The sequence below is a fragment of the Carcharhinus amblyrhynchos genome, chromosome 26 (assembly GCF_965287045.1).
Source record: "Carcharhinus amblyrhynchos chromosome 26, sCarAmb.v2.hapA, whole genome shotgun sequence".
NCBI classification, from domain to species: domain Eukaryota; kingdom Metazoa; phylum Chordata; class Chondrichthyes; order Carcharhiniformes; family Carcharhinidae; genus Carcharhinus; species Carcharhinus amblyrhynchos.
This window is the reverse complement of record NC_137349.1, coordinates 26308072-26439347: the sequence shown is the minus strand read 5'-3', so window position 1 is coordinate 26439347 and position 131276 is coordinate 26308072. Positions and strand designations below refer to the sequence as shown.

At 44.5% G+C, this 131276-nt stretch overlaps 3 protein-coding genes across 7 annotated transcripts; 2 read left to right on the top strand and 1 right to left on the bottom strand.

Annotated features, from left to right (window-relative positions):
• Nucleotides 1–11899: 11899 nt before the first annotated feature.
• kank3 (KN motif and ankyrin repeat domains 3) lies at nt 11900–100348 on the top strand. 4 transcript variants are annotated; one of them, XM_080212744.1, is made up of 11 exons: nt 11900–12090; nt 59611–59714; nt 61660–63594; nt 64461–64560; nt 68203–68451; nt 76296–76383; nt 79264–79483; nt 82173–82315; nt 90702–90902; nt 98144–98239; nt 99906–100348. In XM_080212744.1, the coding sequence occupies exons 2-11, from the start codon at nt 59678–59680 to the stop codon at nt 99915–99917; spliced, it is 3081 nt and encodes a 1026-aa protein (XP_080068870.1). In that variant the 5' UTR covers nt 11900–12090; nt 59611–59677; the 3' UTR covers nt 99918–100348. The 4 variants fall into 4 exon arrangements, with proteins under 4 accessions (XP_080068870.1, XP_080068871.1, XP_080068872.1 ...); XM_080212745.1 differs by having other exon boundaries at nt 12037–12162; XM_080212746.1 differs by lacking the exon at nt 11900–12090 and adding an exon at nt 12154–12174.
• A 3858-nt stretch (nt 100349–104206) lies between these two features.
• rps28 (ribosomal protein S28) lies at nt 104207–110682 on the bottom strand. Its single transcript, XM_080212982.1, has 4 exons — nt 110592–110682; nt 108971–109018; nt 108122–108247; nt 104207–104320 (listed from the first exon to the last, which is right to left on the bottom strand). Exons 1-3 carry the CDS (start codon nt 110628–110630, stop codon nt 108125–108127), a joined length of 210 nt encoding a protein of 69 aa, XP_080069108.1. The 5' UTR covers nt 110631–110682; the 3' UTR covers nt 104207–104320; nt 108122–108124.
• A 292-nt stretch (nt 110683–110974) lies between these two features.
• On the top strand, nt 110975–122578 carry ndufa7 (NADH:ubiquinone oxidoreductase subunit A7). 2 transcript variants are annotated; one of them, XM_080213022.1, is made up of 4 exons: nt 110975–111050; nt 116810–116859; nt 120670–120819; nt 122282–122578. In XM_080213022.1, the coding sequence occupies exons 1-4, from the start codon at nt 111000–111002 to the stop codon at nt 122373–122375; spliced, it is 345 nt and encodes a 114-aa protein (XP_080069148.1). In that variant the 5' UTR covers nt 110975–110999; the 3' UTR covers nt 122376–122578. The 2 variants fall into 2 exon arrangements, with proteins under 2 accessions (XP_080069148.1, XP_080069147.1); XM_080213021.1 differs by having other exon boundaries at nt 122279–122578.
• Nucleotides 122579–131276: the final 8698 nt, after the last annotated feature.

Sequence of the window (131276 nt, the reverse complement as noted above, 5' to 3'; positions counted from 1 at the left end):
GTCTGTCATACGAAGAGAGGCGAAATGGGTTAGGATTATATTCACTGGAGTTTAGAAGAGTGAAAGGGGATCTCATAGAAACTTATAAAATTCTAACAGGGTTAGACAGGGTAGATTCAGAAAGAACATACCCAATGGTGGGGGAGTCTAAAACTAGGGGTCATAGTTTGAGGATAAGTTTAGAACTGGAGAGGAGAAATTTCTTCACCCAGAGGATGGTGAATGTGTGGAACTCACTACCACAGAATGTAGCTGAGGCCAAAATGTTGTCTGATTTCAAGAAGAAATTAGATATAGGTCTTAGGGCTAAAGGGATCAAGGGATTTGGGGAGGGGGGATCAGGATATTGAATTCAATGATCAGCCATGATCAAGATGAATGCCAGAGAGGCCCAAAGGGCGGAATGGCCTCTTCCTGCTTCTAGTTTATATGTTTCTAAATTGGAAAGCTCTTTCAAACAGCTGAGATAGGTATGATGGGCTGAATGGCCTCATGTGCTGTGTGATTTAATTTAAGATCGAGATTGAAGCACGAGGAAAAATTAAAGGGGAAAAGAAAACAAAATTTTAGATAAATGATTCTGCAGGAACATCTTACTAACATCGTAGGTGGCATGGTGGCAGTGTGGTTAGCACTGCTGCCTCACAGCACCAGGCACCTGGGTTCAATTCCTGTCTTGGGACACTGTCTGTGTGGAGTTTGCACATTCTCCCCATGTCTGCGTGGGTTCCCTCCAGGTGCTCTGATTTCCTCCCACAGTCCGAAAGACATGTTGATTGGGCGCGTTGGTCGTGCTAAATTCTCCCTCAGTGTGTCTGAACAAGTGCTGGAGTGTGGTGACTAGGAGATTTTCAGAGTAACTTCATTGCAGTGTTAATGCAAGCCTCCTTGTGACACTAATAAATAAACTTAAAACTGGAATTCCATTGGAGAATTAGATTCCAGTTTTGGCCCATAGAGCCAGCAGAGTGTAATCATCTGTACTTCCATGTTATTAATTTCATCTCACAAACAGCCAGCAGGAGGCGAAACCACACAAGGCATCTTTCTGTATTATTAAACCTTGTGTCCAGATCCTCCACTATATTCAGATTTTGATGCAATACCAGCTTGGTCAGGTGGGGCTGGCGAGGACATTTCAGTGTCAACTTTGAGACTTCGACCCTGTGACATTATAACGAATGAAAAATAGTTGGAAGGGGCTTAAATTCTTGAATCCCATCTCCTTTATAGTTCTTAATAAGAATAAGAGACCCTTTTGGTGCTGTAGTTGTCCATAAATCATTGTCCTGGCCATTACAAGCATCTCACCATGATTGCAGCTTAAGCAGCAAGTACGAGCAGGTTAGTTTCAAAACTGGTTCCCATCCGATTCCCATTCCCTGCTATAACCAAGTATTCCGAACTTGGTGTCACTTACCCAGGGATATGCCAGGATGGCAGCACACGGCAGCACTGGCAAGTCTGGGTGGCTAAATTCTGGGTCTTGTGTTAACAGTGAGATCAGTAATATTCAGTGGCACAAAGGTCAGAGGAAGGAAAGTTAACAGGTTTTGAAGGGAGGAAGCAGTCTGTCAAATAACCATTCTTCATTTCCCGTGACCCAAAACTTGCATTTATATAGCGCCTTTAACTTGCAAACTGTCCCAAGGTGTTTCATGGGAGCGTTAACAAAATTTGACAGAGTTACTTTATTTATTAGTCACAAGTAGGCTTACATTAACACTGCAATGAAGCTATTGTGAACAATCCCTAGTCACCACATTCTGGTGCCCGTTTGGGTACACTGGGGGAGAATTTTGCATGGCCATGGCAGGGGCAGGCAGGGATGTCCCAGAGAATCGGCACTCGGAGGTATGCCAGAGCCCAGGACTCAGCTGTGCCCCAGGCTGATGATGTGCCTCTGGGCCCGGTTGCCCCACAGCTGCTGGAGCTGCAAAGGCAGAGTCGCGAAACTCAGGAAGGGATGACAGCAGCCTCGCAAGGACAACTGGAGGAGTTCCACTGCCTTCTATCCAAGGAGATGGTGCCGTCACTGCAGCACAATGAGTCCAACACTGTGAGAATTGCTGCCCACAGTGAAGACCTTGGCGCAGGACGTGCACTCCATGGCAGGAGATACCTGCACTATGTCTGCGGGCATGACTCTAAGGTGCAGGGTTTCGACTGCATGGTGCAGACACTGGTGGGAATCCACGAGAGTCAATGCCAGAGGATACGGGCCTGCTGGATCTCACTCCAGCTGCCTGTCCATCCCATGAAGAATCCCAGGGGCCTCCGGGTATCCGAAGGGCAGAGGATTGGCAGGAGTACAGCCCGGGCCCTCCAGCCTGGGAACCTTGGACATCTTTGGCCCATCTGACACCCCCCTCCCTGTGAACGACATGTCTTCAGCTCCTAACACCGAGGAGGGCAGCAGTCAAACACCCGTGCTGCCCAAAAGCAGGTCTGGACCCCCAAGGTCCTGCCTCACCAGGGGACACTCACCAAGGTAATCTCAGACAAAAGGGTGTGGAAGAGAGCAGACCACCTCAACCTCAGCTGTGGATCCTGGGGATACACTGAGGCGTTGTGGCAGGGTCAGGAAGATTAAGAAACCATAGTAACTTAGTGGGCATGGGTGAAAATGGGCACTGGTGTGGATAGGTCACCATTTTGTTTCAAATCTTTGTCAATAAATTTCACTTAGTTCACCCATAACGTCTCCACTCTGTCTATAGCACCAAGCCTGGGGCGGGGGGGTAGCACCACACTCACCCGGTGCCTCATCCCTGTGGAGTGTGAGAATGGCAATGCTATGTCCCTCCCATCCTCTTGTCAGCCCCCACTAAGGAAAGGAACTTCCTCAGCTGTGATATGGGCAGGAACCCAGGAAGGAGGACGCGGGATGCACTGCTTACAAATCAGCTTTCACAACCTCCTTAAAGCAAGAGGGCCCCCGCCCCCCACCCCCCTCCCCACAACAAGGTTAGAAAAGGCCTGCCAATCACCCTCCTGATCTCTTTGCTCAAAATGGTGATTCGGGACCCTTAGCCTTGGGTTAAACCTCCCCATGTCCCACTGTCCTCTCTGGTGCCCCATGAGCAGCGCTCCAAAACAGCCCCCCCCAGAGGCGAAGGTGCCAGGTTCACGCTTCTGTAGACCTGTTGTAAATGGTACTGGTGTAATATCAACCCAGTGCCTGCTGAATATTTGGGGTGGGGGGGAGGGGGGTGGTGGGGAATGCCCTGGAGAGGGTGCTCGCTACTGACAAGCTAATGCATTAAGCTGAATATTCTGTGGTTCCTGTGGCTTGTTTCGTACCACTCCACCGGCACGGAGCCGGGGAGATCAGGACTTGGAAACTCACTGGCGCGAATTGTATTCTCTGGATTTTGAGTCTGCTTCAATTGGAACGTTATAGGGTTTTACAGAGATAGAAATTAATAGAAAAATTTAACTGAATATAGCAAGTGGACAGAAGTGACAGGTGACACCCAGGCTCCACGCTTAGAAGTCAAAGGTTAGAGATCACCTAATCACCACTTTTCAATCCATCCTCTCTCTTCCTCCAAGTCATGCAAAGTTGAGTGTAATAATAAAGAAGCTACATGTTAATTGCCAAGACTCCAAGCACACATGATTATATATCCATTGTCATAATCTATACAATGCATTCCTGCAGCAACTTTGAACAGGAAGGGTTTACTGACGGTGTTCCTGTTTAAAAATAAAATCATTCAGAAGCAGTGCATGGTCTAATGTTTCTTTGTCCAATTTAATGTTCCTCACCGGCTCAATGCTCTAGTGTTAGGGGAAAAAGTGAGAATGTGGCATTGAGATTGAGGATCTGCCATGATTATGTTGAATGGTAAAGGAGGCTTGAGGGGCCAATGTTTCAATGTTTCTAGACCTGCCAGGACTGGATCCGGCCTGTGCAAGACATCATTTGGCTCCAACAATGCTATTTCAAATGTTTTGGTCATGTCCAATGCTGTGTTCTGTGTTCTCAAAATCTGTTGGTATTAACCCTATTATTGGTATTATCCCTGATCATAGAATCCCTACAGAGCAGAAGGAGATCCTTCAGCCCAACAAGCCTGCACTGACAACAATCCTGCCCAGGCCCTATCCCACATATTTACCCTACTGATCCCTCTGATGTGAAGGGGCAATTTAACATGGCCAATCAACGTAACCTGCACATCTTTGGACTGTGGGAGGAAACCGGAGCACCCGGAGGAAACCCACGCAGACATCGGGAGAATGTGCAAACTCCACACAGACGGTGACCCAAAGCCGGAATTGAACCTGGGCCCCTGGCGCCTTGAAGCCGCAATGTACCACCGTGCTGCCCCAGATAGCTGTAGTCCATTATAAGTCAGATGCCTTGACCTTTGCCTCATTGCTTGTACATCACCTCATCTTGTTCATTTGGAAGTCTGTGGCTCCACCCTGCCATTTGCAAAGATGATAACATTCCTCAAGTTTGAAAAGGTTAAAAATCCCTTACGCAGATCAATTTAAAAAATTGATTTAGTCTGGCAACCATTCATTGTTTTAGCAATCTTTCTTTTTCCTCGACAAGATGAATAATTTTGCCTAATCACCCATATTTTTCCCTTTGTTTCTTTTTTCACCCCCATCTTCCAACTTTTTCCTGGCCTATATTTTATGCTGCATTGTTTTTGTAAAAAATAATAAATAAAGTTTGAAAAACTAGGTTGCTTAGGAAAATGTTTGATTGAGGACTGAACAAGTACCTTGAAAGAGACAAAGGAACAATCAGTAACCATGGAAGAAAGATTCCAAAATGAATGTTTATTTGAACTTGTTAAGCAAGTATGGTGATTGTCCCTTTAAGGGCAACACAGCAGAGTCAGGGTCACATGGCCTGGGTAACCAATCAGAACTCAGAATGGGGCATCACCACATTGTTCTGAGGCAGAGACATTTTAGGAGCTAGTTACAGCTAGCAGGACTTACACAGTTAATGGTAGGGTGTTGGGGAGAATTACAGAACAAAGAGATCTAGGGGTACATGTTCATAGCTCCTTGAAAGTGGAGTCCTAGGTGGACAGAGTGGTGAAGAAGGCATTTGGCATATTTGGATTTATTGGTCAGAACATTGAATATAGGAGTTGGGATGTCTCACTGAAGTTGTACAAGACATTGGTAAGGCCACACTTAGAATACTGTGTGTAATTCTGGTCACCCTATTATAGAAAGGATATTATTAAACTAGAAAGAGTGCAGAAAAGATTTACTAGGATGCTACTGGGACTTGAAGGATTAACTTATAAGGAGAGGCTGGATAGACTGGGACTTTTTTCTCTGGAGAATAGGAGGCTGAGGGGTGACTTTATAGAAGTCTTTAAAATAATGAGGAACACAGATCAGTAGATAGTTAATATCTTTTCCCAAAGGTAGGGGAGTCTAAAATTAGTGGGCATAGGTTTAAGGAAAGAGGGGAGAGATACAAAAGCGTCCAGAGGGGCAATTTTTTCACATAGAGGGTGGTGAGTGTCTAGAACAAGCTGCCAGAGGTAATAGTAGAGGTGGGTACAATTTTGTCTTTTAAAAAGCATTTAGATAATTACATGGGTAAGATGGGTATAAAGGGATATGGGCCAAATGTGGGCAACTCAGATTAGCTTACATAGTTTTAAAAAAAAGGGCAGCATGGACAAGTTGGGCTGAAGGGCCTGTTTCCATGCTGTAAACCTCTATGACTTTAAGGCTATGGCAGATAAGTTAGAAAATGCCTTGAATAAGGAGAGGTAAACTCACTCGGTACTGGTCTGTTCTGGCGTTGATCAAAACAACGAAACAAAAAAAATCTGTTTGAGAGTAAGAGAGTGAGTGAAAAGGACCATTTGGAAGCTTGTCAATCAGACGTACACACTTCGGCTGCAAACCCAAAGCAGCCATTGAAAGCATGTTTCCATCAGCCAAGACCAATAAGAGAAACCCTACATTCCTCTGTATTAAAGTTAGGAAACTGAGATGAGACTCATTTGTATCACACGGTGTGACCAATATACATCAAGGTGCAAAGAGGGGAGAACAGCCACAGTGATGGTTGGCAGTTACTTCAGAAAAGTAGAAAAGCTATGGTGCAAAATAGAAGCAAAAAGATGTTTCTAAAGCAAACTTTAACATATCTTCACTACTTTTGGTTGACCCATGAAAAGATTATGGGAAAAAGGCATATAATTATTGGTACTCTGTCCAGATTTGAAAGGAAGAGTGAGGAGAAAAGGTAGGTTCCGAGTTCCAATTATTCTTTGATGTTTAAATTCTGCTGATCGTGGTTGTCACATGTTCATGCATTTGTTTGGCTAAACATTTATCATATAACATGTAACTGTGGGAAAACACAAAGGTGATTTTTACAGTACGTACTAATCTATTTGTTAGAAGTTTGTGATTCCTTGTGAATTGTAAAGAAATCTTCAGTAATTTGAAGCTTACTTTCAAGGTGTATGGGGGGGGAGGGTGGTGGAGGGTGTTATGAAATCCAAACTTACCTTTGCCATTGGACGAGGATTGGGAACTCTGCATCCCAACGCTTCCCGGGAGTTTCTATGCATGTTCAGCGCAGCGTTTGTGGCTCTTTGGGCCAGGATAAAGGCCCAGTATGTTTTCATTAAGGAAGAAACAAAGAAAATTATGCCAAATGCTTGATCGTGTGACCAAGAAGCAGTGCGCCGTATTGGAAAAGAGTCTCGGACAGGGAACAGGGAAAAGTCCCAGTGGAAGAGAAAGAACCTGGGAAGGGATCACCGAGAGGAAGAGATCATTGGTCGGAACAACTGAGAAGAGGAGTAAGGAAAGAGGCTCCAAGTAGTAAAAGTGTCTCAGTTGGCAAGCTTTAAATAGTGTGAGTTTGAGAGGAACCTCAGAGATCTGAGCAGTGGAGTTTTGGTACCTCCATGCTGCAGGCCTTTGGGCAAAGGTAATGCTTTTGAAGCAGTGGTATCTTGCTTGGCATAGCCAAAGACCTAATGTGGTACTTGTGAGCTGATGCTGGAATGCAGAATCCTGGGGAACAGAGAGATTAAAACCCTGTGTAATGTGCAGTCAACAAGGCAGCCCAAACCAAAGCAACTTTTTTGCAAGAGTTTATTCAAAGGCGAAGAATGGAATCCCTTGTGAGAGAAACAGTTTCAATGAGATTAATTGAATCACGATGTGGGATTTTATGGCCTCGCTCATCCCAAAACCTTAAAATCCTGTCTGAGGTAAATAGAACATCTCATTGTCATCTCACCCGCTTCGATTCCCATGGTGGGCTGGTGGACGGGGAGTTACAATTCCAGCCACAGTGTTTACTGATGCCTGGGTGGGGTGCTGAGTAATCCATGGATTCTGCCTTGGTTGCATTTGCCACTTATTGTGCAGGGTAGTGTGTTTCACCACAGACTGCCTGTTTTTCACATATTAATTCTGAGAACATAAGATAGTTATTATAAATTGTTTTACTTTTGTGACTCCATAAAATAAAGTTTGTTCAGAAAGTATAGAGTATTGTGGCTTTATTGTCTTAGCAAGTATCTTGGATCATCACAGATGAATTGAACAGTTTGACAAACTATTGAAAGGTCCGTTAACCTCAGGCAGGAATTTCAGGTCTCTGGGTGCATGTGACTGGAAAATCCTGCCCTTTGTTGACTTTAAACAAAATATCACTGCTTCCGAATTGGATCATGCCAAAAACATGGGAATATGGTCCGAGATTGTAACATGTTCTCAAGCTAAAAGGTATATTCTAAAACACATGAACCATGAACTATAGGTCTGTTTGATCCCTGTAACATGTCACAGTTCTTGGTCAATGTGAGCTCTTTAGTTAGCTCCTGAGCTCACTAGATAGTCACAGCATTTACACTGTCGTTGCTAGTGCTAATGATGCTTATAATGATATGTGCCATGGTGGCACAGTGGTTAGCTCTCCTGCCTCACAGGGCCAGGGACCCAGGTTCGATTCCAGCCTTGGGTGACTGCATGGAGTTTGCATGTTTGTCCTGTATGTGTGCGTAGGTTCCCTCCCACACTCGATTAGGTTGATTGGCTATGCTAAATGGCCCCTTAGTGTCCCATGATGTGTAGGTTAGGGGAATTAATGGGGTAAGTGCATGGGGTGATGGGGATAGTGTCTGGGTAGGATGCTCTGTTGGAAAGTTAGTGCAGACCCGATGGCTGAATGCCTACAATGCAGAAGAAAGCCATCCAGTGATGATTCTAAGATGGCTGGTCTATTTGTGTGACCTCCATATGAGTGGTGAGGGATAAGGCTGTTCTCTCATCTGGCTTTAGATTTGGGTTATTAAAAAAATCAATTGCTGAATGTGGTTGTCACTGGCTGAAACATCATTTATTGCCCATCCCTAGTTGCCCTTGAGAAACATAGAAGATAGGAGCAGGAGAAGGCCATTCGGCCCTTTGAGCTTGCTCCACCATTCATTACAATCATGGCTGATTGTCCAACTCAATAGCCTAATCCTGCTTTCTCCCCATAACCTTTGATCCCATTTGCTCCAAGTGATGTATCCAGCCACCTCTTGAATACATTCACTGTTTTGGCATCAACTACTTCCTGAGGTAATGAATTCCACAGGCTCACCACTCTTTGGGTGAAGAAATGTCTTCTCACCTCTGTCCCAAATGGTCTACCCTGAATCCTCAGACTGTGACCCCTGGTTCTGGACTCCCCCACCATCAGGAACATCCTTCCTGCATCTATCTTGTCTAGTCCTGTTAGAATTTTATAAGTCTCCACAGGGACAGAGGAGGGTCCCCTCCACACACTCCTGGAAGGATCCCTGAACAGAGCATGTTAAGCGAAAGGACAAGGGAAGCTATTATGGAGGTCGTGCAAAGATTGGACAGTAAGTTGGACCAGTGGGTCACTGAGTTGCAGGCCATGATAGATGAGCTGAGAAAGGAGCTCAGATCATTTGTTAAATCTCTCTAAGGTGTCACTGTTGCCCATGAGAACTGCTTGAATGAGCTCGAGGACTTGGAGGCATTTAGTGGAAACACTATCTCTGAGCTGAAGAGCCAAGTTACTCATTTGACATTGGAGGGACAAGGGAGAAATATGATGAGATTGAAGGATGCCAACGACAAAATAACATCTGTCTGATAGACCTTCCAGAGGGAATCGAAGGCCCAAATATCACAGACATTGTCGCCTGGCTACTGAAGAATGTGCTGGAACTTGAGGATGAGCCGCTTCTGGATTACATGTGGAGTGTTACGGGCAAAGCTCAGACCGGGAGAAGCTCCTTGGCTCATTGCACGAGTACATTACACCTCAGCACGAGACAGAATCCTGCAGCACAGGCTACCACACTGAGGTAACAGGAAAATAAGCTGCTGATATTTCCAGATTTTATCCAGGTGGTGGTAAGAAGGGCAGTCCCAACAAAACTCTCTGTGGTTAAATCTTTAAGGGAACATGATCTGGGAGAGGAGTTCTTTGAGGATTGGGACATGGTGCTGCATCGAGTACACTCCTCCTCAATTTGTGCCAAGCTGGGTGAGATACAATGTAAACTCTTTCATGAGGCATATTTAACTGGGGTTAGACTCTCTAGAATGTACCCAGGCACAAGCCCCATTTGTGAATGGTGCTGGCAAGCCCCTGCCACCCTCTTACATATGTTCTGGGCTTTCCCATTACTGTATAACTACTGGATATGGATATTTGAGATGATTGCGGTAGTGCTAGTTCGGGATGTAAGTGCATCCCCCAGGCTGCCCTGTTTGGGGTCGTGCCTTTAAATCCGCCGCTGCTGAAATTCCAAATGGATTTTGTAGCTTTCATTATACTCCTGGCAAGGCGACTATTCCTGTTTAGATGGAAGTTAGGTGCACGCCCGACACACTCTCAGTGGGTGAGGACGGTGGTGGATATCATTAAGCTGGTGAAGCTGAGATGCACACTACATGGGTCCACTGCTAGGTTCAATAAGACCTGGCAACCATTTATAGCATATGTTGGGATGCTGCATTGGAACTGGATGACTAGATACCCGAATGCTCCCATAGAAACCCCCTCCCCCGAACGGTAGCCCTTTTAACTGAGTACACCCACCCACCCTGCCAAAGTGTGGGGATCAACATGAGAACTTTTCTTTTTTCCCTATAAGACCATAAGACATAGGAGCAGAATTAGGCCACTCGGCCCATCGAGTCTTCTCCGTCGTTCAATCGTGGCTCATACTTTTCTCATCCCCATTCTCCTGCCTTTTCCCCATAACCCCTGATCCCCTTATTAATCAAGAACCTATCTATTTCTATCTTAAAGACACTCACTCCCTCTCGTTCTCTTTCTCCTCTCTCCCCCACTATCTCTCTCTCTCTTTTCTGTGCTCACTAGTTTATAGCCTGGGCTGTTTGGGCACTCAGTTGGTTCTCCAGCAGTGTGCCTCTGCCTGTTTGTTTCTATATTATTACTATCTTTACCAGTGTGGACTTGTGTGGGGTGGGTGCCGGAGGTACCAGGGGCTTGTCACCTGGCCATGGGGAGCCCTGTGCCTAGTCACATTGGAATGTACTCACTGTGTGAACCTGTATCATCTGTGTTTGTTTGCTACGTAAAATATGAGCATTTTCAATAAACATATAAAAACAAAAAAATTTTATAAGTCTCTTTGAGATTCCCTGTCATGCGTCTGAACTCCAGCAAAAATGATCCTTCCCAGGATGTTGCCTGGCATGGAAGGCATTAGTATGAGGAGAGGCTGGAGAAACTTGGTTTGTCCTGACTGGAACAACTGAGGTTGAAGGGCAACCTGATAGAAGTCTACAAGATTATGAGGGGCATGGACAGATTGGATAGTCAGAAGCTTTATCCCAGAGTGTAAGAGTCAATTTCTAGGGGGTACAGGTTTAAGGTGTGAGGGACAAGGTTTAAAGGAGATGTACGAGGCAGGTCTTTTACAGCGAGGGTCGTGGATGCCTGGAACTTGCTGCTGGGGGAGGTAGTATAAGCAGATACAATAGTGACTTCTAAGGGGCGTCTTGACAAATACATGAATAGGATGGGAAAAGTGGTATGGCCCCCAGAAGGGTAGGGGGTTTTTTGGGCAGCATGGTTGGTGTAGGCTTGGAGGGCCGAAAGACCGGTTCCTGTGCTGTAATTTTCTTTGTTCTTTGTTTGTTCTTTGTAACCTAGTCAGTCTCTCCTCATACATCAATCCTGCCATCCCTGGAATCAGCCTAGTAAACACATCTTGGTGGTGATGGCGTGCTGCCTTCTTGAACCACTGCAGTTCCTGTGGTGTAGGTACACCCACAATGTTGTTAGGGAGGGAGTTCCAGGATTTTGACCCAGCCACAGTGAAGGAAAAACGATATATTTCCAAGTCAGGAAGATGAGTGACTTGGAGGGGAACTTCCAGTTGGTGGTGTTCCCACTGCATTTTACATCAAACACAGCAAGAAGTCTCACAACACCAGATTAAAGTCCAACAGGTTTATTTGGTAGCAAACACCGATAGCTTTCTGAGCAGAGCCCTGAAAACTAGTGGCGTTTGCTACTAAATAAACCTGTTGGACTTTAACCTGGTGTTGTGAAACTTCTCACTGTGTTTACCCCAGTCCAACGCCAGCATATCCACATCATTTATAGCAAACCACAGGCAAATCTTCCCATTCATCAGAGGACCAATGTCATTCAACACTGGCCAAGCCAGGGTTAAGGAGCTGGTCTTTGATAGTGCTGAGCTTAGAGGCTGAATCAAGAGCACAAGTTGACCAGCAGAGCAGGCTTATTCTGCCGGCTGATGGATCCTGGTTTGGTGGGGCGGATTGGGAGGTATTGTGTCCGCCGGTTGCAATAACGGAATAAAGAGAGCTTCCTGAAATGACAATTCATAACAATAGTGATGTAGTTAAATTAGAAACCGACTGCAGTGCAATAGAATTTCAGCCACATGTTACACAGATCAACAAACAGGCGTATCCGGGCGTTGTAATTCTCCTGGAGTTAGGACTGGGGCTCCTCCCTCCCGGGACATCTGTTCTGAAGCTGCAACTTCTCAAATCACTCACACCCTCAGCTGCTGGGAGTTCCAGGATAGCTGAAGTCCGCCGCTTAAGGTAAATGCAGCATCGGTAATTCTATCAGTGGAAGGAGCAGGTTTGGCAACAGGAGCGGGCTGGTGGCTTACTGTAAGTGTTTGGGTAAAAGCAGTGCGAGGCATTTCTGAACCTTTATTGTCGCCGGGAGCTGGCTGCAAAGACACCACTCTATCAATCGAAAGACCACTCAGCGAGCTTGGGGGGGGGGGGGGTGAAGGGAAATGGGAAAGTATCTGACACTGCGGTGTCTCAGTTTTAAACTTATACATGTTTCAGTAAATCACAGAGTGGAAAGGTGGAGTGTTGAAACAGCACACGGGTTTATTATTATGAGTAAGGATCCGCTTTAAATAGATACAAACTCTAGATACGTAAAATTTCCGGAAATGGAAAACAAAATGCGCAAAATCCCAGAACAAAATGCAAAATAACCGAGATGTAAATATAAGCTGCAGGGGTGTGTCTATGAGCGTTGTAAACTGGAACCCCGGGATGTGTGTGTGTTGGTGAAGGTAGAGTAAACTGGAACCCCGGTGTGTATCTTCCCGAGTGTACTTTAGGAACACTGTATGTGTGCTGTTCTGTATGTTATGGGATTGCTGAATAAGCTTCCAGTGTCACAGTGACATCAGCTTTTCTTTTAAGTGCGCATGCATTAGCATTTACCCTTCTTGACTAAACCATTCTTGACACAGTTGTCCTCCATGGTAACTTACTGGGTGTTGGAGATAACATATTTAAAATATAGGATTGATTAGCTAAGTGGAAGCAGAGAGTGGGGATAAAATGGGTCTTTTTCAGGTTGGCAAGATGTAATGTGGAGGGTCACAGGGATCAGTGATGAGGCCTCATCTATTAATAAGCTTTATCAATGACTTGGATGATGGGACTGAATGGTTGATAAGTTTGCTGATGATACAAAGCTTGGTAGGGAGGTAAATTGTGTAGAGGAAATAAGGAGCAGGATTTTCTGGCCGCAGTCACCGTGAAACTGGAAAATCCCGCCAAAGGTCAACGGACCTTTCCAATGTCTGCCCTACAATTCCCGTGGCAGGCGGAATGGGAAAATTTGCCCCAAGGAGTCTGCAAAGTGACAGATGGGGTAAGTGATTGGGCAAATGCTTGGCAGACAGAGAATACTGTGGGGAAAATGTGAACCTGTCCTCTTTGTATGAAGAATAGAAAAGCAGTATGTTATTTAAATAGAGAGAGACTGCAGAACTCCTGAGGGACAGAGGATGATCTATGTTGTCCCAATCAGGAAAGGTTAGTATACAGATACAGCAAGTGGTAGCAAGGCAAATGGAATACTGTGTATTGCAAGGGGAATGGATTCGAAAAGGAGGCATGTTTTGCTACAGTTGTGTAAGGTACTATTGAGAACTCACCTGGAGTACTGTGTACAATTTTGCTCTCCTTATTTAAGAAAGGATACAAATGCATTAGAAGCAATTCGGAGGAGGTTCACTTGACTGATACCTGGGATGAGGAAAGATTGGACAGACTGGTCCTATATGCACTGGAGTATCAGAAGAATTAAGGTGATCTTATTGAAATATAATAAATCCTGAGGGGACCTAAGAGGGTAGACGTTGAGAGAATGTTTACCCTTTGTGGAAGGAACTAGAGCAAGACAACACAATTTAAAAATAAAGAATCTCCCATTTAAGACGGAAATGAGAAGAATTGTTTTCTCTCCGTGTTGTGAATCTTTGGAATTCTCTTCCCCAGAGAGCTGTGGAGGTAGACAGATTCTTGACTCAGGGAGTCGAGGAGTATTGGGGGTAGACAGAATGTGGAGTTGAGTTCACAGTCTGATTGATCTTGTTGAATGGTAGAACAGGTTGAGGGGCCAAATGGCCCACTCTTGCTCCTAATTTGTATGTTTATAAATGTTTGTTTATTAATCACAAGTAGGCTTACATTAACACTGCAATGAAGTTATTGTGAAATTCCTGAGTTGCCACACTCTGGTACACTGAGGGAGAATTTAGTGTGGCCAATTCCCCCAACCAGTGCATCTTTCCAACTGTGGGAGGAAACTGGAGCACCTGGAGGAAACCCACGCAGACACAGGGACAATGTGCAAACTTTGCACAGAGAGTGACCCAAGCCAGGAATCAAACCTGGGTCTCTGGCACTGTGAGGCAGCAGTGCTAGCCACTCTGCTGTATAAGATTCTTACAAGTTAATTCCTTCCCTGGGCCACAACAAGTTCCTCCCTCTAACGTTCCCTGTACAATCTACAAGCTTGGAAAACACAGGGCTGCCATCGATTAGTGGCTGCTTCACCTTGTGTCCCTGACCTTGTTTTGGCCTCGGTATGGTGTTGATGACCATGAATAGGGTGGAGCAGAGGGCAAGAAGAAAGAGTTGGTGCATATTAGCTCTTCACTGAGGTTTGTGAATATCAGAAGGCAACAGTGAGGTTTGAGGAGAAACACAAGAAGCTACACATTCGGCACAGTGGGTGACCCCTGAGCCTGATGCACAATGCACCAGCACAAAACAGCCTTCTGTGGAATGAATAGAGCAATTTATTGAAGACAAACATGAAACACTGAGGGAAAATGTGCAGGGGGAGCCAACCACAGTGAGAGTTTGTCCAGTTGTGAAGCTGGAACTTGTTGAGCAGGACTCCAATGAACAGTTTTTGTTCCTCTGCTATGCCACTGGACACAAAGGGTCAGAGGTGGCTTCTGGCCTTGTTATCCGTTCCATACCAAGGGAAGAAGTGTTGAAGTTAAAGACTTACGCTGTAATTGGATGAACTGAGCCCACGATCTAACTGGTTGAACTTTTTACAGTGGTTTGTTTGAATGGTTTTAGTTTGCCCTCCGCGTCCCATTCAGCCCAGGTATGAGCTGCGTAGAATCACAGGAAGATATGAGGCGTCGGGAAGCCGTTCAGCCCCTTATGCCCTTGCTCGTTCTTTGTGAAAGAGTTGACCAGTTAGTCTGAAAATCCCATTTTTGTCCCCGGGGGACGGCAGTTTTCTCCCCTACCCAATTCCTGTTTGAATATTGCGATTGAATCTGCTTTACCCTCTTTTTAAACCTTGCATTCCTGAACATCATAACTCGCGTTGTAAAACTCTGGCTGTACCCTCGATCCTTGGCTCAGTTTGAACCACCTGCCAGTAGAAATAGAATGAGTAAGGAGAAACTATCAAAAGGCAGGAGAATGGGGATGAGAAAAATATCAGCCATGATTGAATAGCAGAGCCGACTCGATGGGCTGAGTGGCATAATTCTGCTCCTATGTCTTATGGTCTTACAGTCCAACACCTCATTTTGAATATCTCTGCTCTAAGGAGCAGCACACCAACTTCTCTTGTCTCTGTCTACATACCTGAAATATACATTTCCTTCTGAGCAGTACAGCCCCTTTAAACCAGTATAGCATCCCTCCTAATAAGTAAACTAGCTTCGCCTAGGCCCCCTACCTCCACTATGACCCAGAGCTCAAACCCTTCCTCTGCTGGAACTGATACAACCCGATCTCCACAAGTTCCTTGTTAGCCTCCTCCGATTTCAGTCAGGACTCCAATGCCCACGTTCTCTCGGTGCTGTCCTCGGTGAATCTCCATCATCCACGGATACAAACCCTCGTGGCCTTACCCACCCTATCTCTGTGAATTCCTCCACCTGATATCCTGCCAGTCCTCTGACCCAGCCTGTTGAACCCCACCCCACCATTGGTGATGGCGATGGAGCCTTCAACTGCTCTCGAGAACCCCACTAAGCTTTCAGTCACCTGTCCCACCATGGCTGCTTCTTTAGACCTTTTAATCTATTTCTCTGTTAGGAATGTTTTCTATGTTCAAGGCACTATATAAATGTAAGTAATTGTTTGTGGAGACTGTTTGAGCTTTCTTGTGACTCTGGTTGGGTGTAACTTAATCATCAGCTGGGACAAATGAAGCCATTAGTCTGCCCCATACGGGCAGTCCAGTCCCTTTAAAGCAGCACAGTGTCCCTGTTAGACTGTGCAGTGCCACTTTAAGAGATATGACATTGTCTCCTCCAGGCTGAACGGAGTGAAGAAATGTTAGTGTCAGCAGAAAGATGGGGGAAAGACAGGAGAGATACCCTGAGGGATATGGGAGTGGTTAATATGCACTCCCACCCACTCCAGCCTCTCTCTCTATCACAATGAGCTGGTGTCGAAATGTTACTTTGACAGTTTGAGCTTACAGAAGGGTGTGACATCTAATGTCTGATGAATTGTTGAGCGAGTCTGCTTTATTCCCTTTGTCTTTGTCTCTTTATCACACCCCCAGTCCATGCCTTCTTGGCTTTGGACTGGCTGGGTGCAGAGGTGAATGGGTGCAGGTGGCTCTGTGTGCCCAGCCTGTACCTGTTCTATAACATGAGCTGGCGGAAGGAGGAATCTCCATGCCAACCACTGTCCCGACAGCTCCACTCGCTGCTGCAGCCAGTTCCACCTGAGTGAGGGGGAGGCAAGGGTGGCTGTGGCTGGAATTCGGGCCCCTGATGCATTGACATGATGCACTGGTGGAATAAACAGCAGCCTCCTGTTTTATCAATGTGCAGGGGAAATGGGCTCTTCCGCCTCCTGGCTGCAGACGTGCACAGCAACATGGCAGTGTTCATATACACTTCAGAAAGAACAACTCTCCTTCCTGCTTCTATCAGGGGAAAGAGCGTCGGACACCGCACCCTTTGGCTGCACACTCCCAGACCTCTTGGCAGGACAATGTGTTCATAACAACTTCTGAGACGCTGCCAGTATTTTACTTGATTAGGTCTTGGCTTTTAGAGTGAAAAATAGTGACTTGCAAAACTGGGAGTCGGGGCAAGTGACTGACTTTTTAAATCATTGCAAATAAAATTCAGTTCGTGGCTTGATCTTGTCCTTCAGGCCCTGGCTCGATCTTGTCCCTCAGCTGCAGGTCTTTAGCCCCTAGCTTGACTCCTGTCCTTCCATCCTAAGTCCTATTACTCCGTCTATGCATCAGCCCTAGCTGTCCTTCATTCCCTGCTCAGCATCTCCTCCGGTCCTGGTCCCGGTCCCATCGCCCTGGACCCAAGATCCCATCCCCCGGTCCCAAGGTCCTGTCCCTCTGCATCCATACCTCAGCCCTAGCTGCCCCTCATTCCCTGGCTCATCATGTCCCTCAGTCCCTAGCCTGGCTCTGTCATAGACTTTTTGACAGCCTCTGTGTCCAGCAGGATATAATATTTTATTGTGGTCACTGCTGTAAAAGTTGGGAAGTAAAATATTCCAGTTACTATACCTGACAAAGCAAGGTTTGCACTGGGCAAGAGCGTCACTAGCCTCAGACACTTCTGAAGAGGAGCTGATATATTTGACTGGGAGATATTCACAACGGGTTTATCACACACATGTAACTAATTTCATAGAAATGGAGAAAAGCTTTGCTAACCATTTTTTCCTGTTGTTAATGCCATCATCAATGAGTGAGTCCCGGTAACGCCCTTTCAAGCATTTATGCCAAGTCTTGCTTTTACCAAAGCTCTCTTGAGAGAGTAGACTTTAGATAGCTGGTGAAAGCATTACTGGACAATGGGCAAGACTGGTCCCTCACTTGTTTAGTTAGCTGAGACCTGTTGCAGTGTCTTGCTCACACAAAGCGACAATGTTGGAAATGCACAGCAGGTCAGTGAGTGAAAGAAGCATTAAAAAGTAGTGAGGGGGCGATGCTGACACTCAAGTCCTGCTCATATTGCCGAGTTAAAGCATTCCTTCTGCATGATGGAACCCATGGTGTTTGGCCTCACTCTGTGTTTGAATCTTTCCTTGAGAAATTTGTCCCTAATGTAGTTTTCTGCTGCTTTTCTCTTGTGGTTGGGAATGTAGTGGGCGACTCACTGCAGCTGTTAGAAGATGTAACATTTGGGAATGTGAACTTTAATCTGAGGCTAACAAGGCAGCAACAATGGGGCAATTAGAGAGGATGCCAGATTTTAAACAGTGAAAGTTCCCAAAGTGGCAGAGAATCAATAGTCGCCTTCATCAGGCCCACAGTGGTGACTTGTGAGAGAGACACAAATGCAGAACTCTGTGTAGACAGCCAGGCTATATCGGCAGAGACAGTGCAGCAGCTCGAAGAATGGAACGGTTGTGAACTATTGTGAGCTGACTGCTATGTTGACTATTGGATGAAATAGCTATCAGTCTCTGCAATCTCTAATTGGCACCAATTTCAACTTATTTTCCTGCAGTTGCCATTAAATGATCACGACACTAATTCAAAAATTCTGATTGGGATCAGGTTTTCTATTGGAAGTAGAAAAATTGCCACTTTTAAAACTTGTTAAGAGATTTATTGGGAATACGAAGAAAATTATTCAGAGCAGGGAATACCCAGCTACGATTATTTCGCTGGATAAGGCAGAGACTGTGTGTGTGCATATTTATCCGTCCCATGTATGGAGTTCACTACCTAGCCATTGTCAAACTGCTTCTCTCTGTCGGTGTCCACGCTACAATTATATACTGGTAAAATTTCTGTGGCATGATCTATTGGTGGAATAATTCCTAATTCCCTGGGAAAAGAGGACCACCTCCGAATGAAGGGATAGATATTGCTGGATCTGGAGGTGAGCTGGGTGTGGGTAATATTGTCAGGCTGTTTTGGTGTCTTATCAAGAAATTTGGAGGCTTGTATGTTTGAACATAAACAGTTCATTGGTAACCTATAACTATATAGATTTCCAAGGTACAAATCTGCACAGACTGTTGTAAAGTGAAAGGTGGGTGGATGTACCATGACTAACCTTGGCCAGTTTTCAGTCACCCCTTTTTAACTCCGGCATGTGGCGCAGTGAGATAGGTAAAGGAGACAAGAGTCAGGTGAAAGTCCAACATAACTTTGAACGTTTTGTCAAGGAAAAGCAATATTTATCAGATTCCGCTGTTGTACTGTAATTAAACTCTATCAATTTCTTCACAGGACTTTTCAGTAAACAGTCTTGAATTTCTAAGTAAACAGTCTGAAATCTACACTAGCTATCTATTTCTGACACGTGCTTCTGAGGATTCGCTACACCCTATTCACAGGCCCCTATCACTATATTTGAACTGACTGGAAATATCCATTCGATAAGGCTGGACAGACTGTTCCTTGGTCTTTGATTGCTGGCTGATGTTTCAGGATCTGCAGTTGTCGATTTGGGGTTCCCGTCTCATCCACAGCTGGTTCTGGTCTTCGGGTCTTCTCACTGGGGTGGTCTGCTGGGTCTGGTCAGTCTATGATGTTCACCATGAGGTACGAGGAGCTGGAGATGCTGATCAGCTGCCAGTTGAAGGTGCTGTCTGGAGATGCTGTTGAAGAAGGTGCAAAAACAGATAGAGCTAAGTCTCCAGGTTGCCCCTATATTCCCCTCTTTACACCCTTCCTAAAGATTCTATGGTCTGCCTAATACAAGCATCAGGCAGGGGCAGGAAGTTCCAATGAGGTGACTACTTTCCATATTTGGAAGTCTTAGAACATTGTTTTGAACCTCCGATTGTCAAGGGCTGCCCGTGTTACATTCTGCCTCTGGCCTCCTGCTGAACGGGAGGCCACCAAGTCTGCGTCGCATTCTTCTAACAAAGCAGGTTCACTGGAGCTGTGAACAGTGGCTCATTCTGAAACAGTGGCTGTTAGCACCTGGCCAGGCAGTTCCAGACCTTTCTGGTTTCAATAAGAAGCTGATTGTCCAAGGGCTGCATGACTACTGTCTGCTCTAGCTTTGCGGTTTGCAAATTGCAGAGTCCGGCTAGGTTTAAACTTGGCTTCCACGTTCCGAGTTTTTATCCGTGCTCGTGGAAACATATCAATATTTCTGTAGGGAATCTGTGCTGGAGGAAATGGGTCACCTGACCACAGGATGCTGTCTCCAGGTTGGCTCTTTCCAGACTCCACTGCACGCAGTCCACCACCATGTGACTCTCTACGTCATACTGTCGGCATATTTTATTCTCCAGTACCATCTTAACCCCTAGTCTGCTGAATACCCTTATGCCACAGGTAATCACAGATTCCCTACAGAGCAGAAGAAGGCCATTCAGCCCATCGAGCCTGCACTGACAACAATCCCACCCAGGCCCTATCCCTGTAGCCCCACGTATTTACCCTGTTAATCCCCCTGACACTAAGGGTCAATTTAGCATGGCCAATCCACCTAACCCACACACCTTTGGACTGTGGGAGGAAATCAGACCACCCGGAGAAAACCCACGCAGACATGGGGAGAACATGCAAATTCCACACAGACAGTGACCCAAGGCCGGAATTGAACCTGAGTCCCTGGCGCTGTGAGACAACAGTGCTATCTACTGTGCCAGCGTGCTGCCCACCATAAATCACTAAAACGTAGCTAGAATGAGTAGATTTATGGAATAAGGGGAGAAATGCATAAAGTATCCCCTACAGGCTTCACAAAGGTCTCCCGACAAGAGCAATGAGGGATTGATGATGGGGTCTGGCTCTCTCAAGCTTAGCAGTGACTGTAGCTCAAAGATTACTAGTAGTGATGGTTAAACCTCACTAAGGTTGGAGAGCTTTCCCTTCAAAGATTCTTAGTCCAGAGAATGAATCTCATAGAAATACAACATAATCAAGCAGAGTTGGCATGGCTTCATGAAGGGGAAATATTGCCTGACAAATTTATTAGAGTCCATTTGAAATGATAATCAGCAGGATAGATAAAGGAGAAGCAGTAGATGTAATATATGCAAAAGGATACTTAGTAAGTTAAGAGCCCATGATGTTGGGGATAATATATTAGTATGGATAGAGGATTGACTAACTGATAGAGCTGGAAAAGAGGAGCATTTGCAACCTGCAACTAGCGAAGTGTCATGGGGATCAGTGCTGGGCCAAAGTTATTTATAATACATATTAATAACTTGGATGAGGGAAGTGAATGTACTATTGCCAAGTTTGCAGATGACACAAAATAGGTGGGAAGACTCTATTCTATGGACGCAGAGAGTCCACAGAAGGATATTGACAGAAAGGTGACGTGAGTGGGCAAAAGCTTAGCAGATGGAATGCAATGTCAGTAATTATTATGCACAAAGCTCAAACTAGGGGGCACAGCTTGTGAATAAGGTTATACACTTTGGTAGGAAGATTAAAGGAGCTGAATATTATTTAAATGGAGAAAGACTGTAGAAAGCTGCAGCACAGAGGGATTTGGCAGATCTTGTGCATAGATCATAAAAAGCTAATATGCAAGTTCAGCTGGTAATAGGGAAAGCAAATGGAATGTTGTCCTTTATTTCAAAGGAAATGGAGTATAAAAATAGGGAAGTTTTGTTAGAACTATTCAAGGCACTAGTTGGACCACACCCGAAGTACCGTGAACAGTTTTGGCTCCCTTTTCTAAGGAAAGATATATTGTCATTGGAGGTAGTCCAGAGAACGTTCCATAGAATCATTACAGTGCAGAAAGAGGCCATTCAGCCCATCAAGTCTACAACTCTCCATCTGCTGAGCACATATGGCATGCTCAGTATTGTAAACCTTGCTACTCGTACTCTGAGACATTGTACTCGGCTGGGGAGTTTTTGATAGCAGGATCAGCATGGAACAATGTATTGGGAAACTATGGTATGTGACATTGTGTGGTTTATTTAACATCAACCTTGTATTAACAGTTGCACTATGCAGCTTGCTCCTGATGAGATTCTGCAATTTTACTCCTTTATCCTTGATGAAAATTGACAGACTGACTTAATTCTGTTCCTGTATCTTATGATCTTATGAAAATACTCCCACACCTTATTTTGTAGATAATCTATCTATGACTGTTAGGCATTGAGAGGGCACTATAAGGAAAATCACTAATGGCTCTAAAAAAAGTTTGGATCAGTGCCGATTTAACATTGCATGGTTCAAAATAAACCTTCAGGTACATTAGAAAATGTTTAGGATTGTCACTCTTCAACCAATTGACTCAAACAATGGATGTAAATCTAGCATGATAGCAATAATTAAGTGGAAAAAATAATATTATTGATGCATTTTGGAAAAGTTGTGCCGCTTTTAAGAATTAAAATGGGCACCATGGTATTAAATTAGGTGTTTGAGTACAATCAGATTTTGAGGTATTAATAGACGTCCTACCTCGCACAACAGGGTGGCACTGTGGTTAGCACAGCTGTCTCACAGCTCCCAGGACCTGGGTTCGATTCCAGGTGAGTGCCTACAGGGTATTTTGTAAGGGTGAGTGAAGGTGAGTTGAATTGTTTCCCTGCATTTTGATTCTGTATTTTGATTTGGCCCCTTTCTGCCAGTAATTAAAGAATTTATCTTCATGGACTGGATTCAACAGTGTGCTCCCACTTCCCTGTGGCACAACGGTTGACACTGCTGCCTCAGCCAGGAACCCGGGTTCAATTCTGGCCTCTGTCTGTGTCAGTGTGGAATTTGCATTTTCTCCCCATGTCTGTGTGGGTTTCCTCCCACGCTCCAAAGATGTGTAGGTCTGGTGGGATTGGCCATGCTAAATTGACTCTAGTGTCAGCGAAATTAGCAGGATAAATGTGTGGGGTTACAGGAATAGGGCTTGGGTGGGATGGGCCAACTTGATGGGCCAAATGGCCTCCTTCCCAAGGGGGACCCCGCCTTGCGACAGCCATAATTTGGTTGAGGCAGGTCTTTTGCCCTTTGCATATAGGAATTCCTGCTTCCCAATCAGTAGCATCTCACCAGTAGCAGCAGCGCCACCAGGAATGGTGGCCACTGCTGGTACTACAGCTAGGCTGAGAGGAAGTGTGCGGCGCTGGATTGAAAATCCAGTTGGTGAGTCTGGGCAGGCTGGCAGAATCTAATGAGGTGATGGGGGTTTAAGATCACAGCAAGAGGAGCACTTGTGGGTGGAGTGGGTATTTAAAGGGGGAGGGTGGTGGTGCTGTTACATCTTGGGGTTGGGAGGGACCTCCACCCTGCCACCAGCAGCCCATGCAGGGAAACTTGGCCACTTGACGTAGGCCCCTCTCAATGCTGGTTAAATCCTGACAATGGCAGGGATGTGCCCCTCAAGTGGGCTTTAATTGCCTGTAAATGGCTTACTGTTGACTCAGTGAGTGGGGCAGGGGTGGATGGGTAGTCAGCGGGCATGGCTGCCGCTGTATTTAACATGTCCCTCCCTTTCAAACCCAACAGTGGGTCAGTGTTAAATCAATCCCATATGTGAGAGGGAGAGAGATTTAAAAGTAATTCTCAATTTTAAACAAAATCCACTTGGCATTGGGAAGCTTTGTCCTTCAAACAAGCAACTGGAAAAAATTGAAGGTTAGTTTGGCATATCATTTCCAGCCTTTTGTCCGTGGGAACTTTGCAAAGTGACTGACAGAAGGATGTGTAAGAGCTGTTGCATTGTTTTAATCCCAGATGTTTCCTTTAGAGGGCGGAACTGAAAACAATTGGACTCTGTGACCCTGTGACTGGGAAAAGCTAGCTCATTATCAAAGGGACTTCTCCATAGCTGAGAGAGTAGTTTGATTGTGTACGGGGGGAGCGGAGGGGGGTGAACCGTGGACACATTGTGGACACTTCTGTCCAGTACCATGTGCACAGGCAGCATTCTTTCAGTCACGTTTTTAAAATCACCATTGGAGCAAATGAACAGAAAGTTTAGCACTCTTAGAATCAGGAGACCGTTTGGCCCATCGAGTCTGCACCGACCATAATCCCACCCAGGCCCTATCCCCGTAACCTCACATGTTTACAGGGTCAGCCACAAGGGGGTGTAGGTTCAAGGTGAGGGGTAGGAGGTTTAGGGGGAAATGTGAGGAAAAACATTCTTACCCAGAAGGTGGTGAGGGTCTGGAATGCGCTGCCTGGGAGGGCGGTAGAGGTGGGTTGCCTCACTTCTTCTGAAAAGCGCCTGGACGAGCATTTGGCACACTGTAACATTCGGGGCTATGGTCCAAGTGCAGGCAGATGTGGTTAGGTGGGACTTCAGGCATTTCCCATGTGCTGGTGTGGACTCAATGGACCAAAGGGCCTGTTCTGCACTATATGGTTCCATGATTCAATGAAAGATGCTGTTAAACTGATTTCAGTGAAATAGTTTACCCACACTGGACGTTAAACTACAAGAAATGGTGACATATCGTTTAAATCTTCAGATGCAGGATATTACTGCTCTAGCTGCTAATCCGTGTTTCCAGTTTCTGTCTGTGAATTGTAAACCAGATTTTGTCCCTTCAAAATCTCTGTCCATTTTGATGATGAAGTTGATGCCGATTCTGGGCTCTCATCAATGCCTTGTCCAAGTGGCCTGTGAGCGAGCACTAGTCAATTTCATACAGCGGGGCATTGAAACATTCGACTATGGAGGGCGTCACAGCCAAGCCTGGTCTTGAACTGGATGCTCCGATTTCCTCCCACCTCCAAAGATGTACAGGTTAGGAGGATTGGCTGTGCTAAGTTGCCCCTTGGTGTCCAAAGATGTGTACTTTAGGTGGGTTAGTCATGGTAAATGTGTGGGGTTATGGACATAGGATGGGGTTGGGGCGGAGGGGGGGGTGGAGGTTCCTGGATAAGATGCTCTTCTGGAGACATGGGGCACAGACCTGATGGGCCAAGTGGCATTGTAAGGATTCTATGTAGACAAGTTCAACAGATCCACAGTAATGCGTTTTGACTCTTAAACACCCTCTAAAATGGTGTAGCAAGCCACTCAATTGAAGAGCAATTAGGAATGGGTAATAAATGTTGGCCCAGCCAGAGATGCCTACACCCCATGAATGTTGGCACTAACGTCCTGTCCAGTCGGCATGTCTGGTTAGTGATCTGAAATAGGAACCCCTCCCCGCTCTTCCTTTACCGTCACCTCCCAAGGAGCCCTGAAGCCAATTCTTGAATCCTGCTCTCAGTCCAGCCAGCTCTGCAGGAAATCCTCGACTGTCCTAATCTCCGTGGCACACTTTTCCAATGTTTCACTTTCTCAGAGTGTGAAGTTGTCTTTTGTTGTGCAGTTGCTTCTATCCTGTAATGTGCACCCTCTAAGCTTTAAGTTTATTTATTAGGCTTACGTTAACACCGCAATGAAGTTACTGTGAAAATCCCTTAGTCACCAGATTCTGGCGCCTTTTTGGGAGAGTTTAGCACAGTAGTGCATCTAACCAGCATGTCTTTTGGACTGTGGGAGGAAATCAGAATACCTGGAGGAAACCCACACAGTCACGGGGAGAATGTGCAGACTCCATGCAGACAGTGAACCAAAGCCAGGAATTGAACCCAGGTCCCTGGCACTGTAAGGCAGCAGTACTAACCACTTTGCCACCGTGCCGTCCCATAATTGCTGACACCAAACCCTCCGTCCCTGTGTGATAAGGTTGAAATTGTGCATAATTTGTGAATCTTTGCAGTTTGTGTAGATTTAACTCTGGAATGTAGTTTTGGCGTTCGTGTATATGGCACTAACATCCAGAGAGTGGACGTGTCCCTTTCCTACTTGGATCCAGCCCAGCTACAACAGGTCAATTAGCATGAGGGAGGAAAACTGTGTTGGGAAAAAAATGTACAACCATGGAAACAATTCAGCCGATTGTGTTTGTACTGAATGGAAGAGAGCCAACCAGCCTCCCCCTGCTTGCCAGCTCTTCCACTGTTGCCCTGTAGGTTATGACACTCTCTGAGTACATATCCAGATACTTTTTCAATGTGGTGAGGCTTTTGGCCTCGACACCCTCGCCCCTCACCCACCCTCCTCCCCCTCCCCCACCAGCTTTAACACAGTGAGATCCATACTAAAACCACCCTTTGTGTGGAATAAGCTTCTCCTCAACTCCCCTTCAATTCTTCTACCGAGTAATTTACATCTTTGCCTCTTGGGAGGTGGTTCCTTCCTGTGTGTTTGATCTCGGTCTTTCATCATTTTATACACCTCAGTTCAAATACCCCTCCACTTCCTCAGTTTCAACCGATCTTCAGAGCTAACATCCTCCATTCTTGGCAACATCCTCCTAAATCTCGTAGTATGCCCACACCCTTCCCATAATTTGATGACCGGAACTGAACACAGCACTCACTGGCATTTGGATAGTTCCAGTGTAAGCTCTCTGCTCTTATGTTCTATACTTCAGCAAATAAAAGTATCCAAAAGCCACCTTGGCTCCTTTATCTACCTGTCCTGCAATCTTCAGGTATCTGTAAATTCCCCAACATGTTTCAGAATCCTACCATTCATTGTCCATTCTTTTGCCTTGTTTGCGAATCCATTACCTCCCCTTTATTTAGATAGCACTCCATTTGTCACTTTTCTGCCCACTTGGCTGTCCATTGATATCTTCCTACAGTCTACATCCTCCTTCCTCACTATCAACCATATAACCTATTTTTGTATTACCTGCTAACTCTTAATCATGCCCCCTTTTATTTAAATCTAAATAATTGATATACACCATGAAAAAAACCCAGAACCCCACTAGAAACAGCCTTCCAGTCACAACAACACCCATCAACCTTTACTCTTTGCTTTCTATCATGCAGCCAATTTTACATCAAACTTTTTCTTTTGGATCTCCATAGGCTCGTACTTTTCACAGTCTGCCATGTAGTACTTTGTTAAAAATCTTGCTAAAATCCAAGTAGACAACATCAAACGTGTTACCTTCTTGACCCATCTTGATATCTCAAGATATTCAGTCAAATTAGGTTGATGTGACCTTGCCTTAAATCTTCAGTAACTGTCTTTGATGCGCCTTCCTAAATGATGATTTGTACTGTCCCTCAGAATTGTTTCCAATATACTCATCACCAAGGTTAGACTGACCGTAATCATTCAGCCTGTCCCTTCCTCCTTTTTTAAACAACGTTAGCAGTCCTCCTGCACCATACTTGTAGCCAGAGAGGATTGCAAATGGAAAGATTAAACAAAGTTTCATCTTGATTTTGTGGAGTCGGAGGAATGAGAAATAATGAGATCCCACTTACGCATGTGCAGCCAGACTTAAAAATGAGAGCAGAGTTTATGAACCTTATTTGTGCAATTATTGAATTTCAGTTTGTACTTGGCAGTGAGGAGTGTTACGCGCGATCAGTAACGAAGAATATGTGGGACATATTGACCCTGTATGTAGTTCAGTGTTCTTCCATGCCAATTTAATGTTGTATGAAAACTCATGGGAGAGGGTGGAGGGCACATTACTTTACATTCCACCCACCTCCTAAATTCAACATCAAACTTTGAGCAAGTAAGGTGTTGGGCATAGTTCAGTACGTCTTATTTAGATATTTGTAGTCTTTAAGTATTTATCCACTACTAGTAACTATATACATAGGTACAGTAAAGCTTCAAGCTAGGAGTTGTCTCCATGCTTGCTTCTGTGCACAGTTCTGTCCAATATGACACTGACTCCTAGGTGCGGGTCATGTGTTCTCTGATATCATTGTGTGCATGGTACTGTGCTCAATCGCACGTCAACTTCTGTGTGCCAGACCCTTATACTACAGTGAGATCTTGTTTCATCTTTCCAATTTCCTTTGTAAAAGTGTTTGAAATAATTAAAGATTTTTGTCAAATCCTGGCCTTGCAATGCCAGCTCGATGACGAACAAAACTAACCAAACTCTCGGTGTCTGTAACACTCTCTGTTGCTTGTTGCATGTATGAAAAAACATACAATAATACCCAACATTGTGTTCAATCTGTTTATGTCAAGAGCCCTGGCGTGGCCCTCAGAGTCAGATTGGCACTCTGTCCCACCTACTCACCATGAGATGAAGCTGCTCCTTTCCTGCCTGACCTTCCAACTCGGGCTGGGTGAGAATGTTATAGTGTGGGGGGTTCACACGGCCTTGTGTTGAGGACAGGAGGGTTGCAGGTTAAGAAGCCACGTGCCCTTGTTTTTTTAACAAACTGCCGGAAAACAGGTAGGTTTAATGGTGCAGCCACTTTGACAAGCCAGAGAAAATGTACGTTCGTAAGCTAGTTAAATAGGATTTTTTAGGGGGGTGTTTGTTGCTTAGTGAGGGAGTGCTGGTCAGTGTGGGGTGGTCCATGGGGCATTGGGAGATCAGATGGGGAGCGGTTAAGGGGGTCGTTGGGTGATCCCATTGGGGGTCGCAGTGTGGAGGGAGCCCTGTGGATTTTCAGGGAATTGTGTGTGTGTGTGTGTGGGGGGGGGGCGGGGGGGGGGGGGGTGGCAGCGGTGGTGGGGGGGATGTTGTTCGGAGTGGTTTTAATTCTTCTAATTTTTTTTCTGGGTAACAATTACAGTTGGAACTATCAAAAGTTTAAGATTTTTTTCTGTAATTTTGGATGGTTCCCATTCCAGGACAATTGCCCAATGCAAGTCTGAACTTCTCAAGCAATTGCCAAGCAATCCTTACCTTGGGGGGTGTCCTTCCCAGTTCAAAAATACAGTTCAAAAGTCTCCTAGTCTGAAAAAGCAATTAAAAGGGACATAAGTGTACTTTCTAATCCTGCAAATTGCCATTGCAAAGATTGTCTTTAATGAACTTGGTGTAAAGTGTTGGAGGGGTAGTTCCTCTGCTTTCTGTCAAATGTTGTGCCACGTCCACAGCTGGCTGATTGCAAACTTAGATTCTATGTGGCTGCAGCTGTTATAGAATGAGATTTGAGCACATTTATGTCAATTCCAGCTTTGATTTATGTTGTGATTTATCTGGATGTGGTGTCGGCACAGTGTTTAGCACTATTGCCTCACAGCAACAGGTTCAGTTCCCAGCTTGGGTCACTGTCTGTGTGGAATTTGCACGTTCTCCCTGTGTCTGTTTCCTCTGGGTGCTCAGGTTTCCTCCCAGAGTTATACAGGTTAGGTGGATTGCCTATGGTAAATGTAGGAGGGAATGAATGGAGACCATGTAGCATTTCAACAAAAACAGCTTTATTCAACGTGCATGAGGGAGAGCAGAACACATGGCTGTAATTATAGCTTGCTTCCGAGCCACTCTACTGAGCATTGGCCCTTGCAGACTCTTATACATCTTTCTTTATATTACAAAGCATTACATTTACATCAGGTTGTCACATTGTTACTTTGAAGTGGTTACAATTTTGTTTTTGATTATATTATATGGTTCCATTGTCTTGTGTGCTTTAGTTTTAATCATTCTCTGGACGTCTCCTGTTCATCTGTTTACAATATCAAAGCATTGTGTTTGTCAAACTGATTTCAATAGGGTGTTAATTGTCCCATCTCCTGGATCCTTGATTAAGTTTTCTGAGGTGCAGTGATTCCTCTAGGCCTTTTGGAGCCTTGATAAGTGACATCAATTCTCATACGGCTGTCGTAACCTTGAAGCGATTCCATCTGGGATGTGACTATTTTAGTGCCGTCTGTGATATAGTTATTTGTATTTTGTCCTGTCTGCCTGTAGTGAATGTGGATGCTACAGTGCTGTCTGTGTAACCCTTTCCATACATTTCTTTCCTGTTGCAGCCCACACTCCCTAGGTTTTGCCCTACTACAATTCCCCCCGATGGCTCTTGGTCACACCCAAAGTAGTAACTAAAAGGTATTAGTTTGTGTCTTGTAATCGTTTATACCACTTACGTCTCCACCTTGTGGGTATCACTGCCAGCCCCCATGGATGCTGTCCTTCCTTCTGGTTGTTGTTGAGGAAACAATACCAGACCCTTAGGGTGGCCAGCCCTTCAGATTATGGAAAGTGTCCTAAACCACCCTGCTATAAATATCAGCTGCTATCTTCCCCCTTTCCTGTGCTCTAAGGGGTTCCATTGGAATATCCCGAGGGGTGGTCAAGGTCTTTCCTACCTTTCAATGCTGATAACACATAACCAGTGCCCATACCAGCATTACACCCGTGCCAGGGGTCATCCCTATTCTAATCAACTCCCACCCATCTGTTAATTGGTTCCCTACCGGCGCTGGAATGAATATGTCTCACCATTGGTGTGTCCCAGAGTGGGTTGTGGTCTGGATTGCTAGGTTCACCTGGATTCTTCTCTTGCTTATCTGTACCTTGGTGTGCCTGACATATTCCTGTTCTGTTGCTCGCTTCATGGCCTGTTGGATTATTTTGCCTGGTGTTCATCAATGTACAGGGAATCATCCCACCATGTCCTGAATAGGTAACCTGATGTTCTACCTCCCACTGTTAATGAGTCTGTTACCTGCAGGCAGAAGCCATCTCTACTACCATGAAGTAGGCCCCCCCGAGATTGTCTCTGATGTGATAAAAACACCATTGTGTCGGGCCTACATGTTTGGCTTTAAAGCTTCCTTCAATGGCAGAACGTTGACTATTATTTTGCTGTTATTAGACAAAGGTTCAAGGGTCCTACAGGCACAGACTATTAATGTGCTGACTCTGAACAGCACTTTGCCCTGCTACAGGAAGTGAACGGGGTTACGAGGATAGGGTATGTGTGGGATGCTGTTCTGGAGAGTCAGTGCAGACTCGATGGGCTGAATGGACGCTGTAGGGATTCTATGATCCATGGTCACCCTGTCGTGTGGTTATTTGAAATTCACATCAAGGTATTTTTCTTCATTTTGAAGATGTTCGGTATGGAACAAGTATTTTCACAAATGTTCATTGATACTATAAACAAGGTCTGATGTGTTTGCGCTCAACACAAGTTTGCAACTAGTTTTTCCTGGTTTGTTTTGCTTAAAAAGATAATTCACTTGAAAATAAAAGACATTGGAATTTTTTGCATTTTGTTTTTGCCTGTTCGCTGGATGGTCTGCTGTTGGTTTGCACACATTGACAATTCTTCAAGACCAAGTGCTGATACAGGTGAAAGATCTCAGAAGTAGCCTATTCACAGGCTTCACATCCCATGTGATATTATGTTAGAATTTAGATGTACCTTTCTCAAAACAAGTGATGTGTGGGTGAGAGCCCAGAGTGTGCAAGCACGGAGGTCAAAGGTGATTTTTACTGTTGTTCGTTATAGCCATGTCTGTGAAATTCCAAAACAGCTTCCACAAATGATTGCAGTGGATTATTTGTTGCCTATGGATGGCAAAAACCTGTCTATTGCTCAATGAAAGTGGTGCGCAACTGCTCAGTGGCCACCAGGTAGTTAAGGTGGTATCGGCAGTTTCTGCAGAAGGACCAATTTGTTGTAGATTTTTCCTGTTAGTCTGCAGGGCATAAGACATGACATATTGTTGAAGTACTTTGAGAATTAAATGCTTTAATGGGAATATTATTTGTCCTTGCAAACTTTGGTTGTGTTGGCCGTCTTGGGACTTCCATGAATTCTTTTTAAGTTTAAAGTTTATCTATTAGTGTTGCAAGTAGGCTTACATTCACACTGCAATGAAGTTACTGTGAAAATCCCTGAGTTACCACACTCTGGCACCTGTTCAGATACATGAAGGGAGAATTTAGCATGACCTAACCAGCACGTGTTTCGGATCGTGGGAGGAAACCAGAGCACTTGAAGGAAACCCATGCAGATACGGGGAGAACACACAGACTCCACATAGACAGTGACCTCAGCAGGGAATTGAACCCGGGTCACTGGCGCTGTGAGGCAGCAGTGCTAACCACTGTGCCACCCTACTGCTATCAGCTTCTTCCTTTTAAATGTTTTATAAGCACATGTTTACCAGGCAGTAAAATGGGGAAATATGGTGATCTAGTCTGGAAGTATAGTTTCCATCTGTGTATTTAAACATACTGCAAAGAGAGCAACATCTGGTATCCCAGATAACACCTACAACTGTTGGAAAACTCTCTCATCTAGCTTCCATTCAAGCTGGTTTGTTGAATTTCCTTGATTTATCCTCAGCTATTTGATTCAAGGCAAATGTTTTGTGGTGACTCAAGTGTCTGTAGATATGTACTATTTCCAGAAATTCTTGGCAGGTTCATTACATGCCGATGATTTTGTTTCTCACATTTTGTTTGTGTGTGCCTCCGTGGTTGTGCTGTCCAGATGTACAGCAATATGTATATGTTATGTAAGTCAAAGAAAACAGCCTTCAATTCAAAGTAATTTTAATTTCATTTCTTTCTACTCGTGCTGTCTCTTCAACTTGCCATTTTTCTTCCGTTTGTGCACTACCATTGGATGCAGCCCATCCTAATCTTGAGGCACCTTCTGATGTGTATTGTTGGCACCCCCTTATCAATGTTATTAACAGTGTTTGACACATTCACACGGTCCACCAAATGTGTTCTTCATGAGCTATGGGAGAGAGGATCATTTTTCTCTCCGTGTCTTTTCCTTTCTTTCCATGCCCATGTGGTTTTTTTTCTCCCCCCCCCACCCCCCACCCCCCACCCTCCACTTTTTACAAGTGTTCTGGGCCTACATTGTGCATCAGAGAAAGCAGCCACTAATTTGCCAGTTGCAGAAGAAACAGATTGCATTGGTGACGAACGTACAGCCAACAAACATTTTTACTGAGGCTGACTTGCATTGTGGAGGAGTCCAGTTTAAATGTTGGCAAAGTCATTTTGTGTGCTGGGTGATGGATGGATTTGTACGGGTGCGTGACAAAACCAAGGTCTGGCGGTATTTGGGCAGTTTCTCTGACTGCATCTTTCACTCGCTCTGGCAGCCAGTAAGATGTCATCTATTTATGCTGCTGCAGTATGACCTTTGCTGCTCATAGTTGCAAATATGTTTTCAACAACTTAGCGAAGACCTGAGCTCAGTCCATTTGGGAACATACATCATGATCACTGCTGCTGCCCCTTTCCATCAGATATTTTCTGTTATCTTGCAGTTGGTACCTTGCAGTGTGCAATCTCTGAGATCCAATGAGGCCGTAAAGCAGCCCTCGGTGAGGAATTATGCAGCAAGGTCTAAAGTATCCATTTTAAAAAGGTAGTGTTTATGTCTTTGCTGAAATATTATTGACCTAGAATCATGCGAAATCCCCCATCCTTTTCTTTTCGGTCAAGCAAAAATATTTGACACAATGGCCGGAATTTTACTGGCATGTCCGCCTGAGGCTTGTAAGATTGCGCCTGAGGCTAACGGAGAATACTGTTCTGCGAGTCGGGGCAGGCGTGCCAGTAAAATCAGGGCCAGAGTCTCCATGTGCTCGTACGGAGACCGGTCGGTATCGCTGACCCGTAGCCCCGGTCGAGATGACTGACCCGTGGCCGCAGCTGACCCGTAGCCCCAGTTGGGATGGCTGACCCTCGCTGCACTGGGGAATCGAGACAATTTGAGAGCTGAATCTTATTTACTAAATCTAGAAACTGCCCTCGTTATTAATGTGTTTTGTTTGGCTGCTGGAGAAATGTATGTCTGGTGTTGCTGGGAAAACGCTGTTTGGATTTCTGGTGGGGAAGATAAGAGAAATGGAGATCTAACCCGTACAAACCGCTTTCACAGTTGCTGCTGGCACAGGAATCCTGCCTGTAATAAGAACCTTTGGAACTGGCTTCGGGTGCTGTTATTAGGCAGCTGTTCCTGCGCTGTCTTATCACCAAGTCACTGATCATTGATGGACTGGGAGTTTATTGCACGCAGGTGGTCTATTATGCTGGTGGCGCCACACAGGTGGTCTCTTCACAAAGCTGCTCCTTCGACACAGGTCTTCCAAAACCAGTTTCACTTATTCTTGAAGCTCAGCACCTGAAGTCTGTGTGCATGTCACACACAGCACTCTGGGTCGAGTCCTGGCAGTACCTTGATCATGTTCACCGCATTCAGCAGTGATGGGACCCAGCACACAGAATCTGCGGCTTCTCAAGGTGCAACTGGTTTAAAAAAAAAGCAAAGGGGCAGCAATTAAATCTCTGTATCAAAGACTAATCATCCAATCATTCCGGAGACAGAGCGAGCAGGGGCCAAATGGCCTACTCCTGTTCTCATTTCTTATGATTCCATGTAGGTTTATGGTGTAAAATCATCAGGAGTGAATTATTACTGAATGTTGGAGAAACATGCTCAGAGTCACGATTAGATTCCAGAGCCTTGAAGAGCAGGGTCCAGGAGTGCAGTGAAAGGTGGACAGGATTAGCACATTAGCATTCCTGGGAAATTGCCTGTCTCATCGGAAGTGGAAACTCTGCCCTCAGTGAATAAGACAAGTGGAATTTTCCAATCTGTGCACGAGTCCGAACTGTGGCCGTGTTTGAAGTTGAAGAGTTAATTAGTTTAGCAGTGAGCGATTCCTCCTTCATGTCCTTCGACCAGACTGTATTACAGCCAGCGACAGCAAGCAACAGGTATGAGGCATCGCAGGTAATAATGCTGGTACGGGTTACACACCAGCTCTCTGACCCTCTACGTCCTCTCTAACACTCTAAACATCATATTTGCCTCCCTTAAGCGCAGGGGTGGTCAGGCTGACTAGTTGTTTCAAGTTGGGGAAAAAAAAATATTTAAGGTCATGCACAGGATGTGGAGCGTGGAGACACAGGAAAGGAGTACTGCTTGTGGAGACAGCAGTCTCACTCAACATCCCTCTTTGTCCTGCTATTTTTAATTTTTAATTTTCAGTCCAGTTTTGGAATGTCGTTTGGATTCCAGTGGAGGTAAGGCATCACTGACTTGGCAGTAGCCAGCTATTGGGCAGATTCCTGATGTTCCAGCCTTTGGAATCTTCTATAATAATTCCTGTTCACCAGTTTAGATGAATAACTGCAATGCCTATTTACATATAACTGTAATACAGAGGCTCACAGCCTCATGGCTACCAGTCAGCTGACAAGAAGGTTCTGGAACAAAACCTGAGGTCACCACGGTGATGCTTCATCCTGCTCCCCGATTGGTTCCTTTACTCTGCTGATGGAATCTCAAAGGGACAATCACCGTAAGTTCCTTTATACAAACGTCAGTATGAAATTTACTCAGTCCCAGATAATTAAACATTTAGTACCTGAATTTAGTCAATCATAAATGAAGTCTTTCGGGGGGTTTTCCAAATCCTTATGGAGAGGTGTAACTCCTCGCTCTGGGGCACTTCCACAGGATTATTGTCAACCTGAAACCACAATGACAGGTGCCTCTTCAGGCACTGGCAGTTCAGTTGTATATGTTTCCATGGAGATGACAGTTGTGCCTGCCACAGGCGCCAGTGCTTGGGATTGTTAACAACATTCCCAAATGGCAAAAAGCTCCTGATGGCAGTACTGGCTGCTGGGATAACTCTCTTACTCGTATACAGTATGTGTGTTTCCAGACAATAAGAAGTCTCACAATACCAGGTTAAAGTCCAACAGGTTTACTTGGTAGCAAAAGCCACTAGCTTTCGGGCCTCTGACCCTTTGTCCATCCAGGCACTCCCCCAAACCCTTCTAAGCCCCCAAGGCCATATGCCAGAAGGAAGCAGTGCCTGAGAGAAGTGGAGAAAATTTGAAGTAAAATAAGAAAAATGCAACTGACGGATTTGCCAACAAACCTCAACCTTTTGTTGACAGTGCTCAGACCGGTTAACCAAAGGCAACTTGACCCTAGTTTTATCTCAAACCACAAAACAGACAGTTTGATGGAACATCACAAAGAGAAGAGGGAACTTCCGCCGTCCAGCTAAGGAGAAATACTCATCTGGGATTCAGTGAGTTTCTCCGTTTGAGCTGGCTACTTTGGCTGTATAACATGACCAGCCTCAGATCCGCGGGATGGGCATCGGTGAGTTTAGCAGAATGTTTTGTGCTTAACTGGGTCTCCTTCAGTGTTCTTATTGTTGAAGTTAGCTAAAGGGTGAGGGGAACTAGGTTGCCATAGGATTACCACGCGGCAGCTAGGAATGACTTGGAACGTTTTTTCTGCCAAGTGAAATGGAATGTGTGGTAACAAAGTGAAGAAGGACATTCCAAGAAGATCAGTTGCCTGGCGTCTGCTTAACATTCTCTCCCACAGTCGTGGGCATCTTATTGCATGGACATCAGGAGAGCACTGACTCAAGCTGTGCTGTGATGGCTCTGCAGTTGAATAGCCAATCTGCACTCGGTGTTTAGGCTCATTTTTGGAAAGGTGGTTCGGGGCTCAGTACCCCAGGAAGCAGGCAGGGCATTTCAGGAGAGCCAGTGCAGAAAAGCGTTGATTTGAATGAACGTTATTTGGACATGATACTCTTAGTGACACGTTGTCACTTGCTTGAATAGCAGCAGTGCAGAGATTGGAATTTCTGATTGTGTCAAATGCATGTCAGTAGTCAGCAGCCCACTCTATCTGCATTCCAGGGAGTGGGTCTGCTGCTGCTGAATATTATATCTAATCTCAGTTTATTGTTCACTGAGCAATTAGCCCGCTTAAGCTGCACTTGCCTGTGCAAGTTGCCTTATTCTGGAAGTGTTTACAGAGAGTTGATCTGGGCAAGAGATTTTGTTTTGATTGTTTGTCACCGTGTTACTTTCTCGGAGCTTGAAGTGCTCTGGGAGTCCGCGGCCCGAGTTAGTTAGATTTTACTACAATTGCTTTAAATGTTTCATGGGGTTTTTGTTGTCTGAAGGTTTGAGGAGGGTGGAATGATATGGGCTGTATGTCTTGCATACCACCTATGGTACAGGTCAAATAATCAAATTCTATAAACCTAATTCGGAACAAGTGGTGGTCAACCTCTGCTTACAACTGGCATTGTGTAACAAGGGTAATATACAGAGTAAAGCTCTCCACACTAATCCATGAAACACTCCAAATCATGTACTGTGATGGGTTGAATGCAGAGTATAGGTCCCTCTGTACGTCACCATTTTTATGACCCAGCTCTGTCTCAGTTTACTGGATGTGAGTTTGCCAAGTCTGGACTAATTGTTCAAATGCATTTGAGCTGAGCGGAAATAGTTTGACTGATATTTGTGTTCAACATTGGGGGAAGTGGCGGCATAGTGGTATTATCACTGAGCTAGTAATCCAGAGACCCGGGGCAAAGCTCTGGGGACCCAAGTTTAAATCCCACCGCGGTAGATGGTGAAATTTGAATTCAATAAAAGTGTGGAATTAAGAATCTACTGATGAGTATGAAACCATTGTTGATTGTTGTAAAAAGCCATCTGGCTCACCAATGTCCTTTTAAGGAAAGAAAACTGCTTTTGATTTGATTTATTATTGTCACATGTATTAACATACAATGAAAAGTATCATTTCTTGTGCGCTATACAGACAAAGCATACTGCTCATGGAGTAGGAAGGGAGAGAGTGCGAAATGTAGTGTTACAGTCATAGCAAGGGTGTGAACAAAAATCAAGTTAATATGAGATAGATCCATTCAAAAATCTGATGGCAGCAAAGAAAGAGTTGTTCTTAAGTCAGTTGTATGTGTCCTCAGACTTTTGTATCTTTTTCCTGACCAAAAAATGGTGGAAGAGAGAAGGTGCTGGGTGACCTTTAATTATGCTGGCTGCTTTTCTGAGGCATCAGGAAGTGTAGACAGAGTCAATGGATGGGTCGCTGGTTTGAGTGATGCACTCCGTTTACGACCCTTTGTAGTTTCTTGTGGTCTTGGGCAGAGCAGGAGCCATACCAAGCTGTGATATAACCAGAAGGAATGCTTTCTATGGTGCATCTGTAAAAGCTGGTGAGAGCCTTTACCCGATCTGGTCCTCATGTCACTCCAAACCCACAGCAATGTGGCTGATTCTTAAACATGGTCAGCTGAAGGACACTTGGGGATGGGCAATAATGCTGGTGCAGCCAGTAATGCGCAGGTCCTATGAATGAATAAAAATTCATTGAGAAGCACAGCATGTTGGAAGTAAAATGAGTTCATTCATTCATCTTTAGAGCACATGGAAAGTCAACCGCAAAAGAACTGCTAACCCATTAGGGTATCACACTCAATAGTACCTGGCACCAGTCTCTGAACAAGAACACTGAAGGCAGCTGAGAGGCAGGTCTATACATTACAATGCAATGGTAGAGAATATGCACTCTGGACATCCTAAAATGTTTTACAGTCAATTAATTCCCTTTGAAGTACAGTCACTTGTTGTTATGAGACTAATGCAGCCATTTTGTAAAAATGTTATTTCTTGGGATGTGGGCATTATTGACGAGGCCAGCTTTTGCTGTCCATTTCTAATTGCTCTTGAGAAGGTGGTGGTGAGCTGCCACCTTGAACTGCTGTAAGTAGACCTACAGTGCTGTTAAGAAGGAAGTTCCAGGATTTTGAGCTGATGACAGTGAAGAAATGGCGGTATATTTACAAGTCAGGATGGAGGGGAACTTGCAGGTGGTGGCATTCCCATGCATCTGCTGTCCTTTTCCTTCCAGGTGATACTGAGCACTTCAAGGCCCCACAAACCCATAATGAGACAAATGATCAGTTAATCTGTGCTGGGTTGGGATAAAAATTGGCCAGGACAATGGGAGAGTACTTGTGCTCTTTGATAAGCCTCATGGGATCTTGGAGATCTACCTGAGCAGGTGGATAGGGCCTCTGTTGAATGTTTTCTGTAAAAGATGGATGAGGGCACACGATTTGACGCTGATCTTTTTCCCATTATATCTATGTAACATGACACAAAAACAGTGAGGTACTGAACAGCCAGCGTGTTTAACAGGCCAACAGCAGTGTAAGTTTGAACCAATGTTTGGGACCTTTAATCACTGACCACTCAGTATGAACATTTGCTATAAGCAGTAGTAAGCACTGGAAGCACAATTATTACAACAAAATGACACTTAGCAAGACAATAGTCAAAATCTGTTCTTAGGAACACTAGCTCCGGACTCTCCAGTTAGTTGGGATGCTGTCCCCTTCTAAATTCTTGTGTTCTTTTTGACCAGAGCTTATCTTCTCTCGGTTGTGTGTTAAGAGTCACAAGAATCTTCCTTTACCCTTTTTGCATCCAGCCTTTCACAATGTTAGTGACTGATTTTAACTTAATCTGTAAAGGGTGAAACCACACCTTGGCCAACCTGATTTGTTTATTCTCATTTTGGTGTTGACCATTATTTCATTATTGTCCACTACTGTACTGTTAACCTACACATCTCTCATGCATGACATTTTGTTCTTTAGACAGGAGACTGTTTGGCTAACATAACATACTTCCTTATCTTTGCTCATGTCTTATTACAGAGTTCAACAAGCAAAAATGCTTATCTAAGCCTCAAATTGGCCAAAGGTCAGAATATTTCCTGACCCAAGCTTTAACAACAGCTTGATCTGTCTTTCCATCATTTCCCCCATACATTGGAATCTTGCATAGACTAAATTAATAAAAATTATAACTAGGTTCCCAGCACTTTTGTGTATTATTATTTCCGGACTAACCCAAGTATTCCCTGTCTTGAGGGTGAAGTGAGGCTGATCCCTCCAAATTACTATAAGCAATAACCATACACTCAATACATTACTATTCTACCTATATCCAAGACAAATATATTTCATAAACCTATGCTTTGGGCTCCAATGTTCGGCTTTCCTGTTTCATGTTCCTTGGTTGGTGGGGGAGGGTTGGAGAGGAGGTGGGGGGTGGTTTAAAACTTAATTTTATGGGTTGTGGGCGTCGCTTGCGAGGCCAGCATTTATTGCCCATCCTGTTCATCAGTGAAGAATACACCTTCAGCTTTCATCCAGTTGACGTTTGAACTTGTGTTTGGCGCGTTTCTACATGGTCTCAAAGCAATGGATAACTCTGCATTTTCCTGAGGAATTGTATACAGAGCATCTTCATGTTTAATTCCTGCAAGATAGAGATCATGTTTAGCAATTCATTCTTTAAAGTTTTTAGTTGATTTATGTGGAACCATTGCAGCACTGTTTCCTGTTCATGTCCCTTAGGAATTTACAACAAATACTACGGCAGGATTTGATTTGTCCAATACACTGTACCATCTTAACCATTTGATATCAAATGAGTGTTCCTTTGGCATGAAATTCTGTAGTGTTACCCACTCGTCTACCTTATACTCGAAGCGTGACCCATTTAATATGTTTCTTGGTTTGGTTTTGGGATTTCCCAGTATTTCTGACCACTAAATTATTAACTTCCATCAATTAATTCCTGTGGCCGTTTTTGACGATACGGTTGGAGAATGAAGAGTTCAGTTCGTGTGAAACTTGGGTTAGTTGTAGATTTGATGGGGAAAAGGACCAACATCAAATCGTGTGCCCTCATCCATCTTTTACAGAAAACATTCAATGGAGGCCCTACCTGTCTGTTCAGAGGGACCTACAAGATCCCACGAGGCTTATCAAAGAGCAGACGTGTTCTCCCATTGTCCTGGCCAACATTTATCCTTTGACCAACACAGATTACCTGATCATTTATCCCATTATTGTTGTTGGGGCCTCGATGTGTTCAGTATCACCTAGAAGGAAAAGGGTAGCAGAGACTATATCCCCTTTATTAGTGTGGGTCTTGGCCACTATCTACCTGTGTTAGTGTCAGGGGTGGCCCTCTTTGCACTTGTGTCTGCCAGGGTATCCCCTTGACTACAAGCTGAGGAGTCTTTTCTGGGGACCATTACTTTCCCATGTAACAAGGGGCCATCCATTTCTTCAATAATCCCATAACTTGGTCAGTGGGGTTCAGGTGGGCCAAAGGGTTTTCTCTGACTGGACAGCATTCTTACAGTAAAATGGTAGAGCGACGGTGGCATTGCACACGTATCCACCATCAGTGCAAACATTGATGCGTTCAGTGTAGGCAGCTAGGATAACTCTACTTGTTGAGACAAATCCACCAGGAGCTAAAACCCCATTGACCTTTCTTCAATTGGAGGATCAACTATTGCCTACCTCTTTTTTTTTTTGTCACTCCGCCCACATAGCACAAGCAGCCGTCTGTATAGATGTTCCTGCCTGGGGTAAAGATGATGGAGAAGTGTGGCTCTGTTTTAATGGCGTGTTGGTGAGGGGCCAAGGTGAGGTGACAAAGAGGCGGGGGGGAAGTGGATTGGTGCACAGTTTGGGACTGCCTTCATAGGTCAAAATCTAAGAACATAAGAACATAAGAAATAGGAGCAGGAGTAGGCCATCTAGCCCTTTGAGCCTGCCCTGCCATTCAATAAGATCATGGCTGATCTGTTGTGGCTCAGTTCCACATTCCCGCCCTCTCCCCATAACCCTTAATCCCCTCTCTTATCAAAAACCCATCAACCCACCTCTTAAAAATATTTAGCGAGGCAGCCTCCACCACTTCAACGGGCAGAGAATTCCAGAGATTCACCACCCTTTGAGTGAAGAAGTTCCTCCTCAACTCCGTTCTAAACCGCCCCCCCTTTATCTTGAGGCTGTGCCCCCTAGTCCTACTGTCCTTTCTGAGCGGGAAGAGTCTCTCCACCTCTATCCTATCCATCCCATTCATCATCTTATATGTCTCAATGAGATCTCCCCTCATTCTTCTAAACTCTAACGAGTACAAGCCTAGTTTATTCAGCCTCTCCTCATAGCTCAACCCCCTCAACTCCGGCATCAGCCTAGTAAACCTCCTCTGCACTCCCTCCAAGGCCAAAATATCCTTGCGTAAGCGCGGTGACCAAAACTGCACACAGTACTCCAGCTGCGGCCTCACCAATGCCCTATACAGCCGCAGCGAGACCTCCCTACTTTTATATTCAATCCCCCTCGCTATGAAGGCCAGCATCCCATTAGCCTTCCTGACCACCTGCTGCACCTGCAGGCTGGGTTTTTGCGACTCATGCACAAGGACCCCGAGGTCCCTCTGCACCGTCGCCTGCTGCAGTTTTTCGCTACGTAAGTAATAGTCCTTCCTACCATTATTCCTACCAAAGTGGACCACCTCGCACTTGCCAACATTAAATTCCATTTGCCAGTTCCTGGCCCATTCGCCCAGCCTATCTAGACCCTTCTGCAGACTCTCCACACCCTCCGCACAATTTGCCGTTCCACCAATCTTGGTGTCATCAGCAAATTTCGACACCATACACTCGATTCCCTCCTCCAGATCATCTATATAAATGGTAAATAACTGAGGCCCCAGCACCGACCGCTGGGGCACTCCACTAGTCACCAACCGCCAATCCGAATAGCACCCATTAACCCCCACTCTCTGCCTCCTATTTGACAACCAATCCTCTATCCACGCTAACACCCTACCCACAACTCCATGCCCCCTTACCTTCTGCAATAACCTCTTGTGAGGTACCTTGTCAAACGCCTTCTGAAAATCAAGAAAGACCCCATCCACCGGCTCTCCTCTATCCACCGCCCTAGACACATCCTCATAGAACTCCAGTAAATTTGGTCAGTGGGGTTCAGGTGGGCCAAAGGTTTTTCTCTGACTGGAGAGCATTCTTACAGTAAAATGGTAGAGCGACAACGGCAACAACGTGACTCATTTAGGAGTGATGTAGGAGTCTTGTTGTAGAAATTCCAGTCTCTCTTTACTCGTTCTCTGGGATGACACTTTGGTGTCACTGGGCTTCAGCCACACATTAAGAGGGGTGTGGGGTGAATGTGAGATCAGCGTCTGTATCCTGTCACACATTGGACTTGTCCCTCCCAAGGCTGGAGGAGGGGGGTGTTGCGAAGGTCTATCCCAAGGCTGGGAAGGACAGGGGGAGCTCCCAGGCAAGGTGTATGGGGGTGGGGATATGGGGATGTCCCTAGGTGGGATATAGAGGGGGGATATTGGACAGGCTCCTCCCGAGGCTGGAGTGGGGGTTATTGGAGGGATCCCTAGGCAAGGTGCAGGGGCAGCTATTGGGGAGTTTCCAGGCAGGGTGTTGGGGGATTTTTGGGGAGGTTCCTCCTTAACTGGAGGGGGGATATTGGAGAGGTCCCTTCCTAGGCTGGGGTGAGGGTTATTGGAGGGATCCCTTGGCAGGCTGGAGGGGCGGGTATTGGGAAGGTCCCTCCCTAGGCTGGGTGAGAGGTGGGTATTGTGGAGATCCCTAGACAGGGTGTAGGGGAGTGTAGTTTTGGAGAGGTCCCTCCCTAGGAGGGGAGAGGCTGCACCAACAGGAGGAGGTTCTCCAGGTGATCCATTCCTCAAGCTCCCTTCCTGCCTTTGCCAAGTCCAGCACACACTATCCCAGTGCTTGGGTTTTCCTGAGTTATGCCAGTGACGTTCTCTCTCCATCCAGTGTCTGGACAGGGTTCTCGGGGCCAGCCTGGAGTTTGCACTGGTGTCTGGGAATACACCAGAAATTCCTAGCCTCCTCCTGCATTCCTGCCCATGGGATCCAGTGGTTAGTAGCATTGCCTCGGGCAATGGGTGTAGTCTTTGTAGAAACGCCTTTTTTTAAAGGATTCCGGGACGGCGCAGGTTATTCCTTCAGTCAGTATCATTTTAAACAATGTTTACAGCTTCTCGCTAAACACACTGGCATGCAGCCTGTCTGCTCTTTTACACCTCTCCGAGGTCTCTGTGGTTCAGTTCCCCAGGCAATCCGAATTCCCTGCTTGAAATCTTGCCAAATGGCCCCACTTAGTGAGATCTCTGCGGGAAGATTATCTGGTAAATCCTTGGCACACGCCGGCAGCAATATCCATCTGATATACTCATCCCCTAACTGTCAGTTACACTATCAAAAGAACACAGACTCAGAAGTCAGACTCTGGGCCAACTCCAGAGGGAGTTTTGTCAGTTACTGGGACCCAACTGTTCCGGGAAACCGGGGTCAATACTTCTGTTCAGGTTTTGATCCTGGGTCCCTTTGTCCAACACCTGGAGGGTGGAGGGGTGGGTGGACACACTTGGAGGGGGGAGAAACATCCTCTTTATTGTTTCCACAGATACTTAATCTCTTTGACCAGTTCATTGGACATTGTGTCATGGTGATCGCTTGCTGCTGCTTTCCCCTCAGTTTCTGGGTCCTTCTTTTATACCTCAGTTTCTCCAGTGGGACGCACCAAAGTTTCTCTCACCTTCACCCTCTGCCCCACCCTCCCCTGCCTCCCCCACCTAAAGGCATTTTGTAACATTTGCAGAATCTATACATTGTCCTGAATCAAGGCAGCAATTTGTGTCTGTCATTGCAACTGAACAACCCAGAGGCCATCCAGGGCTTGTTGCTGCTTACGTGCCTTTAGACGATGCCAACTGGTGTTGTGTTGTACTTAGCTGTGCTTGCATGCTGTTCAGTGGGAATATCAACCTGCTCCTTACACAGTAACACATGGTGCTGGAGAGGACCAGCTGCATTGCTTTGTCCACTTTCCCCTGCTACCTGGTCCTGTATACATCTCGGCATGTCTCCATAGTGACCCGAATGCTCTTCCAGTCAGCTCCATTCATTAGGACCTGAACCTCTTGGTGCAGCCACCTGAGCCTGGAACTCCTGCCACAGACTCCCCTTCAGACCTGTCTTGCTGGATATTTAAGTGATCACTGCCAGAACAGCAAGAACTGACACTCCTTCCCATTGTCAGTGAGAGGTTCTCCCCACACGTCCACTGTCTCCCCGCTTCTCACTGCCCCCCTCATTTTGTGCCAGTCAATTCTCCAGTTTTGGCACCAGTTATAAAATTTGGGTCAATGTTTAGAACCTTTAGTTCTGCCTCGTCACTGACCACTTCAGGAAAGAGGCATTTGGTATAAGCAGTATTAGGTGTACTAAATACAACAAAATGATACTTAACAAGACACAAGTCACAATCTCTTCTCAGAAACACTGGCTCTGGAGTCTCTGGTTAATGGGCATGCTGTCTCCTGCTCTTGTTGCACACTGCGTTCATGTTGACCTGAGTCGATCTTCTCTTGGTTTTGTGTTGAGGGTCACAAGAACCTTCTTTTATCCTTTTTTGTGTTCACCCTTGCACTGTTAGGTGACTGATAGTTAACCCTGGAGAGGGCGCAACCACATTGTTGCCAACCTGATTAGCTTATTCTTATTATGAACCTGATTAACGACAATAATTATATAAAGACAACTTATGTACTGTTAACCTACACATCCCTCGTGCATGATATTTTGTTTGTTAGACAGGAGATCCTTTACTAACATACTTTGGGGAGGCAATGGCCCAGTGGTATTATTGCTACACTATTAATCCAAAAACTCGACTAATGTTCTGGGGACCTGGGTTCGAATCCCTCCACGGCAGCTGGTAGAATTTGAATGCAATAAAAAATATGTAGAACTAAGAATCTACTGAAGACTTTGTCGATTGTCAGAAAAACCCATCTGGTGCACTAATGCCCTATAGGGAAGGAAACTGTACCTGGCCTGGCCTACATGTGACTCCAGAGCCACAGAAATGTGGTTGATTCTCAACTGCCCTCTGAAATGGCCAAGTTAGATATTCAGTTTCAAGCGCAACAATAAATGCTGGCCAGCCAGTGACACCTATGTCCCATTAATGAATTTTTTAAAAAAATTAACAAAACGTACTATAATGTCTCATTATAGCATTCAGCAGGTCAAGACGCTTATCCAAAGTTCCAATCAGCCAAATGTCAGAATACCCAAACTTCAACAACAGCTTGGTATATCTTTTTATTGACCCCCATACTTCGGAATCTTATAATGACTGGATTATTAAAAAATATGCCTGGCTTCTTGGAATTTTTGGAATGCAGATTTCCATACTCAACCACAACAGGTCACGCAAACCAGGAGAGAGAGAGTGTCTCCCTCTAACTCTCATGGACTCCTTTACATTTGTGGGGCTCACTCATCAGGACTTAATACTCCAGTAATTTTGAAGCCTCTTTAACAGAGACAGCAAGGCCTGTATTTTGTTCTGGAATTCACTGGCTATCTCTCTGTCCCTGGGTTACTATTAGAATCCCTATAGTGCAAAAGGAGGTCATTTGGCCCATTGAGTCTGCACTGACCCACAATTTTTTCATCTTACCCAGGTCCATAACCCCACATATTTACCTGGCTAATCCCTGTAACCTAGACACTTTAGACCAATTTACCCTGGTCAATCCGCCTAACCTGCACACCTTTGGACTGTGGGAGGAAATTTGACCACTCAGAGGAAACCCACGCAGATCATGGAGAATGTGCAAACTCCACACAGACAGTGACCAAAGACTGGAATTGGGTCCCAGGTGCAGTGAGGCAGCAGTGCTAACCACTGTGCCACCATGCCGCCCTAACAGTTTTTGGTGACAGGACAGACCCTCTTAAGGGGAGGCTCAAGGATGAGTGGCCTGAACATAACAACTTTCCCCAAGACTTGGGCTGTCCTGGAGCTGGGGGCTTTGGGCATCAGAAAATGTACTTTGGAGTGTCTAGATGTTTACTTGCAATAATTTGCGCCTGCAGAAACAGTCAGTGCTTCTGTTGGCGAGGTTAAAGGAAGCAACTCCCTGATCAGTATCTCAGCGTGCAGCTGGTGTTAGTTAAGATCCAGCTCGCTTTTAACCCACTTGATAGCAAACTCTGGGCAGAAGAGGAGGTCATAGGGATGGTTTCTAGGAAATCAGTTGATAGGAAAAGATGAGTGACAAGTGGGAAAAGTACCTTCCTGCCCCGCGTTGCCTTAGCTTTTATCTCGCTCATCCATTGTCTAGAGACAGATAGCCCAGTGAAGATGGGAAGGCTTCGAATGTATTTTTGAGCTGGAACTGTTTTTTTTTCCCTGCTCATTAGGCTGTCTGCTTCCATGACACTTTGTAAAATAGTTGATCCATCTCCAAGTCTACCGTGCTGTTCCTTGACACCGTTGCAGTGTCAAGGCTGCACCTTAAACCTTGCCCTGCTGGGTTCAGCAGTGTGACTCACAGCTGGCTCTGTTCATTGTCGGTCTTACAATGTGGAATGTCGTGATCCAGCTGTGGGAAATGATTCTGCGCACTTTCTGGGCGATGTATGGCATTTCCTTCATAAAATAGATACAGGAGAAAGAAATATATGAATTACGCACATTCAGATGGTAGAGTGTGGGCGAGGTATGCCTGTTTTCCCAGGGCTACAGCCATTATGAATATAGTTTGCTGGTCATGGTTATGTTTCTGGACAAGCAATCCGGAGACCTGGGCTAATAATATGGAGATATGCATTCGAATCACAGCAGTCTGTGGGTTTGAATCCAGTTAATTAAATAAATTGGTATCAGGGATGGAACACAAGACCATTGTAACAATCCAACCGCCTCACTAATGCTCATTAGGGAAGGAAATCTGCCACCCTTACCTGGTCCGGCTAACCACTGTGCCATCGCCCCCCCCCCCCCCCCCCCCCCCCCAGGTTGTATTGAGATGTGCTACAAGCTCTGGACAACATCTAGGCTCGGGCTTTGTAGAAAGTAACATTCATGTTGTACGAGCCCCAGACAATGGGCATCGCCAACTAGGAAGAATCTAACCATCTCCTCCTGGCATTCAATGGTATTATCAGCACTGAATCCCCAGCAGAATCAGCATCCCGGAGTTACCATTGACCAGAAACTGAACTGGCCCAGCCCATATAAATGCTGAGGATACAACAGCAAGCTGGAAGTTGGAGATTCAGTGGTGAATGATTTACTTCCCCAAAGCCTGTCCACAATTTACAAGGCACACATCAGGAGTGTGATACTCTCCAGTTGAGTGGATGATCATATCTAGAACATTCAGAAACTCAACACCATCCATCACAATTTGATTCGCATCCCTACTACCACATGAATATTCACTTCCTTCACCACCTCACAATGCAATGCGTGTCATCAACAAGATGTGCTGCATTAACTCGCTAAAAGATGTTTTGATTGGATCTTCCATACCAGCAATCCCTATCATTCAGAAGGATAAAGGTAGTTGTATGAGAACACCATCATTTCTAAGTTTCTCTCTGAGTCACGCACCATCCTGACCTGGAATATCACTGCTGTTTTACCATCGTTGGGTCTGAATTCTGGAACTCTTCCCCCAAACGGCATTGTGGAGGTCTCTACACCGCACCGAATGAAATGGCTGAAGAAAGCAGCGCCCCATTCATTGCCTTCTCAAGGCCATTTAGTAATGGGCAAGAAATGCTGGTCTTGCCAGGGATACCATCATTGCTTGACTGAATAAATACAAAATAAATGGAGCCTTGCTTGAGGAGCTTGGAGAGTAGTTTGAAAATGTGACATCTCAATTACTCGTTGTAACTCAGTACGTCCAAGCAGAAACTCATCAGCTGCAGTCTCCTTTGTGAGAGATACTCACACATTTGGAGTGTGTGTGGACTGGTGTGAGGAATGCAGCTTACAGGTGGATTATTGTGCTAAGAATACCGGTGACATTAACATTGGATTATAGTGCGAGGAATCTCGGTGACAGTAACGTTGGATTATTGTGCGAGGAATCTCGGTGAGAGTAGCATTGGATTATTGCGCGAGGAATCTCGGTGAGAGTAGCATTGGATTATAGTGCGAGGAATCTTGGTGACAGTAACGTTGGATAATAGTGCGAGGAATCTCGGTGAGAGTAGCATTGGATTATAGTGCGAGGAATCTCGGTGAGAGTAGCATTGGATTATTGTGTGAGGAATCTTGGTGAGAGTAGCATTGGATTATTGTGCGAGGAATCTCGGTGAGAGTAGCATTGGATTATTGTGCGAGGAATCTCGGTGAGAGTAGCATTGGATTATTGTGCGAGGAATAGTGGATGCCTTGGTGGTTATTTTCCAGGCGTCGCTGGATTCTGGGGAAGTGCCGGAAGATTGGAAAGCGGCTAATGTTACGCCGTTGTTTAAGAAGGGTGCCAGGCAAAAGGCAGGGAATTATAGGCCAGTTAGTTTAATGTCTGTTGTAGGTAAAATGTTAGAATCCGTCATCAAGGAGGAAATAGCGAGGCATCTTGAGGGGAATTGCTTGATAGAGCAGACGCAGCACGGTTTCGTTAAGGGGAAGTCGTGTCTGACAAATTTATTGGAGTTCTATGAGGATGTGTCTAGGGCGGTGGATAGAGAGCCGGTGGATGTAGTCTGTCTTGATTTTCAGAAGGCGTTTGACAAGGTACCTCACAAGAGGTTATTGCAGAAGGTCAGGGGACATGGAGTTGGGGGTAGGGTGTTAGCATGGATAGAGGATTGGCTGTCAAATAGGAGGCAGAGAGTGGGGGTCAATGGGTGCTATTCGGATTGGCGGATGGTGACTAGTGGAGTGCCCCAGGGGTCGGTGCTGGGGCCTCAGCTATTTACCATTTATATAGATGATCTGGAGGAGGGAACCGAGTGTAGGGTGTCGAAATTTGCTGATGACACCAAGATTGGTGGAACGGCAAATTGCGCGGAGGGTGTGGAGAGTCTGCAGAAGGATCTAGATAGGATGGGCGAATGGGCCAGGAACTGGCAAATGGAATTTAATGTTGGCAAGTGCGAGGTGGTCCACTTTGGTAGGAATAATGGTAGGAAGGACTGTTACTTAGGTGGCGAAAAACTGCAGCAGGCGACGGTGCAGAGGGACCTCCGGGGTCCTTGTGCATGAGTCGCAAAAACCCAGCCTGCAGGTGCAGCAGGTGGTCAGGAAGGCGAATGGGATGCTGGCCTTCATAGCGAGAGGGATTGAATATAAAAGTAGGGAGGTCTTGCTGCAGCTGTATAGGGCACTGGTGAGGCCGCAGCTGGAGTACTGTATGCAGTTTTGGTCGCCGCACTTACGCAAGGATATTTTGGCCTTGGAGGGAGTGCAGAGGAGGTTTACTAGGCTGATGCTGGAGTTGAGGGGGTTGAGCTATGAGGAGAGGCTGAATAAACTAGGCTTGTACTCGTCAGAGTTTAGAAGAATGAGGGGAGATCTCATTGAGACATGTAAGATGATGGATGGGATGGATAGGATAGAGGTGGAGAGACTCCTCCCACTCAGAAAGGACAGTAGGACTAGGGGGCACAGCCTCAAGATAAAGGGGGGGCGGTTTAGAACGGAGTTGAGGAGGAACTTCTTCACTCAAAGGGTGGTGAATCTCTGAAATTCTCTGCCTGTTGAAGTGGTGGAGGCTGCCTCGCTAAATATTTTTAAGACGCGGGTTGATGGGTTTTTGATAAGCGAGGGGATTAAGGGTTATGGGGAGAGGGCGGGAAAGTGGAACGGAGCCACGACAGATCAGCCATGATCTTATTGAATGGCAGGGCAGGCTCGAAGGGCTAGATGGCCTACTCCTGCTCCTATTTCTTATGTTCTTATGAATCTTGGTGAGAGTAGCATTGGATTATGGTGCGAGGAATCTCGGTGAGAGTAGCATTGGATTATAGTGCGAGGAATCTCGGTGAGAGTAGCATTGGATTATAGTGCGAGGAATCTCGGTGAGAGTAGCATTGGATTGTAGTGCGAGGAATCTCGGTGAGAGTAGCATTGGATTGTAGTGCGAGGAATCTCGGTGAGAGTAGCATTGGATTGTAGTGCGAGGAATCTCGGTGAGAGTAGCCATTGGATTGTAGTGCGAGGAATCTCGGTGAGAGTAGCATTGGATTGTAGTCGAGGAATCTCGGTGAGAGTAGCATTGGATTGTAGTGCGAGGAATTCGGTGAGAGTAGCATTGGATTGTAGTGCGAGGAATCTCGGTGAGAGTAGCATTGGATTGTAGTGCGAGGAATCTCGGTGAGAGTAGCATTGGATTGTAGTGCGAGGAATCTCGGTGAGAGTAGCATTGGATTGTAGTGTAAGGAATCTCGGTGAGAGTAGCATTGGATTGTAGTGTAAGGAATCTCGGTGAGAGTAGCATTGGATTGTAGTGTAAGGAATCTCGGTGAGAGTAGCATTGGATTGTAGTGTAAGGAATCTCGGTGAGAGTAGCATTGGATTGTAGTGTAAGGAATCTCGGTGAGAGTAGCATTGGATTGTAGTGTAAGGAATCTCGGTGAGGAGTAGCATCGGATTATTGAGGCCATAGAGGTTTACAGCATGGAAACAGACTCTTCAGCCCAACTTGTCCATGCTGCCCTTTTTTTAAAACCCCTAAGCTAATCTCAATTGCCCGCATTTGGCCCATATCCCTCTATACCCATTTTATCCATGTAACCGTTTAAATGCTTTTTAAAAAGATAAGATTGTACCTGCCTCTACTACTACCTCTGGCACCTTGTTCCAGACACTCACCACCCTCTGTGTGAAAAATTGCCCCTCTGGACACTTTTGTATCTCTCCCCTCTCACCTTAACCATTGTCAAAGGCCTTGCTAAAGTCCATGTAGACAACATCAGCTGTATTGCCCTCATCTACCTCTTGGTTACCCTTTCAAAAGCCATGCTGACTGTCCCTAATCAGTCCTTGCCTCTTTAAATGCCTGTAGATCCTGTCTCTCAAAATGCCTTTCAACAATTTCCCATCACAGATGTGAGGCTCACTGGCCTGTAGTTCCCAAGCTTTTCCCTGCAGCCCTTTTTAAACAAAGGCACAACATTTGCCACCCTCCAATCTTTGGCTCCTCACCCATAACTATCGATGATTCAGATATCTCGGCTAGTGGACCTGCAATTTCCTTCTAGCCTCCCCCAATGTCCTGGGATATACTTCATCAGGTTCCAGGGATTTATCTACCTCGATTGTGCTTTAAGACTTCCAGCACCACCACCTCTGAAATATGTACATTCCTCAAGACATCACTATTTATTTCCCCAAGTTCCCTAATATCCATGCTTTTCTCAACAGTGAATACAGATGAGACATATTCATTTAGGATCTCACCCATCCTTTGTGGATCTGCACATAGATGACTTTGTTGATCCTTAACAGGCCCTACTCTCTCCTTTGTTACTCTTTTGCCCTTTTATGTATTTGTAGAAACTCTTTGGATTCTCCTTTGCCTTATGTGGCAAAACAATCTTGTGTCCCCTTTTTGCCCCCCGATATCTCTCTCGACTGTACTTTTACACCCTCTTCAAGGGGATTACTTGATCCCAGCTGCCTATGCATGTCATGTGCCTCTTTCGCCTTCTTGACCAGGACCTCAATATCCCAGCTCATCCAGGGTTTCCTACTTCTACCAGCCTTGCCCTTCACTCTAAGAGGAATGTGCTCATCCTGAACCCTGGTTAACACACTTCTGAAAGCCTGCCACTTACCAGACATCCCTTTGCCTTCTCACAGACTCCCCCAATTAACTTTTGAAAGTTCCTGCATGATACCATCAAAATTGGCCTTGTCTCAATTTAGAATTTTAACTTTTGGGCCAGACCTATCATTCTCCATCGCTATCTTAAAACTAATAGAATTATGGTCACTGGTCCCAAAGTGATCCCTCACTAACACTTCTGTCACCTGCCCTTCCTTATTTCCCAAGAGGAGGTCAAGTTTTGCCCCTCTCTAGTCAGGCCATCCATATACTGAAGGAGAAATTCCTCCAGAATACACTCAACAAATTTCTCTCCATCCAACCCTCTAATACTATGGCTGTCCCAGTCAATGTTGGTAAAGTTAAAATCCTCTGACTATTAGCACTCTATTTCTTTTGGAGCTATCTGTAATCTCCTTGCATATTTGCTCCTCAATTTCCTGCCAACTATTTGGGGGCCTATAGTACAACCTAATCAATGTGATTTCCCTCTTCTTATTTCTCAGTTCTATCCATATAGATTCGGTGGCCGAACCCTCAGATATATCCCCTCTCAGTACGGCCACGATGTTTTCCCTAATCAAAAGCGCAACTCCCTCTCCTCTCTCACCTCCTGTTCTATTTTTCCTATGGCATCTGTACCCTGGAACATTGAGCTGCCAGTCCTGTCCTTCCCAATGTTTCAGTCATTGCTATAATATTCCAGTCCCACGTACTCATCTGAGTTTATCTGCCTTGCCTGTCAGGCCTCTTGCATTGAAATAAATGCAGTTTAACAGGGGACTTCCCTTGCTCTCTGTCTTGCTCTTGCCTGATCTGTCTAGTACTAGAATTACTTACATTCTTTTACTACTTAATGTGCTCTCTTTAACTTCAGTGCTCTCCTCAAACTTCTCCTCTGTCTCCCTGCTGCTTTGGGTCTCACCTCCCCTGCCAAACTAGTTTATACCCTCCCGAGTGGTTCTAGCAAATCTCCCTGCCAGGATGTTAGTCCCCTCCAGTTCTGGTGTAACCCGTCCCTCTTGAACAGGTCACCCCTTCTGCAGAAAAGATCCCAATGATCCAAAAATCTAAATCCCCTGCCGCCTGCATCAGCTCTCACGACACGCGTTTATCTGCCTAAATCCTCCTATTCCTACTCTCACTACCACATGCTACCGGTAGTAGTCCTGAAATTACTAGCTTCAAGGATCTGCACTTTAGCCTTCTGCCTAACTCTCTATATTTACATTTCAGGACCTCATCTCTTTTCCTACCAATGTTGGTAGCAATGTTAGTAGTTGTTCGTGCCAATATGTACAACGACCTCTGGCTGCTCACCTCCCTCTTACAAATGTCCTGCAATTGCTCAGAGACGTCCTTGACCCTGGCACCAGGGAGGCAACACACCATTCTGGAGTCTTGATTGCAGCCACAGAAATGCCTCTAACTAGCGAGTCCCCTATTACTACTGCTCGCTTACTCTTTGCCCGACCCTGCTCTACAGCAGAACCAGGTGATTATAGTGGAGGAATCCTGGTTAGGGTAACATTGGATTATAGAGCAAGGAATCCCGGTTAGGGTAATGTTGGATTAAAGAGTGAGGAATCCCGGTTAGGGTAACATTGGATTATAGAGCGAGGATTATTGTTGATGCTGAAAGCTACAGTGTGGTTTGAAGAATGCTGTTGACATTAATGACTGCAGTTTGGAGAGAGGGAACTCTACTGACAGTGACAGATGCAGCCTAATAATTATCTAGTTTTGTGTGTAACAAATGCAAATTAATAATGTTGTTGTTACAAACATGTCAGCTCGTGCGTGGGGAGAATGCAAGTTATGTGACTTTAATGCGTGTATTATTTAACGGAATTCCAGAGCATTTTCGTTCTTAATGAACGCAGGAAACAAAGTATGTTTAAATTATCGTCCGATAACTTGATTTAAAAGACCCTAATGCGTGTGATTCCTCACTATTGGAGTTAATTCATTAACACTAAAAACTGCAGGTTATAAATTTTAATTGCATGGGGTTACGGGGATGGGGCAGAGCAGAGGGTCTGGGTGGGATACTCATCCATTGAGTTGGTGCAGACTCAGTGGGCCGAAAGGCCTTTCTCTGCACTGTAGGGATTCTATAGATGCAGACAAATAGGACTGATAAAGAAACAACATGAGTGGAAAATTTAATGCTTATTTATGGGATATGGTTTGTGCCACTACCTCCATTTAGCATATTGATTGTTCAAAATCTTCATTGAGTTTAATTTTAATGTTCTTTCTTGCCGATTTAACTTGTGAATGGAGGGTGAGTAAAGGCCAGTTGCCACTGAGATTTCTGTTGGACGTTGCAAGCAATCCAGGTTCTGTTCAGTTCCAGATCATATGTTCTCTAATTCACAAGTGTACAAGAAAGATGGGTGGGGAAAAGTCAGCTGGCCCAGCGAGCCTGCAGCAGTCATGATAGAAACATCCCAACTAAACACTTGCTACACCCCACAGCCCACACCCAAAATCTTCTTGCGGAGGCAACAAGGGAATGAAAATGTTCAGGAAAGTTCTTCTCTGACGCACTGAAGAGGTCTTTTTTGACATGAGCTGTTGGTTGGGCCAATATAGGGGCATTGGTTTCTGTTCATTGATACTGTTCCTGTGTAACTACACAGAACTCCATGAGGGCTTAGGGATCTGAAAGCACAGTCATCGAAAGAAAAGGGATTGGTGAGAGGAATGGAGATCAAGGAGGATGGAGGAGGGGACAGAATAAAGTGTTGGGTTGGGTGAGGGTGGGGGCGTGGGTGTTACAATAATGCTGGATGGAAGGATTTGAACACGCGGATAACATGTTAAATTTGAGGTCTTTAGGGCACAGTGGCATAGAGGTAATGTCACTTGATTAGTAATCCAGAGGCCCAGTCTATTAGCCTGGAGATATGACTTCATGGCCGTTGATGGAATTTAAATTCAATTAATTAATTAAAACCAAAATCTGGAACTGAATATTAATTTCAGTAATGGGGGCCATTATTTGGTTCACTTCATTCGCCTGATGAAGGAGCAGCGCTCCAAAAGCTCATGATACCAAATAAACCTGTTGGACTTTAACCTGGTGTTGTGAGATTTTTTTACTGTGTCCACCCCAATCCAACACCAACTTCTCCACATCCTGGCCATTAAAAAAAAATCAGTGATTGTTGTCAAAACCCCTCTGGTTCACTGATGTCCTTCAGGGAAGGAAATCTGCCATCCTTACCTGGTCTGGCCTACACGTGACTCCAGACTCACAGCAATGTGATTGACTCTTAACTGTTCCTAAGGGCAATTAGGAATTGGCAACAAAGTAGGTCTTGCCACCAGCGCTCAGATCACTTGGCCTTTAAAAAATGGCTGGTGAGGAGCAGCGTTTGTTGTGACTTGGTGTGGAACAGGATTATGGGGAGCTGTGTTTTGGATGATCTGAGGTTTATGGAGGATGGTGGGTGGAGACAAACCTGGAGAACATTACACGAATCGAGCCTGGGATGGGCAATGAGTGTTCCCTCGGTGTCTCCCACATCCTAGAGACAAAGTAAAACAAATCATAGAATCCCTACAGTGCAGAAGGAGGCCATTCAGCCCTTCGAGCTGGAACCGACAACAATCCCACCCAGGCCCTATCTCCGTAACTCCACGTATTTACTCTGCTAATCCGCCTGACACTAATGAGTAATTTACCATGGCACTGAGGGGCAATTTAGCATGGTCAATCCACCTAACCTGCACATCTTTTGACTGTGGGAGGAAACTGGAGCACCAGGAGGGAATCCATGTAGACACGAGAACATGCAAACTCCACATAGTCAGTCACTCAACACCAGAATCGAACCCAGTCCCCCCCTTTGTCTGTATCTCTGTCTGTATGCCTGTCTCTCTTTCTTTCTAACAGTCTCTCTCTGTCCGAGTTTCTGTCTCTCTCTGTCTAACCTGCACATCTTTGGATTGTGGGAAGAAATCCATACAGACACGGGGAGAATGTGCAAACTCCACACAGGTAGTGACCCAGGGCTGGAATTGAACCCAGGTTCCTGGCGTTGTGAGGCAGCAGTGTTAACCACTGCACCACCCTACACAATGGAAAAGACCCAGATAAAGTTGAGCTTTTGAAGGTTATGCACAACCTGTAACTCGAACATAAATGCATGTGGAAATTTCCTATTGGGACTGTGTATTTCCCAACCGATTGAAATGAATGCAGCTGAATTACATGTCGTCATTGTTAATGTTCTTGGAAATTAATCTGTGTATCAGATTTTCCCCACTCTGCTCAGGGAGGCACACTTGTAATACCAGCCAGAAATTTATGATGAAACTCTATAGGGAATGAGAACTAATATGTTTCTAATTAGATGAATTGGGCTGTGAAGTGAATAAAGCAGGCAGCTGTTAGAATGAGTACAGTGACCAGGAGAATGACAGCAGGAAAGAGCAACCAAAGAATTACAGTTAGAACTTTGCACACAAATCCAATTCCTAATTATATTCTTTTAATAAGTCCACAAATCCCATTCACTCATCTCTCGCTTATTCTCTTTGTCTCTCTCAAGGAGGAAACTGGGAACCATGGCATCCCTACAGTATAGAAAAATGCCATCTGACCCATCGAGTTTGCACTGACTCCCTGAGAGAGCAACCTATCCAGGCCGTCTTCCCCACCTTATCCCCGTAACCCTACACATTTATCATGGTTAATCCATCTAACCTATGTATCTTGGGGCATTAAGGGACAATTTAGCATGGCCAATCCACCTAACCTGCACATCTTGTGACTGTGGGAGGAAACTGGAGCACCGGGAGGGAATCCACGCAGACACGGAGAATGTGCAAACTCCACACAGTCGGTCAGTCAACGCCAGAATCGAACTTGGTCCCCCTCTCTGCCTCTCCCTTTGATATTTTTTCTGGAACTTTGATGATCTTTGGACTCTGGGATGTAGTGAAGCTCTCCAGCGTTCTTTCCCAATCTCTATCTGTGCAGTCTCAACCCAAGGCAATATGAACACCAGTACCTCTCTGCTTCCTTGATCCCTGGACAACCGGTCAATGCATTGAGAAACCCTCAAATTGAGGACAGCTTTCAATTCTGATTGGGTCACATGGTGCACCCGAGGCCCAATCGGGAAGGGCTAAAGGCAGATTTGCGTCCAGGTTTTTTCTTCTGCCAATGATTGGGGAACTGTAGTACAATTGGAGGGACTGCGTTCTGTAAAATCCCACTGCAATTGATGGGAAGCAGATGGAGGAACCACCAATTACACAGAACAAATCATCATGGTCGATGACAAAACAGCAACAAAAGGCTTTTGGTGTCAGTGCCTCCAGATGTGGAAAACCAGTTAAAACTAAACACAGAGTAATGTGGGATCGTTAGGAATTTAAATCCACACTCAAGTTATGACAAAGCAGAATGGTTGATTACTATTAGTGTTTGAGTTGTTCAGCCTATGAGAAGCTGCTAGCCAGTGAGATTACAATATTTTCAAAATAATATTCCTGAGGAACTCCAGCTGTATTTTTCAGAATGTTGCAGGTCATTGGACCCCAAGCACACCACGAAGGAACTTTTCTCCCTTCCCTCTAATTGCTTTATTGCCAAACCATAGAATCCCAATAGTACAGAAGAAGGCCATTCATGTGTCATGAAGGCTGCCTTGTAGAACGCTTACCCGAAGATCGGAGGCCAAATGCCTGTGACCGCTGAAGTGTTCCCCAACAGGAAGAGAACACTCTTGCCTGGTGATTGTTGAGCGGTGTTCGTTCATCCATTGTCGTAGCGTCTGCATGGTCTCCCCGATGTACCGTGCCTCGGGACATTCTTTCGAGTCTGTACTGACCCTATTCCTGTAACCCCACATATTTACCCTGCTAATCCCACTGACACTAGGGTCAATTTAGAATAGCCAATCAACCTAACCCACACATTTTTGGACTGTGGGAGGAAACTGGAGCACCTGGAGGAAATCCACGCAGACACGGGGAGAATGTGCAAACAGATAGTCAGCCAAGCTGAGAACTGAACCTGGGACCCTGGTGTTATGAGGCAGCAGTGCTAACCACTGTGCCGCCCCGTATCGTCTGCTATCATTCCAGGAATTTATTACCTAATGGAATTTATTACCTAATGGAATTTTAGAGCATTGCCATTCTTAATTGCACATTGTTGGGTCTGATTTTGTTTTCCAAATACTTACCACTTATAATTCCTGCCCCTCTCCCACCAATACCCCTGAGATATATTCCCTGGCACCCTCAAATGATGTGCTCTGGTCTCAGTCAAAGCAGACTCCCCCTCACTCTACACTGTGATTCCGAATAGAGTCCAACTCCTTTCTGTTCCTCTGCCAGCTCATCTCCAATCCCTGCCTTTCCTGTCTCTGAATATCTTAGACAGGTGAGCAGGAAGCAGATTTCCAGGGAAAGGAGGAAGCTGAAATCTTTGAGACTGGATTCACTGCCTGTCAGTGGAGGTATTTCATTCTTTATCTGTATATCTAATGTTAAGGTTCAAGTTAGAAACTCCAAAGTACTTTATGAAGCCACCCACGATCATAAGTTTTGTATTTTGAATTTGGCTAGGGTAAGCATGTGATGTTTCATTTCAGGTATGATTCGAGTGACCCACTAGAGAGCTTTTATCAAACAAAATATTTAAGAATGTTAACATGTATAGTAAGAAAATTAGCAAGAACGTTTATCAATTACAAACAATCATGATAATTTATAACTCTTAATGCATATGTATATAAGCTGTCACAATCAAAAACAAGACCTCCCATAGACAGAAGACCCGTTTCACAGGTTTAACACAGCACAGACTAACGCTCACGTGATAGTGGGATTGGGGCCGTTAGTTGAATTCTGCAGTCAAACCTTCATGTGACTTAGAATAGTTTGAAGACAAGCCAGCTTCCCAAAACACCAGAGAGACTCTGGTCCAGTCCCCAGCAATAGCAGATTTTCACCCTTCAGGAAAACAAGGTCTTATTTTCAGCTAACCAACAGAATTTTCAAAACAGGGCGAGAGGGAAAACGCTTATTTTTAGCTTGCTGTCTCATCTAAAACTAAAACTCAAACCTGCAGCTCCAAACTGAAACTGAAAATGAAATCCCTGTTAGCTAAGCTGCCCACAGTTCTTTCTCCTCCCAACAATTACATCACATTACATGGTGGTGCGCATGAATTAAAAAAAAATCTCCTAAAGGTATACCAACATCACACTAAGGCCACTAATTTTCAGCTCATGTGAATAATTGAACAGTGCCACAGAATTTGATTCCCCCTCCTCCCCAAAGAGCAATTGTAAATGGAAATCCCAGAATACAATGCAATCAAACAGAATTTATTTATTCAGTCATTGAGACTAATTTTAACCCTGTTTGCCCAGCTGAAAATCCACAGAATTGGGTGAAATGCCAGTTTTAAGCTCTTTCCAATATTGCTAACATTCACACCAGTGTTGAATTAAACCAGGCAGAGTGTAAAATCGGAATTCCCCCCCCCTCTCCCACTGGTCCTCAAGTTAAATTAGGGTCTCCTGTAAACCAAAGTGGTCCTCCTTATCCTACAGTAGGATTGCTCTCTGTAGCTCCTGTGGCCATCTGCAGGGAGCTACAGGGAACACATCTACTGTAGGACTCTCATTTTAATCCTACCCTCCATTTGGATAGCTTCCACGGTCAGGTCAGGACCTGAACAGTGTGGGAGACTCAAACCAGCATTACCATGAACTCTTGAGCATCAGTGTGTGTAACTGTGTCCAGTGCGAGGTAGTGGCTTGATGTTTCCACTGTGTTTTATTCCAGGCTGCCTGATTGGCTGGAAGCACGGTTATCTGTTGATTTGATGGGCACTCTGAACGTTTGAGGAGAAATGGCACAACCGGCACAAATGAATCTAAGTATCCCAGGTAAGATGGCCTCTTCTCATAGAGTCCCTACAGTGCAGAAGGAGACCATTTGGCCCATCAAAACTGCACCAACCACAATTCCACCCAGGCCTTATTCCTGTAACCCTTCTAAACCATACTAATCCTCTGGCACTAAGGGTCAATTTATCATGGCCAATCAACCCAACCCGCACATCTTTGGACTGTGGGAGGAAACTGGAGCACCCAGAGGAACCCATGCAGACACGGAGAGAAGGTGCAAACTCCACACAGACAGTGACCCAAGCTGGGAATCGAACCCTGATCTTTGGCGCTGTGAGGCAGCAGTGCTAACCACTGTGCCACCATACTGCCCCATCAACGTCGCACATTCTTGTAGCCTGGCCTAGGAGCTGAAATGTTGACACTTATCATCATTCTTTTACAGAAATTACTTTTGTTGCACATGGTCCAATGAATCTAATGATCCCTGGAAAGGCAGGCCTGTCATACAAGTAGAGGCTAAAACAGTTAGGATTATATTCACTGGAGTTTAGAAGAGTGAGAGGGGGTCTTGTAGAAACTTATAAAATGCTAACAGGGTTAGATGGGGTAGATTCAGAAATAATGTTGCTGATGGTGGGTAAAAGCAAATTACTGTATATGCTGGAATCTGAAACCAAAGGAGAAAATGCTGGAAAATCTCAGCAGGTCTGGCAGCATCTGTAAGGAGAGAAAAGAGTTGACGCTTCGAGCCCAGATGACCCTTTGTCAAAGCTAAAAGGCATAGAAATTGGGAGATATTTATACTGTGGGGTGAGGGAATGAAAGATGAATCATAGCCACCTACATTGACACCTTCTATTCTCTCTATGGACTGCCCCTTAGCCACTCCCCTTGTTTTTGTAGCAATGGAATTCACTATCACAGAGAGCAGTTGCGGTCAAAATGTTGTGTGATTTCAAGAAGAAATTAGATACAGGTCTAGGGACTAAAGGGGTGAAGACATATGGGGGAAGGCGGGATCCGGATATTCGATGATAAACCATGATCAAAATGAATGATGGAGCAGGCTCGAAGGGCCAAATGGTCTACTCCTGTTTCTAGTTTCTATGTAACCAACCTACAGCTTTCTTAATTAGCTGCAGCATCTCCATGGTGAGCTAACATCGCCCTGACATTCCCATTTATTCTGAGCTCCCATTTATTCAAATCATTGGGTGCAGCGTATAACTCGATTTATTGAAGATGTACCAGATCATTTGTACAGAATCTCTATTTGGAGTTTAAATCAGTGTACATATATCACCATCAATCATGTGGATAACTGGGATTCCTAATTTGACAAGCCCGCAGCAGAGGTGTTCCAGGTTATACGTTTGATCCATTTGTTTTTTTCTTTCCCTTTGTGGCATCAACACAAAATGATTCCAAACAAGGAAGACCATTTGCTTCATTGACCCAATAAGAGCGAACCTAATATAGTATCCAAGTGTTTCCTGAATTATTTTGGAGATTTTGCCTCCAGCATTTCTGTCTGGAAGTTGACTCTGCGTGCCATAAGATCATGAGAAATAGGAGCAGCAACAAGCCATTTGGCCCATCGAGCCTGTTCTGCAATTCAGTAAGATTAGATGTTTTTTGCCCTTGACGTCTCTAACCAAATAAAAATCTGTTTAAGTCAACTGTGAATATATGCAACGACCCAGCGTGCATTGCAGTCTGGGGAATAACCGACAACTCTCAATCGCTCTTTGTATGAAGATGCATTTCCTTAGAACTATTCTAAAATTACCTCTTAATTATTTTATTTTGTGTCCTGCACACAATCCTGCCACAGTTTTATTTGATAAATCAAGCCAAATGTCAGGTTAAAAGCAAAAAAAAAATTTGTTGAGTGCAGCAAAATCAGTGATTATTTCAGTGTGAACACCTGCTGCAGTATTGTTAACTATGAATCAAGTAATAATGTTCTATCCTTCCCTAGATCTGGGAAGTCATGCTCTGTATAATGAGTTGAATGACAATGAGAAGAGCCCGTACGCTGTGGAGACACCATACGGTTTCCAGTTGGATCTGGATTTCCTCAAGTTTGTGGATGACATTCAGAGTGGAAACACTCTGAAGAAGCTGACCATCCACCGTAAACCAAAAATTAAACCAACGCCAAACACGAGTGGATGGACCTCGACAGAGTCACTGTCCTCCTCCACCAGTGAGGAAATTAAAACGTTGCCCACCACACCAAAGTTCAGAACTCACACCATTGCTTATGACGTAAAGGATCCTGTTTGGAGCCAGCACGCATATGCAACATCACCGCCACCAGCCAACAGTCTTCTTCCACCACCTTCTCCAAGGTCTTCATTGAGGAACCTTCGTGTGGAAAATACCCTGTTGGAGACCAGTCGGAGGCTGCAGCAGGAACAGTTGACGACTGAAGAAGTATCAAAACACAAGCTGTTGAACGTTGGATCCAAATCGGGTATAAGTTCATGCAATCAAAATCAAACAGCCCCCTCTGTTCAACAAAACTCTTCCATAGGGAATGGCGACGTCAATCCAGGCCCCAACCCGGCAGTCACTGGCTTCTTCAGCTTTAGTCCCATGAATTCGGGAAGAAGCTCACCGGTCACAGCTATCACACCGGCTCACCTTCAACACATCCGTGAGCAGATGGCGGCTGGCCTCAGGAGGCTGAAGGAACTTGAAGAACAAGTGAAAATGATTCCGTATCTGGAGAGGAAACTCTCCGCAGTCGATGAGGAGAAGAGGCAGCTCATTGCGGAGCTGAAGAAAAGAAAGGCTGGTGGTCTGTCCGAAGCCTCCCGCCTGAGGCAGAGGTCGTACAGTGCTGGCAACGTGGCACAGTACCAACCAGAAACCAAGAAGGTGGTGGAGTTTCACGTTGACTTGTTTGGTGACAATGAGGAGAAGAGGCCCAGTAAAATTAAAGAACTTAGACGGCTGACTGAGAAGTTGACCGTCGCTGAAAGGAGCAAAGCCTTCACGAAAGCCCCGTCTCTGGGAGATTCTCCAACCTCGAGGAAGAATGTTCTGCTAAAGTCAGTGGGCGTGGGAGAGGAGAAGGACATGAATGAGATTGTTTTTTACTACAGGTCAGAGAGACCCACTCAAGAGGTCGCAGTCGGAGCAGAAATGGAAAGGAGACATGTGGGTGTTGGAGTCGTTGAATCAATGTTGGGACTGACCACGGAGGCACAAGAGGAAATCGAATTTCTGCAGGAAATTATTGATGGTCAGAAAGCAAAGATCTCTGTGATTACGGCGGAACTGGAAGATACCAATAATGAACTGAGCAACCTGAAGGTGCCACTTGTCACCAGTAGGACAATGGTGGATGCCAGTGTGATGGCGCAGCCTCTTATGGTCCATGCAAGTGAGGAAGCCAGAGTTCCAGTCATGAGCCGAGCAGTTGGTGACCACTTGGATATTACAGACGTGTCAGTGGACTGCACACCAGAGATGTCCAGTGTAGGGGTTAACTGCAGCCTACAAGTACAGGAGGTCCGTGTTGGTCCAGATACTCTGGTTGCACAAGAGGACACTGACAGTGCACATTCGGATGTTTACAGCCCGAGTAAGGATGGACTTGGACAAGAGAGGGCCAGAGGAATACTGAAAGGGGATGCGAAGATGGAAACTATTGAATATGTTACCATTGATGGTGATGAAATGTTAGAGGGCAGCCAGAATGTTGAAATAAAAGATTGTGACATTAAGCATATGGTTAGGGATGAAATGACTAGGGTGAACTTATCAAAGGACACAGTCCAAGAGAATCGTGTTGCCATCAAGCTCTGTAGCACATCTTTGCAGGCTGTGCAAGAGGGAAATGCAGTCACTGAGGAAAATGAGCAAAGGCCGCTGGAACAGCCATACATGATCAGTCCCACCAAAGGTGAGTCTGTGGTTTTATAATATAATACAATGTAATATCCATCGGGTAAAATTCTAATCAGACACAATTGATTGATCATTTTGTATTTTGATGATTGAAACTAGAGGAAATACTTTTTGCAAACCTTTGGACCCAATATCAGTTCAAGTTGTTTATGAGTTCGACATTAAAATGTTAGTGAATTACACAGGCAGATTCATAGAATCCAACAGTGCAGAAGGAGGCCATTTGGCCCATCAAGTCTGCATTGATTACAATCCCACCCAGGCCCTATCCCCATAACCCCATGCATTTACCCTAGCTAGTCCCCCTGACACTAAGGGGCACTTTAGCATAGCCAATCCACTTAACCCACACATCTTTGGACTGTGGGAGGAAACCAGAGCACCCGGAGGAAACCCACGCAGATGTCAGGAGAATGTGCAAACTCCACACAGACAATAAACCAAGCTAGGAATTGAACCCGGTGACGTGAGGCAGCAGTGCTAATCACTGTGCCACCATCCGTCCTGGATTATTCCACAAGGTGGATGAAAAGGTCTTGGAACAAGTGTTATGGCATCCGCCGCCACAATTTCAATTTCAAAGGTCTCAGCTCAAACATCCAAACCTCAGCCAGTTATTTTGCATGCCTAGGTTACACATGGATAATATAACTAAGGCTTGTTAACAGAAGTGAAGTCATGGAGCCAACGGAAACCTGCATTTTGTTGTGTGGTGGTGTATTTTGGTAGTAAAACTCATTCAGATTCTGCTGTTTAATGACCATTTATGGAGATGTTTCAGACAGAGTTGCTGAGGTCTGGCTGAATTGGATATGTTGAACTATTGGAACTGCTGTCATCAAACCAGTCTGTTTCTAACAGGAGTGCTGAAGTCAATCATGAAAAAGAAGGATGGATCAAACAAAACAGAATCAAACGTCAGCAAAAAAAACCTACAATTTGTTGGTCTTTTGAATGGAGAGTAAGTAATTAAATGCTTAATCCAACATATTGTTGTTATCTTGACATGGATAACTTGTACGTTTAACTGTGGTTTATGTTAAATGTTAGGAAGACCAGGTCAATGTTTACAGTGCCTGCCTCAGATGCCATTCCCTAGCCAGCGACTAGCCACCTCCCTAGTAACTCTTTGAAGCAATCTTGGAGTCACGTGTGACCCTGAGATGAGCTTCTGACCACAGATCGACAGCATCGCTAAGACGTCGATTTCTACATCCAAAACATTGCCCGACTCTGTCCCTGTCCCAGCTCATCTGCTGCTGAAATCATCAGTCTTGCCCGTCCAGGCTCAACTATTCCAACACACTCCTGGCTGGTCATCCACATTCTCCCCTCCCTAAAACTGAGATCATCCAAAAATCTGCTGCCTGTGGTCTAGCTCGTAGAAATTCTTTTTCATCCATCACCAGTATTTTCTGATATTAAGCAGTGCCTTGATTTTAAGATTCTCATCCTTGTCTTTCCATGGCCTTGTCCTTCCCTTTGTCTGTAATCTCCTCTAGTTCCGCAACCCTCCAAGTTACCTGCACTCCCCTAATTCTGACCTCTTGATCATCCTCGATTTTAATTGCTCAGTTATGCCTTCAGTTGCATTAGGTCCAAGCTCTGGAATACTCTCCCTACACCTCTCCATTTCGCAACCTTGCATTCCTGTCTTAAAACGCTCCTTAAAACCAAGGCCTGAATTGCCAGGATGAGAGGGGCCCTTATCACACTCTCTAATGAGTGTGATAAGGCTCATTAGGCAAGACTTCAATTAAGTGCAAATCCAGCTTTGGAGAGCTGCTCATACCATGGGAGAGATTTTACAGCCTCACTCAAGAGAGACTGGAAATTCTTGCCCGAGGTCAATGGGACATATCTGTTGTCCGGCCCTCGCCCACTCCAATTCTGTGCTGGGCGGGGCGGTAGAATTCCGATGTATACTTCAGGAACTGGAAGTGGCAGGGATCCCAGGGCAGGAGGGTGGGCGATGCCTGGGAGGTGGCAAATAGGGTGATTGGGATCCTGAGGGGGATAGGCTGGGTTAGGGAGAGAGACTTGGAGGTTGCTGGATCTTAAGGGGATGGCACACTCCCCCAAGTCAGAAGGGGGCTTCTGGTAGAGGCCCCCTCCCTTCCCACCTGAGATCCAACTATCTTTATTTCCGCCACTTTTCCCCCCCCACCCCTCAATGAGCTGTCATCCTCCCACCAAGTGAAAAATTGTGGTTGGGTGGGAAGTGGCCATGGTCTTAACTGGGGCAAAGACGGGCTTCCGTTCAAAGGGCTGTCTACCGTTGCGTAAAATCACCACCAGGTTGGGGCAGACTGGACCCAATAGCAAATCCCACCTGTACAATTTCACACTACCCCCTCCCGCTCCGTGCCTCAGAGCTCATTGTGTGGGATATGGGAAGAGAAGGGGGGTGGGGGGTGGGAGGGGGGTGGTGAGTGCAGAGTGTAAAACTCTGTCCCAAGTGTCTGGTCATCTGACCTAATATCTCCTTATGTGAGTCAGTGTCTAACTTTGTTCTAATAGAGATGTGCAGGTTGGGTTGATTGGCCTTGCTGAATTGCCCCTGAGTATCGGGGGGATTAGCAGGATAAGCGCAAGGGGTTACAGGGATCGGGCCTGAGTGGGATTGTTGTTGGTGCAGGCTCAATGGACCGAATGGCCTCCTTCTGCACTGTAGGGATTCTATGATTCTAATCTATGATTCTAATCCTGCTCCAAAACACTTTTGGAACATTTTCTTTCATTTAAAGGTGCTGTATAAATACCAATTGTTGTTATATGTAGACAAATAGCTCATAAAATGTGAATAACTAAATTACACTAATCAAGGATTTGGTGAGATAGGTCTACAGGTTTCCCTGCTGGACTGTTTCAATGAAAAGCACTGAAATGAGTGCAAAATTTCACTTGAGTTTAGTCATCACTTGAATTCCAAGCGTCGGTGACTGTCTGGAAATTGTTTTCCTGCAGCTATTCACAATCTGTCCTGGATGTCTTCACAGCATCAAGTTTTCTAATTGTGTTGTTTTGGTTCCTGATCCAGGGCTGTATGAGATTGGAATGTATTAATGTACTTCATGTCAAAAGTAATCTTGGACGGAACTTAATGTCCTCTTTGTGGTGAGTTTGGTGGCAGGGGGCATTTAATTGGGTGGGAGATAGAGATCCCATTCTCTTCCCACCTCTGTCCAGATTAAGTCCATGGCAACTGTGGATGGCCCTCTCATATCACCACTAATTGAAGCCTCTAACTGGGCAATGAATGCCAATATAAATGCACCATCCCACTATCATTAGTATTCCTGTGCTGGCAGGCTAGGAATTCACCATGTAGGAGGCCCAAAAGACCTAATCCAGGGTCATTGTGAGCTTGCGGGATGAGCCCTTGTTCAAGGCCACTTAATGTCTGATCAAGGGACCTAACATCAGGATGGGGGTGGGTGTCATACCCTGCCCTTGCTGCCAACACCCCCCCCCCCCCCCCCGCCCCCCCACTTCCTTGTGATCCCCACCTTCTTCCTGCTACTGCTCACCCGTGACCTGGGTCTATTAGTGATCCTCAGCCTTAGCTGGGTGCGTAACTGCCACTGGATACATTATCACTGCCTCCCAGTGATGCTGTAATGAAGAGCTGCTGGCCTCTGATTGGTCAGCAGTGATTAGGGGAGGGATTTTCACCCAAGAGGTCCTTGATTCCAGGGAAGGCCAGCTGCTGCCCAGTTAGGTGCCTGATTGGCACATCATTTTGGAATGCTTTCTCAAATAGAGGCAACATCCTCACCAGCTCTTCAACTGATGGTGACACCCCCTTGTCACCTTCATGGCAGTACCTTGACCAACCAATCAAGACCTTTTGTTCATGCGGTATAAATTATTGTTCCCTTTTGAAATTTGGCGTCCTTGCATCTGTTCTGATGAGTGCAGACATAACGCTTTGCCAGAATATATCTTCCATAAATACTCAGGTTTTGTAATAACAATTGGTTAAATGTCTAAGTGTACACTGACAGATCAAGCCTGAACATGAAGGGACATTCTACAATCTCGCTGGGTTTCCTTGTATGCGCAGTGAACAGACTGAGTAATCCAAAGGGTCTTTTCTCTTTACGATCCCATTGACTGCAGATGACTCCTGAGACTGTGCACGTTACGATAGGATGTGACATTCTAGGGGCCGTTATGTCTCGCAGCATTTTTATATTATTCTCAGCAAGTGGGCATTTGTTGCCCTTCCTAATTGCCCTTGAGGAGATGGCTGAACCACCTTCTTGACAACTGATTGCCTTCCTTGGCCATTTCAGAAGTCAGTTACAGTCCTTCTGAGGTGCCCAGGTCTGGTTAAGCACAGCAGATTTCCTTCCCCAGATGTCAGTGGTAAACCGGATGGATTTCTTTACAACAATCCAGTAGTTTCACGCTCACTGAAATTAACCTTTCATTTCACATTCTCTTAACAAATTGAATTTAAATATCCCAGGTGGGATTTGAACTCAAAATTCCAGGTTCTGACTCCAGACCCCCGGGTGACTGGTCCTGCAACATAACCACTTTGCCACCATTTCTGGCAATAGCTACATTCAAAATCTTGTTGTGTTTAAAATTACAGATACGAGACGACTTCAAGTGAGGACTCGAGCGGTGAGGAGGGCTCGGACAAGGTGATCGAAGACAGTTCGGAGAGTGAGTTGGGAAATTGCTGTGACAGTTCAGATGAAGATGGTGTTGCACACCGAGATGGCAGTGACAGTGATAACTGTGAATGTGCTGAACAGTGCAGGGACAAAGAGAAAACACTGGAGAAGAGCAAACACAAGAGAGAAGAGAGAAGAAGTGAAGAAGAGGAAGTCAAGGAAAAGTGAGAATAAAGTTTATAAATTTACTCTAATAACTAAACCTTTTGCGATGGTTGTGGTGTAATTGATATAAATTTTTTTTTAATGTTTAAGGGAATGTTTAAAAATTGAACTCTGTGCTACAGCAATGGGCAGCACGGTGACACGGTGATTAGCACTGCTGCCTCTCGACGCCAGGGACCCAAGTCCAATTCCCAGCCTCAGGTGTCTGCTTGTGTGGAGTTTGCACATTCTCTCCGTGTCTGCATGAGTTTCCTCCGGATACTCTGGTTTCTTCCCACAATCCAAAAATATGCAGGTGAGATGGATTGGCCATGCTAAATTGCCCCATAGTGTCAGGGGGATTAAAATATGGTTACAGGGATAGGATCAGGGCTGGAATGTTGTTGGTGCAGGCTCGATGGGCCAAATGACCTCGTCCTGCGCTGTCAGGATTCTGTGATTCTAGTCATAATGTCTGGTGGGAATGCAACTCAGATACTGGGACAGCAGGATACTCATTTCAACTTTGCAAGTGGTTATGTTAAATAGAGTTAATGGAATTTTGTCTACTTAAGTTCCCCTGGGATTTCAGATTTGCGTGATAGACAGGGTCACGTGATGATGTGGTTTATGTACAATCCTGGGTCTGTTGCAGGGTAAAATGGTTTTTGCAGAGAGCAGTTCAGTTTGCAACTGAAGCCTGGTTGAAGTGAGAAGGATTTTGCAGGCTTCTGGATCTCTACCTCACTCCTGAAAGCTTCAAGACTGTTAACAAATGTTAAAGCAAGTATGCATAGGTTTGCTAACTATATTTAAAAGTGGATTTGATTTTATGCATGAGTGTAACTGGAACAGTCATAAGTGAGAAAGTAAAGTTGCTTCCTTTCAATTTTAAACATTGTTCAATTGTTAATGTTTCATTTGTTACAGTTATATTAAACTGCGTTATTAAATAATGTTTGTTTTACCATAAAAGATCTCTACTTTGTCAGTGGAATTACCCCTGGAGCTCCTCACATTTATGCCAAAATAGAAAAATTGTTGAGTTCTAGTCTGGTGTCCTAATGGAATTCCAGTCCAGAATCCAGATTAAAACAATTGGAAACTTTGTCCAATGCAACAACAAAGCAGAGAATAGTTTGGTAATACAGAACTTCAGTATTGCTGAAAAAAAAGCATGCTATCAAAGCTTTTCATTTTATACTCTTCAGGTTGTTGCACAAGAATTTTCCAAACTTAAGGACCACAACAATTTAGAAGCATAAGAGATGACCTGATTAAAACCCTTTAAAATTCTGAGGGGTATTGACAGGGTGTGTGTGGAGAGGATGTTTGCTCTTGCCTGGAGAATCTAGAACTAGGCGGGGGTCATTGTTTAAAAATAAAGGGTCATTCATTTAAGACAAAGGGGAGGAAGATGTTTTTTCTCTGAGGGCTGTGAGTCTCTGGAACTCTCTTCCTCAGAAGGCAGTGGAAGCAGAGCCTTTGAATATGTTGAAGGCAGATAGATTCTTGATTAAGAAGGGGGTAAAAGCTTATGCAGGAATGTGGGGCTAAAATTACAAGCAGATCAGCCGTGTTCTTATTGAATGTCGGAGCAGGCTTGAGGGGCTGAGTGGCCTCATCCTGCTCATGATTTGTATGTTTGTGCGAGAAGAGAGTGCTGATCTCCTGCCAACCAATCAACACACTCTTCTTGTGCGGTATAAATTATTATTTCCCCGTCTTCTTATGGTTGGAAAATTCTTGCTAACTAGCCTGATGAGTGCAAGGTTGACAGGATGTCTGTCTCTTTTCAGGCAAAAAAAAGACAAAGCTCTCTTTTGTGGCTTGGGGAGAAGGAGACATTATTAGTTTATCTCTCCACTTATAAACTAAACTCATGAATACATTTGGCATTCCAGTTCAGAAGTGCATGTGGGATCTGGAACCTTAATGCTTAGTTGTTTAAATCACATGGTCCAAGTTTCAACTAGTCTGACTGATCTCAATTGTGCATGTAGTCAAAACTGTTGAATGAGGTGGCTAGGGGAAGAATGAACCTCATTTTCAATCAGGTCAAAGGCCGTCAATGGCCAATCTGCTGATAATTACAGCTGAAGAATCATAAAACCTCTACAGTGCAGGAGGAGGCCATTCGGCCCAACGAGTTTGCGCCGACACTCAGGCAGAGCATCTCAACCAGGCCCTGCCTCCTTAAACCTACACATTTACCCCACCAATCCCCCTAACTTACACACCTTGGGCCACTAAGGGGCAATTTTGGGCCAATCCATCTAACCTGCACATCTTTGAGAGGAAACCAGAGCACTGGGAGGAAACCCACGCAGACACAGGGAGAATGTGCAAACTCCTCACAGGTAGTCACCCAAGGCCAGAATTGAACCTGGGTCCCTGGTACTGTGAGGCAGTAGTACTAACCGCTTACCACAGTGCTGTATATGTTGAGCTCTGTTACATCTTCAGGTGGTAAATATTGCCCCATTCTGCTGAAGGAATCTTGAGTACTCTCTCCTGCTTTGTATTTTGGATGTTTGTCATCTTGGGTGTTGGATAATCATGCAGAAAGATTCATTTACCCTGTTATTCAAAATAATGGTAAGAAGTCTCAAAACACCAGGTTAAAGTCCAACAGGTTTATTTGGTAGTAAACGCCACTAGCTTTTGGAGCACTACCAAATAAACCTGTTGGACTTTAACCTGGTGTTGTGAGACTTCTTAGTGTGTTTACCCCAGTCCAACGCTGGCATCTCCTCATCATTCAGAATAATCCCAGGCGTCTGCAGACGTGAGTGGAGCGTCTTTAACTCCAGACACAGAAGCAACAAAAAGAAACTGATAAGATTTGATTTGATTTATTATTGTTACATGTATTAACGTACAGTGAAAAGTATTGTTCGGTGCATGCTATACAGACAAAGCATACCGTTCATAGAGAAGGAAACGAGAGAGTGCAGAATGTGGTGTTACAGATTAGATTAGATTAACATGAGACTGCAATCAGGAATGTACAGCAAAGCAGGAACATGCATCATCGTAACAAATCAAGTGAAAGGGCAGCAAGTCTGCCAGAGATCAGGAAGAAAAGCAGGAAATGCCGGAAATACACAATGGATCCATTAATCCTGTCCACAGGGCAGCTTAAAACAGTGCAGACCAGTTAACTAGAACCATGTCTGCGAGCTGGAGGGGCAACTAGGAACTATAAACCGAAATGTGTGGGTAGTGGGCAGTTGTGCTCATGCCAACAGCTGGAAGCTGTGATAGACCAACTGTAGGGCAAGGTCTAGTTAGGGCAAATAAAAGCAAAATACTGCAGGTGCTGGAAATCTGAAAACAAAAAACGCTGGATCAACTCAGCAGGGTCTGGCAATATCAGTGGATAGAGAGTTAATGGCCTGCTGAGTTGATCCAGCATTTTGTTTTCATTATTGTAGTTAGAACGTGTACCAAAGAAACTAATAGTCACCGTGGCCCAAGCCTGCAGCTGGGCTGGGGTTCGCTGCCTCACCCTCACCTTGGGGCTTCATCTGCTGCCGGGGTCCAACCGATTGAATTTTCCTTATTTTTACACTATAAGTACTTACTTTTGAACACAGAGAGAGTGAATGTGCAAAATGTTCCCGTCCGCCCGCCTCGGGAATCGTAGCGGGCAGGAGACGGATCGTGCGTAGGTCCATTGACCTCGGGTGGGATTTTCCAGCTTTGGGGTGAGCGCGATTGGAAAACCCCGCCCAATGTTTTTGGTGAAGGTGAACAGTCGGTTGGTACATCATCAGAAATTACACCCTCCGTGTGCCACTATTCATTTATCATTCACATAGCCGAGTTTTTCCTCAGTGGGTGATAAATTATGTCCACGGTTGGCCCAGGTATAAGTAAGGTACAGCAACACGGAGGAGCAACCTGGAGCACTTGACCCTTGAATCGCCTCCACGTATTGGGAACGCCTTTGTAGAAATAATTTGCAAATGCCTTCTGTTCAAAGGGAGAGATGGTGTAGGTGATAATGTGTTCTAACTGGGTCAGGTTTCCAAAGCGGCCACTAGATCCAAACTTCTTCCTGTCTCCTTGGCTACGACCATAATTTACCGTCCCACATCCTCCAATCATAGTCTGGTTTTGTGCTGCCTTTGCTACTGATTGGCAGGGGCAGGGAGGGATCAGCCTGTGATTGGATGAGCAGCTTCACCACATTTTTCAAATATTAGCCAATAGCAGTGTTCCTGGAGAGGGAGAGGCGTTGGCCGGGGAGGAGAGGTCCCTGTTGGTATCCGGGGTCCTGTGTGTCTCATTGTAAATATACCCCTGACTGGTAGCCTTGAGCAATTTGCAACGAAGGAAAATCACCTTGATATGGATGGTGAGATTACAGGGTGATAGCCAGTCAGCTCTGTGGTGGCTCACTTATTAATTCTCAACACTGAATCAATAGTCTGGCCTACATGTGACTCCAGGTCCAAAGCAACATGGTTGACACATGGGATATGGGGGGAAGGTGGGATCAGGATGTTGAATTTAATGATCAACTTGAAGTACTGAATGACCTACTCCTTCCATTTTCAATGTTTCTATGACTTGTAAATGCCCACTCAGTTCAAGGGTAATTAGAGATGGGTAATAAATGCTTCTCCAGCCAGCGACACCCACGTGACATGAATGAATTTTTAAAAATTGCTAAGTCTAGGCTTTCAATATTTGTCTATAAAGTGTCTGTAGCAGGACAAAACCAAACAATAGCTCCTGAATTCAACCCAATATACATTTAAAGTTTATTTATTAGTCACAAGTAGGCTTACATTAACACTGCAATGAAGTTACTGTGAAAATCCCCTAGTAGTCACACTCCGTCGCCTGTTTGGGTACACGAAGGGCGAATTTAGCTTGGCCAATGCACCTAACCCAGCACATGTTTTGGAGTGTGGGAGGAAACCTGGAAGAAACCCACGCAGACACAGGGAGAATGTGCAGACTCCCCTTATCATTCTCTCATACCCCCCTCCCTCACACTCCCATCCTGCTCCTACTACTCCTTCATCCATCCAAGCCGGGAATTGAACCCTGGCGCTATGAGGCAGCAGTGCTAATCACTATGCCACCGATCTCTGTGGCAGACAGACAAGAGATCTGTGTTGGTCATTCTCCAGCTGGATCTAGCTGTGGATTTAGACTACAGGGTACAGTGTGGCCTGGCTATTTTTATTTTTAGGAATGAGTTCATAAACTGAGCATATCTGGCGTTCACTGTGCTGCCTTGTTTTTGGATCTTTGCTGTGCCAGATCTTCGGAATGTATAAAAGTGTGTTTTGTTTTATTTTAAACTTTGTGTTCATTGTTTTCTCAAGCGTTGTATTAACATAACTGGCTGCTTAAGAACATTCCTGGAGTTGTGTCCAGCTATGTTGGTGATTCATTAATTGACACGGGTCTCGCTTGTGGGGCAGAACTCTCCTTATCTCCCCGCTCCCTGGTTTCCTGGTTTGGAAAAGTTTTCTGTTGCTTTAGCTTGTCTCTGACGCACCATTTCCTTCCTGACATCAGTGATTTGCTGCTTCTGTTGGCCAGTGTGAATCTTCCATGTTCACAGTTAGACTCAGCTTTGGTGAACCAGAACTCCTGATCTCACTGGAATCCATTCCAATGCTCTGGAGCTGCATCAGACTGTCCCTGATGGGCTGAGCCTTGGATGTTTGGGTTGGAATTGACTGCGCTTTAACCTTTTTGGCTGCAGCTATGAGGGCCCAAAGTGCTAAGCAGGCCTCGGTTACACAAATATTCTGCCGTCTTAGTTTTAATTTTATGGCTATATTATAAATTTGTAAATATCTTCAACTGACTCTGACACTAAGTAATTGTAAGTATTTGCCTGATTTAAATGTCTAACTCCATACTGGATGAATAGAATTAGCTTTCTCAAATAAAATACATGCCCCATTTGCAGCAATTCAGCCAGGGCCTACAGAACTGGATTACTCAGACCACAAACCTGCCATTGCCATGACGATTAGTTTGGTCAGCTGGCTGCCTTTGGAACCCATCATTGTGTTTATGTTTCCAAACCAAGCTCGGGCCCCTTCACAGCATTTGAAGGGTTCCTTTTGCCCAATGTATAATGTACAATCCCTCCCTGTATGGACAAACTTGATCCAAGCCACCTTTCTTCCTGTCACTTCCTCATTCCCCTGCCCCATCCCTTTCCCATCCCTCCCCCTATTACCCTTCATCTACCCTTCCCCCACTACTGCGATCTATCTCTCTCTCTCTATCATTCTCATCCCTTCATCCCTACCTCATACTCCATCTTGCTCCTATTACCCCTTCATCCACTCTTTCCTCAATCCTGTCATTTCTCACCCCTCATTCCCAATCCACCTCACTCCCTAGACCCCATCTCCCCTGCCAGCCACCTATCTTCAAAACCTTCAGTGTCTACTAGGGCAGCACGGTGGCACAGTGCTTAGCACTGCTGTCTCTCAGCGCCAGGGATCTGGGTTTGATTCCCAGCTTGGGTCACTGTCTGTGTGGAGTTTGCATGTTTTCCCCGTGTCTGCGTGGGTTTCCTCTGGGTGCTCCGGTTTCCTCCCACAATCCAAAAATGTGTGGTTAGGTGGATTGGCCATGCTCAATTGCCCCATGATGACTTGGGATGTGTAGGTTAGAGAGATTAGTGAAATAAATATGTGGGGTTACGGGGATAGGGCCTGGGTGGGATTGTTGTCGGTGCAGACTCGATGGGCCGAATAGCTTCTTTCTTCTCTGTATGATTCCACTGGCCCTCTAGCCATCGTCACTCTTTGTTCCTATATTCTGCCTGACGCTGCTGGCAGGGCCTTTCAAGAATCATAAAATGTAAGACAAATCAAATAATCCAGCACAATAGGAGACCATTTGGCCCATTGTGCCTGTGCAATCCCTTTTGAAGGAGCTACCCAATTAGCTTCACTTCCCTGCTCTTTCCCCCTAGCTCTGCAAATAACCCCCTCCCCTTATCCACTTCCTTCTTGAAAATTATCATTACATCTGCGTCCACCTCCCTCTCAGATTGCAGATGTTTACTGTTTAAAGGAATGTTTCCTCTGGTTCTCTCACCAATTCTCTGCTTCCTGCTCCAGCTGCCATTGGAGAAACAGTCAGCTCCCTTCATGATTTTGAACACCTCTTATCAAATCTCGTCTTGGACAAGGATCCCGGTTATCTAGCCCTTCATGTAACTGAGATCTTTCGTCTGTTACTATTGGAGTTTTTCTCCTCTGCTCGCCAAGGTCTTCCTAAAGTGTGGTGCTCAGAGCTGACCACAATACAGTGTTGTCAGTCAGTGTTAATATATTTTTAGCACTAGTCCCTAGCTTTTGTAGTCTGTGCCCATAGTTAGACAGCTAAGGATTTTAATTGGTAGCAGTCTATAGGTTACAGTGTATTCTGTGTTTGTTAAACGCTTCTCCCCTGAGTATGGGGAGGTGGTGGCATAGTGGATTGTCACTGGACTAGTAAACCAGACACCCAAGGTAATTCTCTGGAGACCCGGGTTCGAATCCCACCATGGCAGATGGTGAAATTTGAATTCAATAAAAACCTGGAATTAGAAGTCTACTGATGACTGTGAAACCATTGTCAGTTGTTCTAAAAACCCATCTGGTTCACAAATGACCATCAGGGAAGGAAATCTGCCATCCTTACCTGGTCTGGCCTACATGTGACTCTAGAGCCACAGCAGTGCAGTTGGCTGCCCATTTCCCATCAGGGATGGGCAATAATGCCAGCCCAGCCAGTGACATCCACTTTGCGTTAATGAATAAAAACATTTTTGGAAGTTTTGAGTTTTTGTTTATTGTCCTGATTTTTCCATTGGTCTTTTTTGCTGCAGGTTTGAGTTAACTCTGAAGATGCGAGAAGTCTGTCTGATCCTGAAGAATTATTTCAATGACCCGACCCCAGTGAAGAGTAAAGAAGTGGTGAGTGTCCTCACGTGTTATGATAGTGAAATCATGGTGAGGTAGGGTTAGTGCGTTGTGGTGTGGACCGTTGTGTCAGCCCTGGCTCAGTGAGGTAACATGCTTGGCTCTGAATCAGAAGGTTATGGGTTCAAGTTCCATTCCAGAGACCTGAGGACAGAATCTAGGCTGATAACCCCAGTGGAGTACTGAGGGAACGCAGCATTCTCTGAGGTGCTGCCCTGTTGAGACATCAATGCTCAGGTGGATGTTAAAGCTCGTTTGGCATGATTTGAAAGAGGAGAGTTTCCCCTGGCACCTTATAGTTATAGTTATCCCCCAACCTCCATTACCAAAACAGATTATCTCATTGGACCTTTGTGGGATTTTGCTGTGCGTAAGTTGGCTGCTGTGCTTCTGACTTCGGACCGGATTTTCATGATATCCAGGAGGCTGCAGTGAGGGTGGAAAATGGCAGCCGGGACCCAATTTCGGGATTCTGACCTCATTCCTGGGCTTCTTGACTTTTAATGAATGGCTTTTTAATGATGTGAGTTGCTTTGTGTCACGTACCCTGCACTCCTGGCCTGACTGGCTCCATTAGGGTGACAGGTATCAACCAGTCCATCCAATGTTCATGGAGTCAGGTCAGCTTTTGAAACAGTCATGCTTCCCAGCCCCTCGGAGGCGCGGTGAACCATATTCTACATCAGGGAACATTTGGAAAGGTATGTTCCAAAAACATTCCTCATGGACCCAATGCCAAGGAATGTCCCACCCACCCTCCATGGCCTCTCATGTGCCTCATAGCAAGCTTCGTTGGCCATACTTGGCTGGGTGCCCAGACATCCATTAGAATGCTGAAACAGCTGCGTCCCAGGAAAGGCATTGCTTGATTGACAGCTTGGGCTCTCTGATCTATGCTGTCACTTATACAATGTTATCTACACAAGATGAGGTTTCAAATGCTTGCAGTTTCAACTACTGATACTTTAAAGCATCTGGATGATTGGCAGTTTATTAGGCTTTAGTTAAAAGGAGTTTTCAAAGTGGAAAGTTATCAATTAATGACTTTTTAATGCATTTTTGTGCATTCTATTGTCACTATATTGGTCATTACTTTTATGTAGTGTATAATGGATAAATGGACATGAAAGTGCCATAGCTTGACATGGAGGGTGTGAGGCATGAGGGCTAATCAGGGGTGGGAGGGAGGTTGGTTTAAGAGACCACTGTGGGTGGGCGAGGAGAATGAGGTAGCATAGGTGGGACATGGGGAATTGGGGAGGGGGTGAGAAGACCTTGCTGTTGTGTTTTCTCTTCATGCTGCTGCTCCCCCATACTCTTTCTCCATCTATCTCTTTGCTCCATCTCTCTCTCTTTCTCCTCTACATTCTCTGCTGCTTCTCTCTCTATCTGTTCCTCAGACTCTCTCCTGCTACTCCTCTTTCTCTCTCTCTCTCTCTCCCCCTCTCTCTCTCGCTCTCCTGTTGCCTCTTTCTCCTGGTTTTTCTGTCTGCTGTTGTTTCTCTCTCTCTGCTCTCGCTCTCTCCTGTTCCCCCTCTGTCTGTCTTTCTGCTGCTCTCACAATCTCAGCCTATTTCTCCTGCGCTCTCAGTCAGCTCTCCTGTCTTCCTCTCTCGCTCTGCTTCTCTCTTTACCTCTCTATTTTTACCTCTCTCTGTGTACTAGCTGTGACTTTTTCCAGCCATGATGGTCACTTTATTTCACATCCTCGATACGATCTAAGGCAGCCGTTGCATCAGCCATTATTTTGAACGAACCATCAAAACCTTCAAGATGCACAATTTGGGCTCAATACAAATAGTGTCAATAACGGGCCTTTTTTCCAGTGGGAGGAGTAACTGAGAGCACTGTGTATTAACGTCTGCAAACCAGAACTTTATTCAACTCATGAATTGCTGCAAGTTCTCTTTGTCTTTGTTCCAATGGTGAAATTCAGTTAGCCCCGGAAACCCATCTTCATTCATGTTAAGTTCCAGTAAAAGGTTTCATAGAATCCCCACAGTACAGAAGGAGGCCATTCAGCCCATCATGTCTACTGACTACAATCCCATCCAGGCCCTATTCCTGTAGCCCCACATGTTTACCTTACTAATCCCCCTGATGCTAGGGTCAGTTTAGCACAGCAAATCAACCTAACCTGCACATCTTTGGAGTGTGGGAGGAAACTGGAGCACCCGGAAGAAACCCACGCAGACACGGGGAGAATGCGCAAACTCCACACAGACAGTGACCTGAGGCTGGAGTTGAACCTGGGTCCTTGGCGCTGTGAGGCGGCAGTGCTAACCATTGTGCCACCATATCTAAACATGATAAGCAATACTCTGCTCTATGTGTGCGTTTGTCCGTATGTGTATATGCTTTGTGTGTGTGTGCATGTGTATGCTGTGTGCGTGCGTGTGTGTGCGCGCGCGTGTACACGCTCTGCGCGTGCAAATGGTGTGTTGGTGGGTGGGTATTGTTAACACGCTCATCAAAACATCCTGTGTTAAACCCAGATGTTGATGCGTTGATGATGGGGCCCAGACACACTGACACTTCGCCAATTTCAATTTTCCCCCCAGAGACGAACCTATCCAGTCTCAGTTTTTAACATTCTCTTTTGTGTTTTTGAGCTGTTAAAATGTCAAATGGAGATGAATCTGAGAGATCTTGTTCCAGTTAGTAGCCGCCATGGGCCGACACATTTATTTGATACTGGCCTGTATTTGGGGTGGTTTCATTTGGAGAAGATACAAGAATGTGTGGCCAGCTGGCTCCAGCTCCCAGCCTGGGTAATGAGCTTTGGGCGGAGGCTGTCGAGACTGAGATGAGCTGAAAAGTCAAAAGTGGAAACAGGCCCGGATACTCCCTGAGTCGCTTGTTGTGTGTTTGCAGATGTCCAGTTTGAACGCGATCCAGCAGGAGTGGTTCCGAGTCTCCAGTCAGAAATCCGCCAGCCCCCAGGCTGTAGCCGACTATCTAATGGCCTTTGCAGAGATGTCACCAGCAATCCTCAAATACGTGGTCAACCTATCTGACGCAAATGGAAACACAGCGCTGCATTACTGTGTCTCGCACTCCAACTTCCAGATTGTGAAGCTGCTACTGGACACTGGTGAGTTCAGCGTCTGCCCTTCGTTGATGGGTAAAAACCTGGGTTAGTGGCATGGGGGCACAGTGAGGGTGTGAGAAGGGTGTGGGTTGGGTGGCAGCACAGGGCATGTGTATGTGGGGGTGAGTGAAGAGGGGGCCGGGAAAGATTTTTCTTATTCATTCAAGAGATGTGGGCATCAGCGGCTAGGCCAGCATGTATTGCCCATCCCTGAGAAGGTGGTGGTGAACTGCTGCATGTGATATAGGTATATCCACAGTGCTGTTGGGAGGGTGCTCCAGAATTTTGACCCAGCAACAGTGAAGGAACGGTGATATATTTCCTATATGTGGTGGCACAGTGGTTAGCACTCCTGCCTCAGTGCCAGGGACCCAGATTTGATTCCCAGCTTGGGTCACTGTCTGTGTGGAGTCTGCACGTTCTCCCAATGTCTGCATGGGTTTCCTTACATAGTCTGAAAGACGTGCTGGTTAGGTGCATTGGCCGTGTAAAATTCTCTCTGTGTACGCAAACAGGTGCCGGAATGTGGCGATTTTCATAGTAATTTCATTGCAGCGTTAATGTAAGCTGTGATTAATAAATGAACTAACTTTTTATATACGTCAGAGTCCAGTATAAATTATGTAATATATAATTTAGAAATATATAATATAATCAGACTCAGCATGGGGAGGGGGTGGTCATGCCTGACAAATTTATTAGCATTTTTTGAAGTGGTAAGGAACAGGATAAATAAAGAGGAACCAGTAGATGTAATGTACTTGGATTTCCAAAAGTGTTCAATAAGAATAGTGCACAAAAGGCTACTTAATAAGGTAAGAGCCCATGGTTTTGTAGGTAGAATATCAACATGGATAGAGGATTAGCTCACTAATAGAAAACAGAATTGAGATAAAAGGAGCACTTTTAGGGTAGCAACCTGTAATCAGTGGAGTGTCACAGGAATCAGTGATAGGGCCACAATTATTTACAATATATATTAATGACTTGGATAAGGGAAGTGAATGTACTATTGCCAACTTTGTGGATTACACAGAAATAGGTGGGAAGGCAAGTGGTGAAGATGACACAGAGTCGACAGAGGGAGTGGGCAAAAACTTGGTAGATGGAATACAATGTAGGAAAATGTGAAGCTACGCACTTTAGTAGGAAGATTAAAGGAGCTGAATGTTATTTAAATGGAGAAAGACTGCAGAAAGCTGTAGCACGGAGAGATGGTGCATAAATTACAAGAACATAAATAGGAGCAGGAGTAGGCCATCTGGCCCCTCGAGCCTGCCCCGCCATTCAATAAGATCATGGCTGATCTGTTGTGGCTCAGCTCCACGTTCCCGCCCTCTCCCCATGACCCTTAATCCCCTCTCTTATCAAAAACCCATCAACCCGCGTCTTAAAAACATTTAGCGAGGTAGCCTCCACCACTTCAACGGGCAGCGAATTCCAGAGATTCACCACCCTTTGAGTGAAGAAGTTCCTCCTCAACTCCGTTCTAAACCGCTCCCCCCCCCTTTATTTTGAGGCTGTGCCCCCTAGTCCTACTGTCCTTTGAGTGGGAAGAGTCTCTCCACCTCTATCCTATCCATCCCATTCATCATCTTAAACGTCTCAATGAGATCTCCCCTCATTCTTCTAAACTCTAACGAGTACAAGCCTAGTTTATTCAGCCTCTCCTCATAGCTCAACCCCCTCAACTCTGGTATCAGCCTAGTAAACCTCCTCTGCACTCCCTCCAAGGCCAAAATATCCTTGCGTAAGTACGGTGACCAAAACTGCACACAGTACTCCAGCTGCGGCCTCACCAATGCCCTATACAGCTGCAGCAAGACCTCCCTACTTTTATATTCAATCCCCCTCGCTATGAAGGCCAGCATCCCATTTGCCTTCCTGACCACCTGCTGCACCTGCAAGCTGGGTTTTTGCGACTCATGCACAAGGACCCCGAGGTCCCTCTGCACCGTCGCCTGCTGCAGTTTTTCGCCACGTAAGTAATAACCCTTCCTACCATTATTCCTACCAAAGTGGACCACCTCACACTTGCCAATATTAAATTCCATTTGCCAGTTCCTGGCCCATTCGCCCAGCCTATCTAGATCCTTCTGCAGACTCTCCACACCCTCCGCACAATTTGTCTTTCCACCAATCTTGGTGTCATCAGCAAATTTTGACACCATACACTCAGTTCCCCCCTCCAGATCATCTATATAAATGGTAAATAGCTGAGGCCCCAGCACCGACCCCTGAGGCATTCCACTAGTCACCAACCGCCAATCCGAATAGCACCCATTGACCCCCACTCTCTGCCTCCTATTTGACAACCAATCCTCTATCCACGCTAACACCCTACCCCCAACTCCATGTCCCCTGACCTTCTGCAATAACCGCTTGTGAGGTACTTTGTCAAACGCCTTCTGAAAATCAAGAAAGACCACATCCACCGGCTCTCCTCTATCTACCGCCCTAGATACATCCTCATAGAACTCAAGTAAATTTGTCAGACACGACTTCCCCTTAGAAGCTAGCATGCAAGCTCAGCAAGTAATATGTTCAGCAGTGCCCAGTGGTTAGTCTCTCAATGGCCAGTCAGTGGTGTCACAGTGCCCAGTGGGTGGTCCCACGGTGCCCAGTGGGGTGGGGTTGTGCAGTATCTGTTGTCTTCCTCTTGTTTCAGATCTCTCTCTTTTTATTTTTTCAGCTGTCTGTAATGTTGACTGGCAGAACAAGGCGGGTTACACTGCTATCATGCTCGCCGCACTGGCTGCCATGGAGACTGATGCAGAGATGAACGTTGTGAGACAGTTATTCAGTTTGGGAAACGTCAATGCAAAAGCCAGTCAGGTGACTATCAGTGATGGAAATTAACATTTACACCATAAAACTTAACATGAACCCTAAAAGAAATCTAAACTCATCGGTGAAATCCAGCACTTTACTCAATTGTTTCCTAAATGATCTATCTCAAGTTTCTGTGTCCAGAACATTCTCTGCTCAGTTTAAGCCACTTGTGTTGGATAAATGATGAAATGAGAGTCTTAACATAAAAACTAGAAGCAGGAGGAGGCCATTCGGCCCTTCGAGCCTGCTCTCCATTCGTTATCATCATGGCTAATCATCAAATTCAATATCCTGATTCCCCCCTTCACCCTCCTCCCTGCCCCATACCCTTGATCTCTTTAGCTCCCAGAGCTTTATCTTATTTCTTCATGAAATCAGACAACGCTTTGGCCTCCACTACATTCTGTGGTAGTGAATTCAGCTCCCTCTGGGTGAAGACATTTCTCCTCACCCTCAGTCGTAAAAGGTTTATCCCTTATCCTCAAATTATGGCCCCTAGTTCTGGACTCTCCTACCATCAAGAATATTCTTTCTGAATCTACCCTGTCTAATCCTGTTAGAATTTTTTAAGTTTCTGAGATTCCCTCTCACTTTTCTAAACTCCAATGAATACAATCCTAACCAACTTAGTTTTTCCTCATATGACAGACCTGCCATCCCAGGAAACAACCTGGTAAACCCGCATAAGACTTCCTCTATAACAAGGACACCAAAACTACACATACTACTCCAAATGTGGCCTCACCAATGCCCTACACAATTGCAGCAAAATATCCCTATTCTCAAGTCCTCTTGCTATGAAGGACAAAATATCATTTGTATTCTTCACTGCCTGCTGTATTTGTGTGCTTACTTTCGACAACTGATGCATGAGAATATCAAGGTCTTGCTGAATTTCCACCTCTCTCAATTTACACCCATTCAAAAATAATCCTAGTATTGCGACCTAAGTGGATAACCTCACATTTATCCATATTATACTGCATCTGCTGTGCAGATGCCTGCTCCAATAACCTGTCCAAATCATGCTGGAGCATCTCTGCATCCTCCTCACAGCTCGCCTTCCCACCCAACGTTGTATCATCTGAAAATTTGGAGATAATTTAGTCCCCTCTTCCAAATTAATATATAATGTGAACAGTTGGGGTCCCAGCACAGATCCCTGTGGAGCCCCAATAGTCACTGCCTGCCAATCAGAAAAGAACTCTTTTATACCAACTCTTTGCTTCTGACCTGCTGACCAGCATTCTCTTCATCTCAAGACACAATCCCATTTGCTTTAACTTTGCATAGTCTGTTGTGTGAAATCTTGTAAGAAGTCTCACAGCACCAGGTTAAAGTCCAACAGCTTTATTTGGTAGGAAATTAACATTTGGTGGAAACTAACTGTGGGTGTAGTGGCATTTGCTACCAAATAAATCTGTTGGACTTTAACCTGGTGTTGTGAGACTTCTTCCTGTGTTTACCCCAGTCCAATGCTGACATCCTCACATCGTGTGAAATCTTGCCAAAGTCACACGTCACGCAAATCACACAGAGACACGGTAGAGTGACCTCCCTAATATTTTTATGCTCATATGTTTGTGTGTTTGAACACAGCCCTTGGCCTCCCGTGGCGGGCGCGCGGCCCCCAGTCTCCCATGGAGCGTAATTCCTAATTCTGGTTAATAAGTGCTCCCAAACCTGTATGTAGGTGACATTGTTAAGGAATGAAACGTGTAATGTTAACCCTGAGAGAAGGTTGGCCAAACATTAGCTGATTGCACGCTCCTGTCTGCACACGTTTGACTGGGGCACCTCACACCTGGCTTTGGGTGTGGTCCGTATAAAACGGAGCTATCGAAGACGTTACTCCTTGTTTCTCTGGCTCCGTCAAAGCAAACACATCTCATCATTTCCCATCGGGATAGTCCAGCTCTTTTCCCTGTTATTGTCGTCAGATTCTGGGAAACGATTGGAATGGAAGATTCTCATTTGTGATTCCTGGCATGGCAGCTCCACAGTTGGCAGGCCTCTAACTATTCTCAGTGAGATCAAATCCTCCTTTACCTCCATTTCCAATTGAATTATCATTCTTCCGGCCTGTGTAGCTATGTTGTAACTCTCCAGCCAAGGCCAGCATACACAAGAGTGTTCGCCGTCACATCTTTCTCTCAGTAGTTCACCCTGGGTCCACGGGATGAAGTGTAACAACATTCCCAAACTGAATTTTCATTGCGACATTGCAGAGATGTGACCCAATAATATTGTTCTTTCATTGTCACTGGGTTAAAACCCAGGGATGCACCATGGCAGCACCTACCTCACCTGGGGCAGATCTTCACGATGGAGGTGGAAATCCTTCACTCAGGTTCAAAGAATTCTGCTTGGGCTGATGAGCCCAATGTGTGAATCACAGACACTGTCATACATGGGAAGCAGCTGTGCCACACTGTCTGTTGTGGGATAATAATCTATATCATACAGCCTGCTGTGGTTATAATAATCTATATCATACAGTCTGCTGTGATACAGTAATCTATACCACACAGTCTGCTGTGGTTATAACAATCTATACCACACAGTCTGCTGTGATACAGTAATCTATACCACACAGTCTGCTGTGGTTATAACAATCTATACCACACAGTCTGCTGTGGGACAGTAATCTATACCACACAGTCTGCTGTGAGACAGTAATCTATACCACACTGTCTGCTGTGAGACAGTAATCTATACCACGCTGTCTGCTGTGAGACAGTAATCTACACCACGCTGTCTGCTGTGGGACAGTAATCTATACCACACAGTCTGCTGTGGGACAGTAATCTATACCACACAGTCTGCTGTGAGACAGTAATCTATACCACACTGTCTGCTGTGAGACAGTAATCTATACCACACTGTCTGCTGTGAGACAGTAATCTATACCACGCTGTCTGCTGTGAGACAGTAATCTATACCACGCTGTCTGCTGTGAGACAGTAATCTATACCACGCTGTCTGCTGTGGGACAGTAATCTATACCACACTGTCTGCTGTGAGACAGTAATCTATACCACGCTGTCTGCTGTGAGACAGTAATCTATACCACGCTGTCTGCTGTGGGACAGTAATCTATACCACACTGTCTGCTGTGAGACAGTAATCTATACCACGCTGTCTGCTGTGAGACAGTAATCTATACCACACTGTCTGCTGTGAGACAGTAATCTATACCACACTGTCTGCTGTGAGACAGTAATCTATACCACGCTGTCTGCTGTGGGACAGTAATCTATACCACGCTGTCTGCTGTGGGATAATAATCTATACCACGCTGTCTGCTGTGAGACAGTAATCTATACCACGCTGTCTGCTGTGGGACAGTAATCTATACCACGCTGTCTGCTGTGGGACAGTAATCTATACCACGCTGTCTGCTGTGGGACAGTAATCTATACCACGCTGTCTGCTGTGGGATAATAATCTATACCACGCTGTCTGCTGTGAGACAGTAATCTACACCACGCTGTCTGCTGTGGGATAATAATCTATACCACGCTGTCTGCTGTGGGACAGTAATCTATACCACGCTGTCTGCTGTGGGACAGTAATCTATACCACGCTGTCTGCTGTGAGACAGTAATCTATACCACGCTGTCTGCTGTGAGACAGTAATCTACACCACGCTGTCTGCTGTGGGATAATAATCTATACCACGCTGTCTGCTGTGGGACAGTAATCTATACCACGCTGTCTGCTGTGGGACAGTAATCTATACCACACTGTCTGCTGTGAGACAGTAATCTATACCACACAGTCTGCTGTGGGACAGTAATCTACACCACGCTGTCTGCTGTGGGATAATAATCTATACCACGCTGTCTGCTGTGAGACAGTAATCTACACCACGCTGTCTGCTGTGGGATAATAATCTATACCACACTGTCTGCTGTGAGACAGTAATCTATACCACACAGTCTGCTGTGATACAGTAATCTATACCACGCTGTCTGCTGTGAGACAGTAATCTATACCACACAGTCTGCTGTGATACAGTAATCTATACCACGCTGTCTGCTGTGAGACAGTAATCTATACCACGCTGTCTGCTGTGAGACAGTAATCTATACCACACAGTCTGCTGTGATACAGTAATCTATACCACGCTGTCTGCTGTGAGACAGTAATCTATACCACGCTGTCTGCTGTGAGACAGTAATCTATACCACACAGTCTGCTGTGGGACAGTAATCTATACCACGCTGTCTGCTGTGGGACAGTAATCTATACCACGCTGTCTGCTGTGAGACAGTAATCTATACCACGCTGTCTGCTGTGAGACAGTAATCTATGCCACACTGTCTGCTGTGAGACAGTAATCTATACCACGCTGTCTGCTGTGAGACAGTAATCTATACCACGCTGTCTGCTGTGAGACAGTAATCTATACCACACTGTCTGCTGTGAGACAGTAATCTATACCACACTGTCTGCTGTGAGACAGTAATCTATACCACACAGTCTGCTGTGAGACAGTAATCTATACCACACTGTCTGCTGTGAGACAGTAATCTATACCACACTGTCTGCTGTGAGACAGTAATCTATACCACGCTGTCTGCTGTGAGACAGTAATCTATACCACACTGTCTGCTGTGAGACAGTAATCTATACCACGCTGTCTGCTGTGAGACAGTAATCTATACCACACTGTCTGCTGTGAGACAGTAATCTATACCACACTGTCTGCTGTGGGATAATAATCTATACCACGCTGTCTGCTGTGGGACAGTAATCTATACCACGCTGTCTGCTGTGAGACAGTAATCTATACCACACAGTCTGCTGTGAGACAGTAATCTATACCACGCTGTCTGCTGTGAGACAGTAATCTATACCACACAGTCTGCTGTGAGACAGTAATCTATACCACACTGTCTGCTGTGAGACAGTAATCTATACCACACTGTCTGCTGTGAGACAGTAATCTATACCACACTGTCTGCTGTGGGATAATAATCTATACCACGCTGTCTGCTGTGGGACAGTAATCTATACCACGCTGTCTGCTGTGGGACAGTAATCTATACCACGCTGTCTGCTGTGAGACAGTAATCTATACCACACAGTCTGCTGTGAGACAGTAATCTATACCACGCTGTCTGCTGTGAGACAGTAATCTATACCACGCTGTCTGCTGTGAGACAGTAATCTACACCACGCTGTCTGCTGTGGGACAGTAATCTACACCACGCTGTCTGCTGTGGGACAGTAATCTATACCACGCTGTCTGCTGTGAGACAGTAATCTATACCACGCTGTCTGCTGTGAGACAGTAATCTACACCACGCTGTCTGCTGTGGGACAGTAATCTACACCACGCTGTCTGCTGTGGGACAGTAATCTATACCACGCTGTCTGCTGTGAGACAGTAATCTATACCACGCTGTCTGCTGTGAGACAGTAATCTATACCACACTGTCTGCTGTGAGACAGTAATCTATACCACACTGTCTGCTGTGAGACAGTAATCTATACCACACTGTCTGCTGTGAGACAGTAATCTATACCACACTGTCTGCTGTGGGACAGTAATCTATACCACACTGTCTGCTGTGAGACAGTAATCTATACCACACTGTCTGCTGTGAGACAGTAATCTATACCACGCTGTCTGCTGTGGGACAGGAAGGTTGTTCACCAACACTGTCTTGTGGGTAGTCAATAGCAGCTTTGCCAGAAATAGCCACATCCTGAGAACATTTAAAAATATTTGATATGATGCCCTAGGCTTTAATATTTCTAGATGATTTACTATTCCCCTTAATCAGTATGTTTTCCAAAACAAGCAATCATTCAACCTCAGTTACGGGCGACACGATGGTACGGTGGTTAGCACTTCTGCCTCTCAGAGCCAAGAACCTGGGTTCAATTCCCGGCTTGGCTCACTGTGCGGAATCTGCACATTCTCCCTGTACCTGCATGGGTTTCCTCCCACAGTCTGAAAGACATGCTGGTTAGGTGGATTTGCCGTGCTAAACCCTCCTTCAATGTGCCCGAACAGGCGCCAAAGTGCGTTTTCACAGTAACTTCATTGCAGTGTTGGTTCTTGTGATGCTAATAAATAAACTTGACCCTAACTTAAACTTTAATTGTTAGTCACTGTGAACTTGCTTTTCTCTGGAGTTTGTATTTTACAGTCTACTTTCCCGTCATAAATATAATTTAATTATAAATGAATGGAAAACACTAACCAGAGACTTGGTCCTGGACCCTGTTAAATTAGTGCCGGATGCCATTAGCAAATAGGCTTTATATCCGAAGGGACTTCAGGATGCTATTGTGTTACAATGATGAACTTTCTCCCAAAGAAAGAAAGCAAGCTTTTATTTTCCTCTATCACCGATTTTAACTTCAAAGGGTGCAATAGATGCAGTTCTAACCAACAAACATCTGGAATGTTTTAAATGATGTGAATCATTGAAGCTAGCTGTGATTGTCAGAGATACAATTGAATTACATTATTCCTGTCCCCAGTTGAACTTCAAAGGAAGCATATCTCAGAATTTATCAGCTCTTCTGAGTCTGTCGAGACAGGAGCTGGAGACTGCAACACAACTTCATGTAACACTTACAGATTCTTATTGATCCAAGTTCCGTGTTAGTGAGTCTTAACTGGCTATTTGATTTATCCAAAATAGCATTCTAATGTTTGTCAGAGTTGAGATTCAAGTTCAGCAAAGGCTGAAAACAGGCAGTAGTAGACTCTTTATACACAGTTAATTCCGATAGAAATTGTAGTAAAAACAGAGAATGCTGGATAAACTCAACAGTTCCACTTCCTCCTGCCTCGGAAAAGCAGTAATCAAGGACTCGGTGCACAGACACACCCAGGCCCAAAGTCTTCAGCTAGGCCCAACTGAGGGAGACCCCAGAGCCAGTAACCACATAATTAAGGACCCCACGCACCCAGACATAGTCTTTCACTCTCTTCCGAGGGGGAAAAGATACAAAACTTTGAGGTCGCGTACCAACTGACTCAAGAACAGCTTCTTCCCTGCTGCTGTCAGACTTTTGAATGGATCTCCCTCGCATTAAGTTGATCTTTCTCTACACCCTGGCTGTGACTATAACACAACATTCTGCACTCCTTTCCTTCTCTATAAACAGTGTGCTTTATCTGTATCGTGCGCAAAAAACAATACGTTTCACTGTTTACCAACACATGTGACGGTAAATCAAATCAAGTCAGATGTGGCAGCATCTGTGGAGAGAGAAACAAAGTTAATGTTTTGAAATCTTGTGAAGAGTTATATTGGACACACAATGTTAACTCTCTTCCGTTCCTCACAGATGCTGCCAGACCTGCTGAGTTTATCCAGCCTTTTCCATTGAGATTTCTGGAATCTGTGGTATTTTGCTTTTATTTGCGATTATATATTCTTGGACTGAAGAGTTGTAGGTAAACATCCAAATTTCTACTCTTCATCCACTTTATAGTTCATACCCTGAGCTACAGTCTGACTGTTTATGTTACACTTTCTGAAAGTATAAGAGATCACAGAGGATCCAGGCCCATCCAGTGAGCTAAATATTGCAGTAAACAGAAAATGCTGGAAATACTCAGCTGGTAACATCTGTAGTGAGAGAAACAAGAGTTATAAGGTTTCACGATGATGAACTTTCATTAGACTTTAAACTATCAGCCTGAATTGTTGGCTGGGATTTTTTGGCTGCCTGTCTGTGGGAGGTAGCATGCAGCCGTGGGATCCTCTGGTCCAGAGGTCAGTGGGATTTCCCATTGATTCCACCCCTCAGAAAACCTGTGATATGGGTGCGCTGTCGGCAGGACTGGAAAATCCTGCCAGTGTGAACAGCTGGAAAGTTCCAGCTATTAACTCTGTTTCTCCCTCTCTGTAAATGCTGTGGATGGCACGGTGCACAGTGGTTAGTACTGCTGCCCCACAGCGTCAGGGACCCAGATTCGATTCCCAGCTTGGGTCACTATCTGTGCGGAGTCTGCGCACACTCCCCAGATCTGCGTGTGTTTCCCCTGGATGCTCCGGTTTCCTCCCGCAGTCTGAGAGACATGTTGGTTGGATGCATTGGCCATGCTAAATTCTCCCTCAGTGTACCAAAATGTGGCGACTAGGGCAATTACACAGTAACTTCATTGCAATGTTAATGTAAGCTTTACTGGTGACCAATAAATAAACTTAAAGTTTAACTCTACCGTGCTGTAACTAAATACAGTAGGTGGTTGATGTTTGGTTCCTGGGTGTCGCCACGTTGCAGGGTATTTTGCTGATACTTGGGAGGGGATTCTGACAGACTGATGTTTGAGGCCAGGTTCGAGGGAGGAGACTGGAGGTAAAACCCCAAACGTATGAAACGAAACTGACAAGTGTCCTGTGTTGTCCCCTAGGCGGGTCAGACAGCCCTGATGCTGGCTGTCAGCCACGGCCGTGTTGAGATGGTGAGAGCCTTGCTGGATTGTGGAGCTGACGTGAACAGCCAGGACAACGAGGGGTCCACGGCACTGATGTGCGCCTGCGAGCACGGACGTGAGGAGATTGTGAAAGTCCTCCTGGAGCAGCCAGACTGCGACATCTCCCTGAGTGACAATGTAGGTTTTAGCTGCGACCCTCAGATTCATAACTGTGCCTTAACGTTCCTGAAGCAGTGATAATGTGATTTTGTGTGTGCGTGTGTGTGTGTGTGCGTGTGTGTGTGGGGTATCTGCACCATTTCAATGAGTTTAACAATTGGTGACGGGCAGTGGGTTGGGGAATCGAGGAGGACCTGGTGGGGGGGTGAATTTGGATATGTGGTTGGATTTGACACTACCCTGCCAGCAGGATTGAAGATGATGGACCTCTTTTAAACCCAGCGAGGAACTGGCCACCAACCCCAGGATTTAACCAGCAGCAGGTGAGACCCATGCCAAGTGCCCAGCCTGGCAGGTTTTCCTGCTGGTGACGGACAGGAGGGGATTCCTGTACTGTGGCGCGGTGGTTAGCACCGCTGCCTCATAGCGCCAGGGGCTCGGGTTCGATTCCAGGCTTAGGTCACAGTAAAGTGAACTTTATTTATTTATTAGTTACAAGTAAGGCTTGCATTAACACTGCAATGAAGTTACTGTGAAATTCTCCTTGTCTCCACACTCCGGCACCCGTTCGGGTCAATGCATCTAACCAGCACATCTTTCAGAATGTGGGGGGAAATTGGAGCACCTGGAGGAAACCCACACAGACATGGCGAGAATGTGCAAACTCCACGTAGTGGCAGCTAAAGTTAATTTATATCAACATACACGTGAAACAGTGCAAATAGGAAACAAATTCAGTTGAAAATGTAATTTGGGTGACATGGTGGTTAGCACTGCTGCCTCACAGCACCAGGGACTTGGGTTTGATTCCTGGCTTGGGTTACACTTTCTGTGTGGAGTTTGCACATTCTCCCCATGTCTGCATGGGTTTCCTCAGGATGCTCTGGTTTCTTCCCACAGTCCAAAGATGTGCAGATTAGATGGATTGGCCACACTAAATTGCCCCTTAATGTCAGGGGAACTAGCTAAAGTAAATACATGGGGTTATAAGGATAGGGCCTGGGTGGGATTGTGGTCAGTGCAGACCTGATGGACTGAATGGCCTCCTTCTGCATGGTAGGATTCCAGGATTGTGAACAGCCCCCTGGATCCACTGGAACCCACCCATGTCCCCCACTGTTCATCCTTCCATACCTCTGTCCTCGCTCGCCCTCACGGGTATCCTCCCGCCCTCCCACTATTCCAAAACCCCCCCTCCCCCCCCAGTGTCGATAAAGTACATACAAAACTTGTAGATGGTTCAATCACATTTTTAAAAATGATATCCAGTGATTTAAAATTAGAGGTTACACACAGGGGCCTCCTGTATTAATAAAACCGCACCAGGTTATAACTCTGAGTCCTATCCTAACCCTATCCCCATAACCCCACATATTTATCCCATTAATCCCCCTGACACGAGGGTCAATTTAGCATGGCCAGTCCGCCTACCCTACACATCTTTGGACTGTGGGAGGAAACTGGAACATCCAGAGGAAACCCATGCAGACATGGGGAGAAGGTGCAAACTCACGTGACCCAAGGCTGGTATCGAACCTGGGTCCCTGGCACTGTGAGGCAGCAGTGCTAACCGCTGTGTCGCCACCGAAATGTATATTTTCAATCAAATTTGTTTCCCAGTTACACTGGTCCGTGTGTTTGTTGATACAAATGAACTTTCGCTGTATCCTGACCAGAAATTCTCCGTTTTGACTGGCTGGTGTTCCTGCTGAAGTGAATGATGGAACACTGGGGACACCTGCAGGCTTTTGATGGCACTGCAGCTGCTGGTGAAGTTAACCTGGAGTTGCTTTTCCTGATGTGGAGATCCTGGTGTTGGATTGAGGTCAGTACAGTAAGAAGTCTCACAACACCAGGTTTATTTGGTAGTAAATGCCACTAGCTTTCGGAGCATGGCCCCTTCATCAGGTGAGTGGGAGTTCTATTCACATACAGGGCATATAAAGACACAAACTCAATTTATAAAATAATGGTTGGAATGTGAGTCTTTATAGATAATCAAGTCTTAAAGGTACAGACAATGTGAGTGGAGAGAGGGCCAAGCACAGGTTAAAGAGATGTGTATTGTCTCCAACCAGGACAGTTAGTGAGATTTTGCAAGCCCAGGCAAGTTGTAGGGGCTACAGATAGTGTGACATGAACCCAAGATCCCAGTTGAGGCCGTCCTCATGTGCGGAACTTGGCTATCGGTTTTTGCTCAGCGACTCTGCGCTGTTGTGTCTTATCACACCATCAGACTCACCATGGACTGCTCTCCAGAATCGGTTGCATTCTTGGACATATCAAGGGCATTCACCTCAGCTCTTCACTGTACCGCAAGCCCATGGATAATCTCATGATGCTCCACTTCTCCAGCTTCACCCTGAACACATTAAAGAAGCCATTCCCTACAGACAAGCCCTCTGTATACACAGGACCTGCTCAGATGAGGAGGATCGGAACAGACACCTCCAGACACTGAAAGATGCCCTCGTAAGAACAAGATATGGCGCTCAACTCAGCGGTCAACAGTTCTGACACGCCACAGCGAAAAACCACCGCGACCTCCTCAGAAGACAAACTTGGGACATGGCGAACAGAGTATCCTTCGTTGTCCAGTAATTCCCCGCAGTGGAGAAGCTACAACATCTTCTCCGGAGTCTTCAACATGTCATCGATTGAAGACAAACATCTTGCCAGGGCCATCCCACACTCCCACTTCTTGCCTTCAAACAATCGCACAACCTCAAACAGACTATTGTCCGCAGCAAACTACTCAGCCTCCAGGAGAACAGTGACCGCAATACCACACAACCCTGCCACAGCAACCTCTGCAAGACGTACCGGATCATCAGCACAGACGCCATCATCTTGCATGAGAACGCCATCCACCGGGTACACGGTACGTACTCTTGCAACTCGGCCAATGTTGTCTACCTGATACATTGCAGGAAAGGATGTCCCGAGGCTTGGTACGTTGGGGAGACCATGCAGACACTACGACAATGGATGAATGAACACCACTCAACAATCACTGGGCAAGACTGTCCTCTTCCTGTTGGGGAACACTTCAGCGGTCACGAGCAATCAGCCTCTGATTTTCAGGTAAACGTTCTCCAAGGCGGCCTTCACGACACACGACAATGCAGAATCACTAAGCAAAAACTAATAGCTAAGTTCCGCACACATGAGGATGGTCTCGATGGGATCTTGGGTTCATGTCACACTATCTGTAACCCCTGTGACTTACCTGGGCTTGTAAAATCTCACTAACTGTCCTGTCTGGAGACAATACACATCTCTTTAACCTGTGCTTAACCCTCTCTCCACTCACATTGTCTGTACCTTTTAAGACTTGGTTACCTGTAAAGACTTGCATTCCAACCATTATTTTGTAAATTGAGTTTGTGTCTTTATATGCCCTCTTTGTGAACTGAAATCCCACTCACCTGACGAAGGGGCAGCACTCTGAAAGTTTGTGGCTTGTGCTACTAAGTAAATCCGTTGGACTTTAACCTGGTGTTGTGAGACTTCTTACTGTTGCTTTTCACGACAGTCCATCGGTGAATGCTGGCAGTGCAAAGAACGGACATTGCCAGTGGCTGGACACAGTTGATGTAATTCCACAGATGGGAGAACACGACTTTTCAGTCTCAATCAGGCAGAATAAGTGCGCGGCTGACACGGTGACACAGTGATAAGCATTGCAGCCTCACCAGGGACTTAGGTTCAATTCTAGCCTCGGGGTGACTGTGTGGAGTTTGCACATTCTCCCTGTGAGTTTCCTCCCACAGTCCAAAGATGTGCAGGTTAGGTGGATTGGCCATGGTAAATGCGCTAGTTTATGAGGATAGTGCGGGGGGGGGGGAGGGGCCTGGATAAGATGGGCTGAATGTTCTCCTTCTGCACTGTAGGGATTGAACGGGATTATCTGTCATGTGATTGTATTAACTCTTTAATGCATGAAACAATCTGTTAACATTTGCAACTCTAGGACTTTTTCCGCTTTGGCCATAGTAACCCATCTAAGTTTAACAATCACAGCTGAATGTTGGTGTCTTTAACTTCAAAGATAAGTAAAATGTAAAATGAAGGTATATTTTTAAATAAATGATCTGCATATTATTGTGAGCAATAGGAGCAGGTCAGTCTACTCTGCAGTCCAATAAGATTAAGGCGTATCTTTTGCCTCACATTCCCCCTTCCTACACTGCTCCCGAATTCCAGCAATCTCGATGGCTGAGCATCCACATCCGGGATGGAAAATTCCAAAAATTCACCATCCTTTTACATGGAGAAATCTCTGTTTTAGCCACTCCTTAATGACCTGCCATTCCTTTAGAGACTCTGGGCGGAATTTTACCGGCACATCCACCTGAGATTTGTATGATCCCACCTGATGCCAACGGAGAATGCCGTTCTCCGAGCTTTGCCCGTTCCTGGAATTGGAGTGGGCATGCTGGTAAAATTCCGGCTATGCCCCTGGCACAGCGGGAAATATCTGAACCCACAGCTCACCTGTCACACCCCTTAAGGACTCTGTGTTTCAGTGAGATCGCCTGTTCGTTCTTCTAAACTGTTGGGAATGTTGGCTTCATTCACTCAACCCTTCCTCATCAAACAGTCCCCTTAGTCCAGTGAATCTTTGTCATACTGTCCCTAAAGAAAATTTGTTTGCCTTTAGCTAAGGAGATGAAAACTGTAAACAGTATTCCAAGTCTGATCTCACCAAGGCTCCATCATAGAGGTTTACAGCATGGAAACAGGCCCTTCGGCTCAACTTGTCCATAAGACTATAAAATTCAACTCTTAAACTCCAGTCCTTTTGCAATGAAGGCAAACATACCATTTTCTTTCCAAGTTGCTTGGTGTACCTAGATGTTAACTTTCTGCAATTCCTATACAAGGACCATCAGATCCTTCTGAACACCAACATTTCCCAGTCCATCATATTTCTCTGTTTTTCTATTTATCTACCAGTTTGGATAACTTTACACTTCTTCACGTTACATTCCACCTGCCGTGTTCTACCGGAAAGTATAAAGAAACTTAAGCAAGGAGTAAGGAGGGCTAAAAGGGGTCATGAAAAATCATTGGCCAGCAGGATTAAGGAAAATACCAAGGCTTTTTATACATATATAAAGAGCAAGAGTGTAACCAGGGAGAGGGCTCGTCCACTCAAGGACAGGGCATGGAGCCAGAATAGGCGAGGTATTAAATGAATACTTCGTATCCGTGTTCACCAAAGAGAAGGACTTGGTGGATGCTGAGTCTGGGGAAGGGTGTGTTAGTAGTTCGAGTCATGTTGAGATCAAAAAGGTGATATTGGGGTTCTTGAAAAACATTAAGATAGACAAATCCCCAGGGCCTGGATGGGATATACCCCAAAATACTGAGAGACAAGGGAGGAAATTGTTGGGTCCTTGAGAGAAATCTTTGTATCCTCACTGGCTACAGGGGAGTCCCAGAGGATTGGAGAATAGCCAATGTTGTTCTTTTGTTTGAGAAGGGTAGCAAGAATAATCCGGGTAATTACAGGCTGGTGATCCTTACGTCAGTGGTAAGGAAATTATTAGTCAGGATTCTTCAAGACAGGATTTACTCCCACTGAGAAACAAGTGGATGTTTTAGTGAGAGGCAACATGATTTTGTGAAGGGGAGGTCATGTCTCACGAACTTATTGAGTTTTTTGAGGAAGTGATGAAGATGATTGATGAGGGTAGTGCAATGAATGTTGTTTATATGGAGTTTGGCAAGGCCTTTGACAAGATCCCTCATAACAGACTAATACAGAAGGTGAAGTTGTATGGGATCAGAGGTTAGCTGGCAAGGTGGATACAGAACTGGCTCAGTCGTAGAAGAGAGGGTAGCAGTGGAAAGGTGTTTCTGAATGGAGGGTTGTGACAAGTGGCATTCCTCAGGGATCAGTGCTGGGACCTTTGTTTGTATTATAGTAAATGATTTGGAGGAAAATGTAACTGGATTGATTAGTAAGTTTGCAGATGACACAAAAGTTGGTGGATTTGTGGATAGTGATGAGGACCATCAGAATATACAGCAAGATACAGATCGGTTGAGGCTTGGGCAGAGAGATCGCAGATGGAGTTTAATCTGGACGAATGTGAGGAAATGCATTTTGGAAGGTCTAATACAGTTAGGAAATGTAGAGTAAATGGCAGAATCCTTAAGAGTACTGATAGGCAGAGGATCTGAGTGTACAGATACACAGGTCACTGAAAGTGGCAATGCAGGTGGAGAAGGTAGTCAAGAACGCTTACGGCATGCTTGCCTTCATCGGCCGGGGCACTGAGTTTAAAAATTGGCAAGTCATGTTGCAGCTTTATAGTACTTTAGTTAGGCTGCACTTGGAACATAGTTTCAATTCTGGTCGCTGCTCTACTAGAAAGATGTGGAGGCTTTGGAGCGGGTACAGAAAGGATTTACCAGGATGTTGCCTGGTATGGAGGGCATTAGCTATGAGGAGAGGTTGGAGATACTTGGTTTGTTTCACTGGAACGACAGAAGTTGAGGGGTAACCTGATAGAAATCTACAAGATTGAGGGGCATGGACAGAGTGGATAGTCAGGAGCTTTCTCCCAGGGTGGAAGAGTCAATTAGTAGGGGACACAGGTTTAAGGAGCAAGGGGCAAGGTTTAAAGGAGATGTACGAGACATGTTTTTTTTACACAGAGGTGGGTGCCTGGAACACTACCAGGGGAGGTACTGGAGACAGATATAAAAGCTAGTTTTAAGGGGCATCTTGACAAATACTTGAATAGAATGGGAATAGAGGGATATGGTCCCTGGAAGTGTAGGGGGTTTTCGTTCAGTGGGGCAGCATGGTCGGTGCAGAGCTGAAGGGCCTGTTCCTGTGCTGTAATTTTCTTTGTTCTTCATTAACGTATCCAAACCTCTTTGCAGTCTATTTGTGTCCACCTCACAGCTTACCTCCCCACCTCACTTGGTGCTTTCAGCAAACTTAGGATACACTGCCCCTCATCTGAGTCATGGAGATAGATTGTAAATAGTTAAGCCCCAGCACAGAGTGTTGTGGTAGCCCACTAGTTATAGTCTACCATTCTGAAACTGTCCTCTTTATTCCTATTCTTTGTCATCGTGCTATTGCTTCTACCCTCCTTTCACATCTTCAATTTCCAGTCCTCTGGAACTGATAGGTTAAGCTGTCTTGTAGATGCCGATAAGAGCTTATGCATACTTGCAGGATTTGCAGTTTAAGGATGAAGTGATAACTACAGCTGTTGTTCTTTGTGCTCCCACAGGATGGCAGTAATGCACTGTCTGTAGCTTTGGAAGCCAGTAACAAAGATATTGCTGTCTTACTCTATGCACACATGAACTTCAAGCCACCAACACCGGTCAGTACAAATATTGTTAATCAGCACTTTAATAGTTTTTCTTTAGGGAGGGTGGGAGGTGCTTTTGTTTCTTTTTGTCTATTAATTTCCCTTATGTAACCCTGGGCAGAAGATCTGCTTTGCCTGACTGAACCCTGTTTCTTGACTTCAACCAACACTGTCTGAGTAAATGATTTGAGATCTGGAATTCACTGAGAACCTCAGCTGAGTCCTACTCAAGACTGGATATTGGAAATGTCAAATCATCACTAACATAAAAGCAAAATACTGTGGATGATGGAAATCAAATTAAAAAGAAAAACCACTTTTTAAATATCATTGACCTGAAACATTTGTTCTATTTCTATCTCCACAGAAACTACTAGGCCTCTTATTTTCAGCATTTTCTTGGTTTTGATGTTGAATTATCTATTTTAAATTGTGACATTCTGCTGCATGGATCATTCAAAGCTTTAAATCTGAGCTTGAAACATTTGCCTCTTTCCTAGCGACACCCTCTCTGATCCACGTACCCATCTCCCACTGAATAATATTTACTCCACTCTCAGTTATGCCAGTTTAGCCTGACGGTGGCTGTGGCTTCCCTACTGCTCAGTTTTAAAGTTTATTTATTATTGTTGCAAACAGGCTTACATTAACACGACAATGAAGTTACTGTGAAAATCCCCTAGTTGTTACACTCCGGTGCCTGTTCGAGTACACGGAGGGAGAATTTAGCCAGGCCAATGCACTGAACCAGCACATCTTTCAGACTGTGGGAGAAAATCGGAGCACCCGGAGGCCTACAAAGACATGGGAAGAATGGGCAATGACCCAAGCCAGGAATTGAACTTGGATCCCTGGAACTGTGAGGCAGAAGTGCTAACCACTGTCTCCCCTGTTTCAGATGCCAGTAATTGAGTTTTGTACCACAGCAGTTGGAGCATTCATGAAACAGGGCTATGGCCCTATTCATACCAAGCTATCATTAACCTTACTGAAGGTGGCACAGTGGTTAGCACCGCTGCCTCACAGCAGCAGGAACCCAGATTCAATTCTGGCCTTGGGTGACTGTGCACATTTTCCGTGTCTGCATGGGTTTCCTCCTACAGTCCAAAGATGAGTGGGTTAGTATTGGCTATGCTAAATTGACCCTTAGTGTCAGGGGAAACCACCTAGGGTAAATACATGAAACAAAGAATGTGTCCTGAGTGGGATTGTTGTCAGTGGAGGCTCAATAGGCTGAATAGCCTCCTTTTGCATTGTAGAGATTCTATGCAGCAGTTTGGTTGTGGGTTCAAGTCCCAATCCAGGGATGATCTAGGCTGACATTCCGGTGCAGTATTGAGGAAATGCTGCATTCTCAGGGGTACCCAATTTCAGGTGCAATATCTGCCCTCTAAGGGCAGTTAAAGCTACTCATTGTAAAAGGGTAAGGGGATTCTCCTTTATATTAGGGTCAATACTTATTACTTAATAGGCAGATGATCTGACCACTTATTTACAGTACTTGTGTGTAAATTGGCTGCTACATTTCCTACAAAAGTAGGAAAGAACATCAGGGCATCCTGCAATTTTGAAAGGCACAAAATGAATGTTATTCTTATCATCCCTCAGTTTCATCATGGCTGTTAAATGCACAATTGCTACAGTGCTGTGTTTTAATCAAGTTATTTTCTATTTTCAGAGCACGCCATAACCTAATGACAACTGCAGCCTGGAGACACAGCTCAGATTGTTCTTGTCCTGCAGTATTCTTCAAAGAACAAAGAAAATTACAGCACAGGACCAGGCCCTTCAGCCCTCCAAGCCAGCACCGACCATGCTGCCCCTCTAAACTAAAACCCCTTACTACCCTTCCGGGGACCATGTCCCTCTATTCCCATCTTATTCATGTAATTGTCAAGATGCCCCTTAAAAGTCACTCATATCTGCATCTGTATGTCACTATCGTATATGTACAAATTATTTTTTTAACAAATATTCTTTCTACTATATGCAGCAATAGTTGATTATACACAATGTATTACTGAGCCATTCACTGTCATTCTATGGCCAGTGCCTGCTTTTTAAAATATCTATTGTATGGAAGCAAAAATTGTATTTTACATAAAACATTTTTAAACCTTTCCTGTGATTGTTGCAAAATCTCACTTGAAATTCTGAGCCGATATATTCACAAGGCAGCTGGATATAGCACTTGGGGCAAAAGGGACTAAAGGTTATGGAGAAAAAGCAGGATTAGCTATTGAGTTGGACAATCAGCCATGATCATGGTGAATGGCTGAGTAAACAATAGTTTTGTTTTGGGATTACTAAAAAAGGGTGAAATTTATGCTGCCAATTTTTTTTCATTCAATCAGGGAATGGCACAATAGTTAGCATTGCTGCCTCACATCTCCAGGAACCCAGGTTTGAGACCAGCCTTGGATGACTATGGAGTTTGTAGGTTCTCCTTGTGTTTGCATGAGTTTCCTTCCAGTCCCAAAATATAGATTAGGTGGATTGGTTATGGTAAGTGTCAGGTAATGGGGATCGGGGTGGAATAGATGGTCTGGGTAAAGTACTGAGTCAGTAGACTTGAGCCAAATGGTCTGTTTTACACTTTAGGGATTCTATGATCATGGGATTATGGGTGTCAGTTGCCCATCTCTTAACTGCTCTTGAACAATGGCTTGCAGGACCATTTGAGAAGACACTCTACTACATTGCTGTAGATCTGGAGCCATGTAGGCCAGACTGGGTAAGGATGGCACATTTCCTTTCCCAAAGGATGTTAGTGAATCAAATGAGTTTTGATGAAAATTACTAGCTTACAATTCCAGATTAATTAACAATCTAAATTCCATCAGTTACTGTGGTGGGATTTGAACTCTGTCACCAGATGATTAGCCTGGACCCTTTTATTACTGGTCTAGTGCCATTACCATTATAAAGTTATGGGGAAATGGTCTAAAGAAAATTTCAGAATAAGGCTAAGTTCCTGGTGGGAATACATCAACAATCCTTATGAACTGGTGCATTCCTGGGTCATGGGTAGGGTAGCTCCTCAGTGCAATTTGTGTAGTCTATGCTGGGGACTCAATTCTTACTGAGGAGATTCTCTCATTTCCTTGTTTGGAGAGAAGCATCTTGGAAACATTACTAGAAACTATTAAAATGTACATAAAGGAAGCCATGTCACAGAACAGTGCAGGAGGTCATTCAGCCCATTGTTTGCAACAGCATGCAATGAGCCTTTATGTATATTTTAAAAATGACACAAATCTTACCTGTAATATGCTACAGAGAATTTGAACAGTTATACATTGAGCTGATCAATCCACAATTAACCTTAATTACTCAATGGAAATTCTATAATCAACATAAAACTGCTCTGTACAAGGGGAAAATTTGTAAGCTTCCATACACTAATTCAGTAAAATTTCTGATGCTCATTGTCTTCAAAATATAAATTATAATTTAGCAGCCACAGCCCCTCAATGCTGAAATTCTACCTCTATATAACTTGCTCCCAATCAATCAGCCTTAAATCACCAATGAAGCATCCACATCCCTCGAGGTAGATAAATGTCCACAAGCCTCCACTGTAGATCCTTGGTTGTGCCATGCACTAGATCCCCAACTAGGACAAACATATCTACCATCAATAATCTAATGTTTCAGTTTGATTATCTCATCTTCAGAGGATTACAGGCCCAATTTATACAGCTCTCTTCATGGAACAACCCTGAATTAGCAATTCCAGCAGTGAATTATCTCATGCCCAATTTAACTGAGGGGGAGGTGATGGCTCAGTGGTATTATCACTGGATTATTAATCCTGAAACTCAGTTGATGTTCTGGGGACCCAAGTTGAAAGCCTATGGCAGATAGTGGAATGTGAATTCAATATGACAAATTAAAAATCTACTGATGACCATGAAACCACTGTCGATTGTAGGAAAACCCATGTGGTTCACTAACACCCTTTAGGGAAGGAAATCTGCCAAGAAATCTGCCAACCTTACCTGGTCTGGCCTACATGCAATTTCAAAGCCATAGTAATGTGGTTGACTCTCGACTGCTCTTGGGCAACTAGGGAATGGACAATAAACGTTGGATAGCCAGTGACACCCCTGTCCCATGAATGAATAAATTTTACTTTATTCAAGGTCTTCACTTGTTTCAATCATTTAGCCTACCACTATAAAACCTATGACTCAACACAAGCAACATCACATCATTTAGTATATTTTCAATAAAAGGTTTCAATGCTTCACATTTTAAAGTTTTCATTCTACAAAAGAAAACTTACTTTTGTTTGCAGACAAGCCAATGGTTTACAATTACTCTGCCTTACTCCTGAAAAAAGGCCACTAACTTTTACATGTCCCAATGCATAGCTGCCTGTAGCATGAACTTGTTGCATGTCTCTTTCCAACAATTAGACTTGGGGCCTTAAAGTAATGGGCCAATTGCATATAACAGCAGAGTAACACATTGGATATTGTACAAAAGAGTATCCTTGTCCTTTGAAAATTTCCTATAACATTACTCAATAGATGCAAGACAGGTGAATCAAAAAATGGCTGAAGGCACTGGATACTCTAAATACCTTGATAACATCTCAGCATTAGTACTGAAGGCTTGTGCTCCAGAATTAGTTGCACCCTCAGCTGACTGCTCCAGTAGTTACAACACTGGCATCTAATCAATGTGAACAATTGCCCAAAGACATCCATATCCACAAAAAGGCCAAATATAATCCAATTACCATCTGATTCTATTCTCAATCATCAGCAAAGTGACAGAAGATGTCATTGACAGTGCTATGAAACAGTATGTACTTCCCATTAACCTGTTCACTCACTTTTGGTTGTGTATACACTGCTGTAGAACTCAATATAAATTGCTCCAAACATGGGTAGAGATGATTCCCATAGCTGAGTTGAGTATCTGCCCTACACATCAAGGCAGCATTGAACAAAGCATAGCATCGAGCCCCAAGAAAAACTGAAGTCAAAGGGAATCAGGAGGAAATCTCTATTATTCCTAGTTATAGGATGGTGGTTGTCGGTGGGCAATGACCTGAGCACCAAAACATTGCTGCAACAGCTTCTCGTGATAGTGTCCTTGCCCCACTATTCAACAACTTAATCAATAACCTTCCCTTAAATGCCAGGTCAGAAATTACAAGACATTTGCTGATGATTATACTTTTCAGGACAATTTCGTACTCTCCCCCATGTGCATATGCAATAATACCTGAATAATTTAGCTTTGAACTGACAAGTGGCAAGTAGCATTTGAGAGACAAGGTGGAAATAATTGTCAGGTACAGAAGAGAAACTAAATCATCTCCTTTGTGATGGTATTACTATATCCTTCACTACCAACATCTTTGAGGCTAAAACCTCTGCTTGATCTTTAGGAACTTTCAAGTATGAAGGAGAAAAGCCCAAGAGATCAATATATTAATCAAGAAATTTATTTGACATATTCTGGTCACAGTTCACTACTAACAGGTAAAGGTATAGACCACAGAATTGGATCCCTCTTTGCTCTGCTGAGCACACTAATGCTGCTATTACTACTGCGACACTGTTTCAACGCCCAGCAGAAGTTGGGGTTTGATCAGTGCAGGAGGTAAATCCCAAGCTGGAAACTGGGCCAATTGGTATGTTCTTGCTGTAAGAAACTCTCAGGTCCAATTTTAATAATTTGAGCATTCGGTTTGTTAATTTGGCACTTGCTATCTATCCTAGCAAGTAGTTCAGTACAGGAAGCACCTCTTGGCTCAATTAACTCAAGACAGCGCTCAAAACCCAGGTTTTCAAAATTAACCCATTTCCAAGGAGGTCTCTTCCTCCCTATGGCTTCTGTAGGTTAACAGTACAACCTTTTCTCTTAAGAAAACCAAGCCATGCCCAAGCACATCTTTACAAAACTTTTCTTTCAAGTGGAAATTTCCATGACTTAAAGAAAAAATTAGGCTCAGACTCCACATTAAAGATTACTTATAGAAGTTTATTGTCCTATTTGATGGGGAAACTGCTCAGGTGAAAATGTCCATAACCAACTATTCCGATAGCGACTTCAGCTGGCCTCAGCTTTGGCAAGCTACAAAAAAAAATTAAAACAAAGTTAAGATGGAGGATAATGTCACAATAAAAAACAAAGCACCAGAGTTCATTTCCAAAAGGACAGGGGTAGAATGGAAAAGCAGAGAGGTGCGTTAAATTTGTATAGTGCTTGATGATTAGGACACACTTGAATACTGCAAAGCATTTGGTCTCCACATTACAAAAACAAGGCACTGAAATGCACTGAACATTTCGAGAAGAGTCCTAAACTAAGAATCAGGTGCGACAAAAGGGTTTGGTAGATTATAGATTCTAGCACAGGGTAGGGGAGAAAGGGTTTGGAATTAGAGACCTTAAATATTAGTCATTGATAAATCCAATAGTAAAAAGGCTATAGGCCACTGAGGGATACCCTGATACGGTGAATTGAAGGACTGGAGGCTAATGTGGAACAGAAACATTGTCAAGGTGCACTGGGCTAAATGGTCTGTGCTATAAATATTATTTACAATCTATCCAAACAAACTATTGTGCATATAGTAATTCACTTGAGTAAAGAACCTTCACTTAATTTATTCATTTTGTTAACAATTGTGAAAAATGATAATTCCTACATGTCTGGACAGTAACATGCAAATAATCTGAAATCAGAAAACTGTGTTCAAGCATAACCCAAGTCATGTTTGTTAACCAGTTTTCAGCTAGATGCAGTGCTGAAGGGGTGCTACATTCAGGTGTACAGCAGGGAGGAATTATAAACTTGAGACTGCAAAATTAAGTTTTAAATCTTTTGCCAAGCATTTTTCTATTTCTGACACTATCAACTGGAAGTTGTCACTTCAATGATTGCAACCATCGTCAGTGACTTTTGCAAGGACAGATCAAGAACAAATGTCAGAGCTTGCATGTTGCAATATTTGAAACATGTAAAACAACATTCATCCCCTTGCTAGAAGGCTCTTGATCATTGTATGCTGTATTTAAAAGCAACAACCAGGAACTCTCAAATCTAACCTAGGAGTCAGAGGTTTGATTTTTAAGATCGCAAACGCTAAGGTAACCTGATTCACTGGAGCTTTGCCACAAGCATGAGTTTAATAACATGCCCTGATACTCGGGGAAGAGAAAAGTAAACAAGGGAATCAAAATTTATACAGAATTAACGATTGAAGGGAATACAGATTGCATGTTCTCCTAACATCCTGTGCCAGAGGGTTTCAGGAATCATGCACATTTAAACAGCAGGCTTCTTATTTTGCTCCTAGTTCATTTGGGAGCAGATCTGATAATTGTCTATCTTTTAGACGCATCTTTAAAGCTACTGGATTTCTTTTTCAAAGAATTCAGGAGACGTACAGGCTCAAATTCTTCATTTAGACTGTGTGAATTAAGTGCTTCTGCACCACATAGTAAGTTTAATAGCTCCATGAATGTCTGTAGACATTGGAATAAAATATCTACTATTTTTACTTGTGCCATGTCTCAGATGTGCTAGTACACATTTTTCACTGCCAGCCCCCAATGCACAAGTATATGCCCTTCCAGCCTATTCTGCCATTCAATGAGCTGACCTTCAATCCAGTTCCATACACTTGTTTTAACCCAATTAGCATTAATTGCCATTTGTGGAAAAGAATTCCAAACTTTATCACTGTGTAGAAGTGCCCCTTAATTAATTCCAGTGAGATCTGGTTTTAATTTTATTTGACTATGCCCCCCATTTCCAGACTTCCAAACTAGTAGAAATATGGTGGATTGGGACAGTCTATTCCCCTTAGTATCTGAAAACTTATCTAATCACATATAACCTTTTAAATGCCAAGGTTCCTAATCCTAGTTAGTTTAATTTCTCCTTGTAGCTTAACCCCTGGTATCCAGGGATTATTCTGGTAAACTTGACATAAAACACTCCCTAAAAATGTGGTGCCCAGAAACTGCACTTAGTACCTCTCAGTGTGATCTAACCAAAGCTTTATATACATGAACTATGACAACTAATCCATGTGCTCCTTTCCTCTATGAAGGCCAGCATGCCATTTGCCTGATTTGCTCCACCTGTTCATGAAATGTTAATGATTCATGTACCTGAAGCCCTGAGTCTCATGGGGCTCCACTGTATTTAGCTTTTCACTATTTAGAAAGCATCCAGTCTTTTTGAAATCAAAGTGGATGATCTCATTTGCCTACACTGAAGTGTATTCCATCCTGAAGAGTTAACATTTCTCTCCACAGGTGGAGTATTTTCACCATGCCCCTGGCCCCAAATTTCCAGCATCCACAGTATTTTGCTTTCACTGAAATCCAATCACTACATCTGTCCATTTTCTTAACCTATTAACAAACCTTTGATTTTACACTTCCATCCACAATGCCTCCTATGAGATCAGAAAATTTGGGCACGTGGCTTTCTATCCTACCATCCAAGTTACGAATAAGGGAATAATCAATGCCCAGATGTTTGTAGGGCACATCCTGCCAGTTGAGTACCCACCCATTATCCTAACCAAATCAATCATTTCATAGAATCACAGAATCCTACAGTGCAGAGGGGGGCCATTGAGTCTGCACTGGTCACAATCCCACCCAGACCCTATCCCCACAACCTTACATATCTACCTTGCTATTCCCCCTGACAGTAAGGGGCAATTTAGCAAGGCCAATCAACCTAACTCTCATCTTTGGATTGTGGGAGGAAACCAAAGCATCCAGTGGAAATCCACAGACAAGGGGACAACATGTAAACTCACCTGAGGCTAGAATTGAATCTGGGTCCCTGGTGCTGAGAGGCAGCAGTGCTAACCATTGTGCCATCCAGTTGCCTTCAGTTTCAATTTCATTCAATAATCTCCTTATGAGGGGCAAAGGACTTTGGGGGTGCATATAACATTCTCCACCTATTACTTCAGTTACCTTTTTCAAAATTAGATAAAATTAGGTTCAGATTTTCACTTCTGTAAATCGATTCTGGTTGTCTGATCAGCAGACATTTTCAGGATGATCAGTCACCCATATCCTTCACTGCTCTAAACATTTGCCCATACTAGACATAAGGCCAACTGATTTACAATGCAGTTTCCTCCCGTCTATCCTTTCAGAAGAAGATGCAATGCACAATGCCTCAAGCAAAAACCCCAAGATAAAGAATGAACTTGCATTATTTACATCCTTGTGATGTTCCAAACATTTTACAGGAATGAAATTCTAGTCAATATTTTGCACATAGCAAGATCACTAGTTTGTGTTTTATCTGAAAGGTAGTACAGAACCTTCAAAGACAGCACAAAATGCGATGTTAAGGCAGTTGAGGCTTGAACCCACATTTAGTGTCGGAGATGTGCCACCACAAAAGTAAGCTGACACTTGGTTGAACCAGTTTCTAAAGAAAATAAGTCTGACCTTTCCAAAACCTTGTTCGCTAACCCCAGAGTTGCAGACAGCACCACGTAATGAAGAAAACGGTTCAAAGAACAGCCAGTTACAGCTGATGATACAAGAGCAAAGTGTGCATTGCCCCATTATCAACACTTGCTTTTAAGTTGTGCAGGTGCCACGCTATTGCTGCCAATTTTCAAAGCGCAGCTCAGTTTAAAAAAAATCTTCCCACCATTCAGTCTTCGAAATCCCAGCAATTCAAGATCTTGATTTCAAGAATCAAACAATACAGGATGACGTGTATAATATCTGAAAGATTCTCTCCAGAAAATGCTTTCGAGAGAGGAGCATCTCGTCTCCGTGCACAGGAGAGCTTGAGAATTCATTGCAGGCACTGCATCAAAATGTATCTTCTTTTTACCACAGACTGCTGCAACCAATAGTTTCATTAAAATTCAGGAGTTACCTGTTATCGTAATCTTCTTGCTTCTCGCTCAGATTCCAAAAGTGTGAGGACATCTCCCTCACGGACTGGCCCTTTCACATTTCGAATGATGGATCGGTTACTGTCATCCATAAATTCCACACGGACCTACAAACAAATCAAATTACATTACAACTGAGGGGCTGGCTGGTAGCTCAGTTTCCAACAATCAGCACAGAGAGGGGCAAGAGTTCAGCTTTTGCTGACAGCGAGGATCCCATTTCCAAGCATGGTCAGTTCAGCTCCAATCTGGGAAGGCCTCTGAAAGACCAGAGCTCGGGTGAGAAATGGAATATACAAGTCAGTACAAACACAAGGTTTGAACAAAGGAAACAACTCTATTATCAGCCTCATGCTACAAGCACAAGAAATATTTTGAGCAGTTGCATGTTTTAGCATCACAACAGCAGCACCACATGGCACAAAAATTGTGCCAGATAGCAGATTCACTGGGGAGACAGATTAACTGATGGATAGGGAAAATGGAGAAACAGATGTATATTTGGGGTCAGAATATAATTCATTTGGAACTTGGTGAGTGTCACCCTATAAAATTCTGAAAGAAAACTTCAGGGTACAGAGTAATCAGAAAGCTGAGTAAAATGCTAAGCAACCCAACAAAAACTAAAAGTGCCCCTCCATTTAGTAACAAGAACCACAGCAGACTTATTCACTACAACAGTCAGAATTTTCAGGCTCAAACTGTCTAATTTGGTGTAGGACTAATAAACTGTGTTTGAAGACAAAAATCAGTTTTTTTCCCCCCACACGCCCCTTTCACGTTCCAATTCTGCAAGATCCGCTTGACAAGCTCAAATATAAATTCCATACCTGAGTACATTGTCCCTGCGAGCCAGTTCTTCCAAGAACTTTGGTAACCTAAAACAAAAAAATCATTTAAACATGCAGTTTGCAGCTAATTGTCCAAATGATGTGCACTATCAAGTTTCACAGAAATAACTTTAGGTGCACAATATTCAACCAAACATTTTCAGCGTACTGAATGGATAAATTCTCATCTGTTTACAAAAAACAAACAGGCCTGCCTCAACTTCAGCAACCCCTCTGCTGCCCCCTACCCACACTTCATGCCATCAATAGTGGCATTAATCACCTGCATTACAAATCCACTTAAACCTGCTTTCAAATGGCTCAAAATCTGCACTTCAATTATTGCCTCAAGTCACTTGGCTATTTCCCATTCTCAAGTATTTTATACAAAATACAGCATTGATGATTAGTATAAAGGCAGGAAAGGAGGAGATACAAATTCCAGCCTCCCAGGCCTAAGAATGCAACCCACTAAGTCCAGAAAATTGCACTTAATTTCACTACATTGTTGCTAATTTCTGGGTTCTTCTGCACAGAATTCTATCTGCTTGAGTGTTGAAAAGTACTGTTTTTAGAAACACTGCCTAATCTGTGAATAAGGTTGATCCCAATTCCAAGATCATGGCATTTGCTTCTGCAAACAGAAGTCAAAATGTCAGTTTAAAATGTATATATCTGTAGTCTCCACAATAATTGCTTGCTTAAGCAGCCAACATTTTAATGGTACTAGAACTTTGTAGATCTTCTGGTTTAGTTTATTTAAAAGAGTAAATTCGTAGCTTCCTTCCTAAAGCAAACACTGCAAACAACCGTAATGGCCCCAAACAATGCAGGTTGAAGCTGAGCCCAGACCCAGGCCAAAGCCTTCAGCTAGGTCCAACTGAGGGAGAACGGTAATCTGTTCTCGTAATCCGTTGGGGCTGCCCCACAGTTAGTAACCAGCATAATCAAGGATCCCACGCACCAGACATTCTTTCTTCCACTTTTTAATCAGTAAAAAGATACAAAAGTCTGAGATCACACACAAACTGACTTAACAGCTTCTTCCCTGCTGCCAGGCTTTTGAATGGATCTACATTAAGTTGATCTTTCTCTACATCCCAGCTATGACTGTAACACTACATTCTGCACCCTCTCTTTTCCTTCGCCCCATGTACTTTATGAATGACTGTGCTTTGTCTGTACACTGCGCAAGAATTTCACAGTAACGTCACTGCAATGTTAGTGTGAGCATTACTTGCGACTAATAAATTAACTTTGAAACTTAAATACTTTCCACTGTACTCCAAAACATTTGACAAGTAAAATCGGTTGCACAGGCAGCTGAAACAAAGACTCAGGCAAAAGGGCTCAGCTCGGCCCAACGTGAGGGAGAACAGTAACTCCAGAGGCCGAGGCTGCCTGTGGAGCAGCTAAGCCGTCCAGCGAGGCCCTCATGAGGCTCTGCTCCCCAGTGCCCTCCCTCCGGGCCCGGGGCCTGGAGGCCTCTGCAGGCAGTGTGCGAGCCGGTGCAGCCTCGGGCTCTCCCCGCACTGGGCTGGGGGCGGGCCGGTGCAACCTCAGGCTCTGCCCGCACTGAGCCGCGCTGGGCTGGGCTGGGCGGCCGGAGGCGCTGCCTTACCCGGGCCAGTTTGACGGTCTGAGTCCGCGGACCCTCCATGATGGCGGCGGCGCTGGAAAAGGAGCACGTGGTCCACGCCCGCCCTATTTATAGACAAACCCCACCTGCCCGGGGACCGGGGAAATTCTCCCCCCCGGTGATATTTTATATTTCCACAATCCGCGCTCAACCCGTCCTGAAATCCCGTTTAAATTTAAAACCAACTTTAAATTAAAAAAAAACCTCACTATTTCCCAGCATTCCGTGCCCACCACAGCCCAATGAGAAAATAATTTACATTTATTTTTATTTAATTTATTATCGGTTTTTCTGACTTTAGAAAACCACAGGATCTGTAAAATAATAAAATTAAATCTTTTATCGCTGCCCCTCCCATCATGCTCAGCGCTTTCGCCCTTCACAACAAAGATGGCGTCGGCCACAAAGATCATCCAGAAGCTGCGGAGCTGGTTAGCGGGGGTGAGTCTGTCATTAATAATATCACATATATACACACCAATATATACATATACATCAGTAATGCCCATTAAACACTGGGTATAGGCTGCGGAGCTGGTTAGCGGGGGTGAATCTGTCATTAATATACAAACACATCAATATATACATCAGTAATGTCCAATAAACACCGGATACAGGCTGCGGAGCTGGTTAGTAGGAGTGAGTTTGTCACATACACACCAATACTCTCATGTATATGCAAAGATCATCCACAGACTCTGCAACTGGTTATAATATGTTCAGACTCGCCCCCGGCGTGGGGCCACAGTCCTGCCCTGCAGCACTGTTGTCTCACAGCACCAGGCACCCAGGTTCGTTTCTGGCCTTGGGTCACAGTCTGTATGGACTTTGCACGTTCTCTCCGTGTCTGTGTGGAATTCCTCTGGGTGCTCCGGTTTCCTCCCACAGTTCAAAGATGTGCCGGTTAGGTGGATTGGCCATGCTAAATTGCCTACTGTCAATGGGACTAAATAGGGTAAATGCATGGGGCCCTGGCAGTAAGGTCAGGGTGGGATTTGTGTTGGCACAGACTCAATGGGCTAAATGGTCTCCTTCTGCGCTATAGTATTCTATGATTCTGTGCACACACACTGCACAACTGGTTAGCTGGGTTGAGTCTGTGTGTGTGAATATATACATATATTGCACAATTGGTTAGTTGGGTTGAGTCATAGATCAATAATGTCACACATATATCAATAATGTCTATTAAACACTGGGTACAGGCTGTGGAACTGTTTAGTGAGGGTGAGTCTGTCACATCTATTTACTGTGGAACTGCTAATGGGTGTGAGTCTGTGTATACAGATACACATACACAAATGTATACAGACACACACCAATATTGTCACATATACATCAATACTGTTTATTAAACACTGGGTACAGGCTGCACAACTGGTTAGTGTGGGTGAGTCACATCTATACCAATAATATCATGTATATACCAATAATGTTTATTGAGCATTCGATACAGGCTTCAGAACTGGTTAGCTGGGTGAATCTGTCACATACACACCATCAATGTCATGTATATTCTAATAACGTTTATGAAGCACTGGATAAAGGCTTCAAAACTGGTTAGCGGGGGTGAGTCTGCCACAATTGCACCATCAATATCACACGTGCACCAACAATGTTTATTAAACACTGGGTACAGACTACGGAACTAGTTAGTGGGGTGAGTCACGTATATATCAATAGTGTGAAATGTATACCAATAATGTCACATATATACCAATAATGTTTATGAAGCACTGGGATAGAAGCTTCAGAACTGGTTAGCAGGGGTGAGTCTGTCACACACGTAGTAATGTCACACATATAGAACAAAGAACAATACAGCATAAGAACAGGTCCTCCGGCCCACCAAGTCTGTGCCAACACATATGCGTCTCTAATCTAATATTTTCTTGCCTCTATAATCTAATATTTTCTTGCCTCTATGTGGTCCATATCCCTCTATTCCCTGCTTATTCATGTATCTATTTAGATGCATCTTGAACATTGTTATAGAATCTGCTTCCATTACACCTCTGGCAACGCATTCCAGGCATTCACCACCCTCTATGTGAAAAACTTGTCCCGTACATCTCTTTTAAATTTTCCCGCTGTCATTTCAACCTATACCCCCGAGTAATTGACCCTTCAACCCTGGGAAAAGGACTCTGATTATCCACCCTATCCAAGCCTGTGATAATCTTGTAAACCTCAATCAGGTACCCCCTCATCCTCCGACACTCCACTGAAAACAATCCAAGTTTATTCAACCTTTTTTCACAGTCCATATCCTCCAAACCAGGCAACATCCTGGTAAATCTCTTCTGCGCTCTTTCCAATGTATCAACCTCCTTCCAGTAGTGTGTGACGACCAGAATTGTACACAATACTCCCAGTCAGGCCTAACCGAAGTCTTTTACAGCTGCAATGTGATTTTCCAATTCCTATACTCAACACCCCGACTGATGAAGGCTTCATGTCCTTGTCCGCCTGAGTTGCCACTTTCAGGGAATTGTGGCTGCATGCCTACATCCCTCTGTATGCTAATATTTCTAAGGGTTCTAACATTTACTGGATACTTTCTTTCTGCAATACACCTTCCAAATCGCATCGCATCACCTCACCTCTGTCCAGGTTAAATTTCATTTGTCATCTTTTGGCCCAGGCCTCCAGCAGATTTAAATCCTGCTGTATCCTCTGACATCCTGCTCACTATCCGCTACTCCCCCAATTTTTGTACCATCTGCAAATTTACTAATCAGACCACCTACATTTTCCTCCAACTTATTTATATGTATTACAAACAACAAAGATCCTAGCACTGATCCTTGTGGAACACCGCTTGTCTCAGACCTCCAGTTAGGAGGTCTATGACAAGCTTTCTATGCCAAAGCCACTTTTGTATCCATCTTACCAGTTCACTTCAGATCCCATATAACTTCACCTTCCATATATATGCTATGAGGAACTTATCGAAGGTTTTACTAAAGTCCGTGTATACAACATCCACTACCCTGCCCTGGTCAAATTTATTTTGCCACATCCTCAAAGAAATCAGTCAAGTTTCTGAGACTTGACCTGCCGCTGATGACACCAAGATTGGGGGAACGGCAAATTGTGCGGAGGGTGTGGAGAGTCTGCAGAAGGATCTAGATAGGCTGGGCGAATGGGCCAGGAAATGGCAAATGGAATTTAATGTTGGCAAGTGTGAGGTGGTCCACTTTGGTAGGAATAATGGTAGGAAGGACTATTACTTACGTGGCGAAAAACTGCAGCAGGCGACGGTGCAGAGGGACCTCGGGGTCCTTGTGCATGAGTCGCAAAAACCCAGCTTGCAGGTGCAGCAGGTGGTCAGGAAGGCGAATGGGATGCTGGCCTTCATAGCGAGGGGGATTGAATATAAAAGTAGGGAGGTCTTGCTGCAGCTGTATAGGGCATTGGTGAGGCCGCAGCTGGAGTACTGTGTGCAGTTTTGGTCACCGCGCTTACGCAAGGATATTTTGGCCTTGGAGGGAGTGCAGAGGAGGTTTACTAGGCTGATACCGGAGTTGAGGGGGTTGAGCTATGAGGAGAGGCTGAATAAACTGGGCTTGTACTCATTAGAGTTTAGAAGAATGAGGGGAGATCTCATTGAGACGTATAAGATGATGAATGGGATGGATAGGATAGAGGTGGAGAGACTCTTCCCGCTCAAAAAAGACAGTAGGACTAGGGGGCACAGCCTCAAGATAAAGGGGGGGGCGGTTTAGAACGGAGTTGAGGAGGAACTTCTTCACTCAAAGGGTGGTAAATCTCTGGAATTCTCTGCCCGTTGAAGTGGTGGAGGCTGCCTCGCTAAATATTTTTAAGACGCGGGTTGATGGGTTTTTGATAAGAGAGGGGATTAAGGGTTATGGGGAGAGGGCGGGAAAGTGGAACTGAGCCATGACAGATCAGCCATGATCTTATTGAATGGCGGGGCAGGCTCGAAGGGCTAGATGGCCTACTCCTGCTCCTATTTCTTATGTTCTTATGTTCTTTCACAAAACCACGCTGCCTATCATTGATAAGCCTATTCTCTTCCAGATGTGAATACATCCTGTCCCTAAAAATCTTCTCCAATAATTACCCTACCACTGATGTACCACAGGCCTGCAATTTTCCCAGATTGTCTCTTCTTCCCTTCTTAAGCAGAGAAAAAATATTAGCTACTTTCCAATCCTCTGGTACCTCCTCTATGGCTAAAGAGGATATAAAGGTTTTGGTCAAGGACTCAGAAATTTCTTCCCTCGCCTCTCTCAGTATTCTGGGATAGACCCAATCTGGCCCTAGAGAATTGTCCACCTGAATGTTTTTCAAAACATCCAGTGTCTCCTCCCTTTTTATCTTAACATGTCCTACAGTGTCAACATCCTCCTTTCTACACTCACTATCCACCACATCCTTCTCTTTTGTGAATACTGATGCAAAGTACTCATTAAGTACTTCACTCTCCTCATCTAGCTTCACACCCACATTCCCTCCACTGTCCTTGAGTGGCCCACTCTTTCCTTAGCTACCCTTTTCCTCTATATATGTATAACATATGTGTCAAAAGTCTTGGGATTCTCCTTAATCCTGACTGCCAAGGACATTTCATGGCCTCTTTTAGCCCTCCCAAGACCCTGTTTAAGCTCTTTCCTGCTATCTTTGTATTCCTCAAGAGCCTTATCTGTTTTCAATTTCCTGAAATTTATGTATGCCTCCTCCTTCTTTTTCACTAAGCTCACAATCTCTCTTGTCATCCAGGGTTCCTGAATCTTCCCATCTTTATCCTTCATTTTTTTATAGGGACATACTTGTCCTGAATTGTTAACGACTGACTTTTAAATGACTCCCACGTATCAGATGTGGATTTACCCTCAGACAGCTTCCCTAGCTCCTGCCTAACACATTTGTAGTTAGCCTTCCCCAGTTTAGTACTTTTAGTAACCTAGGCTGCTAGGTTAAATATATTCTAGCAAAGTTCTTTTGCAGTTAAGATGCACCATTTCTTTAAGTGTTATGTTGATATCTGATAACCTGCTTTATGCACCAACACTAAGGCATTTGATCCAGACAGCGGTGGAAGAGGGGAAAATATGCAGTTGTATCTTTTCTTCTCAAGAAGATCAAAACTGTACATGGAACAGATGTAGTCTCTACACAGCCACAGTAAAACATCCCTACTTTTATACAAAAACAGAAAAATGTTGGAATATCTCAGCCGGTCTGACAGCATCTGTGGGGAGAGAATAGAGCCAGCGTTTTGAGTCCAGGTGACCCTTTATCAGGTTGACAAAGGGCTCTGTTCTCTCTCCATAGACGCTGTCAGACCGCTGAGATTTTCCAGCATTTTTCTGTTTTTGTTTCGGATTCCAGCATCTGCAGCATTTTGCGTTTATTCCTATTTTTATACTCCATTTCCCTTGCAATAAATGTCAATATTCCATTTGCCTTCCAAATCACACGCTGTACTTACATACTAATTTTTTGTGATTCATGTACCAGGACACTCAGATTCTTCTGTAAATATTATACTTTTTTTGTTCCTCCTTCCAATGTGAGCATGTTCACGTTTTTCCAAATTGTATTCCATCTGCCAATTTTTTTGCCCATGCACCTAACCTGTCTATAACTCTTTGTAGAATCTCTATCTCCTCTTGACAACTTAATTTCCCACCATCATCAGCAAATTTACCGATCATGCGTTCGGTTCCTTTCTTCAAATCATTGATATAAATTGTAAATAGTTGAGGCCCCAGCATAAGTAACTTGTAGAGCAGAATTACTGTGGTTTAAGGGATTTGAAGCTGGCCTCAAACAGGTTGACAACCACTGGTCTAATTGAATAGCTCAAGAAGCTAAGGTGTGCAATCCAATAATGTGCTCTAAAATTACACAAAGATTGGCCAGCTGAGGCACTTCACCATCATGGTATGTGGCATCCTATACGGCAAATCACCAATTCTAGATGAGAGGAACCAATTGAGGGAGGAAGTCCATTGACCATTATGTATTAGGTTATTGAGACCACATTCAACTGATATTAAATTCTCAAGTTTTGTATTTGCACATTAGGATTGATGTTACGCTACCTACAGTTGTTCCTTGTTCTGTGCATGGACTTTCAGATCTGTGTTTATAGCCACTTGGAGCTTTGGTATATATATTTGCCAATCTGGTCTTATTACAACTGATTCTCATCCTTTTCTTCTTTACAGAGAAATCTCCAAGCTAAGTTGCAACTTCGATACACTGAAATATCTCTCAGGTAATGGACAAAACAAACTAAGCTGTTAACATTAACTTATCGGTAAATGTAGTTTCTTGTACCTGACCTGGGCAAGCAAAGTGGGAGATTTATTCTATATTTAGTGCCATGTCTAATATCAAGCTATTTGATCTGACAGTTTTGTATCTAGCTTTGTACATTGTCATATCAATCATTCCCAGGTGGTGTACAGGGATCTTCATTCTGCCTATAACCTTGCCCGCACCTGACTTAGAAATGGGCAGCTTCTAGTATTTTGCAAAGTCCATTATCATTATTCTTAGTTGGGGATAGTGGTGATGCTGTGGTAATGTCACTGCACTAATAATGCAGAGGTCCAGGTTAATGCTCTGGGGACATGGGTACAAATTGCACTATGGCAGCTAATGTACTTTAAATTCAGTGTATAAATCTGGAATTACAAGCTAGTCTCAACACTAGTGACCATGAAACCATTGTTATAATCTGGTTCACTAATACTCGTTAGGGAAGGAAATCTCCTGACCTTACCTGATTTGGCCTACATCTGATTCACAGCAACGTGTTGATTCTTAAATGTTCTCTGAAATGGCCCAGAAAGCAACTCCATCGAATCAAAAACAGAATGAAACAGAACAGATCAACTGGTATCGCTCTGGGCATTGGAAACTTAAATGGCAAACTCAGCCCTGTTAAAGTTTAAAAAGGTTAAAGTTTATTTATTAGTGTCAAAAAATAAGCTTACATTAACACTGCGATGAAGTTACTGTGAAAATCCCTGAGTCACCACACCCTGGCGCCTGTTCGGGTACATTGGGGGAGAATTTAGCATGGCCAATGCACCTAATCAGCACGTCTTTCAGACAGTGGGAGGAAACCAGAGCACCCAGAGGAAACCCACGCAGACACGGGGAGAATGTGCAAACTCTACACGGTCAGTGACCCAAGCTGAGAATTGAACCCGGGTCCCTGATGCTGTGAGACAGCAGTGTTAACCATAGATCATAGAAATCATAGAAACCCTATAGTACAGAAAGAGGCCATTTGGCCCATCGAGTCTGCACCGACCACAATCCCACCCAGGCCCTACCCCCATATCCCTACATATTTTACCTACTAATCCCCCTAACCTACACATCTTGGGACAATTTAAGCATGGCCAATCAACCTAACCCGCACATCTTTGGGCTGTGGGAGGAAACCATAGCACCCGGACAAAACCCACACAAACACGAGGAGAATGTGCAAACTCCACACAGACAGTGACCCAAGCTGGGAATCGAACCCAGGTCCCTGGAGCTGTGAAGCAGCAGTGCTAACCACTGGGCTACAGTGCTGCCCTACAAAGTTGACTGTACAAAGTCCTCCTTGCCAACATCTGGGGTTTGTGCCAAAATTGGGTGAGTCTTCCCACAAACTAGTCGAGCAACAATCTGTCATTTTCTGTAAGATACTGTTCTTATGGTGTTCTAGACACCATCCCACCCCACTGGCAGGATAGACCCACCAAAGGTGGTGATATGTGACAATGTACAGAGCTAGATACAAAACTATCAGATCAAATAGCTTGATATCAGACCTGGCACAAAATACAGAATTTACGGTTTATGGTCAGAAGTTGCTCTGGAAGCCCTCAACATTGTATCAGGACCTCATGAAGTCTTATGGCATCAGGTCAAATGTGGACCAAGAATGCCAGCTGCTGATTACAACCTATTGCCCCTCCTTCATATGATGAATCAATATTGAGCACCAATTGGATGAAGCACTGAGGATGGAAAAAATGCATCATGTACTCTGGGTGGGGAATAGTGCTGAAGACCTGTGCTCCAGAACAAGCTGTGCACCTAGACAAGCTGTTCCAGTACACCTACAACATCGGCATCTACTGGACAGTGTGCAAAGTTGCCCAGTTCACAAAAAGGATAAATCCAACCCAATCAAGTTTTGCTTTATCAGTCTACTCTCAATCATCAGCAAAGTCTTGGAAAGAGTCATCAAGTGGCATTTACTCAGCAATAATCTTCTCACTGACATTTAGTTTGGGTTTCAACATGGTCACTTGGCTTCTGACCTCATTACAATCCTGACCAAATCCAAACTAAAGATGGCTGTGGTTGGTGGAGGTCAATCACTTCAGTTCCAGTTTCTCAGGGTGGTGTCCTAACCCAACCATCTTCAGCTGCTTCATGAATGAGCTCCCTTCCATTAAAAGGAAGTAGGGTTGTTCATAGGTGATTGCACAAGGTTCGGCTATACGTGACAACCCAGACACTAAAGCAGTCCATGTCCATGTATAGCAAGAGCTGGACACATTAGGCTTGGGCTGAAATGTAGCATAAATAAGATTTGCCACTTAAATGCCAATAAATTACCATCTTCAACAAGAGAGAATCCAACTATCTCCCCCTGACATTCAAAGACATTACCATTGCCTAATCCCCCATTGTTGACATTGTGGGGGTTACCATTGGTGAGAAAATAAACCGGGCCAACTACATAAATATTGCAGTTACAAGAGCAGATCTGAGGCTAGGAATTCTGCTGAGAGTAACTTGTCTCCTGACTCCCCAAAATCTGTCCACCACCTACAAAGCACAAGTCAAGAAGTGTGTGATAGAATACTCTCCACTTGCCTGAATGAGTGCAGCTCCAACAATACTCAAGAAGTTCAACACCATCCAGAACCTGTAAGTCTGCTTGATTTACCACCCTCCACCACTGATGCACAGTGGCAGCAGTGTATACAATCTACAAAATGCACTGCAGTGTCTCACCAAGGCTTCTTTGATGGAACCTTCCAAACCCACAACCTCTACCGCCTAGAAAGATGAGGGCAATAGGTGCATGGGAACAACATCACCACCTCCAAGACGTACACCATCCTGACTTTGAACTATATTGCTGTTCCTTCACTGTAGCTGGGTCAAAATCCTGAAATTCCCTCCCTAACAGTATGGCTTGTGTACTACACAGCACAGATTGCTGTTGCACGGGAAGGTGGCTCACTGCCACGTTTGAGTATAATTGGGAATAGATACTGGCCTAGCTAGCAACGTGAAAGACTTTTTAAAAAAAAACAATTGATCTATGCTGTGTATTGCTTTGGATGCCAGTATATCTTTCCTGAGGTTCCGTGATCAAATGAGATATTTATTAGATTAGTTTTAAATTATTTAACATTAAATAACATGTACAGGTATTTATCCATAGTTATGTTTTTACCGATAACAGGAATTAGATATTAGAATCATAGAGTCCCTACAATGTAGATTGAAGCCATTCGGCCCATAGAGTCTGCAGTGATCACAATCCCACCCAGGCCTATCCAGGTAACCCCACCTATTTAGCCTGCTAATCCCACTGACACTAAGGGGCAATTTAGCATGGCCAATCAACCTAACCTCCATATCTTTGGACTGTGGGAGAAAACCAAAGCACCTGCAGGAAACCCATGTAGATATGGGGAGAATGTGCAAACTCCACACAGATAGTGACACTAGGCCCAAATTGAACCCGGATCCCTGGCACTGAGAGAGCAGCTATGCTAACCACTGTGCCACTGTGTTGCCCCAATTAAACCAATCCTTGGTAAATCGGGATAGAGGAAAGGAGGTCAATCTACATATTTTTGTTTCCGAGAAGCTATTCCTCATTTTCTAGACAGCAGGTAATGTGCTGTTCTCTAACCATCTACAGGGACTTGTCTTTGAATCCTACCTCCTGTGAATATATATTTGGTGTTCATGATGTGGCCTTCCATGAGATATTGTGCCCATTTTCAAGTGCATCCTTTTAATGAAGACAGAATTTTGGAATGTTATGTTTCAGAACCCAACCTGCACCAAAAATCCCTGATGGTCCCTGCCATAAATTTGCGGATAACTACTATTATCTACGAGATGGTCGTCGAGAAACTACTCCACCTACTGTCATCTGGTCATCGCAGAAAGCATTAGCAGCAGGACCGCAGGCAGTCAGGTTAGTAGCCTTATTATTTTACTTATTATTTACTAAGATTTTGGAACCTAATGTAGAACGAGGAGCAAAATTAGAAATTGATAGAGGTAGAACATGGGAACAAGAATATACCATTCTGATGCTCAAGCCTGTTCTGCCATTCAGTTTGTTAATGGACACTTTGTACCTAACTTCGTATTTGCCTGTGCTCATTTTCCTTTCATACCTTGCTTATCAAAAATCTGTTCAGTTCAACCTGAAATCTCAGGCAAGCCTAGCTTTATCCAAAAGAGAAGATGCTGGAAAATCTCAGCAGGTCTGGCAGCATCTGTAGGGAGAGAAAAGAGCTGAAATTTCAAGTCCAATTATCCTTTGTCAAGGCTTATTTAAGCCTAGCTTTATATTGTTTTGTCAACGTTTTATGCCTTGGGCACTTATTACAGTCTGGGTCAGAAGTTTCTGACCATTCACACCAGTCAGATTTTCCCATCCTGCTGCAGTGAACGGAGATTTGGCTTGCTGAATTCTCCATCTTCACTGCAGCAGGACTGTGGAGTGATTGGTCAGTAAGATTGCGCCCTTGTCTCTGCATTTGTGATTAAGCATTCTAAAATGCTGAAATGCAAAAAAATTCCAAAATCCAAGCATGCCTTTGTCCCAGGCTTTCCAAATTAGAGAGGTTACAGTGTATACAAAAGTATTAGTGCAATCTTACATATGTGTGAAAAGCCTGTTTTTTTTTCTCACCCTCACAGCACAGATAATCAAGTTCGAATGTTTTAGAAATCAGTCTTGAATTTATGCAAAATGACTGTTGGTAATGTGTATGGTTTGTTAAGACTTAATTTTAAGATATTTCTGCCTATGCAATTGTATTTAAATGCTAAGCTTAAAAAACCTAACTTGACTGCATTTTAAAGCTAACTTGACCACACTTTAAAACTCAAGGCATGCTGGGTCAGCCAGGAAAATTGACTGCATTTTTGAAAGTACATTGCCAGAAAAAGCAAGCTTTCTTATAAGCCAAACAAAGTTTTTCATAAGCAACATCTGCAAGTTGTTTCTCCAAGTTAGAGACAGCATGTGCCAAACAATTTCAATAACATAGATAACGAATCACATATTATAGTTTTAGCCTTGTATTTTCAATTCGAGTCAAGTCTGTTTTAAGCGCTGCCTTGAGCAGTACAGGACTGACAGAAGCCGATGTCATTCATTCTCTCTCCAGTTTTTCTCTTTCCATTCAAATTTCTGTAATTTTACTTTGAGTTCTATTGAATAAAAGGAATTCAACTCCGTGCTAGTGTCGTCTATGTCTATTCAAAGGAATGAATAGACCCAACAGTGACGCGGATGGGAATTAAGAATCTTGTAATTTATTGCCTGTGTTATACAGTACTTCACTGGAATGGAATTATTTTCCATGAACTGAATTGCTTTGGGGTCCACCAGTCAGCTGAATTCACTTTCTTTGTTCCAGTAGTCAAGATGCTGAAGATACCCCACGCGTTAAGAAACCAGTGCAACCTGGACAGCCAGTCAAGTTTAAACTTTCTACGGACCAGCCATACCTGTGACCTGGAGGAAATTTGGATGGGATTATTGTGAACTCTGAGCCCTATGTGTTGTGTTACCTATGGCAAGGAGTTTGAGTTATTGAGTAAATCACTCCTGGAGTTACAGCATTGGATAGCTGGTTGGACACATGGAGCTTCTGTCACTTTGCGGGATTTCAGGGCTCCTCTTCTACTGTTAAGTAAAAGTCCATGTTAATAAGAAACATTGTGTTTTGTGCACTTTTTTAAAAGCTATAATCTTCTGTCCCTCAGTTAATCAAGGCAAATATCCCATTTGCCTTCTTAACCACCCTATTTACCTATCCTGTTGCCTTCAGGGATCTTTGGATATACACCCCAAGGTCCCTCTGGTTCCTAGCATCCTACTGTTCATTGTGTATTCCCTTGCCTTGTCAGTCTTCTCAGTGCATCACTTCACACTTTGCAGGGTTAAATTCCATTTACCACTGATCTGTTCATCTGACCAGCCTGTCTGTATCATCATATAACCAAAGGCTTTCCTCCTCACTATTTATCACACCACCAATTTCATGTTACCTGCAAACTTAGCGATCGTACCTCCCACATTCACATCTAGATCAATAATTTACACTACTGTGAAATTATTGATATACATAAGATCTTGAGGGGACTTGATGGATAGTGAAGGAAGGTTCCCCCAGCGTGAAAAATAAGGGGTCTCCCATTTAAGATGGAGACGAGGAGAATTTTTTTTTCTCTGATGTGTTTGAGTCTGTGGAACTCTCTTCCCCAGAAAGCACTGGAGCTTCATTGAATATTTTTACGGCAGAGATGTATAGATTATTGATTGACCAGTGAGTCAAAGGGAATTGAGAGCAGGCAGTGAAGTAGAGTTGCAGCCACAATCGGAGCACCATGATTTTATCAAATGATGGGCTGAATGGCCTACTTCTGCTCCTTGTTTGTATGATCATCGTAGAATCTCTACAGTCCAGAAGGAAACCATTTGGTCCATCCAGTTTGAAACGATCATAGTTCCACCCAAACTCTATCCTTGTAACCCCAGGTATTTACCCTGCTAGTCCCCCTGACACTAAGGGGCATTGCCAATCAACCTAACATGCACATCTTTTGGACTGTGGGTGGAAACCCACACAGACATGGAGAGAATGTGCAAACCCCACACAGACAGTAACCCAAGCTGGAATTGAACCTGGGTCCCTGGTGCCATGAGGCAGCAGTGCTAACCACTGTGCTGCTCCCTGTGACCTTATGAAATTCTACTGTCCATAGTTGTAGAAGAGGTTTCAAACTTTTTACTGAAAACATGTTAATATCTTCATACAGTAGAGGACCAATATTGCAAACTGCAATATCTATGAACTCCAATGAGGGAAATGAAAATGGATGCAGTACCATATTTCTATCAACAGGTGATGCTACAACATCAATCATTCAGCTACGCATTAAGAATCAAAAAAGCACCAACAATACAATAACAATTCAGCAATACAGTTTCCTGGAGGGTTGGAATCGATAATATGCTGTCAGGGGAGGGCAAAATGATGCATCAGAGTAGACAGACAACAGTAAGGAATTGAAAAGCACGCAAATGCAAAGAGCCAAATTCCATGGAGATGGCTCACGGGGAGGCAGAGGTCGCTGAGGGATGTGGAGGCTATGGAGGAGAGACTGACCAGGATGCTGCCTGGTATGGAGGGTGTGAGCTATGAGGAGAGATTGAATGAACTGGGATTGTTCTCCCTGGAAAGACAGAGACTGAGGGGCGACCTGATAGAAGTTTATAAAATTATGAGGGATGTAGATAGGGTGAACAGTTGGAAGCTTTTTCCCAGGGCAGAAATGACAATTACAAGGGGGCACAGGTTCAAGATAAGGGGGGAATGATTTGATGGAAATATATGGGGGAAGTCTTTTACACAGTAGTGGGGGCCTGGAATGTTCTGCCAAGTGAGGCGATTGAGGCAGACACATTAGCGACATTTAAGACTTATCTGGATAGACATGTGAACATGGGGGAATAGAGGGATACAGGTGACTGACCTAGATAGGACAATGTGATTGCGCAGGCTTGGAGGACAGTAAACTTTACTGATTGAAGGTGGTGTGAAAGTGCAGGAGTTGGGAACAATCTCTGGTTGCTGCTCCCTGACCCCTTTAATCACATTTTGGTTTAATGTTTTAAGTTTGCTTGGCACTTTGTTTTTTGTTTTGGGCTGTTCCCTCTTACTTTAAGGGGCTGACCCTTTTACTTTGTCTCTCAGTTTGTTTTATTTAGTTTAATTGATTTGCCAAAAAGAAAGGTACCAAATACTAACTAGGCCCAGCGCTCGCTAGATTAGATACTATCGAAGCATACAGCAGTAGGTATGCACTATCTGTGACCGTTGTTCATGAAGTCAAAAGTATCGCTATATTCCTAGACTACGGATCCGTTATGTTTGTTGTATTCACCTCCTTCTGAGCATCTGCTTGCTCGATAGTGCCATGCTTTTACATTTGAGTATTTTCAGAGTTAAACAATGCTGAATTCCTGCCTGCTCAGTTAACCACTGTCGGTAGACACTGTCTCCTCTACCTGTTCCAACATATTGCTTGGGATTTTACCATCCTGCCTACCAAGGGAATCAGAGCGGGCGACGGGTGGACCATGGAAAGGTCCGTTGACCTCAGATGGGACTTTACAGTTTGGGGTGAACAAGGCTATAAAATTCCACCCATTGTGTTGCCAGATACTGCTCGAATTGAGAAGTTTCAGTTCTGAAACCTCAAGCAGCTACTGCAAATATGCTGCTCCTCTCCCTTCACTAAAGGAAATTTTCTTTAAAAAAAAGATTAAATGCAACAACTTAGTGATTTAATATCCAATTAGAAGTTTAGGTCAACAATACTTCAAGGCTAAACTCATTTTAAAATTGACCTCCTCTATCTTAAACTTATGTTAAACTCTTTGCTTTTAACACATTCTTTCTACATCCAAGAATGAGATTTTTAAAATGTAACTTTCACATAAAAATCCCCAGCTCTTTGGTACAGGGATGATGGTTGTCTTCTTGAAGCAGGTAGGGACCTCAGATTGATGTAAAGAGAGGATGTGAGTATCTGTGAATACCCCTGCCAGCTGGTCCACACAGGATCTGAGTGCTCATCCGGATACCCTATCCGGGCCCGTTGCTTTCCACGGGTTGACTTTTGAGAAAGCTGCTCTGATGTCGGCAATGGTGACCTCGGAAACAGATTCATCTGAGGCTTCCGGGGTGCAGGGTATGCTCTCACTGATCTCTTGTTCAAAACGGGCATAGACGTATTGAGCTCATCAGGGAGGTGTGCATTGGAGCTTGCAATTTTACGTGTCTTCATCTTGTAGCCTTGCCATAGTTGATGGGGGTCCGTGTGGCTAGCCTTAGATTCCAGTTCAGTCCAGTACTGTCTTTTGGCATGTTTGATGGATCTCCATAGAGGCAGAGGCAAGTGATTTGAAGCCAATGTAATAGTGGAGCTGTGTATAGAAATGCACTGGAGTAACTGGTTGTAACTATTCACTTTGATAAGTTCTCCATCTTCACTACCCCAAACAAGTTGCTGTGCCTAGCCCTCTGTAACTAACCTTTGGTTTATATTTATTACACTGTACCTGGTTTTTGGAGCTGAAGGGGAGGTGAAGCTACACCTTGCTGAGCCTTGCGTTGTTGCCACCATCAGGTGGTCAGTCTGCAGTTTGAGAGGTCTAGGTGCTGGAAGGTCTTTTTACAAGGTACGTTGGAAATGATCCTTCGAAGGATATTGAAATTGTTTTTGACTGAAGTTGTGAGGATTCCATTTCAGTGTGTTTCTTGTACAAGTGGACAAACATGAGCAGAAACAGCCACTCGGTGCATTATAATACCAATAACTCCAGCCCCACTGTCTTCCTTGATACTGCAGTGATATTCATGGCCGGGTATCCATGGATAGGGAGCATGCTGTGTCTACTGGCATCATCCAGTCCTTCTATGCCCAATGGGCCCCATGGGGTTTGAGGTGTTTTATCAAACTCATTTAATCACATATTGGTTTGATGTTTTAGGTTTTCTTTGCAATTTGTTGTTGTTTGACCCAGCGTCCCTCTAAGGGGCTGTCTCTTGACTTGTTCCTTAGTTTGTTAGTTTCAACCTAAAATAGTATAATACCTATAACTCTCCTTACAATCTTACAGATGGCTGTGGTTAAGATCCAGTGGGTTCTTTTACCATTTCGCAGAAGAGGAAGCCAGCCCTGTCAGCAATTAAGTGGTTAATCTTTTTCTGAACCTGACACCTTGGGTTATTTAAGACTATTTCTGGTAGGTTAAAGGTATTAATATCTTGTGTTCTTATCTAGAACATCATATCCCAGTGTGACGGCTCCATTAATCCTCCTTCCTGTATACAAGATGCAGCAGGTATGCAACCCACTCCAGTCACACAAGATCTCCTCTGAGACACAGCAAAAGTAGCATAAGCCTTTGGTGCACGTAGGAAATAATCTGGGCATTTTTTTCCTCTGATCTTTGAAGGCAATCAGTCAGGTTCAAGGAGGCCGAATAATTTACCTTTAACAATCACAGCTATCCTCCATCTGCCTTCTGTAATGTAACAGATATGTGACTCCCAGGAATACATCCAGCTCTTTGTGGAAGGTCTGCAGCCAGCCCATCCGTGCATGTTTTGGTAAACGGACCCAGAGGTTAAAGAATCTGGAAGAAAATACTTTTTATAATCCACTTTATCTAGCCAACAAACCAGGCTTGATGGAGAATCTATCCCCCTCATCATGTCAGATATTTTGATCAAATCAACTGCACCTTTCCAACACCACTTTAGAGCCATAGAGGTTTACAGCAAGAAAACAGGCCCTTCAGCACAACTTGCTGCTCCTTTTTAAAATTCCTAAGCTAGTCCCAGTTGCCCATGTTTAGCCCATATATCTCTATACCCATCTTACCCATATAACTGTCTAAACGCTTTTTAAAAGACAAATTTGTATCTGCCTCTACTACTATTTCTGGCAGTTTGTTCCAGACACTCACCACCCTCTGTGTGAAAAAATTGCCCCTCTGAATCCTTTTGTATCTCCCTCACCTTAAATCTATGCCCCCCAGTTTTGGACTCCCTTACCTTTGGGAAAAGATATTGACTATCTAGCTGATCTATGCCCTCATTATTTTATAGACCTCTATAAGGTTACCCTCAGCCTTCTACACTCCAGAGAATAAAGTCCCAGTCTATCCAGCCTCTCATTATAACTCAGACCATCAAATCCTGGTGGCATCCTAATAAATCTTTTCTGCACTCTTTCTAGTTTAATAATATCCTTTCTATAATAGGGTGAGCAGAACTGTACACAGTATTCCAAGTGTGGCCTTACTAATGTCTTGTACAACTTCAACAAGATGTCACAACTTGTCCACAGGGCAGGATTTTATGGTTTCACTGAAGCCATAAAACCCTGCCCGAGGTCCATGGATCTTTCCCTAGTCCATCCCTTACTTGCTCCGATTCCCTTGGTGAGTAAGATATAACATTCCAGCCATAGAGTTATACAGTGCAGAAGGAGGCCATTTGGCCCATCGAGCCTGCACTGACAACAATCCCACCCAGGCCCTATCCCCATAAGTCCACGCATTTACCCCGACTAAGGGGCAATTTAACATGGCCAATCACCTTTAGACTGTGGGAGGAAACTGGAGCACCTGGAGGAAACCAAGCAGACGTGGGGAGAACGTGCAGATTCCATGCAGACAGTGACCCAAGCTGGGAATTGAACCCAGGTCCCAGGCACTGTGAGATAGTTGTGCTAACCACTGTGCCACTGTGCTTTCAGTCTGTAAATCTATGATGACCTATATCTTATACTGTAGTGTGGCAACCCGGGCACCCTACCCACCCACCCCTCCAACCGCCAACTGGCCCAGTGACAGCGACTGCAGGTTGTGGACTCCTCAGTTGCCTGAGAACTCATCTTAGCGTGGATGCAAATCATCCTTGACTCTGAGGAACTGCCTAAGAGGTACTGCAGCCTGCAGCCGCGTGTGATTTGTACACCCAGCACAGCAGCCTCTGGTGTACAACTACGCCGAGCCAGATAGAACAACTCATGACACTGGGAGGGTTAAATGGGTGACTGGCACTACCATGCATATTTGGCTTTGTAATATATAAAACACAAATATAACACACATTGGTACATGCAGATTGCAAAATTCCACCAGTCAGGAAAACATTATGCATCCGTACTCAATTCTATGTTCTAAATGTCATTATTGAATATCTTCTGTTTAATAGCAAGCATCAGTTAAGCATCAACCACATTGCTGTGTGCCTGGAGTCACACATAGGCCAGACCAGGTAAGGATGGCAGCTTTCCTCAGTGAACCAGATGGGTTTTTATGACAATTGTTGATGGTATCGTTACTGAATTTAGCTTTCAATTCCAATTCTTTTCATGGCAAATGTCACTTTAAAGAGGGCTTGTGATGAATCAGGAATGTGGGCTATGAGGAGAAATACGGTGACACAATGGTTAGCACAGGTTCGATTCTGTGTGGAGTTTGCACATTCTCTCTGTGTCTACATGGGTTACCTCCGAGTGCTCCGGTTTCCTCCCACAGTCCAAAAGGCGTGCTGGTTAGGTGCATTGGCTGTGCTAAATTCTCCCTCAGTGTACCTGAACAGGTGCCGGAGTGTGGTAACTAGGGGATTTTCACAATAACTTCATTGCGCTGTTACTGTAAACCTATTTGTGACTAACAAATTAAACTTGAGTTCAAGTAAATTGCTGTCCTGTGTTTAATTCAAAGAAAGGAAGCAACAAAATATATTAGACTTTTATGTTAAAGCGTTGTTCCAAAGAACTGTTGATTATGAAGAATGACATTGGGATTTTTGATTTGATTTATTATTGTCACATGTATTAACATACAGTGAAAAGTATTATTTCTTGTGCATTATGACAGACAAAACATACTGTTCATAGACAATGAAAACGAGAGAGTGCAGAATGTAGTGTTACAGTCATAGCTAGGATGTAGAGAAAGGTCAACTTAATGCAAGTCCATTCAAAAGTCTGACGGCAGCAGGGAAGAAACTGTTCTTGAGTCAGTTGATACATGACCTCAGACTTTTATATCTTTTTCCCAACGGGAGAGGGTGGAACAGAGAATGTCTGGGGTGCACAGGGTCCTCAATTATCCTGGCTGCTATGCAGAGGCAGCGGGAAGTGTAGACAGAGTCAATGGATGGGAAGCTGGTTTGCATGATGAATTGGGCTGCATTCACAACCTTTTGTAGTTCCTTGTGGTTTTGGGCAGGGCAGGAGCCATACCAAGCTGTGATATAATCAGAAAGAATGCTTTCTATGGTGCATCTATAAAAGTTGGTGAGAGTCTGTCTGACATGCCAAATTTCCTTAGTCTTCTGAGAAAGTAGGTGGGCTTTCTTACCTATAGTATCAGCATGGGGGGACCAGTACAGATTGTTGGTGATCTGAACAGCTAAAAACCTGAAGGTCTCGATCCTTTCTAATTTGTCCCCATTGATGCAGAGGGGGTATATTCTCCTTTGCGCTTCCTGAAATCGATGACAATCTCCTTTGTTTTGTTGACATTGAGGGAGAGATTATTGTTGCCGCACCAGCTCACCAGATTCTCTAACCCATTCCTATACTCTGTCTTGTCATTGTTTGAGATCTGACCCACTACAGTGGTGTCATCAGCAAACTTGAAAATCGAATTGGAGGGGAATTTGGCTGCACAGTCATAGGTGTATAAGGAGTATAGTAGGGAGCTGAGAACACAGCCTTGTGGGGCACCGGTGTTGAGGATGATCGTGTTGTTGCCAATCCTTACTGATTGTGGTCTGGAGTAGAGGTTGAGAATGGAAATATACAGATGTCAAGATGAAATCTTAAATTGCACTGAGTCACATAAGCAGGTTGAACCGACACTAGAACAACATCGTATGACTGTGACAGACGTTTAATTGATGAAGTGCTGTCAGACTATGATGATTACTTAAGGGTATGTGGAACGTGGGACTGAATCCTAGTAAACTTAAAGCGTGTCACAGCTTGTTTAAGTGAAAGAGGATTGATAAGGATTTCAAATAATTCTGCTTGGAGTTTATTTAGGGAATTGGCACAAATGATTTAAAGTTAATTTATGTTTTAGTTAATGGGGGTGGCACGGTATCACCGTGGTTAGCACTGCTGCCTGACAGCACCAGGGACCTGGGTTCGATTTCCAATTTCTGCCACTTTCTGTGTGGAGTTTCGCATGTCTGTGTGGGTTTCCTCCGGGTGCTCCGGTTTCTCCCACATTCCAAAGACGTGTGGGTTAGGTGGATTGGCCATGCTTTCCAAATTGCCCCTTAGTGTCAGGAGGCACTAACTGGGGTAAATGCACTGGGGTTATGGGGATAGGGCCTGGATGGGATTGTGGTCAGTGAAGACTCGATGGCCAGAATGGCGTCCTTCTGCACAGTAGGACTCCATGATTCACTGTTGTTGGATTTCAATATAGTCCTCTTCTTTTCCATCCAATCTTATTTCCTTCCAATCCAACTCAAGATAGCTAGCAAGATTCATAAGCTCTTTCTGCAATTCATTATAAAGAGAGATTCCTATTATAGAACGTCAAGGTCCAACTAAAAGTGTCCTCCATTTTGGCAAAATCAGAGATTGGCTTAATTACTATTCATTCATCTCAAGCAGGAATAATGTTATTTGAGTAAAAGCCAGTGCTGTGGGATTGATATTTCTGTTCTACTGCCAGCCAAGGAAAGATTGATTTGGATCTTTTTTGACATTTTGGAGCTTGCTCAAGTTTCAGCTTCAACCTAAAAACATTTTTCCTGGGTGGGCTGTCGCTATTTAAAACGTTTCTGAATGCCACAGGACATTGAA

Bases quoted from the DNA above. Each gene is read 5' to 3' on its own strand.
- ndufa7 (XM_080213021.1), top strand. From the start codon at position 111,000: ATGGCGTCGGCCACAAAGATCATCCAGAAGCTGCGGAGCTGGTTAGCG. The intron at 111,051-116,809 runs GTGAGTCTGTCA...TCTTCTTTACAG, and splicing joins TGCGGAGCTGGTTAGCGGGG to AGAAATCTCCAAGCTAAGTT. The intron at 116,860-120,669 runs GTAATGGACAAA...GTTATGTTTCAG, and splicing joins TACACTGAAATATCTCTCAG to AACCCAACCTGCACCAAAAA.
- kank3 (XM_080212744.1), top strand. From the start codon at position 59,678: ATGGCACAACCGGCACAAATGAATCTAAGTATCCCAG. The intron at 64,561-68,202 runs GTAAGTAATTAA...TTAAAATTACAG, and splicing joins GTTGGTCTTTTGAATGGAGA to ATACGAGACGACTTCAAGTG. The intron at 82,316-90,701 runs GTGACTATCAGT...GTTGTCCCCTAG, and splicing joins TCAATGCAAAAGCCAGTCAG to GCGGGTCAGACAGCCCTGAT.
- rps28 (XM_080212982.1), bottom strand. From the start codon at position 110,630: ATGGAGGGTCCGCGGACTCAGACCGTCAAACTGGCCCGG. The intron at 109,019-110,591 runs GTAAGGCAGCGC...TTTTTGTTTTAG, and splicing joins AGACCGTCAAACTGGCCCGG to GTTACCAAAGTTCTTGGAAG. The intron at 108,248-108,970 runs GTATGGAATTTA...ATTTGTTTGTAG, and splicing joins CGCAGGGACAATGTACTCAG to GTCCGTGTGGAATTTATGGA.